General features: G+C 45.3%; 1 protein-coding gene across 1 annotated transcript; it reads right to left on the reverse strand.

Moving 5' to 3' along the window:
* Nucleotides 1-56,236: 56,236 nt before the first annotated feature.
* On the reverse strand, nucleotides 56,237-115,217 carry FGL1 (fibrinogen like 1). Its single transcript, XM_088478804.1, has 8 exons — nucleotides 115,148-115,217; nucleotides 98,446-98,518; nucleotides 93,110-93,290; nucleotides 79,304-79,463; nucleotides 73,090-73,187; nucleotides 67,356-67,444; nucleotides 62,174-62,361; nucleotides 56,237-56,725 (listed from the first exon to the last, which is right to left on the reverse strand). The coding sequence occupies exons 2-8, from the start codon at nucleotides 98,506-98,508 to the stop codon at nucleotides 56,566-56,568; spliced, it is 939 nt and encodes a 312-aa protein (XP_088334930.1). The 5' UTR covers nucleotides 98,509-98,518; nucleotides 115,148-115,217; the 3' UTR covers nucleotides 56,237-56,565.
* Between the last annotated feature and the right edge of the window lie 28,962 nt (nucleotides 115,218-144,179).

Below are 144,179 nucleotides of genomic sequence, written 5' to 3' on the forward strand. Positions count from 1 at the left end.
ATAACAGTGGGGTTTTGGTTCATGAATTGATCAATGCATTTAAGCTTGCAGCCCCCGTCACGGGACCCCACTTCACTGCAAGTCCCTACTCTATTGCTCATGGACATAGCCATCACATTAGTGTTAAACTCAGGGTACGCTACCAGTTTATTATTATTTATTATGGTGAGTGCAGAGCCCCTGTGATTTCTATATTATAATATATATATATATATATATATATATATATATATATATATATAATAAACTTTTATTATTTAATTTTTTGGGGGTACGAAATACTGTTTGCTTAAAAGCAGTTGGTTAAAATTCCGACCCTGGAGGCCCGACAGATCAAAATCCCAACACCGGCTGGGAAGTATACTTGACCCTCCCCTCTCCCATCCCCTTAACCATCCCGGGGGAGGGGGGGGAGGGGTGTCCAACTAACCTAACACCCCCCCCCCCCCCCCAACCCCACGGCTAACCTACGTTCATTGTGCCAGACCTCGGGCTAATGATAGAAATCTGTATTTTAGACATCTATGACTACATCCCATGTATGTATGTATGTATGTATGTATGTATGTATGTATGCATGTATGGAGACAGGAGGAAGAGTCAGTGCTAGGGCAGGGGGAGGCTCCAGTTAACCCACTGCAATTAGGTAACATTGAACCTGTGCTCTCCATCAGACTATAGCACCTATAATCTTTTTGGTGGATTGGGTATGATATGTCGAAGGTCATAATGTCGACATTCATCATGTAGAGACAATGGTGAAATGTCGATTTGTTCGAATGTAGTCAAACGATAACTTGCATGTTCCAAACTTCTACAGTGGCATCTTCTGGGTGCCAGCGGTAACGTGACTGACTTCTGGATCAGACCTCTGATCCTCATGCGTTCTGTGACTACTTCTCCCTTATTGCTACCTCTAAAAGGTGGGTACACACTATACATATATATCTGCAGATGATGGCCGTTCAGTATGTATGAACGAACATCATCTGTGTCTGGCTGTGGGTCCTGGTGGCCAGGGGGCGTGTCCCGGCACTCTCCCCGCGGCTACCACTGTATGTACGTACACACTTGAAGATGGACACATAGGGTATGTCTGCAAACATCAGTCCATCAGCTGTGCAGCACAGCCAATGCAACGTGTCGATGAAAGACGACTTTTCAGCATGGAAAACCAGTGATGTCTGCGAAAAGTCCAGCATGCGAAAAGTACGGGACTTTTCGCAGCTAATTGAATATGCCCCATAGTGTTGATTCTAGCACCCTGCGTCTGTCACAACCCTTGCAGTTCCTCGTTCCTGCCAGGGGTGTCACTCTCTGCCCTTTTGCTTCTAGTACTCTCTGGACTGTACCTCTGCCGTTTGTTGCTGCCCAAACTGCTGAAAAATCAAATTCACATGGAGAAGTCCACTTTTTATTACTCCAAGTTTGTTGTATTTACCTGCAGTGACCACACCAGTGTTTTCTCTTTTTCCAGATATAATCCAACAAATGAATTTCCGCAAGATTTTTACCCAAATGAGAAGAAAGATGTATATGGTGCAGCACGTTCCAAACATGCAATAGGTATTTATTCATAAAAATTCTCATATGTAAAAATTACGACATACATAAAAAGAAATAACGCAGTAACACTTCTAGCATTTAGTTTACAGATAATTGCGTGGAACCGTACCGTGATGGCTTCTGTAAAAGGAGCGAAGAAGTGCACTAAGATGTGGTAGGGAGGGAGATTCCAGTACTCCCACATCTGAGGGCACTTACTCACTTCTTAGCCATCACTGTACGGTGGTTATCTGTACCCTGGATGCTACAAGTGTTACTGCATTAGGTGTTTTATGTATCATCATTTTTACATATAGGAGATTTTTTTATGAATAAAATACCTTTACAGGTTTGGATTGTTCTGCACTATATATATATATATTTACTATTCTTTTGGGTAAAAATCTTGCGGTGATTCATTTGTTGGATTATAGCCAAAAGAAAAGGATAACACTGGTGTGGTAAATACAACAAACTGAGAAATAGTGGACTTATCCATGTGAATGAGACCTGTTGGATGATATGATCACGGAGGGAAGTTTTCTTTTAATAAATATTTGTATATTCTGGGTGGGAGTACCAGAAGCGCCAAAGAACGTTTCCTCCCTTTTATTTTTATCATTGTGTATTTCTGGTGGCAGGGAACCAACGTGATAATGTATAGGCCGCATATCTGGGGGCGCCAGCAGAAATTCCACTCCATTTTACAATATATGTATTGCCCAAACTGCTAGCTGCCTTTTCCCACCCCCTCCCTGCCGCCAGCACAGTAATGCCTGCCTTTACCCCCTTCCTTAGCAGGTAATGTCTAAACCTCCTTCACCGAGAGGACCCCAACGTCATCAGCCAGTGTCTAGCGTCATTATAACCATGTGACGAGCGCAGCGAGCCCGCGAGGGGACAACAAACTTGTGTAAGTGGGGACAAAGAACTTTTGTAGCTGGCTGTCATGGGCAGGAACTGCACTTCCGCCCTCACTCACGTCACTTCCAGGTCCCTAGCGCGAAAGGGAAATACAGCCTACCCTCCCTGCTACTGCCTGCACCCCCTTTACCCCAACTGATACCTGCCTCAACCACCAGCACTACCCCAACTACCAGCACTACCCCAACTACTGCCTGCCTCAACCACCAGCACTACCCCAACTACTGCCTGCCTCAACCACCAGCACTACCCCAACTACTAGCACTACCCCAACTACTGCCTGCCTCAACCACCAGCACTACCCCAACTACTGCCTGCCTCCGTCTGTTTTTATAAGCAGTGTATGTATAATGGTGGGTACACACTACACGATATGCTCCCTGAGCGATATCGTGTAGTGTTGTCCCCGGCAGGCTCTGCTCAATGTCGTTCATGACATTGAGCACAGCCGCTGAACGATATCATTAACGATATCGTTCAGCGCCGGGCTCTCTCCCCCATTCCCTGACATGCAGCAACCTGACGAGATCGTCAGGTTGGCCTGCATGACAGCGTGATGAACGATGACGACGAACGACCAGCGGGAACGCGCGTCGTTGTCATTCATCTTTTTGGTGTTAAAAATGGACGATAAAGTGGACGACTGAACCATAACGATATCGTTATCGTTCAGTCGTCCACTTTATCGCCCAGTGTGTACGCACCATAAGAAATGTGCAGAGGTCTGATGTGATGTGGGGAAGCATAGGGGTGCTCAAAAGCATAAATTATGATGGGACCCAGAAACAGTGAAGGAGGAGGATCCCTGGGATCCACTTTTTTTTTTGCTCAGCACGATCACTGTGTACGTATCACAAACCATGTAAATCCCGTAACAATGACGGCTTATAGACATATAAATGGCTCTCTCTCACCAGTGTAGTAGGCAGAGTCAGGATGCTGCTTTCCCTCCAAAAGGGTAAGTACAGCTCTCACTTTTGTAGGACTGTTTGTGGAATCAAAAGTCTCAGCCAGTCTGCTGACTGCAGCCTATTGCAGTCTCTTTCAGCTGCTTAGCACTGCTCAATGGCACCCCCAGCTCTACTCTCTTACAGGCTGCAACTGTCACTCTTCCAACTGTCTTATTTAGGATTTAAAATGGCACTGCCCTCTGCACCCTTTTTAAAACGGTCCTTAAATTAGTGGGATCTGGCCTCAAGATAGCCAATGTTATGGAGCGTACACACGGTCAGATTTGTCAGATGAACGATTGAACGATTAAACGATCTGAACGATTTGAACGATTTGACCAAAGTTTTGAACGATTTGAACGATTGAACGATTTTTGACTGCATTAAAATGAATGGAATCGTCCAAGTCTGACTGCAAACCCATCAGATGTCAGAAATCGTTATCTGACCATCGGGAACGCGCATCGTTGATCGTCCATCGTTCAGGCATGTCAGATATGAACGATTTTCCTTCAGATATGAACGACTGAACGATTTTTAAATCGTTATCGTTCATATCTGAAGGAAAAATCTGATCGTGTGTATGCACCATTACCTGTAAAGTAATGTTTGCGATGGCAGTGCATTCTCTGTGGCTGGGATTGGTCTTTCAGGGGTTATTCAATTCAGCGTGATGCTGAACAGCCCCGGGAGGGACCTCCCGGCACTATTCAATTCAGTGCGCTGTAAGAATATTTCTCTCAATCTCCTCGAGCAGAAATCCGATTAATGTGCGTGCCGCGAGACTGTTTACCGGCTTAACGCGGCACTAACAGCCTCGCGGACGGCACTTCAGTCGGAGAAAGTCGGTTCTTGTAACAAAACACCCAGGTTAAGTTGCGAGATCTGGCATTCTCAGACTGAAATGCTTCCCGTGGGCGCAAACGTTGCGGGGAATCGAATAACGCTGGGAGCTCCCTCCCAGCGCTATTCAACTCCCGCTGAATTGAATTGCCCCCATTGTGTCATCTTGCAAATGCGAGGTACCACATACCATTTACACATACATACAAGCTAAGCATTCATCCCACCAGTCATTTTACTGAAAGTCAGCAGTTGTGAAATTAATATCACCAGTTATAATGAATAATTGAAAAGAAAACAAAAATTGCCACCTGACACTACAATAACCACAGAGATTATTAACATAATGTGATCATCTTACAATCTCTCTGGCTCTTTTCCTGTAGATACTGACACTGCCATTACTCAGAGCTTTGAACATATTTTTACACAGCACAGTAATATGTCAGTAAACATATTAGACACATACTTCTTTATTTAATTTATTTTATTTAATTACAGATGTCTCTAAGGGTAAGCATGCTTGATATATATTAAAGTGCCCAGGGACGGTGATCGATAGCAGTCACGTACCCATAGGAAGAAACTAGCAAATATGCTGCAAATTACAGTTAGCAGATGGGAAGTTTCAAGCATCACATTTTGAACCTGATGCACACCACCAGTGATCACCTACATAGCAGCGTTTAGTAACACCGTATGCATGAAGATTTATGCCAAGGACAGCTCTTCCGATAATATCTGTCCATTGCAGTGCGAGTCCTCCTGCGCATACACGACCATCGGCAAGCACATGCTGGAGCTGCAGGGAAGCCCCGGGACGGATCCTATTGGACCCATCTTGGAGAGGTCTACATAAAAGAAGCCTATAGGCTTCTATTAGGCAAAGCCATCTATAGAGCCCCAAAACGTTTGTGTTTCCGAAGCTTGATGCATATGGGGAATGTGGTTAAATCTCAGAAAACGAAATTTTCGGAGGTTTAACTGCATTTTTGCAGTTAATGCATCCCACCGAAGAGGAGATCCCACCGGAAAGGAGAACTTGCCTTAAATGACCACTGCTAAGACTAAATACAAAATTTGGTGAAGTTTAGCACAAAACAACCTGAAAAGGGCACCATAACGTAGCCGAGGAACACCTACTCTATGCTTTGGTTACTTAAGTGGTCAGCAATAACAAAGCTCAATAATAACTGGTCGCAATAATGATTGGTTGCAGCGTGGTTATTGCTTTGCCCTGGCAAACAGCTGCAGCAGAAAAACAAAAACACACAGTTACCAACTATGCAGGGGCAGCTGGTCGACAGGACTAAAATCCAGGGTTTTTGCATTGCCCTGGTATATTCCTACAACAAACCACCAATATCAGTTACTTGTAATTCCACATTTACATCTGAAGGCCGGGTCGCACCTGGGATTATTTTCACGCGCCCATCTCGGGTGAGACCCGGCTGATATCCCTTACAGACAGACGGCCCGGCCAGGCACTGGTGATGTGCCACGCTTTGAGATTATGTCTAAGCATCGGCTCTTCCTATGCATCAACCATGGTTAGCCGTTCACACTGCATCACGAGCCAGGTTGAACACGCGTTCAACCATCAACCATTCTCGTGTCCAGGGTTTAAATGCCGGGACGGTCGATCCTGCTTATTTCAGCCAGGCCCTTTCACACTGCACAGCACAGCAAGAAGTGTTCAAGTACTAACTTAGCCTGTAAGCAAGAAAGCTTTGTTTTACATCACAGGAAAGAAAGGGTGCAAATTTAAACTTCAACATTTGCTACACTGTTGTGGAATTTGTGTCCTTCCTTACACTTCCGTTATTGCCAAAATGTCTGAATTGAGTGATCGGAATTGTTGAATCTTCATCTCTATCTTCCAGAGAAGCAACCATAGGGGTAAATCTCATTAGCCACAATCCGTAGGACAGTGTACAAAAATCTGTGAGGTTGGTATTAAGGAGGTCGTTGTGCTGTTGCTCCTACAAAGCTGCCAAAGCAACTGCTCTTCCTCGCACTTAATAGGATCTTGAAAAGCTTGTCTACAGTCATAAACCAATAAATTAACCACTCATCTACTCACTTACTGGTGGATGTTCCTCAAAGCGCTCTCTGGGAAAGCCATGGTCAGCGAAATATGAAAATGTCAGCTTTTTATATTAAATACATTTCCTAATATGCAAAAAAACAAGCAAAACACAACAAATATGCAAATTCATCCACAAATATACAAATACTACTATGCCTATATCATCTTGATCAAGCAAATTTTCTACAAGAAAAAAAACATGCATTGGCATAAACTTCCTATGTCTCATAATTATAAATCATGTTTTTCTACCAGTGTTGTCAATAAATCTGTCCCATTTTAAATCTGACTTAATTTGAATAAAATTACCCAACTTTGCTGACACTGATTAATAAGGGCCCAAACATCAAGCTTCTATAGTGGCATTTCCTCGTTCTGCCCATGCCTGGGTAAGGGGATCATGAAAATCCAACATGTTGATTATCTAATCCGATTCCAATCAAAAAATGATTGGAACGTTCAAGTTGGGAAATTTTTTAACATCTTGCTTTTTGCCGTTCCCCTGACGAATCAGAGCGTCGGTCCAGAATCAACAGAATGGGAATTCGGCGTTTAGATGTATGGCACGCATTACCCAGCAAAATGTGACCTTTCCTGATCTTTCTGCCTTTAAACAAAATGTCCTTTTAAAAGACTATTGGACAAGATAATTCCTTCCCTCTATCACTAGTGACCACAATCACCACCTAGACACTATGAGGCATAGCCAATTAGGTGCAAGTTTACAAAAAATCTTGCACCTGCATAATTTTTCCTGCAGGTGCAAGATTTTTGCTATTCAATAGGGTGCAAGTTTATTTTTTTTTAATGAACACCTCCAGTGCATGTACAATTATTCCCAAACTCCACATTTCAAGGAAAAAAAAAAAAAAAAAGAAAAAAAAGGTGGGCACTTGCTATCGAACCTTTTGGACACCCCCTCCTCAGACTTCTCCAGCGTCGCAGACAGCTTTCATGGACTGGCCGGGCACAAGACAGGTACTACCCCAGGGGCAGAAGTATGGGAGACAATGAAGGCACCTGCCGCCGGGCTCCAGCTCTGAAGGGCACCTCCTCCATTGTCCACAACATATTCATCCCACTTAGGGCTGTAACTATGTACCCGGAGTGTACCGTCATGGCCGCCCAATACCTGGCAACTCTTCCCGGCACCTGAGAGGCCACCATACACTAGTGGAGAGCTCCATGTCAGACCATCAGCTGCTGCCTTTGTCCATCTATAGCCTGTCTGCATGCAAATTGCTACATTACAGTGTCAGCGACTGACGGGGGAGGGGCACCAAATTATAACTTGCCTCCGGGCATCTGGGATGAATTTACGCAACTGTACTACCCCTAACCCTGAACCCCCTCCCTGCACACACTACCTACTACACCTAATCCAGCCAAGACCTACATCTCCAAGTAGCCCCTTCCTCTGCAACTTCACTGACAGGAGAGGGGCTGACAGGGAAAGAGAGACCAGGGAGCAGCTGGAACACATCGGAGAGTGCCCGATGTCCCATTTTACATTTATTTATTTTTTTCCCCTGCAGGATTTTGCATGGAAAACTTTATTAGCTCTAACCCAATGCTGGATTAAAATCTTCCCCACACGTAGCTGTTTCCACTCATTGAAGACAGATTCGCTGTTATGGACTATTTGATGCAGCTTCATCTCTACACAAAGAACAATTTTTTGTCCTAATAGGCTTATCTACAGATGGGTGGATTATGTATTTATCACATACTCATTTGCTTCCCAATTCAAGTAATCTTTAAAGAAACAAATAAATAATAATTATAATATTCTTCAAAATTAGTTATTCTCCAGTATTCATAAAGAATGGTCGCTGAACATTATACTTCAATGTACTAACTTAGTTGACAAACACTAAGAACCCTCCTGTAATACTGTGAATTTTTGAGGAACTTCATATTTTCTGGGCTGCACATAACACTGTCCTGATATAAAGGATCCACCCTGAAAGACCATGCTATCCAAGATTTCACCAATAAACCAGAACAACTTACACAAATCGTATCCAAATACTAGAAATGCATGGACTTTCACTGTTATCCTTGTTAAATCTATCCTTAATAAACAAGGCTGATAAAGCAATGAGACTCACTAAAAATACTATACTAATACAAGCACACACCACACTCCAATTCATTTATCAGCAGTGTGAAACAAAATGTCGCCAACAGAATAGGGTCATTGCCTGACAGTCGACATGGACATAATGCCACAAAGGGTTTAATTCCTAACCTTAACCCCATCCTCTAAAAGTAAATGCAGCCCAACCCTATCATGGGCTGTTAAAATTCACAAAAGCAATATAATGACACGGTTGTCACTTGACATCATAACCATGTCGACATTCTGATGTCGACACAATGACTACATTTCTATCAGAGCAACTTTGGGTCGAACTGGCTATTTATTGGTCAAACCACAACATTTTTGAAGGTTATATATAAAGCTTCTCTATGATACTACAATTAATCTTTTAGAATGTAAGCGCTCACGAGCAGGGCCCTCTTACCTCACTCATACAATTATCTACTCCAAACTCCCAAGGGCACCTAACACTTGGTTGCTGACACCTTGCTGCTTTTGAGTGTTATGATCGCTATTGCAGCAATGTACTGTATATAAACTATGTCCTTGTCCAGCATTGTTCTGTACTATAAACCTGCACATCCACTAGGCGACTAGGGAAAGACAGTATGATTACAACATCGTAATGGTATGGTCGTTGCCCATCCACTGCAGTGCCTACACTTAACGATATGTCGTTCAGTGCAGACACTCTCCATCTTCCCCGAACATGGCCAATCTGTCATTATCGGCAGATTGACAGGCATGTTCGTGCAGTGATTGATGTCGGAAACGACCAGCAGGAGCGTGCATCGCTGGTAGTTTCCCAACATTATAGTGCACAAGTAACGAGTGATTGCACGCTTACGATGTCGTAATCGTGCAATCGTACATTAATACCGCCTAGTGGTTGTGCGCCATAATGTCGCGATATTCTTCTTTGCTCATTTGTACTTTGTGAGGCGCTGCAGAACCCTTGTGGCGCCATATAAATTAATATAGGTTGAGTCTCCCATATACAAAATGCTTGGGACCAGAGGTATTTTGGATATCAGAATATTCTGTATTTTGGAATAATTGCATACCATAATTAATTATCTTGGAAATGGGTCCCCAATATACACACAGAATGCATTTATGTGTTATATACACCTTATACACAGCCTGCAGATCATTTTATACAATATTTTCAATAATGTTGTGGCTCAAACACAGTGTGTACATTGAACCATCAAAAAACAAAGGTTTTACTATCTCAGTCATGCTAAAAAAAAAAAAAAAAAAAAAAAAAAACTTCTGTATTTCGTAATATTTGGAAGACAAATAAAATAAAAATAAATACTCCACCACTAATACATACTATGTTTCTCACTTATTGCCTTCATTACCTTTTCGGCCTTGCCGTTTGATTTTAAATGTTTTTAGAGACATTTAAAATTAGGATAGGGTCTGACCAGGGGTGGATTTGCCACAAGGCAACATAATCGGCCGGCGGCCTAGGCCCCGGCGGGTCCCAAGGGCATGAATGGCATGTAGTCAAAATCCATTACTTTGCTGTGCCTCTGTAGAACTTTCCCAGAGGAGCACAGCGCGCACCACGTGACGTCATGCCGACCCTCCACGCACACCCACAGTGTTTGCTGCACTGTAGTGAAGTCTGCTCTGCGCAGAGCATCGGACGGGAGGTGAATGGCCTCCAGGCTCCAACCAGCCCCACATGGGGCCCTGCATCCACCTGCATAATGCTGCTGCTGCTGCAGAGAAAGACACTAGGGAGGAGGCTGCTGCGCTGCCTATGAGGAGAGGAGAGCTGAGCCAGCTCCGTGGCTGCGCTGCAGGGGTGAAACTACTTCCTCTGGAGATGCAGGTAAAAGATTCCAGAACCCACCAGCTAATGCTATAGACAGTGGGGTGTGGGGTGTGTGTGTGGGGGGGGGGGGGGTTGGTTGTTAGTCTTGTGCTGTGTCAATGTATTATAAAAAGGGGAGTCTGTCTGTAAGGGGAGACTAACCCTAAACCCCCCCCCCCCTTCCCCTAGCCTACACCTAACCTCTCCCGGGGGTGCATAACCACAAGTCCCCCACGGGAACCCTAAACCTAACCCCACCCGCCCCACCCGTGCGCGGCTGTCCACGCCCGACTTTGATCAGTAAGCCGGGTGACGGGCTCCCGGCGTAGGTAAAATGACAGGCGCCGGGATATCAACGCCTGTCATTTAGCCCTTGCCGGGATTAGACAGTCGGGAAGCAGATGGTTGGGATTCCGTCCATCGGCTTCCCAACTGCTTCTCCTGTAAGGGGTGTGTGTGTCAGTAAGTGTGTGTCAGTAAGTGTGTGTCAGTAAGTGTGTGTCAGTAAAATGTGTCAGTCAGGGCTCTATATCATTACATAATTATCACTGATGATTATGTTTTAAACTCGCTGCGAGTTTAAAATATGTTCTGTAGGCATTCATCATGCTGCCCTAACAGAAGTATCACTTCCGAGAAGCTGCTCTCAGACCCAGATACATCCACTTTGTGAGGGCGCAAAACCCGATGCCCTTCCCCCCTCTCCTCAACACTGTGGGTAGAATTTAAAGAAATTGATGTTGCATACACAGTCTTTAATAGGAAGCCAGCTCAGTAAGGGACACAGGCAGGCTAACATTTAGCTGGCAATGATACTACTAATGAAGCACAGGCACTCAATTCAAAACTTGTAACCACTAAAGATGAAAAGTTTCTATGTTTGGCACCTTTGGCAAAAAAAGTGATAAAATCCCATTACAGATAAACAACTTTAAATCTGTAAGAGAAAAAAAATAAAATAATGTAAATTAGCTGTGTTTTACTTCAAGGCTAGCACCCATGTAAGGGTTACTTTTCATTCTGAACTAACTATGCCATTACCAACTACTGGACACTCTGTTAATTATCAACTCTGAATGTTTAAAAACAGTATTTGAACCAGAACCAGTCCAGCTGCACTTTAGACACTAATAAGCCAAATAAAATTGCCACATTGCAAATACATTAAAGCCCCCATACATCTGCAAATGAAATTGGCATGTATGGGGTTCACAGATTGCCGTTTTCGGTCAGCATGACTAAAATCAGGTTGCCCAACACGTTGAATTTGAGTGATCAGCCGTGGCTATATATTGGTAAACGTTTGGAGACGATCAATCGATTTGCCAACAATTACTAGTAAAATGATGAGCCTTTCATGATTGGCAGATCTGTTATACACATCGCATACTCAGCTCTGACCTGGGATTTTGAACACGGGTCCAACCCAGCTGCGACCTGGGTCAGACCCCTTTTACAGTGCACCTTCGACCAAGGTTATTCCGGAGTCGGCCCTGTTCACACTGAACCCGGGTCAGCCATGTAAAACCCTATGGAGGTCATTCAAAATTCAATTATTAATTATTCAGGCTCACAGCACTGCAGGAATCATGGCTGATGGATTATCACTGTGTAGCCCTGAGTTCATAAGTGTTTGTGCTTTACTGTTTGATTCAGCCAGTGAGAGCATGATGCAGCTTCTGGCAACATAGTGTATAGTTCACTTCTTCACTTTAGCCTTCACTGTAATCACATTAGTGGTATTAACCCCCTCCAGGCTACCAGAATACTGCCTCTGCTGTCATCTGCAGTGTGCTGCCTGTGGTGTCTGGCTGCTGACATCATTAAGTGATACCCAGGAACATCCAATCAGTGGTGTTTGCCAAGTCCCGGTTTAGAAGACCCAGGTTGGGCCCGTTCACACTGCACATCCACATGGCTTGTTCTTGAGTTCAACTCAGGGCAATTGCAGGGTTGAAACGCAGAGTTGCCGAACCAGGCAATTTTTCTGTTTGCGTGTTCTCACTGCACCTTGATCCGGGTCGACCCAGCAATATACTGGATTACTTTTGCGATGTGAAAGGGGTACAAGTAATGTATGGATGCATACTGGCGGATTGAGGAATCTTTAAATCAGAGGGGGGGATTGCTGCCGTATGGGCCCCTTTATAGGTGATATTCCCAAAGGATGCAACAACAGATTTTCCCAGGTAGGTAAGGACAAGCTATATCCCCCCAGCTTCATAGCTACTACTCGTCACCAGGCAATGATTTTATCTTTATGTATTTCTGACTCCAATAACATTGTGATTATCCAGAAAATACAAAAATGCTTTGTCTGGGTGTTTAGTACTAATGAGAAAATTGCCTTTACCTCCAGCTATGGACAGAACATAGTTCCGAACAGAAATATTACATTGCTTAAACAGTTTGTTTCGCTTGGACATTTATTTGATTTTTTTTGTATTCATCTATGTTCAGGTCTACAGCATCTGACTGGTTAGAATCAGTTACATCTTTATAGCCTCCACCCTGATCTGCAGTCATACTCCTCCACATCTAATAGACTGATTAAAGGGAACTAGTAACAGTAGATTAGGTTTGGGTGCCAGGTTTCACTTAACAGAAATATTTGACAGGAAGGTCTCAGGAGTTTGCTGTAGTCTGGTAGGTCTGGATTTTAACTGACCAGGTTATCTTTATGTTGTGTCTAAGTTTTACAATCCACCTTACTTTAGTTTGTAAAGCTGCATAGTTACACACACCGATTTTGTTAGCAACTATTTTTTGAACTACAAACGATTTTTGTAACTTCCCTTAATGAAAATCCTTCAGTTGATCAGTCAGAATGAACTACAAACAGGAACGCGCATGAACGATAATCATTCGTTATAACTCAGAAACTGAACAATTTTTTCAACGATTGAACGATAACGGCGTCGTTATAGTTAAATTGTTAAAAAAATCATTACGTGTGTATGCACCTTCAAACTAATGGTTTGTGGAACGGTGAGCTCAATAGTCAAACATATTTCTGATAAATAAAAATATTATCACTTCTACAAATGAAATCATTGAGACATCGGTGGTGATGGAAAGAATCTTTTGTAATGATTGGAGTGATCATTAGGCCAAAGCCAGCCCTAAGTGATAACAAAAAAAAAAAAATTGTTTTTGACAAATAATTTTATATAGTGGAACACCCTCTGTCCTTTACAATGTAAAATCAAGTAGTAATAAATATTTTACGCAGGCTAAGATGGCAATGTCAATCTACCCGAGTGGAGGGGGTGCTTGATTCTTTACTTTGCATAATAAAGCAATAAACTTTGTCTAATAAAAACACTCTTTAATCAGCCATAATGAAGGAAATGGTTTCAAGTTTCAACCAATCATTGAGGAATGTAAGTGCTCATGAGTTGGCAGACATGAGCAATGCAGCAGATTCTGGGCCCGATTCACTACGGATCGCTGTTGCAATTGCAGCTGCGTCTACGCACACAGGTCTACTGCGAATATATGCTGTCTGCAATCGCAAAGCAGCAGAGACCGCTATCGCACATCAGTAACACCTTGCAATCCTGCGTATACATCGGGAACACTGCGTAACATCGGCCCCTCACAGGTCTGACCTTAAACAGAAATTACTAACCTAGTCGCTCGCAGTGAGTATTCAAGTTGCGTATGTCGCCACAGTGGCTACTATATGCACGCCCATGTAACTGCGTTCAAACGGACAGGCCCAGCTGCGTTATTCCTAACACTCCCCCATCACCGCCACCAAAACGCTGACTTCCCATCCCTCGGTCTGGGATGGCTTTTTATCTGCATAGGTGATCACAATGCCAACTTGCATACGCTATACGCACCATCAGCCGATCTGCAGTGTGTATGCTGTTGCAGCTGCGATCCGTAATGAATCAGTCCCTCTGATCTTCAGGAAGAAATATCTTTAAAGTATCACTTGAGTTGTGCACACACCTGAACGATTGATCGGTCGACCACGTGACAGGCCGACCGATCCAATGAGTTGTTCAGTGTTCTGCACAAACAAATTGTACATACAAACTTACCAATCCAACACCTGACATGCCTGGTCACAGGAACCAGTAGTAACGTCATTGGCAGGAAAATAGGTCAATCGGCAGGTCACCGTACACACAGGCAAATGTACAGATATATCTGCAATGGAACGGGTATGTAATGCTGGCTGTCGGGATGCCTCCTGTCACAACAACGACAGCAGCATCCCGATGGTTGGTATCCCGGCAGGGATCGGGAAAGTATACTTACCCTTCCCCCTTGTCCCCATAACCCTCTCCTTGTAGCCTAACCCTACCCACCCCGCACCCTAACCCTCCCCATTAGTTCCTAAACCAAAGTCTCCCCCCTTTGTGCCTAAACCTAACCTCCCACCAGTGGTGTCTGACCCTAACCCTCCCACCCCAGGGGTGCGTAACCCTAACCTCCCCAACAACGCCTAACGCAAACCACGCTAAGTGACCTAAACCTAACCCTCCCCAGCTAACACTAAGGGCGCCCTGGCTTACCTTCTTTCGGGCACGCGTCCTCCTGGACTCCAGCGTCAGAATTAAGAAAGGCGCCTACCTCAACTCCCTTGTCGGGATTCCAGTGTCAGGATAGAGACCAGCGGCCTCCGGTCTTATAACTACATACCATCTGCAAAAATAAATATACACACACACACACACACACGCGCGCATCTGCCATGCTGCACGCCCAATGCAATGTCTGAATGTCACTCACAGACAAATCGGCTGTACACATAAGCCACTGCACATAATCAATACTCAGTTCGTTGGCTATACGTACGAACTATCGTATCGCATTGTGTGTATCCAGATTTACTACATGGGATAACAGGATTATTCCACATATTACAAAAGGTTTCTACCTTATACCTATATTCTATAACATATGAGCAAAATCCCAACATGTACATTCTGCAAACATTATATACAGACCTGGAGGAAAAAAAATAAAAAACACTATGGTGACTAAATTACTGTCAAAACTGAACTATGGCTCTGGAAGAAAAAATAAAAAAAAGGGGGGGGGGGCACAGATCTATACTTGGTTGCAGTCAATCAACACAGCTTACTAATGCGCAGCATCCACTATACAATTATCTGTCAGATATCTGTCCAGTCTGGCTGGTTTGAATGAAAACCTGGTAATGTATGGGAGCAAATGACAATTGAACATTTTGTTCACAAACACTGGAAAACAAACAAAAATGGACGTTCCGCCAAATTGGTTAAACAACAAGAGATATGGTAAGAACTTACCTTTGTTATCTCTGTTTCTACGAAGTCCATAGGGTCCACAGGGTTGACCTTGGGGATATAGCTGGATCTGGATCCACGGGCACCACGCAGTTAAAGCTTTCACTGCTCCCAGGATGCACTTGGGTCCGTCCTCCTCTATACCCCGCCCCCGAGCCACAGGCACCTCAGTTGGTAAGCAGCCAAGGCCGGAGGATGAGACTAAACAGAGAGAAGAAAGACTGGAACACACAAGAAACCATACTCACAGAAATGGGAGACTGAAAACCGGTGACCAGCCACACAGCCCATTTGAAGCCAGGTGCGTCAGGGCGGGCGCCCTGTGGACCCTATGGACTTCGTAGAAACAGAGATAAAGGTAAGTTCTTACCATCTCTCTTATTTTCAACTTCAGGGTCCATAGGGGGTCCACAGGGTTGACCTTGGGGATGTCCCAAAGCAGTTCAACTAAGGGCGGGGACGCTCCTTTAGCAGAAAGGAGAATCATGCTCCCGAAGGATGCATCCTGAGAGGCAAAGGTGTCAAACGCATAAAACCTCAAAAAAGTCTGAATGGAAGACCAAGTGGCTGCCTTGCACAGCTGAACAGCGGAGGCACCATGTCTAGCAGCCCAAGAAGGACCCACATAGCTAGTGGAATGAGCCTTAACAGAGGCCGGAACAGGTAAACTTTCCTGTATATAAGCCTCCCTAATAACAGAACAAAGCCAACGGGCTAACGTTTGTTTGTTGGCAGGCCAACCCCTCTTATGAAAACCAAAAGGAGGACAAACAAGGAATCGGACTTTCTTACAGAAGCCGTCCGATCAACATAAACTCGGAGAGCACGGACAACGTCCAACGAAGCCTCACCAGCTGTAAGATCAGGAGACTGAAAAGCTGGTACCACAAGTTCCTGATTGATGTGGAACTTAGAGACTACTTTAGGCAAAAACTCAGGACGAGTACGAAGCACGGCCCTGTCCTGGTGAAAAATTAGGAAGGGGGAACTACAGGAAAGTGCCCCCAACTCGGATATCCTCCTGGCTGAAGCAATTGCCAGGAGAAACACAGTTTTCAGTGTTAACCACTTGAGGTCAACAGACTCAAGAGGCTCAAAGGGAGGTCCCTGCAGGACCCGAAGAACCACCGCCAAGTCCCATGGAGCCACTGGAGGCACAAAGGGAGGTTGAATCGTAAGCACACCTTGGAAAAAGGTGTGGACATAAGGCAGAGTAGCGATCTGTCGTTGGAACCAAACAGACAGAGCCGATACATGAACCTTCAGGGAAGCAAGACGTAAGCCAAGGTCAAGACCTGACTGTAGAAATGCCAAAATCCTAGAAACCCTGAACACCTGAGGATCAAACTTTCTGGACTCACACCACTGAAAGTAAGTGTGCCACACTCTGTGCTAAATTCGTGCAGAGGCAGGCTTACGCGCCCTCAGCATGGTACCGATGACAGAGGTAGAAAAACCCTGGGACCTTAAGACGGCTGTCTCAAGAGCCACGCCGTCAAAGACAGCCAACCCAGATCCCGGTAAATTCAGGGCCCCTGAGATAGCAGGTCCCGACGCTGAGGCAGAAGGAACAGGGCGTCTATGGACAAGCTCCTGAGATCGGAGTACCAAGGATGTCTGGGCCACGCTAGAACCACCAGCAGAAACGTGCCCCCGTCCTGTTTGATTTTTCTGAGTACCCGAGGTAGCAGGGAGATCGGAGGGAACAGGTACGCTAGGTGAAACGTCCATTTCACCGACAGCGTGTCCTCTAGGCTTGCGCCTGCATCTCCTGTCCTTGAGCCGTACACTGGCAACTTGCAGTTGTGACGGGAGGCCATCAGGTCCAACTCCGACAGTCCCCATTTGTCCACGAGAAGTTGAAACACCTCTGGGTGATGCGACCATTCCCCTGGATGCACGTCATGACGGCTGAGGAAGTCCGCTTCCCAGTTGAGGACTCCCGGGATGAAGACCGCCGAGATTGCCGGAAGGTGGCACTCCGCCCAAACCAGGATCTGAGACACCTCCGACATCGCAGCTCGACAGCGAGTCCCTCCCTGGAGATTTATGTACGCTACCGTGGTAGCGTTGTCCGATTGCACCTGAACTGCTCTTCCGTGAAGAACGGTGCCTGACGACAGTAGAGCACGGTACACCGCCCGTAGCTCTAGAACGTTTATGGGAAGGGCGGCTTCCTCCGCCGACCAACGGGCCTGAAGAGACAACGAGCCGGTCACTGCCCCCCAACCCCGGAGACTGGCATCTATTGTAAACAGAACCCAGTCCGGGATCCAAAAGGGGCGACCCTGGACGAGATGAGCTGACTGAAGCCACCACGCCAGAGACCGGCGCACTTCCGGGGACAAATCCAGCATCTGGGATCAAATCCGGTGAGGTAACCCGTTCCATTCCGATAGAATCTGCCCCTGCAGGGGCCTGGAATGGAACTGGGCAAATTCCACCATGTCGAATGCAGACACCATGGACCCCAGGACTCATGGCCGAATGGACAGACACCCTGCCACTGCTCAGGCAACTGTGTATCCTCAGTTGTAGGGAGCACACCTTTTCCGGAGTCAAGAAAATCCTTTGTTGACAAGAATCCAGAAGTGCTCCCAGATGGACCATCCGTTGTGTTGGGACCAGAGAGGACTTCTTCCAATTTAGCAACCACCCGTGTGTTTGAAGACAAGCAATGGTCAGGTGGAGATGTCAAAGAAGCACCTCCGGGGAGCTTGCCAGCAGCAGAAGATCGTCCAGGTACGGAAACAGCCGTATACCTGACCCCGAAGGTGGGCAGCCATAACTGCCATCACCTTGGTGAACACCCTCGGAGCCGTGGAAAGGCCGAAAGGCAACGCCCGAAATTGGTAGTGATGGTTCAGGATAGCAAACCTAAGATACCGCTGATGTACCGGCGCTATGGGCACATGGAGATAGGCGTCCTGTATATCGAAGGAGACCATATAATCCCCGGGTTCCATCGCCAGAATGATGGAACGTAATGTTTCCATCCTGAACCTGGGAACTCTGAGGTATTTGTTGAGAGACTTCAAATTCAGGAGAGGGCGATGAGAACCAATGGGTTTCTGCACCAGAAATAGAGTAGAATAGTACCCCGTCCCGCGCTGAAACTGTGCAACGGGAACAATGACCCCTGCTTGTAGCAAGGATTCTATAGCTACCTGAATCTGGACAGCTTTGGTCTTGTCCAGAGAAGGACTCGTGCAGAAAAACTGGTGGGGCGGCCTGAACCGAAAAGACAGGGCGTGCCCCTGAGAGACTACTTCTCGAACCCAGGCATCCGTGGTGGTATTGTGCCAACACTGGGTGAATTGGAGAAGTCGGCCTCCCATCAGGCAGCAGATTTATCCTCCTGCTTGGAAGAAGGGCGCCAAGCACTCCATGCCTGCTTCTTGGGCTTGGGCGCGGCCTTGGTCGCCGAATGTCTCGGGAAGGACTGACCCTTGGCCTTACCCTGAACCCGAAAGGACCGAAAAGGCAGAGCTCCTCACTTTAGCCGGCGCAGAGGCCGAAGGGAGGAAAGCCGACTTGGACTTAGCCAAAGTATCAACTATTTTGTCCAAATCCGGACCAAATAGTAATTCTCCATTAAAAGGCAAGGCCTCCAGACCCTTCTTAGAGTCTGCATCAGCCCTCCAGGACCTCAGCCACAGGGACCGCCGAGCAGACACCGCTGCAGCCGACACCCTAGAAGTGAGCAGGCTGGCATCCAAAGACGCTTCCCCGATATAGGAAGCTGCATCCCGCATCTGTCCCACTAACGCTCTCTGGATATCCGGAGCATCGTCAGGAAAGGTATCCTACAAGGCATTGGCCCAGGCCTCAATGGCTTTAGCCACCCAGGAGATAACCATGGACGGGCGAGCCACCGCCCCGGAAAGAGAGGAAATGGACTTTAAACAAGTCTCCACCTTCTTGTCCGTGGGATCCTTCAAAGAGGAGATAGACGGCAATGGCAGCGTCGTGCTTTTGACGTGGGAATCCACCGCCGGTGGAGTCTCCCATTTCCTGCAATGAGCTACAGGAAAAGGATAATTTGACGCCAACCTCTTCTGTGGATGGAACCTCTTACTGGGTAATTACCAGGCCGCCGCCATATGATCCGTTAATTGATCAGACAGGGGAAACACATTCGAAGTTACCTTGGCTTTTTTAAAATTAGGAAACTTCGACCTAGGGGCCGGCGCATCATCCTCTACATGTAGGATAGCCCGCACTGCCCTAACTAAGGCTGAAACATTAATGGAGGACTTAGCTTCCACCTCCTGCCCCATGGCATCAGAGTCCTCATGGATTTCTCCATCATCCGAGGACACTTCCGAGTCCAACAACTGCGCAGCCAGTGAACTCACAACAGGACGTTTGGGCGTCCTTGGTGGCACATCACTTTGCAACATCGACTGAAACGCCGAGGATGAGGCCGCCAGACTCTGTACAGAGCTGGAGAGAACATCCACCCAAGGTGGAGGAGCCGTCGGAGTAAAACTCTGAAAAGGCACCACAGACTGTCGTGTCCCTGGAGGAGACTGGACATACACAGGCAGTCCCGAATAAGGACTCACCGTCTGGGCCCCGGGGGGAGACTGCAATATTTGCGGAATATCCGGGGAATGGGGGATGGTGGGCTGGGGCAACGCCCTAGAAGGGACCGATAACCGGTCCGCAATGGATGCCAGCACCTGTGAAAACATCGCCCAAGGAGGGTCCTGTGACACAGGAGGGTTGGAGTGACCCGGTACCAGCTGGCACCGCCCGCACAGACCACCCTGAAATAAGTCCTCCCCATCAACTCCAGCAGCACAGCGTCTGCAGGAAAATAGCACAGGAGCCCCAGAGCGCTCAATCTCCCCATCAGACATGATACAGTAAATACATAAGAAATACGTATCACCAGAGGAATTACGGTGTTAACACCCGCGCACTCACCAGTATGCGACACAACAGCCCAGATATGGTACTGTGTAGCACACAACAGTATGTGACTGACCCCACAAATACGTGATTTATATATGTGAGGGTATCAGAGAACGCCGTTCCCCCACACCTCTGCCGGGCCGTAGGAGAAGGAAAGGGATAGGTATAAGCTGACAGTAATGGAGAATAAGTCACAGACAGGCAGCACTAGCAATAGTCACATACAATGCAGAAAAGTTAGTACTCACTGCACCTTCCGCTACAATCAACCGCCCAGATTCAGTGTCTGGGAGGGCTATAGCGCTGTGTACACTTGTCCTTTAGCAGGGAAGAGGTACACAGGGAGACCGGTCCACTTGATACCGCCTGGGAGTCTGCGATGCCTGCCAGTGAAGAAGGCCGCCGGAGACCTCAGAGGAGGACTGGCCGAGATATAAGAGCAGCTCAGCGACGCCAGACTGCGAGTTGAAAGGCGCGCTGAGCTGAGGGGAGGAGCTAGACAGGGAAAGCTGCCTCCCCTGGCCAGCAATTAACCCCCCCGAGTTGCCGGTCCCGCTTCCAGCCTGTCACCCTGGTGGTCTAGCGGACACGCAGGGTATTCCTCTATAGAGGGGGAGCCCGCCGCCGCTGCTAGCGCCTCTGGTCTGTCCCCAGAGACCGGAGGCTCCTGACTGCATATGAAGTATCTGTGGGCTGCAGCACGCGGCTACCAGCGGCTTACCTGATCCCCGTCGCTTCCGGCAGCAGTCATGGGAGTCCCCAGAGCCCGGCTAGTACAGACTCTGGGGTCCCACCGCGATCCCCAGATCTGTACTGGCGTCGCGGCGCCAGCGGGGAGAAGGAGCGGCAGCGTGGATGTCCTAAAGGACAGTCTGATGCTGCCGCTTTAATAGTGTAAAAAAAGGAAGAAAAAAATAAAACATTTTCTCTTTAAAATAAAGCTTAGGGGCTGCTCCTGCAGCCCCACTGCGACAGGGTACCAACTAAAACTGAGGTGCCTGTGGCTTGGGGGCGGGGTATAGAGGAGGACGGACCCAAGTGCATCCTGGGAGCAGTGAAAGCTTTAACTGCGTGGTGCCCGTGGATCCAGATCCAGCTATAGCCCCAAGGTCAACCCTGTGGACCCCCTATGGACCCTGAAGTAGAAAAAACAAATTTAACCAATTTGAACAATCGTTTGTCAGTTTTCCAGTGTGTAAAACCATATCAACAATTGTCATTTGCTCCCATACATTACCAGGTTTTCATTCCAACCAGCCAGAGTGGACAGAGAATTGTATAGTGTATGCCCAGCATAAGGAATACTCTAGTGTGATTGTTACAATTAAGTTTAACATTTATTTGATTACAACACATTTTTAACACCAAATATTTACATAAAAAAATAAAATAAAAATACAGGAATCTCTAACACATTGCTACTTACACACACAGGGGTATATTTGCTAAAGGTCGTTCTTAACAGATTTTTATCGATTTAAAATCGATCGACTATGCATTTCTGGGGTTAAATCATTACTTCACTAACAGATATATATTTTTTAAATATTAGGAATAATGATGAGCGTTTTTTTCCTCCCCAAATTAGCGCAAGTTCGGATTAGTTCGGATTGATCTCATTGGCTTTTCAAAACACGCGAGAGTCGGAAAGCCAATATGATGCAATTTTTGAGATATGAACATAGAGTAAAAACAAACCACTCATCTCCAATTAGTAAAATGTATGATATAACCCCTTGAAACACCATGTTGATCAATTTAGATCGATTTTAAAAATCGATTAAAAACACAATTTAGTAAATATATTTATTTATTACCAGTTATTTATATAGCGCACACATATTCCGCAGCGCTTTACAAAGAATAGTTGGCTATTCACATCACTCCCTGTCCCAGTGGAGTTTACAATCTATATTCCCCATCACATGCACACACATACACACTGGGGTTAATTTGTGTTGGGAGCCAATTATTTTTTGAAGTGTGGGAGGAAACCGGAGTACCCGGAGGAAACCCACGCAAGCACAGGGAGAATATACAAACTCCACACAGTTAGGGTCATGGTAGGAGTCTAACCCACGACCTCAGTGCTGTGAGGCAGTAATGCTAACCATTACACTGACTGTGCTGCCCATATATAACCCCCCCAGAGTTTCGTGGGGAATAAAGATACACAAGAATCCACAGTAGAACCATAGCTGCCAAATAAAGGGCACAAGGCTTCGAGTAGGCACCATTGAATGTGACATAATATGAGGTAATACAACTCTGAAACTGCTAATCATATCTGAGAACTTTTTATATTCCTTAGTCATTCAAGATTCAATAGCATTGAATAGATTAAAATAGAATGTAATAATATTAATTTCCTAAGTAATCCTGGAAATTTACAAGTGTGTGTCGACATATGATAAAACCTATGTATTTGATTTATTAAATGTTTTTAATTTTTTATAACATCAAATGGCTTCCAGTTGACTTTAATACGATTATATAGCTAGCGCTGTGAATTCCTGATTCATGTCCTCTACAAAAACACGGAGACACCAGGACTCTGTTGCTCTGGCTATCATTATTCGTCTTTTGAGATCCATGCCTGAACCCTGCCATTCCAACTACACCAGGTACAGGAAAAAGGTTTTCTAACCGGCGAGCGACACTGAAGAATTTGCTGCCCTTTTACTCTAGTCTTATTTCAAAACCCCCATCTACTCCCAGCCCTCCAGTTCCTGTTACCTCTTTGCTACCTTCAATTTCCTCCTCTGTTCACCATCAGCTCCCTCCAGGGCCGGCCCTAGCCCAAACTTTTTGGTAAGCAAGTATATTTTTTGGCGCCCCCCTATGCAGTGCCCCTTTTACAGTGCCACCAGTAGTGGTCCCCCCTGTGCAGTGCCCCTTGTGCCCCCAGTAGTATTCCCCTTATATAGTGCCCCAGTAGTACTCCCCCCCTATGCAGTACCCCCAGTAGTGGTACCCACTATGCAGTGCCCTTTATATAGTGCCCCCAGTAGTAATCCCCCACTTGTAGTGCCCCCAGTAGTATACCTCCCCCCTTGTAGTGCCCCAGTAGTAATCCCCCCCTGTAGTGTCCAAAGTAGTATTACCCCCTGTAGTGCCCCCAGTAGTATTACCCCCTGTAGTGCCCCCAGTAGTATTACCCCCTATAGTGCCCCCAGTAGTATTACCCCCTGTAGTGTCCCCAGTAGTATTCCCCCCCTAGTAATCCCCCCTTGTAGTGCCCCAGTAGTATTACCCCTGTAGTGTCCCTAGTAGTATCCTCCCCCTAGTAATCCCCCCTTGTAGTGCCCCCAGTAGTATTCCCCCCCTAGTAATCCCCCCTTGTAGTGCCCCCAGTAGTATTCCCCCCCTAGTAATCCCCCCTTGTAGTGCCCCAGTAGTATTACCCCTGTAGTGTCCCCAGTAGTATGACCCCCCCTAGTAATCCCCCCTTGTAGTATGACCCCCCCCGTAGTGCCCCCAGTAGTATGACCCCCCCGTCGTGCCCCCAGTAGTATGACCCCCCCCGTCGTGCCCCCAGTAGTATGACCCCCCGTCGTGCCCCCAGTAGTATGACCCCCCGTCGTGCCCCCAGTAGTATGACCCCCCGTCGTGCCCCCAGTAGTATGACCCCCCGTCGTGCCCCCAGTAGTATGACCCCCCGTCGTGCCCCCAGTAGTATGACCCCCCGTCGTGCCCCCAGTAGTATGACCCCCCCCGTCGTGCCCCCAGTAGTATGACCCCCCCGTCGTGCCCCCAGTAGTATGACCCCCTGTCGTGCCCCCAGTAGTATGACCCCCTGTCGTGCCCCCAGTAGTATGACCCCCCTAGTAATCCCCCCTTGTAGTGCCCCCCAGTAGTATTACCCCCTGCAGTGTCCCTAGTAGTATCCTCCCCCTAGTAATCCCCCCTTGTAGTATACCACCTTCCCCCACCCCCCGCAGTAGAGATGTAATGAAAATTTTTTAAAAAAAAACACATACCTGAAACCCGCTCCTGGTCCTGCCGCCGATACCAGCTCCTCCGTCCGCCGCTTTGCATTATGGGAGTGACGTCACGTCATGAAGTCACTCCCATTACCCACTGCGGGAGCCGGAAGATGTCCGGCTCTGGCAGTGGGAGCAGCAGCCGATGAGAGTCTGTCTGACGCTCATCAGCTGTTAAAACAAACACACAGCTGCCGGCGCCTGTGTGTTTGTGCTGTGTAGCGCTGACCGAACTCCGTCCGGTCAGCGCTACACACGCGGTGCAGCTGTGTCACAGACACAGTCTGCACCGCGGCCCGCATGGTACGCAGCTGAGGCGCCCTTCACTATGTGGCACCTTACGCAGCTGCATACCATGCGTAACGGGAGATTCTTGTCCCTGTATAGCACTTTGAAGAAAAGGTCCACCGCGGCCTTGAAACGTCAGCTATACATGTATAATACACTAGAATTTGCTAGCTTTCACTAAGCTTTATCAATTTTGGCCCCACTGATAGCACCATCTATAGCTCTCACTGCCAGTCCATATCACACTGACTCACATGAATCACTCACTCAACACTCTGACCTCCATCCCATCTCACTCATTGCCTTCCCATAGCACACCAAGCCCCCAACAGCATACACATTGACCCAGTCACTGCCCACCTCACAGCACCACACACTGCCCCCTTCACTGCCGCCCCCTCACAGCACTACATACTGCCCCCTTCAATGCCTATCTCACAGCACAGACCCCCCCCCCTTTGCCTGACAGCACAGAGCCCCCCTCCCCTCACAGCACAGAACCCCCCCCTCCCCTCATACCCTCACAGCACCATTCTCTCATTACATCTGCTGGCATTAGCAGCACATAGATAGGCAGAATAAGTAGAGGAATGCAGGTGAGAAAATGATAGGAGCTCCCAGATACACACAGAAAATACAATTAGCAGATGAGGAAATGCAGGTCATAGGCATCATTCTCAGGGGCGGATTGGGATGGAAAATCAGCCGCCCTAATTGGGGAGCGCCTGTTGAGGGGGCGGGATACTGCCACCTCATTGGGCCTGGCTCTTAGTCAGAGCCAGCAGCGACCTTCCTTGCATCTTTTGCTGCAGTTGCATCTGACTTTATGCTAACACAGCTGCAAAACTGAATTACCAGGGAACAGGTTATTAACATGCATAAGGGTCCCACCATCGGAGATGAATGCTAACCATCGGGTTTGCGTACATCTCTGAATGGGGCTTGAGGTCAGGGCTCTGTACTGGCCAGTCAGTTCCTCCAAACATAGCTCAGCACAGCAGTGTTTGATGGACTTCACTTTGTACCATAGTGGCCCTACTAGTGAAGTGGGCAGAATGGGGAGAGAAGGGGAATTTTCATGTCTATACAGAGGGGTGGGGCTAAAAGTATGAAAATTGTCATTTAGCCCCGCCCCTCCTTGTGCACCTACAAATTGCTTATTACTGTGACAGAGTCAGGGGTGAAGAGTCCATCAGCGCCATGATAGTCCCAGACGTTATTTTGCCTCTACTAAGCTTTACAGCTGGTAGTATGCATTCATATAGATTAGAGGTTCCCAAACACGGACCTTATGGCTCCTCAACAGTTCAGGTTTTAGAAATATACATGGTTGAGCACAGGTGACTTCATTAGTACCAGAATCAATTAGATTTAACCACCTGTACTCAACCATGGATCTCTCTAAAACCTGAACTGTTGGGGAGCCTTAAGGTCCGTGTTTGGGAACCTCTATTCGAGATGGTATTCTCCTGGCATCAGCCAAACACAAATTGGTGCACCAGACTTACAATCTTTGCAGCATGATTGGTCACGCCAGAGAATGCACTTCCACTTCGAGAGTGCAATGATGAGGTGCTTCACACCATTGCAGGCAATGTGTATGGTGATCTGTGGCTTGTATGCTGTGGCTTGGCCACAGAAACCCAATTCATGGGCAACACTAATACCCCTTTCAGATATGCTGAGAACCCAAGGAATTTGGCCTGCCTCAGCCAAATTCCTGGGTTGCCGCGTATGCCTGAAATGTACCTACCCGGGAACACGTCCCCAGGTAGCCGACCCTTTAATCAACCAGGGAAGTCACGGGAAATTACCCTGCTTATGTCTGAATCGTGCTACCCGGGACTACTACTTCAGGGCTGCACCAAGCAGCTTTTACATTGATTTGGCAGCGCAGAGCATCCTATAGGACACCCAGGGCTGTTGCTTTGAGTTGACAGTGCAGAGCATCCTATAGGACACTCAGCACTGCTACTCACCAACCCCAGCGCAAGACGCTGGGGACACCCGCCGGCAGGTCTCTGCCACAGCGGGCCGCCCGCACTCCAGCTGTACCACCAGGGTACATTTAAATAATTTATCAATAAAATAAAATGTCTGTAGTGATTGGTCGGCTGCCTGCTGCATGATGATGACATCAGCGGCAGCCGGAGAGGGGATAGGCTAGGAAGGGCAGAGGAGAGACAGGTAATATTACAAACTAAAAAACCCTGCTTATGTCTGAAAGGGGTCTACCTGGGAATTTCGCGGGTAAACGCTGTAGTGTGAAAGGGGGGTCTCGACCAAATACCCGGGAATTTGCACAGGAGAAATTCCCGGGTCTGAGCAGGTTGTATGTCTGAAAGGGGTAGCAGAGTTTCCATACATTCGGCCATGTATAGTATTATACTGTATCGCTATCACTTCATGTATACACTACACACATTATGTGTAGCATGCTTTAAAAAAAATGGGAAGCAACCTTCAAAAATCAAATAAAAGGTAAGATATGTGAGGCAAACAAGGAAATGATGTGGCACAGCAGCCTATGACAGACCTACGAGAACAGCCTTCAGGAGTGAACAAGTTGCTTAAGAACAAAAAAAAGACTGAACAGCTGAGAGCCAGGCTGAAGGGCAGATACATGACAGAGCCGCACAGTACATTGGATAACCTGTCAGATACATTCCTAAGGCAGAGGGCAGTAAGAGAGAATAAGGACAAGTGTAGACAGACCCAAGACCTGCAGAAAACAGACGGGAAATACAATAAACTCTAATGTACGGTCATTTCTGTATTTCATTGTTTTATTGTATACAGCGCAATGATCACCTCCAATCATGCAACACTGCATTTCACCACCTCACACCAACGTCAGCTGATTACAGTTTGCATTGCAATAACCAGCCCAGGCGATAAGGGAGTAGTTATACTCTGCGGCTTTGACTGATGTATTTGAAGCAGCAACGGAACAAAAAAAAAAAAAAAAGAAGGGGAAAACCAGGCTGATTTAGGGCCGGATTCAGAGTCACACGTAGCGCAATGTTCACGGAGTTGAGCGATTTTTTTTTCTACTGCACGTGCATGCAAATCCCTAAAAACACATACGGTGCGTGTGTCCCACAATACATACACACACAGCCAGTGTTGCTGCCCTACGCCCATTGCTTCAGACTAGCTGGCTGACTTTAGATACTGCAGACACGCACCCAGCAGTGTGTGCAGCCAATCTGGAGCATCCTCAGGGCACTCAGTCAGTACTGCACTTACCGCTGCTGGGCACGCCCCCACCATGCAACGTTGGGCACTAAAAGGTCCGAGACAGGGCACATTTTAGCCCCTTTACGGCCTGACCGACACAGTTACAATTGAAACGCACGGTATTAGGAATGTTTGGGAAAAGTGCAGGGTGTTCCCGGGGCAGCGCCTATTACTGTGCCCAAAAATGGTCGGTCTCCTGGGTGTGGCTGCATACACAGACACACATTTGCTGACATAGGCGTCCATAATCAGGCCGAGAGACTGCATCTGTCCATCAGACACCACCAACGGTCACACAGACGCACTGATGGTAATACAGCGTATATAGACGCACAAAGTGGGTGTCTCAGTCCTTACACATTCATATGCACACATGTACAGAAGGGAAAGACTTTGTAGCGACATTTACATAAAGTCGCAGATGTACGATCACAAAAACAAGCTGCTGCGTCCGGCGCTGAATCGGCTCTATTGCATTTATTTCTGTTGCAGTTTAAGATCCATTGTTCCAAGCTGGCGTCCATCAGCGACTGACAAAACACTGATTAGTACATTTACCCCAAAACGGGGTAAATGTTTTCCCTTTGGCCAACAACTAACAGGAGATAACACACGAGTACATGTATAATATCGAACGAAGACCCACTGCTCTATTTTACTTACGTGATTACACTCACCCGGGAATCACAATATACACTCTTCATGTTCTTTGATTTATGTATATTTGACAGATAAATGGACAGTTGTGTCTGGATTTAGGCAACTGCGCAGGATTGCTCTATCGTAGCATTAAATATTTATACCAGCCCTTATATTATTTAGGGAAATTGAAGTCTCCTAACATAGATCCTGTATCTCTGATATCCCTAAGAACCTCGTACATTGACAGACTAGAAATTATCAAACCACAGACACACACAGACACACAGACACACAGACACACACACAGACACACAGTGACTGCAGGATAAATAAGACTTCCAACCCAGCCAATACTCACTACTGGTCCGACATAAGAAAGGATACAACACCAACAAAATTGGGCTATCCTGCTGCCATCTCTGGAGACAGAATGCCCATCCAGAACATGAATAGAAGTAGAATTATGGTGGCATTACAGACACCAGCAATACATTCCCTGGCATGTGATAGTGCTTCTCAGTCCAGGGTACATTGTCTAGTAACAGGCCACAGCGAGCAGCACAAGCAAAATTATACACTACAATTTCTATTTAAACCCAGTGGTGTAAAATGCAGACAGAATTAATCCTTTTACTTCACTGTTTATATATTACGCTGACCTTATGGTATGTCATAGTACATTCCTCTAGCGTAAGAGCAATTCATACCTACCACAGTACAGTAGCTGAAATCCTATACAGGAAGAATGCATCCTGATCCCATCCACACAGCACGTAACTTGACCTCTACTTAAGTATTAAAGGAGGTCTGGAAATGTATATGGTAAGGGAGCACTGAGACACAAAGTGCACTGAGCATGACCTGCCACATTGCCTGACATAAGCAACTTCAAGAATAGGTCTATTGATAGGAGACGGCAATCAAAAATTATTTTCAGCTTGTTCGTCACAATAACAGGACACTTCTTCTCTTTATGAAAACACCTTTCCTCGTGTTACAGTATAAAACATAACCATGCATAAGCTGTCTTTAGCCTTTAATGCAGCCATCACTTATTAGAACCCAGTGTGAACAATCCAGACAACAAATCACTAATAGTCTAAAGCAGTGACAAGCTATTACACAAAAAGTGTACTTTATAGAGCAGTCTAGAACGTAGACCGTAAGAACTACAATTTAGTTGCATGAGCCATTATAGATAAGCTAGTTATTATACAGTAGTAATTGACACAGGGGCCTATGTATTAAAGCTTGATAGAGAAATTTGTGAGATATAAATCACTATAACACAAAATAAAGATATTGACTGCGCACACCGTGTTAATGCAGCCTATGAGAGGAAAGCAAAGACTTCACAAAATCTTTAAATCATAGACCCTTAATCCATATGTGTTTAAAAAAATGACAGGAGCAGATTGGTTAATACTTTTTTTTTATTTCTCATAAAGCTTTGATACATAGGCTCCTTAGTGTCTTTATTAAAGTTCACATGCATAAAAAAACAACATTAGCAACTAATTAAAATACATTTATAACAACAGTTCAAATACTGAACACTACAATCAAATAAAACTAATTTAGGTACTTCTGTATCTTTGCGGCCCCTGCTGGATGTGTGTTGAAGATACAGAAGTAGCGTAAACTTCAGGAAATACTATTCGGACCCTTGCGTGCTCGCCACGCTGCGGGCACGGTGGCTCGCTTCGCTTGCCACATGGATTTATTCCCCCTCCATGCCCACTTGAATGGTAGGTAATGACGTTGGATGGTAGGGAATGACATTTGACAAGCTTATAAGGGAGCGCAGCGAGCCCACAAGGGTCCGAATAGTATTTCATGAAGTTTACGCTACTTATCTTCTCTGAATAGTGAAGATAAGAAAGTAGTGTAACCAGGGGCAGCAAAGATAAGTTAGTACCCTAATTTATTTCTTGATAGGACCCTTTACCCCCCCAATTAATAGCCCGGTAAAATGCCTCTTGAATTGTATATTTAGTGCACTTTGAAATGGTTTTGTGTTCTGGGCTGTGATGCATTAAAAACTAGCATTTAAAATAAAAATTAACTAAAAGATGACATTACAGCAAACCTTTAAACATGTAATGATTAAACTTTCAGCTTACAAAGGTCAGAAGTCTAAGTACAATGTATGATGCATACACACACCCAGCAGTAAGTGTACCAAAATGGTGTGAACACAAAGGTAACACATTAATGTGGAGTTTTTTGTAAAAGAAAGTTTTGAATAGTGCTGCACAAAGAGGATCAAATAGAAAAAAAAACAAAAAAATACAAAACACAGATTTAGTAAACTATTTAACTTGCAGAAACCTAAGCATATAGCAGCTGTGCACATTGGCTAATGCTGTCCTGTAACAGTACCAATACCAGGCACCGCACTAACCATATGTTACTATAATCAGCCCAGTCACTTTCACTGAGCGGAGAAAGCAGGGACAGCCCCATTGTAATACACTAGTACAACATGCATGTCAGTAATCCTGGCTACTGAGAGACAAGGGGCAGGGGGATAATCGTTTGTAATAAATACCATTAAGCAATTAAACATGTTAAAAACATGCAAAGACTGCATTGCCTGCTACAGTAAAAGCAACAACAAAAAATATATAATTTTTAAAAGCCTTTAAGTAACAATTCACTTTACAACAAAATTGAATGGATAATAAAATCAACCATTGCTTAAGCTACGCATAAAAGAGGCGCAGAGACAGCGCACATAACGGGGACTGTGGCTGATGATGAGCCCCACTCACTCCCCAGGTGTAATGGTCAGAATGATGTGTGACACCTGCCTTCTCCTGGCGTCCCGGAGACATACACGTGTGTACTGCTGAGATCAGTTTCCTGCTGCTGCGAGTCCCATCTCCTGCAAAGGCCGGCAGCAGCGACCTCTAACGGGGAGAGGTCATTTAAATTACCTCTCCTGTTGGATCTTTGGCACCCCCTGCTGGTCACACCAGGGATGACACTGGTTTCCTGTGCTGTGGGAACTTCATTATACGTCTTTCATATCAAAATGCTTGGACCAGAAGTATTTTGGATATCGGATTTTTCCGCATTTTGGAATATATCTATATGCATACCGTAATCCATATATTGGTAATGTGACCCAAGTCTAAACACAGAATGCATTTATGTTTCATATACACCCAGTGGCGTATCTATAATGGGCGCAGTGTGTGCAGGGCACATGGGCCCCCGGGTCCAGGGGGGCACCCCACCGCACACACTGCACCCATATTATTTTAGACTTACCCGTCCGTGGTTCCACGTCGGGAGTCTGCGCTGCTCAGAACACTGGGAAATGGCCGCCGCGGCCATTTTTTTCCCGGTTTTCTGCGCATGCGCAGTAGACTCCGAGCACTAGAGTGTGCCCAGTCTACTGCGCATGCGCAAAATGCCAGAAAATGGCCGCCGCAGCCAATTTCCGGTGTTCTGTGCATGCGCAGTAGACTCTGGGCACACTCTAGTGCCCGGAGTCTACTAAGGCTGCCGGCCACTGGGGAGAGAGGAGGGGGCCCCGCACGAGGAGTGCGCACGGGCCCCCTTCTCTCTTATGACGCCCCTGTATACACCATATACACAGCCTGAAGGTCATTTTATATAATGTTTTTAATAAGTTTGTGCGTCACATAAAGTTTGCGTACATGCATGAAATTCATTTATTTTTCATATACAGCTTATACACACAGCCTGAAGGTCATTTTATACAATATTTTTTAATAATTGTGTGCGTTAAACAAAGTTTGTGTACATTAAACCATCAGAAAGTAAAGGTGTCACTGTCTCTGTCGCGCTCATAAAATTCTGTATTTCTGAATATTCTGTATTTTGGAATTTTGGATATGGGAGACTCTTGTGTTCCTCTAACTCCTGTCTCAGCCTATTAGGCAGGCATATAATGGGTCTGATTCTCAGTTGGGAGTAAGGCAAAATAAACAAATAACTTTGCAACTAAGTAAAACAATGGTGAAGTGGTCAGATTTACAATGTGCACAGAATTTTAGTTTTGAGAAGATTTCAGACTGTTTGCTCAGCCCTTTATTTTCTCATTCCCGTACAGCCAAGCGTGCACATTGTAATGTTGCCAGATGTACGTAAGTCAGACAATGGGGGAGATGTATGAAGCCCAGAAGCGGTATCAGCGCACGTTATGTGCGCTGATACTGCTTCTCCCCGATGTATGATCGGGGGTCTGGGCGGTAAATGACAGGGGCGCTATGCGCTCCTGTCATTATCGGCGCTGCTATCTACAAGATAGCAGCGCCGATAGCCTGGGCCATGTACGAACGGTTAGATCGCCTGACCGTTCGGCCCGCTGTATAGCTGTCACTATCGACAGCTACAGCCTGGCGCTGCCCTATACCCACAGCAGGGACAGCGCTGTCCCTGCTGCGGCGGCTGCCGGCTCTAGGCTGCACGCGGGGATCTCGCGATACTTGTAAGATCCCGCGCATGCTCAGTGGAGCCGGCCGGGACAGAGACACAGGGCATCAGCACTAGGCTGCTGCGCTGCTGTCTCTAGCGGGTAGCGCCGGAGGGGGGAGTTAACGCTCCCCCTCTCCGCCGATGAGATGTTCGAACATCTCATCGGTAGTGCTTCATGCTTCGCCTCGGTAAAGAGGCGAAGCGGGAGGCGTTATAGCGGCACGTTAAGTGCCGCTATTATACATCTACCCCGATGTGTGGTCTCTGACATAATATTAGTGGTGCTGGGATGTAGGTGTATGTATGATAATTGCTGCTAGAATGCTAGAAAAGAATACAGCTGACAATTTTTTCTATGTTGGAGCATTTTTGACAAAACACTCTCCAAGGAAATTGTGTTACATTTACATAGGTCTATTTCTGTGTTGTCTGGTAAATTCGGTGCCGGCTCGAGGCACAGTCGACCAGTGCAGTTGAACAGGGACACCACCCCATAGAGGGCGCACCCCTCCAAACCATACTGATTTCAGCGGGACAGTCACGTTTTACAGCCACTGCCCCACTGTTCTACCCGCTGGCCAAAGTGGCCCGCGGCGGTTGGGAGGTTGGGCACCCCACCGCCGCAGCTGTGCGGCAGTGCCGGACCCTGGAGAAGCTGAATGGATGTCGCGTGCATGCGCGCCGCATCCATTCAGTGCAGGGAGAGGGCTGGGGCAGGCCAGCTACAGAAGAAGTACTGGACTCACCCCCAGCCTGACATGAAATGGGAGGCGTGCCATATAGGGCACACCCCAAATACATCATTAAGGGGTGTGGCCTATGGTAATTAGGCCATGCCACCAGACGCCGCAGTACAGAACTTGCTGAGGGCACGGCAACACCTGGAGCTGGCCCTGGGTAAATTTGAGTGGTTAGGGTGTATGGAAAATGGGAGAATTCATGGGGACCGCACACCGAGGTTGGGTGGTCCATCGATGGTTGACAACCATCAATGTTGTTGGCCCAATAGCATTTATTTTTCCATATGACGGTGGGGACCCGATGACCCTATTTTGGGTCCCCTCTCCTTTTACTTGCGCGCCCACGGTCTGCTTTCCTTTACGCATGCGTGGTCACAAACCACCAATGGTTCAGCCATCAATGTTTTCCAGACGATTCTGCCAGTCATCAGCCAGCACTGGCTAGGCCTTCCATAGATAACCCTATTCTGCTCCAATGGCTTCTCAGCTATTGTATTAAGCACAAACACCTGGTCGGGCAGACCTATAGTAAGTTGCGAGCGTACTGGTATTAGTTACTTCCCCCCTCTTCTGTTTTACAACCAATAGGATTTTGAGGGACTTTGAACTATAATCTGTTCTTGCACACCCTAGGATAAGCCCCCTTCCCCCACCTCTTTGTGTCATGTGCAGTGTCTCCATAGCCTAATATTATAGTGTAAACCTCTTAGGGTGTTTTCTCAGGAATAGGGTTTCGCCCTTTGAAAGGCTTCCACCAGGCAACTCCTGAAAAAGCCTTGCATGGGGAACCTTGTTAGTAAGTACCACAGAAGATGATAGTAGAATATATTCACAAAGAAAAAAATGTTTTATGTATTTAAAAAAAAAAAATCTTAGCTAGCTAAATACATTTTTTATATTTTAACATTTGATATTTTTTTATTTGTTTAATTTAGTTATTTAATTATTAATTACATTTTAGAAGAGGCTTCAATTTCCACTGTGCATACATGAACCAGCAAGCCAGATCACACTTCCAACTGGTATTGCCAGGCAGCGTTGCTCAGCTACTTCACAGATATTTTCTTGTTAAATGTTGTATATATACTGTATGGGGTTTTGTATCACTGTAGCTGCATACACATGTAAAGATTTTCTGTCCAACCATCCATCTAGTTGATTGGTTGGAATGAAAATCTGGTAACATATGGGAGTAAATGATGATCAGCAATTTGCTCCTAAATGCCAGAAAACAGATGAAAATGGTTGTCAGACAAGTTTGTTAAATGTTTGATCTAAACAATTTGTTCACACAACAGTTTTTGTCCATTTTCCGGCATTTGGGAGCAAATTGCTGATTGTCATTTGCTTTCATACCTTACCATATTTTCATTCCAACCAATCAACTAGTCGGATGGTTTGACAGAAAATCTTTACGTGCGTATGCAGCTTTAGATGTTACATTGGAAAAACAGTCCTTTGGTCACTTTTTAATAAACTGACCCACTTATAGTCTACGCTATCCGGCATGTACACATTTTCAATCTGGTTTTCTTGCCCTCCTCTCCACTGAAACTGCCTGTACTAAATAATCTTCTTACGAGAATCCAGGCCTCATTTCCCTCTACTCATGCTCCTTGCTCTGCTTGCTGCCTTTGATACTGCGGACATTCCCCTCCTACGTCACACTCGCTACAAAAACACAGGCATGTCACAACCATTTTGGGGGCATGTCACAGCCAACGACTGTGTCCGCAGCTATACTGGCCCCATTGGCTTAGTTGCGATGGACATTCTGAGCTGCAATAGGTCCGATAATGCGATTGATGTTGGTTAGATGGCGCATCTTTGTTCTCAAACGGCGCATCTAAGAAGCCGGCGGTTTGCATCTATGTATTAAAGACGGAGGCTGCGACATTCACATATCTTTTAAAATCCACCGTGTACGTTGACGTAGCACCGACGCTATTAACGTCCATCTCTGAATCAGGCCCTCTATGCTCGATGACCTCTTACCTCCCTAACTACTGATTCTCTGTCTTCCTCTGACTCCACCTCATCCACATCGCCCACTATATCGCCCTCTACATCGCCCTCTACCTGTCAGTGTCCCCAAGGGTATGCCCTTCTTTTCTCATTTTACACCTCCTTGCTTAGAGATCTGCTCTGCCCCTTCTGCCTGCAATACCACCTCTATGCTACGCTGATCACACCCAATTTTACCGCTCCTTCTCTGACCTCTGTCTCTCCATCCTCTCCTGTCTCTCTCTCTCTCTCTCTCTCTCTCTCTCTCTCTCCATCCTCTCCTATGTCTCTCTCTCTCTCTCTCTCTCCATCCTCTCCTATGTCTATCTCTCTCTCTCCATCCTCTCCTATGTCTATCTCTCTCTCTCTCTCCATCCTGTCCTATGTCTCTCTCTCTCCATCCTCTCCTATGTCTATCTCTCTCTCTATCCTCTCCTATGTCTATATCTCTCTCTCCATCCTCTCCTATGTCTATATCTCTCTCTCTCCATCCTCTCCTATGTCTATCTCTCTCTCTCCATCCTCTCCTATGTCTATCTCTCTCTCTCCATCCGTTCCTATGTCTATATCTCTCTCTCTCCATCCTCTCCTATGTCTATCTCTCTCTCTCCATCCTCTCCTATGTCTATCTCTCTCTCTCCATCCTCTCCTATGTCTCTCTCTCTCTCTCTCTCTCCATCCTCTTCTATGTCTATCTCTCTCCATCCTCTCCTATGTCTATCTCTCTCTCCATCCTCTCCTATGTCTATCTCTCTCTCTCCATCCTCTCCTATGTCTATCTCTCTCTCTCCATCCTCTCCTATGTCTATCTCTCTCTCTCTCTCTCTCTCTCTTTCTCTCTCTCTCCATCCTCTCCTATGTCTCTCTCTCTCTCTCTCTCTCTCTCTCTCTCTCTCTCTCACAAACTCCTCCTGGATGTTCCAGCACTTTCTTTACCTCAATGGGCAGAGTCACAGTTGCCTGTTGTGCTGTGTGCATGGAAATAAATGTGTATATTTTCACGTATGCAGAGCTGAACACATCTATTCGTCTGCACCACCCCCATCCATCCACTTGTGTAAGCTGCCATCATGTTTATCAGTGCACACTTGCCACAGCCCTATACCTGGTACAAAAGTTACATCCAAACTCAGACGGATCTCTGCATATGCACAGCTCTGCGTATCATGCAATTCCACCTACATGCCCTCCATCCACCATCACTCAACTTAGCCTGCCTGCAAATACCCTATTACCACCCAGTTACTCCTATACATCTGCAAATGGAGTTACAAACGAGATACGTATGACTTTGAAACACCTACAGTTGCTCACAGCTGTGTACACACGGCTAAGGCGCATGCACAGTGCTAAACACGGCAAGATCTATCTGCAAAATGGACTTGTGTGCAACTCTGCAAAAGTCCTAATATGTCTAAATTCATACTCCGTTCTTCTATCCAGGACTCCATCTCTTTCCCTACTCTCTCTGTCTTTTGACAGCACCATGATTTCCTCTGATTTTCAAGTCCATTGCCTGGGAGTCATCCTCGACTCCTCCTTCTCCTTCACTCCCACATACCTCCCAACTTTTGTGAGGTGGAGAGGAGTTAGAGACAATTGCATGTGCTGATATTAAGAGGTGTGGCTTAGTGTCAAGGGGGCATGGCCTCTTCGGGAAAAAACCCTACTCGCAAGCCACACCCTTATTTTTGTTATGCTGGGTGCTTGCCCAAAGCTCTGGGCAGGGCCGTCTCTTGAGGTGCTTGACCTGTGCTGTTGAACAGGGGAGCTACCCCATAGAGGGCGCACCCCTCCCCAACATCCCTATTTCAGCGGGACAACACTGTTCCACTGTTCCACCTGCGGGCCAAAGTGGCCCGTGGGTGGTCTGGTCGGGAGGTTGGGTAATCACGACCATCGCCAGTCCGCCCACTAAAGCTGTGGGTGGTCACCCACAGCTTAGCGAGCGGCCTGTAGGCCGGTGGAAAAAAAAATGTCCCGCCCTGATTCAGAGCGAGCGCTCGCAAATAGCGATAGCCTCTGAATCAGGGCCATAGTTCAAACTCCTCTCGTGAACATATAAAACCCTCAATCACTTCACTCCTTAATCCCCAACCTCATTTGTATGCCTACTCCCTTACACCCACTACACTCCTCCACTGGCTGTGGCCTCTCCTCCATGCCGCTTAACCCTACACTTCACTCTATACTCCATTCCTCCAGACTACACCGTGCTTTTGGTCGTGTAATTAGGTTAATTTTTATCCTATGTAATCCGGTATATCCATGTAAAACTGTGTTGTGTAAGCTCTGCCTACATAAATGTTGCAAGCACCTATATGATGGAAATACTGTGGTCTTAAAAGAAATGACTAAAATATCTTAATATGTATAGTTTGGAGCAGAGAGGGGAAAAGGGGCACATGATAGAAGCTTTCAAATATATCAAGGGATTTAATTTTAACAAGCTACAGGAGGGAAACATTTTTCAAAGGAAGAGAAGTATTAGAACACGAGGACATGCACTGAAACTGGAGGGAGGTAGGTTCAAAGGAAATTTGAGGAAAATTTACTTCACGGAAAGGGTATTGGATAAGTGGAATAGCCTCCCATCAGATGTGGTAGAGGGGGAGAAGTACTAAACTCTGAAAAGTGATAAATTGGAGAGTGATAAACTACCACTCACTCATCTCCTGTCATGTTACAGGCTGAGTTTGAAAATGACAGTTAGGAGCTGATTGGTTGGTAGTTTAACACTCTCCAACTTATCACTTTCCAGAGCTAAGTACATCTGCCCCTTTGACAGTAAAGCAATTTAAACATACTTAGGGGTAGGCATAAGGAGATCCTTACAAAGAAGTAAGGATCATATAGGTTTGAGGTTACCAAAAGGTTAAAATGGGCAGACTAGATGACAGACTAGATGGCCAAGTGGTTTTTGTCCGCCATCAAATTCTATGTTTCTATGGTTCTATGCCCCTAGTGGGCTTTTTGTTATTTAATACCTACTAAAAGGCACTACTTTGTGAGAGTGGGCATTCCCCATTAGACATGAGGGTTCCCACATGATAAAAGGACCAGGATGCTGGGGACCAAGATTCCTTTATAGACTCTATCATCCTGCAGCTATATGTTATCTTCTGGAGTGCAGGGATCACACTGCTCATGATTAAATGGGTATGTAATGCCGGCTGTCGGGGTGCCTCCTGTCAGAGTACCGACAGCGGCATTCCGATGGTTGGTATCGCGACAGGGGTTGGGTAAGTATACTTACCCTCCCCCCTTCTACCCTAAACCTAACCCTCCCTTTTTGTAGCCTAACCCTAACCCTCCTCACACCGCACCCTAACCCTAGCCCTCTCCATTAGTGCCTAAACCTAAGTCTCCCCCCTTTGTGCCTAACCCTAACCCTCCCTCCCAGTAGTGCCTAAACCTAATCTTTAAAGTAATAAATGTATTCTGCTTACATTATTATAAAAAATTGTCTTAAATGAATTCAGTTGGTAGTATAGAACGTTGCAATTCAGTTTTTGTCATAAAATTTCCCCTCGCGCAGTGCCAGATTTAGGTCCACATGGGCCTGGAGCTGAAATCTACAAAGGGCCTAAACCCCATACTGTCTAAAGGAACATTGCACACACACAACAACTACAACTACAAGGTGAGCTGGCAAAGGTGGAACCAAATACAACAGATGCAATACAGTTTTTCCCTGTGCCGGCTCATTTTAACCCCTGCCTACCACCACATACACACACACACACACACACAGTACACACTACACCACAGTGAAGAACAGGGTGAACGGTTCCACCAAGACGTTAAAGATGTAGAAAGAAGATACCAGGGACGTTGGGACGTCAGCATGATGGCTGGCTACTGCTGGATGATACACAGAGACGACACAGAAAAAGCTTATAAGCGAAAAGCGACAAAACGAAGTTTGAAGACAAAAAAAAAGATATTAATGATTTTTTTCAATAATTATGGTTTTGTTTCTATTATTGTTTGATTTTATTATTATTTTATTATGTAATTAAGACAAAAACAGGGATATCATCTACATTTCTTCGTATTTCACAAAAAAAGTCAAAAACAGTTAAACCTTGTTTTTTCTTAAAAATGCATGTAACCCCTTTATAGGTAAATGTGATGTGGTATTTTTTTATTTTCTATTTCTTGATGTACACAGAAGTATAATTAAGAATATAAAAGTATTATTAAAAAAGCTTTCAATACCTTAAATTTCGCAAACCTGTGTTATTGAAATTTCTGCAGAGATTGTGGTTAAGGAGGTTTCCTCTGATCTGTGTACTGGGATGTTTAACCTCTCAGATTGCTCAATATCTAAATACAGATGGGGGCTGATTAAACTTTTAACTAATGTGGCTTAGGCTATTATCCTGGTATGTTGGAAACATCCAGACCCTGACAATTAGGGAGTTGTAAATTGACCTGTATATGGACATGGAATATATAACCTTCTCATTAGTATTATATTATTGTTATTATTATTATTATTATTATTATTATTATTTATATGGTGCCACAAGGAGTCCACAGCACCTTACAAAGTACATCAACAGAAACAGTGTGAACAAAATAAGAAACCAGAGACCTAAGCTGGCCACACACATAGCGATGTGCTCACGATCCGACATTGTGCACGATTTCCCTTGAAAACTCTCCTCGGCAGCCCTGCACAGGATTTGGTGTTTGCAGTATCCAATCTTCAAACGATCTATCGTGCAGCCAGACATTTCTCCAGTGCATTGTGCCCCAGATTGGCTGATCTACCCTACAGCACAGCAGATCTGACGATGTGATGTGCGACTAGCGGGGACGCGCATCGCATCGTGAGCGTGAGTGGGGACTCACGATTTTCTCACGATTTGACCATATTTTACACGATCTGTCGTTCCAATGTGTCGGAATCGGCCAGATCGGGTAAAATATCGCTATGTGTGTGGCCAGCATTACAGTACAGAACATTGCAGGACATGGACAAGGTTTTGCTTCATCAGCGGTCATAATACCCCAAAAAGCAGCAGGGTAGCAGAACCTAAGGGTTTGGTGCCATTGTAGGCAGTGGGGAGGACATGATAGTTGAAGTGAGGGACGGAAAAGCACATGAAGGAAAAGGGTCCTGCTCGTGAGAGATCACTGTCTAAAGGTGAGGGACAGACAGACAGGGGTGACACAGAGGGGAGAGACTGTGAGCAAGGCGCATGGTTGGTTAAATTGTGGATTAATTGGCAGGAATTTTAGGATTCAGTGGGTTTCTCTACATATACTGGCCAATCCTGAGTCATCTTTTCTATGAGTGATTCCTTTGATGATCATTTCTGTTCGCTACCTAAAATGGAAAACCTTGTGTACCATTCTGTCTTCCATGTACTTTCGAAAATATTTGTTGCTATATTTATGCTCATACTAATAAAAAAAAGAGATGACAAAAATTTCCCCCACTGGCACCAGACCACTATGTTTTGTGCTAGGATATGGCTTCCAGCCCATTCTGTGCAAATTATTTTGCAGTTTATCCATTTTGAATATTAGATCATTTACAATCGGGATGCCGTCAAAATCACGACTGCTGGGATTCCGGCGGTCAGAATGCAGACGCAGGAATCCCGGCACTTATCAGAATTCCGGCGCCCGCATCCCGATTGCAGGAATCCTGAATGTAAGTACTGGGGTTAGGGGGAGGGTTAGAGCTAGGCACTAGGGGGAGGGTTAGGGTTAGGCTGCGGGGGGAGGTTAGATTTAGGATGCAGGGAGAGAGGGTTAGGTTTAGGCACTAGGAGGAGGTTAGGTTTAGACATGGGGAGGGAGGGTTAGGGGTAGGGTTAGGTTGGGAGTACTTACCTTTAGGCGTCTGCATTGTAACCTGGTCGGGATGCCGGCGTCAGGAATCTGACTGCCAGGATCCTGAGTGCCGACATCCTATACCCAACCCTTTACCAGGGTTGCCTTCCCTCCCGATTTGGCCGGGAGCCTCCCGATAATCGGGTGTAGCTTCCAGCTCCCTGGAAAGGCAGACAAGCCTCCCGGCGGACGCCGATTCCCCCCACACAATTTTCTGTTAACCCCCGCTGCGAGGGCGGCCAGTGACGCGATTCGCGCTGAATTGCGTCATTTTGGCCCCGCCCCCTGCTTCACAATGCCTGTATTATCGGCATTGTGTGGTGGGGACGTGGCCAAAATGACGCGATTGTGTAACCCCGCCCTCGTGATGCCTCCAAACGTCAGGCACCCGTCTGGCCACGCCCCCTTTTCCGGCCACGCCTCCCCGCTACCCTGCCGATTTGGCTGCTTCCTCCAACTATGCCCTTTAAAATCTGCCTACTTAGTTTATATGCAGGTTTAAATGAATGGTGATTGGCATATAGTAAGTATTATAAATTTAAAAAATATATTATATATATATAGACTCCCTAATCCTAAATGTTTATGGTATAATGTGGTATACAAGAAGGCTATGATTCACTAATAAATCAGTTAGTGAGAAAAGACTGAGGCAGAGCCGGCTGGGCCAGTGACAGCAATGCCCTGCAGCAGCGCAGAGGCGGCCTGGGCTCCATAGCTGCCCCATTCTCACCACCTACTGTCTGAGATCTGCTGCAAACTCGGACAGGTTTGGAGGCAGACAGTATATTGGGTGTTGAATCTGCGTCCAAGTCCCCAGTAGGATTGTGTCAACAGTCAGGCCTGGAATTGGTTCCTCAGAGGGTTGGACAAGTGTGTACCTAACTTTAATTGTGCAGCTACAGATCAGATTAATCATTTGCTTTATCCATTGTTTCTGAATTAAAAACTGCAGATAAAATAAAGTGAGGTGTCTGAAGGGGTAAGAGTGACAGGCCAAAATGTGTTATATAGTCCTTACCTGAAGATGTTATTCACATTCTTTTTCTGAAGATGTTGCTGTTTAGGACCTTATTGGAAGATATAATAGTCTATATCAGTAGTCATTATCCAAAGTTGCTTAAATAAAGCAGGAACTACTCAGAGAGTATCAAAATGTCACCACAAAATGGCTGCCAGCAGCTGGGCATCCTTTATATAGTGCTGTAATTTGCATTGTGACATCACAATGCATTCAGGGAGCAGCTAGAAATGGCTGTAGCTCAGATGAGCTAAGGGCCCAGATGCCTTCATTAGCACTCTGGTGAGAATAAAAAAGCTGAGTCTCAGGAGATGGCAGTGTAATGCGGTGCAGGGAGAGGACTGGGCCCCAGAGGCGGCCGGCGCCCTGTAGCATCCACACTCTCTGCACCTACTATAGCTACGCCCTTGCTTATGGGGGCTTTTGTAAAAGGTTGCGAGCTGCAGCCGCTGTGGGAACTCCCGCGAATCTTCCCATATTTTTAAAGCGGCAATCATTTCTAAAGGCAAAACCAAACTGGTTTTGCCTTTAAAATGATTGCCACTTTAAAAATACTGGAAGACTCGCAGGAGTTCCCGTAGTGGCTGCAGCTCGCAATCTATTACATAAACCCTATAGATTACTTTAAATTAATTTCTACTCCCCAGTTCTCTTTATAAGGGGATCGGTTTAATCCCTATGATCACCAGCCAGTGGATTGTGGGCTTTATTCAGCTTGGATCGCACAGCTGCGTTCGCAATGCAGCACTATACCAAGACGCCCATCACTGTATAAAGCCGCCCACTTCCCATGATATGCATCCGCAAGTCAGCAAAAACATTAGTAACATTGAGTAACATCGGAACCATTCGCACAGATTTGGTTGACCTGACCTTACCTCACAAACTGCTAAACTTCCTATCGCCATCTAGACCTCTGTCAGCATATACAATTGCAGGGGCTTAATTATGCACGCCCCTGTAATGGCGTTAAAAACGCACAGGCACGCTTGCATTCCGCCGACCCCTAAACGGTCACTTCATGTCAATCACTATGCTGTTGGACTGCGTGCTCACTGCGTTCACTTGATGATCGCATTGGCCGGTTCGCACACACACTGCGATGCATTCGCATGTGCAGGGCACAAACATCGGTATTCCCTTCTGCTCCACGGGATGTTTCTGTCCTCCCTGAGCTCGCCTTAGGACACCTGCGTTACGGTTTGACAGGTGTACTGCCCCAGTCAAACACCCCACGTGTGATCCAAGCTGAATAAGGCTTTGTGTGGGAATGGAGAGATTGCTATCACAGAACAGAAGTCCTGGTGATCCCTCAGAAAATAATCAAACTTCCCTCAAATCTGATTTATACCATGTTTGTTATTTTTATTAAATCATTGTAAGTCTTGAATGGGCACTTCTCTTATATGCAGCATTTCTTTATCCATCTCTATTTCTCTATAGAAGCCAAAGGCACTATGTCTAACGTGGATATGGTGCCTAGATGAGTATTGGGGTGGATGCCAAGGTAAACTAACCCTCTTTACCTTGTGGATAAGGTCTTCTGAAGACCTTAGCCCCCTAAGGGGCCTCATGGCTCAGGGGGATACTCAATATAAAAAAATATGGTAGTTGCTCAAATCAGCTTAATTGCATAACACAGGTGCTTGTAAAGGGCGGGGTTTACACTGAACACAGATAAAAAGAGATTTGCCCCCCAGCACACTGCAGCAAAAACAATACTTAAATCCTACATGATAATAGCGATTCAGAGGTATTAGTTACATACATTTGCAAATATATGAATAAGCGCCAGGCCAATCGTCAAGGCTCCTCTATACTGGCGTCCCTGACATTAAGGGGTTCACGTCCGCGAAGCAAGGCACCCCAAAAAAATTCCAGCCAAGGGCCATCCCCAGGGCATCACACGAAAAAGGGAAAAAGGTGATAGTGAAGTGTAAAGAAAAGATGTGTAAGAATAAATCAATAAGTGTTAATGAAATGAGAAAGAATTAAAATAACATAAACCCCGCCCTTTACAAGCACCTGTGTTATGCAATTAAGCTGATTTGAGCAACTACCATATTTTTTTGCAGTTTGGAGACGCATGAAGGGAGTCAGCATTAGGAGGATGTGCTGATCCTTGTAGTGCCATTTGGAGGTTTTTTTGGGGTACCTCCAAGGTAAGTTAGCTCTCAGATTATATATGTACTGTTATCATGCAGTACACCAATTGTAATTATATGACCCAGAGTGGGTGCTACCATTATGTAGCAATAATTATTTTGGGGTGAGCGTTTGGGAGTGGGGCCCCTGGCGGGGGTTCTGACTGGACCTTTCTCATGGCATCACCACTTAATTCACATAGAATATTTTTATCACTTTCCTATTTGTTTGTATATTATTTATGTCATTTTAATTCTTTCTCATTTCATTAACACTTATTGATTTATTCATACACATCTTTTCTTTACACTTCACTATCACCTTTTTCCCTTTTTCGTGTGATGCCCTGGGGATGGCCCATGGCTGGAATTTTTTTGGGGTGCCTTGCTTCTCGGACGTGAACCCCTTAATGTTAGGGACGCCAGTATAGAGGAGCCTTGACGATTGGCCTGGCGCTTATTCATATATTTGCATATGTATGTAACTAATACCTCTGAATCGCTATTATCATGTAGGATTTAAGTATTGTTTTTGCTGCAGTGTGCTGGGGGGCAAATCTCTTTTTTTCTGGATACTCAATATAAATTGAATCACCCTTATCAGTAGTTTTATTTCAAATGTTGCAGCATAATTAAGTATACTCTCTATAAATCTACAATCCCAATACTAGTGACTCCAGAAGACCACAGAACTCTTAGAACGTGAGTGAATTAGAGCTATGGAATATGTTGTGAATGCTCAGATGAAAGCTGATTCACAACACTTAGGGCCTGCTGGAAAGTAGAGATGTGCTGGTTCGGTTCTGAGAACCGACAACAACCAACTTTAGGGCTTCCGAGTCGAACCAAAACCGAGTTTGGAATCACTTTGGGGTACCGAGTCCCGGTTCGGATCTTCCTGCGATTCGAAACTTGGATTTAAAAAACTAACTCGTGTTTTGGATAGCATGCTAACAGGTCAAAATGATGTAATTTTACTGTTTTGTTTTTTTTCACTCGATGGCTTTCAATCTGCGTGCGTGATCATAGTGCGATCGCAATGTTAACCTGCGCACGCGCACTGCGGTGCATATGCATGCGCAGTACGCACCATCGGCCGATCTGCGTAGGCAGTTGCAATTGTAATCCATGCCAAATCAGGCCCATTGTCCATTGAAATGATCCATAAGTGAGTGGCTTCAGACAGCCAAGCTAATGCTGGTCATACACCTGCACGATTTTGCGCCGATTGCCCAATTTTCGATGAGTCATAAGATGGATCTTGTGAAAATCGTGTATTATTTTAGTAAGATACGATCCGATGCGCGTTCCCGCAGCTCCTATAATCGGATCTTATGATCAGATATGCAGCCCATATGTTCCATCGTATCGTGTGCAGATCATGCTGTTTATTTTGTTAATGCGATCCATTGTGCAGCAATGCAAGTCATTTCAATGACTGTTTCCCTTATGAGCCTGTGAGACACAGGATCGATCTTAAGACAGATCCTCTGCTAAGAAAAACAACAAACATGCTGCCGGGACTGTCAGAGAAATCGTATGATGAATCTGATCTTATGCTGGTCGTGTAGGTGTATGGCCAGCATTAGACTGGGACATTCATAGGACAAAACATGACTATAGCAGGTGGAATGCAGCAGATACAAGATAGCAACTTCAAAATCATAACAATTATTAAGAATCACATTTAATTTGTTGATTTTCTTGTTTTGGAGAAAGTATTTTTAAGATTGTTCAAGGCAGAAATCCCTTTAAATGTATCTCTTCTTAAACACTATAATATAAATTGCAAATATCCTTCATCTTGCACACGTAAGAAAGAAACAGATGGCCTCACAGCTTCTTTTGCGTTATGAATTCATTTATTATGCAAAGGACAAAATAAAGAGCAAAGCGCTTTGGGAATCAATGAAACATTCTGTGTAAATTAGTGTTGAAAACTAAAATCAGTAATAATAACATACATTTTGCACATTCTTATACGTCGACATACTGTATAGCAGTCATTCATGTTATAGAAAATACAGAATCATTATCATTAATTAGATAAGTTTAACAACGCCTAGTATACATTTCTTGGGGCCATATCCAGTTAGACGCAATAAAGTAAAAACTTGACGTCAGTGAAGTTTTTGCACACTTGGGGGCTGTTGGTGCGCTCTTTTCGCATCTTTTGTCTATGCACGCTCCCGTTTTTCGCACTATCCTATTACAAAAGACGCATTAGTTTGACAACTGTTAGTGGAGTAACCTGCAAAAAAGTACAGCAAGATTTGGGGAAATCTGTGTACCCAATATAAAGGTTAACTGACATAGGAAATACATTTAGGAGTGTATTAGTGGACCTAATAGAAGTATTTGGGATTCTTAAATGATTGTTATATGCATATTTGTGTAACAGTGGAAACATTAACAAAAGGGGTTCATTAAAATGGGTGTAAGTATATTTTTGTGTCATAAAAGTGCACTTTAATTTTATTTAAAAAATACACCTGGTACAGCCTCCTGTAATGTTTAAAACACATGACCCATCCATTGAGCCCCCCAAAATACCAGACCCACTACTTTAGACCCATTTTCCAACATTTTTCACCCCAAAAATGACATCTCATTATTGGCAAAATTAGTTAATTAAAATATTTTTTTTTTAACTAATTTGTCAATAGGGGGTCCAAAGGGTTCTGAGCCAAGTCCTCACAGTTTTAGCCCAAAATATTGGGTTTGTACAACTTTTCACTGGCTCTGAGATGGTAAAAAAATTTTGCTGATTTTTGTCTATGGAGATCTCGCACATGCAAAAACTTCGGCAATAGAATTGCACAATAGCTACAAACTTTGCACATCAGAAATGTCAGAAATGAGTGAGACCCAGGTACACCCATCTAATGTTCAGAGAAGTCTGGCCAGAAGTGATCTACATGGAAGAATTGCAGCCAAAAGCCATACCTTCGATGTGGAAACAAGGCCAAGCGAGTCAACTATGCACAAAAACATAGGAACTGGGGTGCAGAAAAATGGCAGGTGTTCTGGATTGAGGAGTCGAAATTTGTAATATTTGGTGCAGTGGCGGGCTGGGCCGGGGGGCAGGGTGCCATCTGCCCCCCGGGCCGGTACAATTCTGGTGTGTCAGGGCCGGCATGCAGAGGATGCAATGCTGCTCCCCAGAGAGAGAGAGACGATTCAACAGGGGCTAACACAAAATGGCTGCCCCCATATCAGGCTACAAAAAGATGGCCGCTGTTGACCAATGGGGAGCCAGGTTTCCTTACCCACAATTCCAAGAGGCTGGAGAATGAAAAAGGGGGCGTGGCCTATCGAGGGAGTGGGAAGAGCCTAAAGAGGAGCTGCAGAGATGAGGAGTGCCTGCTTCCTGTCTTCTACACCCATACCAGGTAAGTGAAGGGTGTCACAGTGGCATAAACTTTGTGTTGTTTTGTTATTTAAAATATGTGTGTGCTGACTAAGTGTGACTGTATGTGTGTGTGCTGACTAAGTGTGATTGTACATGTGTGTGCTGACTGTGACTGTGTGTGCTGACTAAGGGCCTGATTCAGAGCCGGACGCTATTTGCGGACGCTCGTTCAGAAAAAGGGGCTGGCTATTTAAATTGAGCGCTCGCTCTTTGCGGTCTGTGGACGCCTCTATGTCTGAGCGAGCGAACAAAACATGCGCTCGCTATTTTGTAAAGACGCCCCCTGGCCGCTCGCATCATACGTCATCTCCACTATTTATTAGATTAATCGAGTACATCGAAAGGCGTATGAACTGCTCGCAGTGCTTGTGGTAGCATTTTCCTATCGCAATCATGCGAGCAGTTCAGGCTAAAAGACAACCAAGTGACGTGGTCGATGACGCTGTTTTGTTAATTATGCACACCCTTCAAACGCCCGTTTTGACCGTTTGGCACGCCTGCGTTCGGATCTCCACTCCCCATTTTCAAGCACCTTCCCCTGTTACCACCCACAAACGCCTCATCCTGTCACTCAAATTAGCAGGCATTCGCTATTTTGCGAGCACACGATTTCTGACCGCACTGACTGGTTGGCGCATGCACCTTACAACCCATACGCATGCGCAGATGTGCGAACATCGCTCGGAGAGAACGAGCGGACACTTACGAGCGGCTCTGAATCAGGCCCTAAGTGTGACTGTGTGCATGCTAAGTGTGACTGTATGTGTGCTGACTAAGTGTGACTGTATGTGTGTGTGTGTTTGCTGACTAAGTGTGACTGTGTGTGTGACTGTGTGTGTGCGTGTGCTGACTATGGGTCTCAGTCAGACCGGCTCGCAAGCGCTTGAGCGCTCAAAAGTGGGTCAATGTTGTGCCCTGTGCACGTGCAGCGGCCGCACTGCGCGTGCGCAAGCCCCGGAGTGAGAAAGAGATTCTCTCGCTCCGGGGCTTGCTACAAACGGGGCGGCTGTCGATGGTGATCGACAGCTCGCCCCGTTTGTTAGGCGGGCCAGGGGGGTGGCTGGCCAAACAGAGGCGTTCCCATGCGATTGGGGGCGGCCCCACTGACATCACTCGTGATGTCAGTGGAGAGCTTCCGGCTCTGTTAGCGGCGAAAGCTCTCTGGGGCTTGCGGCAGACGAGACCCTACCTCAAGGGTCTCGTCGCAAGTCACGATGGTCTCGACCATCGCAACCATCTCCTGGTCACTCGCTAAAGCTGTGGGTAGCAACCCACAGCTTAGCGAGCGGCCAGGAGGCCGTCGAAAAAAAAAAAAATACGGTCGCCCTCATTCAGAGCGAGCGCTCGCATTTTGTGAGCTGCTCTGAATGAGGTCCTAAGTGTGACTGTGTGTATGTGTGTGTGCTGACTAAGTGTGACTGTGTGCTGATTAAGGCCCTGATTCAGAGCCGGACGCTCTGACCAGAGCGCTCGCTCTGAATCAGGGCCCACCTCCATAAATATGGAGCGTCCTCCTGGACGCTCGTATAGCTGTGGGTCACCACCCACAGCATATACGAGCGTGCAGGATGATGGTCGCGATGGTCTTGACCATCGCCACTGCGAGCAGAAGCCTGCGGTTGAGTTTTTCAACCGCAGGGCCCGGAGTGATTTCGGCTCTTTCAGAGCCAAAATCACTCCCACTGACATCACTAGTGATGTCAGTGGGGCCAGCTTCTGACGGTAGGCGTTCCCTTGGGAACGCCTCCGTCTGGAGGCACGCCCCCGGCACGCCCACCAAAGGAGGCGTGCTGTCAATCAACATCAACAGCACGCCCCCTTTGATCAGACACTACGAGCGAAGGAAAGTCCTTCGCTCGTCGCCTCTCGCGCATGCGCACGACGGAGCTCCCTCCGTCGTGCGCATGCGCAGTGCAGACCATTGACCCACTTGCGAGCGGACAGCCGTTCGCAAGTGGGTCTGAATCAGGCCCTAAGTGTGACTGTGTGTGTGTGCTAAGTGTGACTGTGTGTGTTGAGTGTGTGCAATTGTGTGTGTGTGTGTGTGTGTGTGTATATATATATATATATATATAATCTGTGCGTGGACATTTTGAAGTGGGGGTATGGAAATATCAGAGGTCTTTACTTAGGCAGTCCCAAATCCTGAGCCCCCTGATATTTCCATACCCCCACGTCCTCTTAAACACCGCACACAGGGCCTGATTCAGAGCCGGACGCTCTGACAGAGCGCTCGCTCCGAATCAGGGCCGTCCCTGCTCCTTTTTGGAGCAGCCTCATGGACGCTTGCATAGGGTTACCACCCACAGCTATAGCGAGCGTCCATGATGATGGTCGCGATGGTCAAGACCATCGCGACCATCGGGCTTGCGACGAGACCCTGCGGTAGGGTCTCGCTGCCACAAGCCCTGGAGTGATTTTGGCTCTATCAGAGCCCAAATCACTCCCACTGACATCACTAGTGATGTCAGTGGGGCCGGACCCAGACGGTAGGGGTTCCCACGGGAACGCCTCCGTCTGGCAGGCACGCTCACCAAAGGGGGCGTGCTGTCAATCACCATCGACAGCACGCCCCCTTTGGTGCGAGACCCATAGCGACAGCTTGGCTGTCGCTATGTGGGTCTCGCGCATGTGCACGACGGAGCTACCTCCGTCATGCGCATTAGGGCACCATCGACCCGCTTGCGAGCGTCCTGCGCTCGCAAGCGGGTCTGAATTAGGCCCACATTCCCTCACAGACAACACACCACACACCATAGTTCATAGCATACTTCACACCACAGCACACTGCCCACCTCACCCTGCTCTGCTCTGGTAAACGTGGTCGCTGCGCTCCCTTCCCCAATCTTTCTACTTGGTGGTACTGGCATTTTGAATTCAGCGCCGGCTGTGAGCAAATGACAGCTCGCGGACTGTCAGCCAATTGGGCGGCCACGTGGCCGCTCCTGATTGGCTGCCGGTCCGTTAACCGTGATTGGCTCGTGGCCGGAGCCAAATTTAAACATACAGCTGCTTGGTGACCGGCGCTGAGACAGTGATAGTCCCAGCCCCGGCCTCCCCTGATTGGCTGCTGCTCCGCGAGCCATGATTGATACGTTGTCGGAGATAAATTTAAACAAGCAGAGAGCAGCCGCTTGTTGACCGGCACTGGGACAGTCCCAGTGCCAGGTAATTATGATGTGTACCATATAGGTTCAAAAAATCAGGCATGTAGTAGTTTACTGTGGTACACACCCCCAACATTACTGTCATGCTCGTTTTTAAAATTGCACTCGCCAGTAGAAAAGCAGGGCCACTTGCTCTGGTTTGCCCCCCAGGCTGAAAGTTGCCAGCCAGCCCCTGATTTGGTGTCACTTTAAAGCGGTGCATACCTTCTCCATAGTCAAACTGATAGGGCATGGACTTGAACACCCTGACATTGGAGACACCCATCCTGAACCCACGGTACTATTCCACACTATGGGCCTGATTCTAAGACGGACGGCAGTGGACAAATGATATTCATCTGCACGTGCATCTGGCATGCGTCCCGATTTTTCTTGTGCAGAGCCATAGTATGAATTTAGACTCACGGTAGCAGAGATGTATACAGTAGGTAGCAGAGATGTATAGGTAGCAGAGATGTATAGGTAGTAATGATGTATAAGGAATTCTTGGGTCATGACTGGGAGGTGAGATGTGGGTGGCTAAATAGAAGCATGTAGAGTATGTGTATTATGGGAGTGTCGCAGGGTCGCTGATAGTGGTTGCATTCATAGACGCAGTACCTTTCACATAGTAGGCTAAATTCAGATGACCAATCAGCATCTGCCATAGTTGTGGTGCAAGTTTTGATGGTGTGACAATGGTGCATCTAAAGATGCGCCAAGCGGAATTTGAGCGTTTCTGAATGCTAAATGTGGGCATCTCCGTCCTTGTACATTTGGACACATGGATGTACACCAGGGAAGGGCTTTATAATGGCTTTTGCATAAAGTACCAGCCACAAGTGCAGCAAAAGACACAGACATGGACACCGCTGACCCCGGTTAGGCAGTCTGGACAGAATAGATGTTTCCATGCTAGGTCAGCAGTTAAGGACGTGTGTGTGAAATGTATCATCATGTTTATTCTAATCGGTGTAACCGAATGTGGAGCAGTCTGATGTCATAATAGTGGCATGTGGAGCAGTCTGATGTCATAATAGTGGCATGTGGAGGTCTCTGATGGTATAACTGTGTCAGGTGGAGGAGTCAGATGGCATAATAGTTGCATTTGGAAGAGTCTGATGGCATTATAGTGGCATGTGGAGGAATCTACATGCTGTTCCTGCAGGGGTTCAGTCTACTGTTTTTTTTTTTTTTTGTGCCGTTTATCATCAGTGTCTGTGCCTACAATCTTGTGGCTTTCTTTTTGCCCTGTGTATTTGCACTTTGTTGACTTTCTGTTTCTGTTCTGACTTGTGTTGTGTTGATCTATTAAACTCCATCACTATATTACATTTCTCTTGTACTTTAATAATGTAATTGCTTAATGAATATAGCCCTCATCAACTCCATGGCTAAACACATTTAAACTAAAAATAATAATAATCCTAAAATAACGTATTAATACGCAGTCTCAGTAGTTAGATACTTTTCAGTAGTTCAATTTATATCATCATCAAAGTTAAAAACTGGATTGGCATATCTATAAACACTAGAGATGTGCGCGATGCCGCCAATCTCAATACCGACAAGGAAATCCTGTCAAGGGACTTGAGATATTTGTCGAAATACCGACGCCTATCTGAATCCCGATGCCAAAACACAGAAGGACGCCAGCCCGAACGAGGTAAGTCTGGGGCGCCCTTAGCATTAGCCATAGGGAAAGGGTTAAATTTAGGCAGCGTAGCGGGGTTAGGGATAGGTTTTTTTTGGAGAGGGTTTGGCTTAGGCACCTCTAAGGGGGAGGATTAGGGTTAAGCACCCCTGGTGGAAGGTTAGGGTTAGGCACCCACGCGGGAGGGTTAGGTTTAGGGTGTGGTAGGAAGGGTTTAGGGTTAGGCACCACCGGGGTGGGGGGCTTAGGCACTAAGGTGGGAAGTTAGGGTTAGGCACCACTAGAGGATTAGGGGGGGAGGGGTAGGGATAGGGTACTTACCTGCCCTGTTGGGATCTTCTCCCTTCGGGCTACCTACATCGGGATATGAACTCTTTCCATCATGACTCCGTTTCTCTGGTTTTTTGAAGGTTTATCACTAGTTAACTCCTCCTGTAGCTATTTGCACATATTATTGCCATACCCTGTTCACTGGGTACACCCACTTTGGCTGATGGTTACGCCCCTTCAGCGGGCCCCTACTATTACAATCCCCTGGTGGGCCCTTCATGCCCCAATCCGACACTGAGCGGTTTGGCTGGTACTTCATCATTCTCCACTTTATCACTCTCCAAGGCTTATGGAGGGTACACACGGTCAGATTTTCTGGAAGATATGAATGATAACAATTGTAAAAATCGTTACGTCGTTCATATCGTTGACATATTTGGCATGCATCGACGGTGCCCGCATGTCAGATAACGATATCTGAAATCGACTGTTTGCAGTCAGATTTGGAAGATATTCATTTAAATACTGTCAGAACTCGTTCATCATTCATGAAATCATTAATATCGTTCATCGTTATTGTTGATCTAGCAAATCTGACCGTATGTATGCACCATTAGTACATCTGCTCCCTTCCACCTGGCTGTTCTCTCACACTGCCTATGTGGTTTATTATTGCATTTACCTGTATTGAATAATTGATAAGAATGGTGTTTTATTTAATAGTAATTAAGTAATAAAATAATTTAGCTACAGTAACTGCTGCAATAGTTAATTAAGTGAAAGGTGCGTGACCTATTTTTGAGTAGGTGGTTCTGGCATGCATTCTCTTGCTTTTCAAATATGACGTCATCTGTGTAATATAATAGTACTGTTATGCCACAAAGAGAATTGTCATGCTAGACTGTGTTTTACACTGAATTGTAAATGCAGCAGGTAAACACTGGTGAAATGCTTGCGCAGATTTGCATGTCTTTGTTGTAAGACTTTCTGAGCCCTCAGCACAATCAGTACTGGTGTTTTAGAACACTTGATTTCTGTGCATGTCTGTGCCTGTCAGGAATGATTAAATCAGACCTGTAATGCCACACAGAGGCTGCAGAACATTGAAGTACATTGATGTGATTCCACTGTGAGTTTGTTCCTTTTCCAAGTACTGCTGCTCTTTCTGAACCTGTCAGAACTTGAGACCTTTCATGTGACAATTGTATCTCATTGGCAACATGTTCCTATCCTTACTGGACAATGTACAGACGTGTTCTTTTGTTATTTTTGTACTGAAGTTTAACCACATGGACAGATGGCAGGAAAGTCTTTGGTCACATACACACTAAAATAAATATTTACATGTTTTGCTTTAGATCACAGGTTCTCAAACTCGGTCCTCAGGACCCCAATCAGGGCATGCTTTCCAGGTCTCCTCACGGAATCACAAGTGAGATATTAGCGGCCAGAAGGCTCCCAAAAATTGGGTGGTGCTCCGAGCTGCCTGGAAAAGCAGGCGAGTCTCTCAGCCGGCTGCCTACTCCCAGACCCCCCCTCAAACCCCGACACTGAATCAAGTCATCATGGCCCCGCCCCTTGCTTCACAGTGCTGGTAATCTCGGCATTGTGTAGCGGGGGTGGGGGGTGGGGCTACAAGTTCACAATTGCATTGTCACGCCTCCTGCTCCACCCCTAAAGCCAGGTAATGTCCCTGTCCACACACCCCCATTCCGCGCCATGTCCCCCTGCTATATCGACCTGGCTGCCCTCTCCCTTACTTAAGGGATATTGTTGGCAAGTATGCCTTAAGTAAGCTTAATACCAAGAGGAGGGGAGAAGACCTTGTCTCTGGGACAGTGCCACCTAAGACAAGGTTATTTAATGGCCTCATGGGAGGAATGACCCTGGTCACATGGCACCCATGTACAGAAACAAGAATAAGATCCTAATTCAGAGCCACATGCAATCCACGTGCAATGCTGATGGTTGCGTAGTTGAGCAATTATATACTACTGGGCATACTTGACAGTTTTTGAAAACCCCTAGGACGCATGTGTCACACAGATTGAACGCACAAAGGTGCTGTAGCGATTGATTCAGACGGTATCAGAAAGGTGTTGGCAAAGTGATGGGCGATCCTGGGCGGTAGCTACTGGTGCATAAAAAAATGGTGTGTTCAGTGTGCGTTATATGGAAGTGTTGCGGGTGTGTCAATGCAAGGGGCTGCAGACACACAGCCGCAAGCATAGGAGGCCATGGTGAGACAGAGAATCTGCACCTGCCATAGGACTGGTGCATTTTTGGTGGTGTGACCAATTATTGCATTTAAGGGAGCACCAATCGGTATTACAGCATGCATGGGCACGTAAAATGGGTGTCTGAGCCCATTGGCTGCAGGAATGTACACAAGGGAAGGAGTTTGCCGGTCATTTGCATAAACTCACCAATGGGCGGCTGCCAATAGACGCTGCTGCGTGTGCTGTTGCGTGCGACTCAGAATCAGCTCCTAAGTGTTGCAGAATGAGATTTCAATTACATTTAAATTAGCTTAATGGGTTTATGATTGTGCATTTTAGGAGGAAGACTCTTTTTCAAGGCAAAATGATCTGGTATAGGCACGTCCTGCACCACTTCAAAAAATGTTGCATAGGGGACCAAATGTAATAGGGTGAGAGTTTAGAAAATGTGAGAGTTTAGCAGTAAAACTCTCACACTAATACATTGATCGAGTTGTATTTTCAAAACAGGAAACACCTGGATGAGAGTTTAAGGGGCATATGTATCATAGCTTGATGTGAGATAAAATTGTGAGATCTATATCACCAACCAATCAGCTCCAAACTATTATTTTTTAAACACAGCCTGCGAAATGTAAGTTAGAAGCTGATTGGTTGGTGATATAGATCTCACAATTTTATCTCACATCAAGCTTTGATACATAGGCCCCTTTATCTTGAGAGTTTTTTGAGTCTGAAAAACATGCAAGTTTGCCTGTTCTGTGACTTTATTACATTGGCTGAGTTTAAAAATGTGAAAGTTTTCTCTCACATTTTCTAAACTCTCACCCTATTACATTTGGCCCCATGTGTTTACTTAATAAATGCTTCCCAAAGTGAAAATTAGACATGCATGAATGTGTGACGAGGCAGGAAAACAGGTCTGGTAAGGGACAGTATAGATCTTTGCTCTGACTACACATTATGACCGTGCTGTTGTGTAAATCTCTGGAAAAGTAAGGGTTATTAAATCCAATCAAACAAGATTCGCCTCAAAGCTTGCAGATCTAATCTTCATGGCGACATATTTCAGGGAATACCACCATCCGTGCCAGGTGAACCAAACAATCCCATCATCTGTTTTGGATGTATAAGGTCCATTGTAGTACAAGCCATTTAGGTTGGCAGAGTGACACCTGAAAGAAATATTATAGAAACATATTAAATAGCATCAAGTAGAATAGATCTGGATTCATCTGTCTCCATTCCTGCTAATGGTAACATAATTACTGTGTCTGCAGTGAGGCACCAAAATAGGCCCTTGGTATCCTTGCAGAGGAAACTGTGTCAGTAAACAGAAGACTATTATAACGCTTTTACACTGCCGCTTCAACCCAGGTTATTGCCGTGTCAACCTGGGTTGCAGCTCAGTGTAAAAGGGCCCAGGGTTTGATTCCCGGATCAAGTGACCAGGCAATCTAACCTGGGTGGCTTGCAGGGTTTAACATGGGAACAACCCTTGTAACTCTGCAGTGTAAATGGGTAACACAGGTCATCTGACCCAAGCCCATTTACAGAATGGGAAGATCTGGATTTCTCAGCGCTTGGAGATGATGTAATCTTCAAGCGCCGGCAGGAGAGAGCAACTGCACCCGTGTGCAGTATAAATGGCGCAGAGCCAGGAACAACCCGGGTCAGTGTGGTTGTGTGAAAGAGTTCTGTCCAGGGTCTGATCCTGAGTCAGACCCGGGACTTTAGTGTAAAAGGGGTATTACTTACAAACCTGAGATACCTTGAATGTTGTATCTATGCTCCTTGGAAGAATGATACCTCTTTTCCATTTGACTGTCGGGTCGCACACAGGATTATGTTCACACGCTCATTCCGGGTGCGACCCGGCTGAGATGCCTTACAGACAGGTGGCCTGAGTCGGCACTAATGCCAAGTTGATGACGTCATCGGCAAAATGGGACCCTATGCAGAATCGCATCAACCCGGGTTACTCGTTCACACTGCATCACGAGCAGGGCTGTATACACGTTCAACCCTTCTCGTGACCAGGTTTGAAATGCCGGGTCACTTGACCCATCTTATTTCAACCTGGCCCTTTCCCACTGCACAGTAACCTGGGTTGCTGCACGTCCACGTGCAATATACCGGGTTATTGCTGCTAGTATAAAAGGGGTATATCATAGACATTGCTACAGTCACTGGAGACACCTCATCCAAGCTACAACTTGAGCACGAAGAGGAAGGAAATAGTGTTGTTCTATTTCTATTTGAATAGATACTGCAGCATTAAATTATGTTTATTGTGTTATAAAACGAATTCAATCTGCTGACTGGTCCTATTACGTTTTAGAAATTTGAATAAATACCATCACTCCTGGTATCAGCAGCTACAGGATAGTGCTTAGTTGTGAGAGCCGGATTCAGGGCCTGTTTCAGAGCCGGACGCTATTTGCGCTCGCTCGTTCAGAAAAAGGAGCCGGCTATTTAAATTGAGCGCTCGCTCTTTGCGGTCTGTTGATGCCTCTATGTCTGAGCGAGCGAACGAAACATGCGCTCGCTATTTTGTAAAGACGCCCCCTGGCCGCTCGCTTCATACGTCATCTCCGCTATTTATTTGATTAATCGAGTCCATCGAAAGGCGTCTGAATTGCTCTCAGTGCTTGTGGTTGGATTTTCCTACCGCAATCATGCGAACAGTTCAGGCTAAGAAATAACCAAGTGACGTGGTCGATGACGCTGCTTTGTTAATTATGCACACCCTTAAAATGCCCGTTTTGACCGTTTGGCGCGCCTGCGTTCGGATCACCACTCCCCGTTTTCAAGCACCTTCCCCTGTTACCACCCACAAACGCCTCATCCTGTCACTCAAATTAGCAGGCACTCGCTATTTTGCGAGCGCTCGATTTCCGACCGCAATGACTGGTTGGCGCATGCGCATTACGACCCATATGCATGCGCAGTTGTGCGAACATCGCTCGGAGCGAACGAGCGGCCGCTTACGAGCGGCTCTGAATCAGGCCCTCAGCACGGATGGCAACCATGATTGCAGCTGCTTTATCGCACGCAATACAGCTATGAAAATATGCTAATGTCTGCCACCGCTCAGCCAGCATAAAGACACCCACTACTGCTTTTTCACATCCGTAGTACCTCGAAGTCCTGCGTATACATCGGTAACATCGAAGCACATCGGCCCCTCAATTACAACAGCTCTGACCCGTCTCAGAAAGTGCAAGTCTCATCGCACGCAGTGAGCACTCAAGCTGCGTAGGCAATCACCATAACTAATTTATACACGCTCATGCAATGGCGTTCAAATGGAGAACCACAACTGCGGTTCGGCAACCGCTCACGGCCTGTCACTCCCTCTGTGATGGATTCCTGTCTGCACCCGTAATCACAGTGTGCAGTGCGGTGCTTATGCATGCGAAGTACGCAACAATTGGCTCACCTGCGTATGCGGTTCCCAATGCGATCCATGCTGAATCAGGCCCTGATAAGAGTATCATATTGGGATAGTTTGTGCAAGAGATGTGCGGATCTGGATTTAGAGATTCAAAGTAGAACCGGATCATGGTTCGGATTCACTTTTGTGAACCGGTTTGGATCTGTTGCTGGTTCGGAACTCGTGTTTAGAAACCGAGCATGGGTTTTGGATTTGGACATTGTAGCTGTTTTTATCGATTTTTAATCGATGAATCCGGATCCAAAACCGAAACACACGGGTCAGCGCACATCTCTAGTTTGTGCTTTAGGACAACCTCATGCCCAAATGGCGATTAGTGGTTATCACTCAAATAAATCATTCTGCCACAAGCTAATATTTTCTGGATAATATAATTACACTAAAAAGGGTTGAGCTATTAAAGACACAGTTTAATAATCTATTATATTATATTACAACACCTCATGGTATTTACACCTTTTATTAAACCAAATTAGCCCATTTTGTACCATAGACATATTGCAGTTTACTATTTCCATCAATAAATACACCAGTATAGATTTTTGCAATTAACATGTATCGTTAAATTATTTAGGGGCCTATGTATCAAATAGTATTCACAGGATATCCCTTGAAAGCCCTAATTTTTGGGGTTGCAGCAAATTTGAAGGATCCCCCAAATGTAAAATGGAGCAACCTTAGCTGAAATCTATAATGTCTGTCTCCATTTCTGACAGCAGAAGCAGCACCCATAGGCAGGGGCATAACTAGGTATTTGAAGGCCCTATATCAAAAGTTTGTAAGGGGCGCTATGTATTGCCCAATGGTAAAAAAATTATATACCGCATGTAACTGTGACAAGGAAGATGGCCCCCCTCAGCTCTGGGCCCCATAGCAGATGCACAACTTGCACCTATGGTAGTTATGCCCATGCCCATAGGTTTCTAAGGGAGCTGCTAGGCTGTTGGATTTACCAAGCTCTAGAATGCTAAGTTTTGCCCCAGCAGCTAACACCATTCCCACAGAAAATACTGGAGAGGGATCAGGGGGTATATTTATAATGGTTGCAGAGTGTGTGGAGCACACGACCGCTGGGTCCAGGGAGGCCCCCACACCCTACTCCTTGCACCCATAATATACTTACCTCTCCGGAGACCCACGTCGGCGCCGGTGTCAGCGCTGTAAAAATGCCTGGAAAATGGGCGCTGCTGCCATTTTCCTGTTGTTTTGTGCATGCGCAGTACAGGGAAAATGGCCACAGTGGCCAGAGTCTATCAGTGATTCATCAAACGATCAGTGCACTGCCGGCCACCGTACTGAGAGGAGGGGGCTCATGACGGAACTGCACACGGGCCCCTCCTCTCTTGTGCAGTCATTTGTCCGTACATGCTCAGGTGCGGGGTCCTGATAGAGAAGCGAAATGATCCCATCAGCAATCATTTCACTTCTTACACATCTCAGGGATGGACTCCTTTTGGATCCCCTGTCCCTGCGTGTGTTTAATAATACATTTGGGCGATCCATAGCTTCTTATTGCCACGAACAGCGGCAATAAGAAATAAAACCTGATAACTGTAAAATATACCCCTTAGGGCAGGGCAGGGCTGGGCAATAAGTGGTCCTCCAGATGCTGTGGGACTAGACATCCCAGCATGCCCTGTTACAAGTTTGTTATAAGTGCATGCTAAAACTGTGGCAGGGAATGCTGAGATGTGTAGTTCAACAGCAGCTGGAGGGCTGCTTATTGCCCTGCCCTGCCTTAGAGCATAAGTGAGTCCTATTGTGAAGAGGGCAGGGGGTTTCCTGAATCTCCCTATGGTGTTGACATCACAGAAACTTCATTTACTGCCCACTAAATGCCTAGGTGATGGGTGCACCTTAGACATACTTGCAGACTTTCTGGCTGCCTCCTCCATGAGGGAGCAGCCAGGCCTGAGCAGCAGGAGTTATGGTGGCGCCATAGGTGGGTGGTACGGAGGTGTGGTGGTGGGATTGCGGGCAATGTAAAGCAGGAGCAGGGCTACAATAATGCGATTCAGTGCGAATCTCATCACCAGCCCCTGCCGGACCACCTACTTTCACCAGGTAAGTGGGGAGTGCAGGGGTGGTGGCGGCCAGTCTGGGAGACTTGCCCTCTCTTGCGGGATTTTTGAGAGCCTCTTGGAGGAGAGTAGACAAGTATGACTTTTATGGAGTCTATTCATCAAACGATAAATGAACAGGTAAAAAATGCGGAAATGCTAGTTTCCGCATATTTAGGTAACCGGGGTATTCATCATCAGGGGTCCGGCAGGACCACCTGATAGTCAGTTTGCTTCCGCGAACAAGTGCCATCTTCAGACGTCTCGGATCCCATAGGAAGGAGTTCCGGGGATGAGAAGAGCGAAGAGGGATCTGAGCGGATCCCTCCGCCGCCTCCTCACTACCTCCCCGGCAGCTTTGCACATGCATGATCTCGTAGAGGTAGGTAACGCAGCTACATCTGTAAATATCCCTCGCAGCGAGACCATTACTTAATCAGCGGGGGCCTCCGATGATGAATAGGCCACTATATGTCTAATGTGATGATCATGACATGTGTGACTTTACATGGTCTGATAAGAATACCATGGCAAAACATAAATGAAATCTGAACAGGTGAAACAGTTTGCTATACTTAAAGACAGGACGGCAACTCGTCGCCCCTTAACCGTGCGCAGCTTCAGGGACATGGCCTAATTACCATAAGCCACACCCCCTAGATGCCTTTATTTGGGGGGTGTGTCCATATGGCACGCCTCCCATGAATGTCAGGCTGGGGGCGAGCCCAGAACTACGTCAGTAGCTGGGCGGCACCCAGCCATCTTCCTGCACTGAAATCCGCTTCTCCGGTGCAGGCACCACTGCACAGCGGGTGGAACAGCGGGGCAGTGCCTGAAAGAACAGATTGTCCAGCTGAAATCGGGAATGGCTGAGAGGGGTGTGCCCTCCATGGAGTGGCGCCCCTGTTCGACCGCACTGGCCAAACATGCCTCGAGCCGGCCCTGCTTAGAGACGTAATAATAGCAAATTGCTGCATCATAAATTAGCAGTTGTGACCCTCATGCTCATGTCTATCCCTATAACACTTCCTCTACCCACAGAAATCATTTATATGAGGAAGAGCTCTAGGCTTACTGAGCCAGCCAACTTCCCCCCTAGTACACACCTGTTATACCACCATCCTCCTTTGTCCTCCTCAGCACAGTTCTCCTCATAGTTATCATTGTCTCGGTCCTGAGTACTGAATTTCATTCCATTATGGTTTGCCCACCACTGGACTTCTGGGTTAAAGCCTCCAGTAAGTGAGTCTCCGGCTGTACCAGAGTAATCTCCACAGCTTATTTGGTAAGCGCTCTAGGATAAATAAATAAAGCAGAAGGTGACGTAATGTGCACAAATATTACGAGGGTAACTAAAACAGTTGTGCTCACATTTGATTGCTTCATTAATCTTTATTAAATGAAACTGTAAGAAGAAGCACTGCCTGCTTCTATTGTTTATGTTCTCCATGGACTAACATTGGGGGTGCAGAAGGTGTAGCTCTCCTGATTCCTGAGCAATCATTTCTCTGATTGGCTTACACCATATTGATAACAACTGGCTGCTGATTGCTAAGGTTACTAATAGGTGTATATCTTCTCAGAAGGTCTGGGAGACTCCCTAGTTTTGGGGGCGACCCCTTAGGACTTCTGAGAGAGCAAGCAAATCTCTCAGGAGACATAACTGCCACAAGATGGGCAGGGCCATGGCACAGCAAAGACATTTGCCCTTCATCACAGTGCTTATTTCATAAAATGTTGCAAAAAGCAATGATGTTCTGTAGCTCACAGCAACCAATCAGACATAAGCTTTTTATTAGATTCATGTAGTGAGACTAATTAACTCAATTACTGGATTGGTTGCTATGGATTGCAACATACAGTACACATTGACAATTTTTTTTCCAAATTAGCACTTAAATATTTGTTTGTCATGCAAAACAAAAGGGGCAAAAATTTATTTTTACATTTATTAACTGCAAAAAAAGCGGGTACTCAAAAATACGGCAGTACTACAGGCATAAGATGCGTTTTCTATACAAGCTGCAATAGCGTGCATATACAAAGTTAAGCTATCACAATATGCACATGGGTCTGCACCAGTAGCGCATGTGCTCAGTTTACATTAGGCACAAGTCACAAAATACAGGCATGCTGGTAAACACTTATTTTGTATTCTATATAAGGTTTCAATAATAGAGAATCAGACACAACTCTTTAGTTTGTGTGTGAGAAAAGTAAATGATGAAAAAAGCATATAAAACTGTATATATGTACAGTACAAGCAGTGTAAGCAGTGCATTCATAATCAGCCAATCACAAGTGGTTTGCTAGTCCTGGCGACCTTTATCACTAACAGTGTGTATTTTGCACCTTTCCTCGACTACCCACAAATAATAGGACTTTCTCAGACTTGTGTGTAGATCTGCATGAGTGTGTGAGTATTGCAGTTCTTCAAGGCACACCAGGCAGCTATACAAATTGGTATAATGTAAAAACATTGCTAATAGAGGGGTCACAGCCTGTGACATGGTAGTTAGGAGCCGATTGGCTGATACTTTATCTCCACTCACTTTATTTCCATCCAGGGCTTAGTAAATAGACCCATTAGACTTTTCCCTAAACTTTTCCTTTTCCCTAATTCTACTGAAATACTGATAATGCCGTCCTAGGCCCTCATTCAGAGCCACTCGCTAGCGGCAGTACGCTCGTTCCGAGCGATGTTCGCACATCTGCGCATGCGTACGGATCGTTATACGCATGCGCGAACCAGTCAGTGCGGCCGAAATTCATGTGCTCGCAATATAGCGAATGCCTGCTATTTTGAGTGACAGTATGAGGCGTATGTGGGTGGTAACAGGGGAAGGTGCTTGAAAATGGGGAGTGGTGATCCGAACGCAGGCGTGCTTAAAGGTCAAAACGGGCGTTTTATGGGTGTGCATAATTAATACAGCAGCGTCATTGACCACGTCACTGGGTTGTTTTATAGCCAGAACTGCTCGCAAGATTGTGGTAGCAAAAACCAACCACAAGAATAGCGAGTAGTTCATACGCTGGTCGATGTACTCGATTAATCTAATAAATAGTGGACATGACGTATGGTGCGTGCGGCCAGGGGGCGTTTTTAACAAATAAATGAGCGTATGTTTTGCTCGCTCATTCAGACTTAGAGGTGTGAACAGACTGCAATTTGCGAACTCATCATTTGAATAGCCACCCCTTGTTTTTGAACGAACGACCGCAAATAGCGAACGGCTCTGAATCAGGCCCCTTATGTCTTACATCCCCTTTATGAGAGGGGTTTATATCTTTGTGACCAGAGCACATTCAATAGTTCTGTGTGTTAGTAACTTTTCCCTGATTCTTGCCATAACTACTTTTACCTTTGTGAGTGCAGTTAATAAATTAAGGGATCTATTAATAAAGCAAACAAAGTGCTATTCTCCAGCTATTTTGCTGTAGAAATCAATATAATTCTCTTCTTCACAATTAAATTTAAAAAAGTGGAAAAATCAGTGATTTCATTTCTTTACATTACCCTCCCCTGCATACTAGTGCCACCCCCCTGTATACTAGTGCCACCCCCCTGCATACTAGTGCCACCCCCCTGCATATTAGCATCACCTCCCTGCGTACTAGTGCCACCCCCCACATACTAGTGCTACCCCCCTGCATATTAGTGCCACCCCCCTGCATATTAGTGCCACCCCCCTGCATACTAGTGCCACCCCCCATACCGCACAATAGGGGGTTGAGCACCTTGTCAATTTATTATTAAATGTAATACCATCTGTGGATGGCATTATGTCCACTTATAATTGCCTAAAGTTGCCGCTGGGACCAGGTAAGTGACCGATATAAGGGTTTTTTGGATATACATATATACCACTGACTTGTAAGAGAAGTAATACCAGTGCGGATTGATGTATCTATTTCTTTAGTGATAAGTGACCGTTGGGCCACCAGGGGCGTTAGGTTGATATTCTATCATGTCGAGATGTCATCAATGTAGACATGATGAGTGTTGACATAGTCACTGTCAACATGCTAAGCATGTCAACATTTAACCATGTGGACATTCTAATGTCAACCTTATGCAAGTCAACATGAGAACTGTCGACCTAACATACCACACCCGCCTGAAGATGAGAAAATTCCTGCTTTCTCGCATGGTCCCTCTGTATATCTTCCCCTCATCTGTATATCTTCCCCTCATCTGTATATCTACCCCTCATCTGCATATCTTCCCCTCATCTGTATATCTACCCCTCATCTGCATATCTTCCCCTCATCTGTATATCTACCCCTCATCTGTATATCTTCCCCTCATCTGTATATCTTCCCCTCATCTGTATATCTTCCCCTCATCTGCATATCTTCCCCTCATCTGTATATCTACCCCTCATCTGTATATCTTCCCCTCATCTGTATATCTTCCCCTCATCTGTATATCTACCCCTCATCTGTATATCTTCCCCTCATCTGTATATCTACCCCTCATCTGTATATCTACCCCTCATCTGTATATCTTCCTCTCATCTGTATATCTATCCCTCATCTGTATATCTACCCCTCATCTGTATATCTACCCCTCATCTGTATATCTTCCCCTCATCTGTATATCTTCCCCTCATCTGTATATCTACCCCTCATCTGTATATCTACCCCTCATCTGCATGTCTTCCCCTCATCTGTATATCTACCCCTCACCTGTATATCTTCCCCTCATCTGTATATCTTCCCCTCATCTGTATATCTACCCCTCATCTGTATATCTTCCCCTCATCTGTATATCTTCCCCTCATCTGCATATCTTCCCCTCATCTGTATATCTACCCCTCATCTGTATATCTACCCCTCATCTGTATATCTACCCCTCATCTGTATATCTTCCCCTCATCTGTATATCTTCCCCTCATCTGTATATCTACCCCTCATCTGTATATCTACCCCTCATCTGCATGTCTTCCCCTCATCTGTATATCTACCCCTCACCTGTATATCTTCCCCTCATCTGTATATCTTCCCCTCATCTGTATATCTACCCCTCATCTGTATATCTTCCCCTCATCTGTATATCTTCCCCTCATCTGCATATCTTCCCCTCATCTGTATATCTACCCCTCATCTGTATATCTACCCCTCATCTGCATATCTTCCGCTCATCTGTATATCTTCCCCTCATCTGTATATCTACCCCTCATCTGTATATCTTCCCCTCATCTGTATATCTTCCAATCATCTGTATATCTACCCCTCATCTGTATATCTACCCCTCATCTGTATATCTTCCCCTCATCAGTCTGCCAGACAGCCTGCTCTGGGTGATTTAAAAAAAAGACAAATGCCTGTAATACTGCTTTTCCAGTGACACTGACGAGTTGCTGGCCTTGCTGTCTTCCCTCACGTCGTAGGAGTGAATACGGTGCCATGCTGTATACACATGTTGTGCGGCCAGGAGCATGAACATAATACTACACTTTTGAAGCCTTTCGCATTCATGTCATACTGGTTAAAAACAGCATCACTGGCCACAAAAAGTTTTACCGGGACAGCTGCTTTACACAAGAGCTGTCCTGTGCGGGTAACAATGATAAATAGTACGGAAAGAGGGTGCAATAACCAGAGAAAAACACATTAGTAACTTTATCTACAAAATTTTTTTAAAATGATAAATAGATTATCTGTATATATATATTGTCTGGTTATCCTGAGTCTATGTATATCAAATATGAGGCTCATTTACAACTGGTATGTTTGAGTAATAAACATATCTCTGTAATGCCTACACAGTATGCACCAATAAATGTTTATGTATGTGTCTGTATATACATATTTGTGAATCATTAACTAGCATCTCCTTACATTTAAAGTGGTGGACACTGGACAGGGGCAGTTAGGGGGTTGCATGCATAGGCTGAATACAGTAAGGGTGAAGTCACGTAAGTGTGATATAAGATAGGCCTCCTAGGACTGGAGACGTATCTCTTGAAGGTGCTGCAGGGCAGGTGCAGTGGATATACAATGACAGTGATGATGATGATGATGATGATCAGCGACATTAGCTTCTCAGTTTCTGAAATAGTTTTGAGTATTGACTCTCTTAACTGATACATAATTCATTATCTATGTCAAATGAAGTTTAATCAGGACTATAGCAGGAAAGAAGAGTCCCATTTGCTTTTTAACACATTTTTTCATTTGAATACATTGTAGAGGAAACATGCTGGAAGTAGGGACCATAGAGATCTACAGCAATGGGCAGCAGAGGTGGCCTCTGTATGGTTCCTATATGTAGCCCTCTATTACCTCTTCATCACCAACTCTGAAGCTTTTATAATCAGCAAATCTTCTCTGTCCTTCAAAATCCACAAGGTCAATTCTTAGAATGTAGTCATCTAGTAAAGTAAAAATAAGAGACACTCTCAGTAAAAAACTGAGCACTTCTTACCACTCTATACCCCAATAAGAGATGTGTCCTCTAAATGTTATAGTCTTGACTGGACAGCTACATATGTACAAACATAAAACAATGGATTGTTGTCCAGATATGTGTATTTAGGTCCCAAATGAAGAGTCTGCTTTGCTTTCCAAAGTACACAGTACTGTAGGTGCCTGTAATGAGGACATTCTCTCAAGCAACAAGTTTGTGGGGGAGTGTTGGCAACCCCTGCAAAAGTCTAAATGATTGTGTTCTACATTACTGTGTATGTGCTTGTTGTAAAAGTCACAGTAAGGGGTAAATTTACTAAAGTGAGAGTTTTTAGAAGTGAGTTTTAAAAGTGATGTTGCTCATAGCAACCAATCAGATTCTAGCTATTAGTCTCTAGAAGGTGCTAGTTAAATGTTAAGTAGAATTTGATTGGTTGCTATGGGCAACATCACTTTTAAAACTCACTTCTAAAAACTCTCACTTTAGTAAATTTATCCCTAAGTATATTTTATAAGATATACCATACTAACATGAATTTCTATGCAACTGGCCAAAAAATGCATTGTGTGTGGCTTCAGAAGTAAAGTTAGTTGTTTAATTATTAGGAATACTGGTAAATCCGGTTGTATGGATGCTAGTACTGTATGTGTATCATCATTCACCTCCAGGCATGGATTATGCTAGAATGATATTGGCCCTCAGCCCACATTTCACATTGATCTCATTCCAGCACCAATCAGCAGGATTGGTCAGTGTATGGAGAGATTTACAGACCATGCTGGCTTTAAACAACCTTTCAACGGATGTCTATGACAAACCAAATATAATTTTACAAACAGCAATATTAATACTAAGAACATGAAATAAAAGCCACATACATCTCTGCATGTCATCCTTATATCAAAATTGTAATACTTAGGGGCCAATTACATTACTTACAACACCTACATTGCAGGTAATGTAATTGGCCCCTAAGTATTACAATGCAGGCGATGTGCCATTGGCACAACATCTGAACACTGGCAGCAGCCCTCTACATCAGCCTTACATCAATCTTATATTGTGCATTTTACCTTGTACCCCATATCAGTGTGCAGGGATATGCATGAAGTTAGGCTACCTGTAGCAGAGAAGGTCTCCCCCACATTCCGAGGAAAGGGTTAATCTCCTGTAGCCAGGGAGGAACCACACACTTACCTCAATTAAGACCAGCTAAGGTATAAAAATCTGATTAGATGAGTTAGTCAATGGGGAATGTGAGGGAGAGATTGCACCCTTGGCAGTGCCCTCTCTATGCTGGACAACCTGAACCCTGACTTTGCTGTGAATACTGTGCTCATTTGAACTGCTGTCTCATGTAAGCTGACTTGTTTTTCCTGAACTGTTGGTTGCCTTGTGTAAGAAGCCCTTACACTGGCTCTGCCTTTTCAAGTCTGGAATAAAAGCTTACTTGTTTGCAAGATCTCAGTCTCCCATAGGTCATCTGGAACTACCGTATATATAAGATATGTGCGCACTGAGGACCAACTCAAAATCCGCATTGTTATCATCTCGTGCCAATAGTAGGAGATGGGCGGGGCTAGCGTGTCCCTTTATAATGTGGATTAGGCGTGCCTGGGCACCTCATTTTATGGAGTGATACAAATATAAGATTTAATTTTACTAAACAAGATTATTTAAACAAGTTAAAAGCACCAGCTCAGATTTGGCAGAGATTAGATTTTGTCCAATATCTACAATTCCGCTTTGACGGAGAAGTGCATTTTTAGGTGCACTTTGCCCAGTGCAATAAACAAAAGTATTAAATGCAATAAAGATATATGTTCCCTAAATCTCATTATTAATTTAAGATAAATTAGGCTAAAGTGAGAAGTATGTAATGAGACAATCTGAATGTTTTATTTAAAGGTAGGTGTGGGTACTAGTTGTAGGAGGCTAGACTTGATTCACTTTTACACTTTCTTGTAGTGCAAGTCTTCAGATTTCCTAGCCTCCCTGGAGGTGTCCCTGGAGAGTGGAGAGTAGGTGTAAACCTTGGACCATCTAGGCCACCCAATGAAAATCAAAACCTTGTGCCGTTCGCATACAGTGAATGAGGTCCTGTGACTACATACAATATTTCTTATTAATTATAATGTCACGGGTGTAGAGTTGTAAGAGAGCTGATTATAAACTCAGGGCCTGATTCAGAGCCGCTCGTAAGTGGCCGCTCGTTCGCTCTGAGCGATGTTCGCACATCTGCGCATGGGTCGTAATGCGCATGCGCCAACCAGTCATTGTAGTCGGAAATCGAGCGCTCGCAAAATAGCGGGTGCCTGCTAATTTGAGTGACAGGATGAGGCGTTTGTGGGTGGTAACAGGGAAAGGTGCTTGAAAACGGGGAGTGGTGATCCGAACGCAGGCATGCCAAAAGGTCAAAACGGGCATTTTAAGGGTGTGCATAATTAACAAAGCAGCGTCATCGACCACGTCACTTGGTTGTTTCTTAGCCTGAACTGTTCGCATGATTGCGGTAGGAAAATCCAACCACAAGCACTGCGAGCAGTTCAGATGCCTTTCGATGTACTCGATTAATCTAATAAATAGCGGAGATGACGTAGGATGCGAGCGGCCAGGGGGCGTCTTTACAAAATAGCGAGCGCATATTTCGTTTGCTCGCTCAGACATAGAGGCGTCAACAGACCGCAAAGAGCGAGCGCTCAATTTAAGTAGCCGGCCCCTTTTTCTGAACGAGCGAGCGCAAATAGCGTCCGGCTCTGAATCAGGCCCTCAGTCCTATGTATAACAAAAGATAAAGTACAATCACCAATTGACCCTGATGTGAACTATTTGTTTCAATTTAACGTTCAGAGGCTTAACCATGTGAGATCCACCATGACCAAGTGTGAATTGGGTCATCCAAACATGCAATCCGCTTGATTAACAGGTAAAATTTTTTTAGAAATTCCAGCAATTTATTTTTATTTTTTTGTAATGATTTGAGAACCAGATTGAATAACTGCATAATAAAGAACTAAATAAACAATACTCAGTTCCAAAGATGTAGGGGTCAAAATACCATGTTGAGCCAATTATGATAAAACCAATTGTCCAAATGCATATATAGTAACAAAACCACTGGAGAAATGATTGTTAATAGATTTGTATGCCCCAGATTCCTAGCTTCTGGCTGGTAGACAGTAAGCTGATTAGCAGCCTTGATTACCAGACCACCTGTGAGAGGCTGATAAAATATGTGTTAGTTATTCTAGTCAGTCTCTTACTACCTGGGAGCAGGTTCACAAACCTGTTGAGAGACACTGCTACTGGTATAACTTTATGAAAGTACATATTTAAATGCTGTTATGTGTGAGTTGGACATTAGGTCCTTTAATCCTTTTTGAGTGAGACTTTTGTTTAATTAGACTCAGACAGGCTAGGAATTATTTTTATGGTTTATTTTGCAACACAAATAAAACTATCTGCGGATTATTATACTCAGGCACTAGACTGGTGTGATACTGATTGGCTGCTGAATGCAGACTGCAGCCATTTACCCTAGGAAACGGCACTCCTTAACCTGATCATGCAACACCATGGCGGAGAATGTCAGCATTGCACTTAAATTGTAGCCATAAAAATGTATGTAAAAAAAAGTGCTAGAAAAATGTCTTTTGCTTTTGGGAAAAGACTGTTATGTTGTGAAAATTCCTGGTGTTGTCATCAGCTGTTGCTTAGGGGAGCCAGATTCTGCTTCCTACCTACACCACAAGATAACATGGAAGCAGTGGTGTAAATTCATCCCAGACGCCCGGAGACAAGTTATAATTTGTACACTGTACACTGTAATGTAGCAATTCACATGCAGACAGGCTATAGATAGACGAAGGCAGCAGCTGATGGTCTGACATAGAGCTCTCCACTAGTGTATGGTAGCTCCTCTGGTGCCAGGAAGAGGTGCCATGTATTGGCAGACGTGACGGTACACTCCGGGTACATAGTTACAGCCCTAAGTGGGGTGAATATGTTGTGGACAATGGAGGAGGTGCCGCTTCAGAGCTGGAGCCCGGCGCCAGGCGCCTCCATTGTCTCCGATAGTTCTGCCCCTACATGGAAGACATAGTTAAGGCCTTGCTACAGGCTACATCGACACAGGAGGAAGCCACCAGGGTGCAGCAGTTGGCCATTGAGGAGGCCAGGAGGCAACAGCAATAGATTGTTGAGGAGACCTAGAGGCAACAGCAATTGGTTGTTGAGGAAAACCGGAGGCAACACAATTGGTTATAGATGAACTCTGCAGGCAGCAGACCGCACTGAGGATGACTCAGGAACCCTCTGTCACAGTAAGTGCACCATTGGTGTATTCAACCTGCACTGTATTTGACCTGCACTGTAATCCATACTGTATCTGACCCACAATGTATCCAACCTGCACTGTATCCGACCCGCGCTGTATCCGGTCCGCGCTGTATCCAGCCCACGCTGTATGCGACCAGGACTGTAAGTGACCCGCACTGTATCCAACTCACACTGTATCCTGCACTGTATGAGATCCGCAGTGTAACCAACCCGCAGTGCGTCTCGTACTGCATGCGACCCACACTGTATCCTGCACTGTATGTGACCCGCACTATATCCAACCCACACTGTAACCTGCACTATATCCAACCTGCATGTACGGAATGCTGCTTTTATGGTTGGGGAGATTTTGGGGAACTGCTCAACAAAAAGGCTGATTGATCACATTACTGATTTGCAAAACATTTTTGTACCGAGGACCTGATTCAGAACCGCTCGCTAGGATGTGTTCGCTCGAAGCTGGCCGGTTTTTGCATTCTGCGCATGTGAACCAGTGCGAGAGATCGGGAAGCGTTCGCTCGCTGCGCATAGAGTTAGTGATAGGAGAAGCTGTTTCTAGGTGGTAACGGGCTGGCCATTAAAAACGGGAGCGGAGGTGCGTACGCAGGCACGCCTGAGTATTTCAACGCCATTTCAAAGGCGTGCATAATTACGAGACAGCATCATTGTACACGTCACCTGGCTGGAGTTTACACTGAAGTGCTTGCGGTAGAGTATGGTCTGCCTCAAGCGACGCGATCGCATCCGATGTACCGATGGTTACATACACTTCCTGGAGATGACGTGTGTAAGTGGACGTCTTAAGACAGGCTAGTGGGTGTCTGCATACACAAAGCAATCGCACGCCAAGACATAGTGGGCGTGCTAATGCCTTGCCATGCGATCGCCTGCCTTGGTGTGGGTTGGCCGGATTTGCATAAGCTGGGTGCGTGCGAACACATCTAGCGAGCGGGTCTGAATCAAGCCCTTAGTTATCTGTCGTGTATTTGTGCCGCTGCTCTGTTTCTTAGTTTAGCCAGCTTTTGATTTATATTGGTGAACCATATTTTGAGCTGTGAGGTGGTCGAAATTGAGTGGAAATGAATGTTACTGAGGCTAATAAAACTCTGGAAACAAAAAAAGGCCCAGATCATGTTATTTTAGCTTTTTGTGTAATTTTTGGAAAAACAAACAAACTGGTTGACGAAATATATATATATATATATATATATATATATATATATATATACTGTATACCGATATCTGCAGTATAAATGTATTTCTGCAATGTACCTTGTGATGTCAGGTGATGCAAGTTGTCATTTCCAATCCAGTATTCTCCCTTTGCCGTAATGAAATCCCCAAATCCTCGTTTATAGTCAGTCCAGTTCCTTCATGACAAACATACACAAATAAATATTAACTTCAAGCTTTATGTTATTCGGTATGCACACATACACATTATAGTACTGTATGTGGAACGGAGTGGCATGGTTACTTTAATCATATAAGCTCTTGACTAATAGTATTGTCCTATTCACAGTCTGAGTCAATTACACAATCTAAGCCTACTGTTATATTTACTTAATACTGATACAACTAAAACTAAAGCCTACAGCAATTTCCAGTCTTTGCATCTGTCAACATTTTTTGTTTTTATTTATTTTTGCTCATTGCTAGATTGGCTAAGGAGGCATTACCACCTGAAGGGGGAAATATGTTTGTACACCACTTTAAAATGATTGCAGAAGGGGGCGTGATTGTGAGAACCAATCAGAATCAATGGCTTCTCACTGTTCTCCCCCCCCCCCCCCGCCCCCCATTCACATTTTCCTCCAAGGTGCAGCTTTAACCAGTGACTACATTCTTTGCAAATCCCACACCATTGTTTGCTCCCCACTTTATGCCTGTACTTGCTGAGAGTGAGAATAATGATTTCCTCATTAGGATGTATGTGTTGCTAATGTACCAGTGAGTAGGGACCTCTAACCATTTATGGCAATAATAATAATGAAACAACAATAATAATAATATTCCTAGCAAATTAACACTGAAATAAGAGTTGGTTTCGGTTTCTGTATTTTACAGTCCAGTGCCCTGTGGGAGTACGGGAATTGGTATGATTGCGTCCGGCGGTTGGAATCCCGACAGCGGCTGCCCGACATGGGTGAAAATCCCGATCGTCCCTAGGGTAAGTATAGACTAACCTAATTCCCTCCACTAACCCTCCCTTAGGGGTGCCTAACCGTAACCCTTCCCCCAGTGCCTAAACCAAACCCCCCCTTCCCTGCCGCCTAAACCTAAGTCCCCCGGGGGGGGTGCCTAACCCTAACCCTCCCTCCCCCTAGCCTAACCCTAACCTAACCCCGGGGGTGCCTAACACTAACCCTCCCTCCCTCCCCCTAGCCTAACCCTAACCTCCCGGGGGGGTGCCTAACCCTAAGTCTCCCCCGGGAGCCCTAAACCTAACCCTCCCCCCCGTGGCTGTCCGCGCCCGGCATCCGTTGGGTCTCCCGGTCGGTAAAATGACAGGCGTCTAGATTTAGACGCTTGTCATTTAACCCTCGCCGTGATAAAGCAGTCGGGAAGCCGGCTGTCGGGTTTAGGTCTGCCGGCTTCCCGACTGCATACCGCAGGTGCAATAGAATGCTTGTCATTATTAACGCTCCTGACCTTATGGAAAATACAGCTTCTGTACTCGCTGAAGGGCGGGACACAACAAAGACAGAACATTCTGTGTTACAGGCGCATTCTGCACATCAGTGAGTACACAATGCATACTTACCATCGACATATATGATAATCCATATATTGACAAGCATTCCTGCTGCTTCTGCTGTGCATTGGAGAGCAGCTAACTAAACCACAAGTACATTCCTTTTGTGTTACCTAATGTCCTAATACAGGACACATAAATGATTATTATTAATGTTGACATGTCACAATCAATTACTTATACGCCTTTCACACTGAGGGCGGGATGTACTAAGGTTGCGGTGACCATTCGGCCAGTCACCACAACCTTACTAATCGCATATGTACTAACAAATGCGATTAGTATCGCAAAGGACAGCTCTTGCGATAACAGCTGCCCTTTGCGAAGTACCCGACGCTGGGTGACGGGGTCTCCGTGGTACCCCGCCCCCTCCGAGCCATGGGAGCTTCCTGCTGGTAACCTGTGCAGGAAGCCAAGGGCTCCTCCTCCTCCTCCCTGCACCCGGAAGAAGCTTAGAAGGAGGAGGAGGAGACGGAGTACCCAGGAGGAGCGCAGGCTGGCGACCCTGGACAGCAGGTGAGTGGGGCTAGCATTGGGTGACAGCGGGGCGGCGGCGAAAAGGCGGGAGCAAGGTAAGATGCCCATAGGCTTCTATAGGGTAACGCCAGGTTTTTCTGGCGTTAACCTATATGCCGATAAAAGTGCGTCCGGGCCTTAGTACATATGGAAATGTGGTAAAAACCCCGTTTTCGGGGTTTTTACAGCATTTTCCCTTTAGTACATCCCGGCCTTAAAATTAAATTACCGGGTAATTCACTTTTACCCGGTAATTTTCTAAACAACCCGGGATTTTTCCCTGTGCGAAAGGGTCATTCTGGGACTAAGGGCCTGATTCAGACCCGCTCGCAAGCGCTATTCGCTCGCGAGCGGGTCGATGTTTGGCCACTGCGCATGCGCACGCCGGAGCCGGTCTAAAAACATGCGCATGCGCGAGACCCGGCTAGCAACGGGCGCTCCGTCGCTACGGGTCTCGCATCAAAGCGGGTCAGCTGTCGATTTTGATTGACAGATTGCCCCGTTTTGGAGGCGGGCAGGGGGGGTGGCTGGCCAAACGGAGACGTTCCTGAAGGAATTCCTGCCGTTTGGGGGCGGCCCCACTGACATCACAAGTGATGTAAGTGGGTGAGCTTCCGGCTCTAATAGAGCCGAAAGCTCACTGGGGCTTGCGGGAACGAGACGAGACCATCGCGACCATCATCTGGCCGCTCGCAATAGCTGTGGATGGTCACCCACAGCTAAGCGAGCGGCCAGGAGGCCGCACAAAAAAGATAAAAAAAAGCCCTGATTCAGAGCGAGAGCCCTAAATTCTCGGCTCTCCGACTGCTTTTTTTTTGCAGGATCGGAGACCCGGAAATTTAGTCCTGGGATGATCCTTTCACACATGGAAAAATCCCGGGTTGTTTAGCAAATTACTGGGTCAAAGTGAATTACCCGGTAATTTAATTTTCAGTGTGAAAAGGGTATCAGACAGAAAATGGCAAAAAACCTGGTATGCAAACGCCAGGTAAAAGTTGGGTTTTCTGCCATTTTCTGTCTGAAAGTGGTATTGGTAATATATAATTTCACAATTCATCATAAACCATACTGTATATAACTTGCTTTAAACAGTATGTCCGTCTTGCTTCTCCGTGCTGGGAACCATTTGCTAATGCCAGTGCCATTTCATTAAATGAATATATAAGAGACAGGTTTAACAGGAAGACTAGGGGTAAATTTACTAAAGTGAGAGTTTTTATAAGTGGAGGTGTTGCCCATAGCAACCAATCAGATTCTAGCTATTATCTTCTAGAAGATGCTAGTTAAATGTTAAGTAGAATCTGATTGGTTGCTATGGGCAACATCTCCACTTATAAAAACTGTAGCTTTTATTAGAGGAATGGAAGGCTAAATACACAAAACAACACATACTGGGGTAGATGTATTATAGTGGCACGTTAAGTGCCGCTATAACGCTTCCTGCTTCGCCTCTTTACCGAGGCGAAGCAGGAAGCACTACCGGTGAGATGTGTGAACATCTCACCGGCCGGAGAGGAGGAGCGTTAACTCCCCCCTCCGGCGCTACCCGCTACAGACCACATCGCATCAGCCTAGTGCTGATGCGATGTGTGTCAGGCCCGGCCGGCTCCAATGAGCATGCGCGGGATCTCGCAAGTATCGCGAGATCCGCGCGTGCAGTCCTGGAGCCGGTAGCCGCCACAGCAGGGACAGCGCTGTCCCTGCTGTGGGTATAGGCTAACGCCAGGCTGTAGCTGTCGATAACGACAGCTACAGCCGGCCGAACGGTCAGACGATCTGACCATTCGTACATAGCCCAGGCTGTCGGCGCTGCTATCTTGTAGATAGCAGCGCCGATAATGACAGGGGCGCATAGCGCCCCTGTTATTTACCGCCCAGACCCCCGATAATACATCGGGGAGAAACGGTATCAGCGCACTTAACGTGCGCTGATACCGTTTCTGGGCTTCATACATCTACCCCACTGTACTGTACAGAAAATAAAGAATAGATAGCAGCTATGTGATACATTATCCAGGATGCAGGACTTTCCTGTAATTTGTTGCACAAATTCTAAAATACTCTTAACCCTCCGTCAGGCGCACCTCTGGGACTCAAAGGTTCAGGCGCAGTGTGCCTGACAGGCGCCTGTTATAAAATCGTCATTAGCACCTAATTAATTAGGACGGAGTGCATTTCATATGCAAGGAGTTAAAGTAAACACCTGAGCCTGTGGGTGTCGGCCTCTAGACAAGAAGGGGCTAGTTGTTTAGTGGGTTGGGTTAGGTTTGGTTAGCCTATAGGATTGGCAGAGGGTGGGTCAGTGCTATTTCAGAGTTGCTGCTTGGCAGCCATTTTATAGAAATTTCTCTGGTCGGCTGTTTCCCGCCCTCCCTCCCTTATTCATTGAGTTGTTTGGTGTCAGCTTTTCTTGTGGCGGGAAAGAACGGTAGCAGTCGCCATCTGTCTTTGGAGCTTGAGGTGCTCTCCCTTCCAATACATGGCTTAGGCTGATTTTACCCTACTGGGGTCAGCGGCTACCACCTAACCAGGTTGGCCTCACGTCGTGTCATTGGGGTTGGAGGTGGATACCTTGGGCGTGGTAATGGGCTGGCTGCTCGCCTCCCATTTAGAAGATCGATGTGAGTATGCAGTTGGTGATCTTGCATTGTGGGGCCGCTCTTTCTGCGCCACCATACTTTGTCTGTCTTTCTTTCTTATTCTATTAGTTAGTTCAGTTATACATTAAATAGTTTAATTAGTTTAAAATTAAATAAAGCTGACCTTCCTTTCCCCTTATATAAGTCTCTGTGTCATTATTTCATTATGACTATGGTTGATGATTTACCCTGCACTGAGACCGCTCATCAGGCAATGGGGAGTTTACTCAATTAAAACGCTCTTAAAGTGATCAGTGACCTTTATTAGGATGTACAAAGAGAGAATATATGGAAATCTGATTCACAAAACCACATTTATTAACCTTAAAGCAAGTAAAACAAAAAATACTACATTTTAAGAGGCACAGTGTGTCTCATAACCCTTTTACACCGGAGCTAAAACCCGGGTTTTTGAAGGGTTAACCCGGGCAGCTCCCTGGTGTAAAAGGGGAGAGAGTTGGATCGCCGGGTCGAGTGACCCGGCGATCCAACCCAGGTAACTAGCAGGGTTTGACACGGGCGCAGCCTGTGAAACCCTGCTGTGAGAACAGCGCACTCTAGGTCACGATGACCTGGAGTGCGCTGCTAACCTGCCGATTGGTCCGGCTTCAGTGGCGCTTGGAGATGACGTCAACTCCAAGCGACCACTTTCACTCCGCAAAAGCCGGGTCTATGCAGACCCGACTGCGGTGTGAGCGGCGCTGACTCGGGAACATCCTGAGTCGGCGCCAACAAAATTCCGGGTCTGATCCGGATAGGAACTTTGTTCCTACTCTGGGTCAGACCCGGAATTTAGTTGGAAAAGGGGTATAAGAGGCCACCTTGGACAAACCTACATATTTCCAAAAAATACCCACAACCTTTGTAATTTTAATTCATAAAATTAGCAAAATACAAAAAGTTGTGAGAAAATAAAAAGAAATACGTACCTTCAAAAGTCGGACGAGTTTGGGCGCAATGAGCCTGAGAGGCCAGGAAGGTCACTACTGCACTCCACGCATGCGGTGGGAAAAGTGACTAGGGGGGTCTCAAACAGCACCTAGAGATAGGAAGGTACTAGGTGGGGCAGGCCATTGTGCCCCCTTGCGGCGGAGAGGTGAGCGAGAACAGCTTTGTGGCACGTCAGGCCAGCTGCGCCTGCGTCTGACGCAGGGTTAATTACACTTAAAAAAAACCCCTCCTCCTGATTGTTAATAAATGTTCCTCACATTGGGGAAAGCGCTCAGCAATCATGTGTGTACGACATAATTACCAAACATGACCAATTATTTCCTCTCTGATTTTCAGAACCTAGCGGAAGCCAGATTTTTGGATAATAGATTACATAATAAGGATGTGACCCTCTTATAGTTTAACACCATATTAATTAGGTGCCTTTGTTACAGGACTGCCATTTTGCACAGTTCCAATTTGTTAGGTATCTTGTGAAATAGTAAACAATATCTAAAACATTTAATTATAATAATATATTAAATAGCTGATCTCTGCAACAGCTAAATCTAGATGATAAATTCCAGTTTATAGATATTTTTTATATATAGGTTCACTGTGACTGCAATGTCTGTATTTTTTTTACCTGTAGAAATTTTGGCTTCCATCGGAGCGTCTCTGAAATATGGTCCAGCCCCCTCCCTCTGACATGTCACAATACGCAGACAATGAGGCATTGCTTTGCTGGGGTTTTATTTTGTAGATTCCACTCCGTTTGTGTCCATCATTGTAAATTTCTCCACAGTCTGCTTAAAAAAATGTAGTTCTTTTCATTAGATAAAAACAGCAGAACAGACATTCCTCTCACGCTTGGCATTTCAGTGCTGTTTTATCGTGTGCAAAACTGATTAAAAATGTTGGATTATTTTATTGTTTTGTTTAGTTAGACATGTTCTTATTAGTTCAGGTATGTACTTATTTTGCAGTTAGATGTCTACACAAAAAACTGTGCACATTCATCAGGGATAGCATTATGGCTACTCTGTCCAAAGAGAGGAGTACCTACATAGCCTGTCTTTCTATGATTGTTAGTGTAAAGGTGCATACACACGTAACGATTTTTTGAACGATTTAACTATAACGACGTCGTTATCGTTAAATTGTTTGAAAAATCGTTAATTTTTTTATGGGTGGACAATGAACGATAATCGTCAATTCGCGCTCCCGTTTGTAGTTTGCAGCTTGTAGTTCATCGTCCATTCTGACTGTCCAACATAACGATTTTCGTTCAGAAAATCGTTCAGGTTGTACAGAATAAACGATGAACGATGTCCATTCACTGTATGTATGATTAAAAAATCATTCATGAAAATCGTTCACAAAATCGTTCATTAATTTAGTAACCAACGGTTTTTGTAAACGATTTTCGTTCACTTTTTCAAGGGAAAATCTGAACGAAAATCGTTAATGAAAATCGTTGGTTACTAACATCGTTACATGTGTATGCAGCTTAAGTGGTCCAGCAACTATTATAACATTAATCTGGTGATATCAATGACCTACTCTCCAACACGACCACTTCTATCAGGTACAAAATGCTCTTCTCCTGGACTTCCCACCTAATTTATGATTGCAGTCACCTGTGCTGAACTAGGTAATTGATGAGAAAGGTGTTTCACCACAAGTGGCTGCAATCATAAATTAAGAAGGAAGTCCAGGAGCACAGCATTTTGTTCCTAATAGAACGGGTCATGTTGGAGGATCTGCATTGGTTGCCCCTCTTATTAGACCCGTGACTCACGCTATTATGCCGCAATGGGTGCAGGGCTTAATTACACAAAGGGCCTGTTTCCGTCCCCTCTGTGGCCTGCTGCAACTATCTTCAGGCTTCTCCAAGAGAAGACTTTAACAAAGTAGGCAAGTATGTACTTAAGTCCGGGGACAATCATGGATGTGTTAAACTGCCACCTGTGCCCCAATCAGAGCCGTAGCTAGACATTTTGGTGCCCAGTGCCAGAAAGCGCTTTGGTGCCCCCCCCCCCCATTGTAAAAAAGGACAGTGCATGCCGCAGGTGCGCGGGCTGAAAAAGGGGCATGGTCTCATAGGGAAAGGGCGTGGTCTCATAGGGAAAGGGCATGGCCACACTATATTACCCCAATTCACATTACCCCACAAGTATTGCTCCTTATTCATATTAGCACCCTCATATTACCCCCCAGTACACACGGCACCCTCATATTACCCCCAGTACACACAATGCCCACATAGTGCCCCCCAGTACACACAATGCCCACATATTGCCCCCAGTACACACAATGCCCACATATTACCCCCCAGTACACACAATGCCCACATATTGCCCCCCAGTACACACAGCACCTCCAATATTACACCAGTACACACAGCACCCCCATTTCACACCCAGTATCTCCCTATTACCCCCCCGTACACACAATGCCCCCATATTACCCCCAATACACACAGTAACCCATGGCATACCTCCCAACTGTCCCGCTTCCAGCGGGACAGTCCCTTTTTTCTGGTACTGTCCCTCTGTCCCGCTTGCGGAACGCAGTGTCCCGCGGTGGGGGGGAAGTTGCCGAGAGCACACCCGCTGCTCTGCCTATCAGAGCAGCGGGTGTGCAGAAGGTGAACAGATGCCGGGCACATCGCACGGCATCTGTTCACTAGCGTAGGGAGAGCCTGGGGAGCTGCCCAGCATCTCTGAGAGTGCTGAGCACGCCCCCTATAGTGACGAAAACGGGGGGAAGCTGCGAGGCTCCGCCCCAGTTTCAATTGGCCCGCCCCCCTTTTGGAAGCCACGCCCCTTTTTCACACGCGCGCCCTGTCCCTCCTTCGCGTTCTGAAAAGTTGGGAGGTATCCAATGGTACCTATTTTTTTTCTTTTCTCCTGTTAAAACAGCAGTCAAGGAGCAGGTCATCAGTAAGTGGAGGGCTGATATGCGCAGCCCACTTTGATATGATCAGATAAGTGTAGTGTGGTGCCCTCTGCCCTGTACTGGCTGGTCATTTGTTTACATATGTAAGCACTGCAGCACAGGCTTGTTACACCCGTGCCGCGTGGCCGCCATGGAGGAGGAGGAGCGTATCCCGCAGCAGCACAGCACTTTAGCAGAACTGCATATTGTGACTGAGAAGGGGGCGGGTCAGTCACCGTGACCAGACTGGGATGTCCGGCTCTCGCCTCCACTGCTGCTGACAGTGAGCAGTTCCGTAAGCGCGGCTGTCAGCCGCTGCTGAGAAGAGAGGAGGCTGGACCAGCATGAAAGTGTCCCGACAGCCCAATCTGCCCCGGAATACACTGAAACTGATGGAGAGGGGGCGGACACATGGGACAGGCAGCTGCACTGCTATCCGCTGTATTGTGTATTATTAGCGGTGCACCCGGCAGAGAAGGAGCTGGGCGCACTGCTACTATTATACTTTGCAGCAGGCAGCCGCAGCAGATGAGCGGGTGATCATGGGTGGAGGCGGCCGGTTCCGCCCACAGCGCATGTGCCCGAACCACCCTAGCTACGGCCCTGGCCCCAATCCCTGTACTTTCAATCAGCCATTCTTCTGATTGAGGGGGTGGGAAGATTATTGGGGGAGCAGGGGCGGTAGGATGAAACTTTGCCTAGGGCACCTGGAGTACTCACCTTGCTGCATAGCAGGAACAGTTTGCACTGACGGATGTGCTTTACTTATACCCCTTTTACACCGGAGCTAAAACTCGGGTTTTTGAAGGGTTAACCCGGGCAGCTCCCTGGTGTAAAAGGGGAGAGAGTTGGATCGCCGGGTCGAGTGACCCGGCAATCCAACCCAGGTAACTAGCAGGGTTTAACACGGGCGTGGATGACCTGGAGTGCGCTGCTAGCCGGCCGATTGGTCCGGCTTCAGTGGCGCTTGGAGATGACGTCATCTCCAAGCGATCACTTTCACTCCGCAAAAGCCGGGTCTATGCAGACCCGACTGCGGTGTGAGCGGCGCTGACTCGGGAATATCCCGAGTCGGCGCCGGCAAAATTCCGGGTCTGATCCGGATAGGAACTTTGTTCCAACTCTGGGTCAGACCCGGAATTTAGGTGGAAAAGGGGTATTAGAAAGAAGAAAAAGCACCGTTTTCAATGTAAGACATATACTGGTTAATGCATTGGTAAATATAAAGTTAGGGAAATGGGAGAGTTGGGTGATGACACAAAATGAGAGCTTAAGCTGCATACACACACAACGATTTTGTTACCAACGATTTTATGAATGATTTTATGAACGATTTTCTGTCAGATTATCTGTCAGATTTTTTAAAGCAGGGGTGGGGAACCTTTTTTCTGCTGAGGGCCATTTTGATATGTATAACATTATTTGCGGGCCTGTGCAGGCTACACGCCCTCTGTGTGATGTCGCATGGGGCGGGGCCACAATCGGCAGTGATTACAGCTATGCCCAGAGCATCCTGAAGATGCTTTGGGGAGCTGTAAGAACAGTGGTGTGACCATCTGAAGCGTCCTAAGGACGCTGCAGGCAGCACTGCTGCATAGATTCTGGCTGCAGGGTGCTATTCTAGGTACCCTGCTAGCCAGATGAGGCTAGCAGAAAAAAGCTCAGAGGGCCAGACCAAATGATTCCGAGGGCCTTATACGGCCCCCGGGCTTGAGGTTCCCCATCCCTGTTTTAAAGTGTAATGAACGTTTTTTTTGAACTACAAACGATTTTTGCATATTAACTTAATGAAAATCGTTGAGTTGACAAGTCTGACTGAACTACAAACGCGATAATCGTTCATCATTTGACTTAGAAAGTGAACGATTTTTTCAAACGATTATCGTTAAATTATATTGTTTAACGATAATCGTTCAAAAAAAATCGTTGTGTGTGTATGCAGCTTAAGGGCCTGATTCAGAGCCGGACGCAAATGGCCGATCGTACGTTCAGCGTACGTGCCGAAATATGTAAATTTAAGCGCTCGCACATAATTTCGAACGCACCAAAAAATCCACCCCAAAGACTACTGACCCCTCCTCTACCTAACGAGCGAGCCAAATAGCGAGCGTAAATCCCCAATGTGGCCTGCAGGGAACGCACGCACAAGTACAAACCGGAAGTGGGCCTGTCAGATTCCGATTACCTGCTTGTTTATTCTGCCTACCACCCTCAATCATATCATGGCAATCAATATATCAATGAGCTTAATTGATCTTCACATGTTTTTTTTTGACATGCAATAAACTTTACTCTTCTCCGTGTTTGTGTTTACCCGCAGAATACGTACGGCTTAAACATTCGCTTTCATTTGTCAAAATACATGTTTGAGCCAATTATCCATTTGTTTTCTGTGTTTTTACCCACGCATATTTTACTGGGTTCATTTCTTTATTTAAATTAGCTTACGCATGTCACTGCATCAAGCCTATCATAACTCTCAATAGATTTTTGGCCCTGTCGAACACATGACTCATACACTAACCAATAGAATGGGTCCTGTTAATTACCCAAATACATTAGCCAATCAAAATTATTTTCTGGTCTTTATTAAAACTGTTTTATTAAAAATACACCATTGCCATCATGAGAGCCTCTGCATTCACCAAGCGCGAGCTCCTGGTATTAACAGAGGTGATGGACAGGCGGATCACCAGCCAGCCTCCCCCCATCACCAATCGTGAAAGCGTTCCGCATATGCGGAGGTACGTGGACGCCTGTATTCCTTCGGCTCACACCGCCAGATTGGCCAGCTGGAGCGCAGGTGGTCCAACCTTCAACGGCGGACGCCCCGCTTGCTGGCATGCTTTCGCATGCAGATAGCGGAAAGTAAGTTTATTTGACTTTGGTTTTCATGTTTATCTTTGTGGCCCTAACTGCGTGTGCATGTTTTCATGTATGGCCTGTTTATTCTTTGTACTCATATCTGCATGTGCATGTTTTCATGTATGGCCTGTTTATTCTTTGTACTCATATATGCATGTGCATGTTTTCATGTATGGCCTGTTTATTCTTTGTACTCATATCTGCATGTGCATGTTTTCTTGTATGGCCTGTTTATTCTTTGTACTCATATCTGCATGTGCATGTTTTCATGTATGGCCTGTTTATTCTTTGTACTCATATCTGCATGTGCATGTTTTCATGTATGGCCTGTTTATTCTTTGTACTCATATCTGCATGTGCATGTTTTCATTTTTTGGGGTTCAACAATTAGCGTTTAACAAGGTGATGTTCTAAACTAACCTCAATTTGTTTTCCATCATTTAGGGGCAGAGCGAAGACTACGGCGTCATCGCCGTCAAAGATGGCGCTCTCGTCCCCTCTCCCCAACCCCCAGCCAAACCTCCTCTCCCCAAAATACCCCAAATTCCCCCTCCTCCCCAGCCTGCCCAGACCCTGTCGCCCATCCCTCTGTGCTACTTCCCCTCCATCCCAATTCCCCCTCTCCTCAAACCACCCCTCTCTTGACCACCCCATCGCCGGAATCGGTCATCACCCCTCCCACCTCCTTGGGAAATTTGGCCACCTCCGAGTAGGACGAGTGAGTTGTTTCGGGGCCAGCCGTCATTCAGAACGGTATGTTTCCCTTTTATCCTTTTTTGTTGTTTAAAATGTGTTGATCTAATCCTTTGTCTGTGCCTTTTCCTTTTTTTGGTTTGCCAAAAGTTTTGTTATATATCTGTTTGTATTTACATTTTACTGCTGATTTCCCCATACACATATCCCACATGGCAAAACAGTCAAACCTGTCTGTCTGGTTATTTTTTTTTTTTTTAATGGTTTTTTGTTTGTCCATTTTTTGGGGCTTCTGGGTTTTGTTAAAAATGTGCTTTTGGTCACACTATTGTCATTTTTTGATAACTCTCTTTTGCTTGTGTTTTTTTGGAGATTCTTAAATTATGGATTCATTGTAGTAAGCCCCACAATTTTCTAACCCACAGAGGACCAGAGGCGTTTGGCGGACCTAGCCGGGTGCGTAAAAGTGATGCGGGGCCACGTGATCGGCCTGCTGGTGGTCCTGGATCGTATGGCAGGGATCCTGCGTCCCTAATTTTTTTATTTTATACGCAAATTAGTTTTCAGAATTAAAAAGTTAAATTTTGAGTTCAGTCTCATTCCTTGTCTCCAAATCTTAGATTGTTTACACTTACATAAGTAGACTCTTGCAGCAAGTATTTGCAACTAATGTCACTAAGATTGTGTGTTGTTGATTTTTAGAAAACAGGCACATGAAACAGCTAACACTAACAATCGGTTTGGCGCATTTTTTTTGTTTTCCTTTTTTCACTTTGAAAATTTTACATGTTCCAATTTTGGGGGAAACCTGCTTAGGCCGAGATTCCAAAGCATACTGATTCTACATAATACCTTTTGGTGTTGGTTTGGACCCAGAAAGCATAGTTAAATAATGTGCAAATTGCGACATTACAGGATTAACCCTTAAGCAAATTTAACGTGTGTGAACCTGGTTACACTTGCTTGTAATGTTCAAGAAAATTTTTGGAATTACAAAAGCAAAAAATGTATTCACCACAAACAAAAAACCAAAGTGTTGGCTCACAAACAATACACACAGTGATAACAAAGGGCCTGATTCAGACCCACTCGCGAGCGGCTGTCCGCTCGCAAGTGGGTCGATGTTATGCACTGAGCATGCGCACGACGGAGGGAGCTCCGTTGTGCGCATGCGCCAGACGCGACGAGCGAAGGAAAGTCCTTCGCTCGTTGTGTCTGATCAAAGGGGGCGTGCTGTCGATGTTGATTGACAGCACGCCCCCTTTGGTGGGCGTGCCGGGGGCGTGCCTCCCTGATGGGGGCGTTCCCACGGGAACGCCTCCCATCAGAAGCCGGCCCACTGACATCACTAGTGATGTCAGTGGGAGTGATTTTGGCTCTGATAGAGCCAAAATCACTCCGGAGCTTGCGGTTGAAAACCTCAACCGCAGGCTCCGGCTCGCAGTTTCGATGGTCGCGATGGTCACGACCATTGCGGCCATCAAAATCCACGCTCGTATAGGCTGTGGGTGGTGACCCACAGCTATACGAGCGTCCAGGAGGACGCTCCATTTTCATGGAGGGCGGCCCTCATTCAGAGCGTGCGCTCTGCTCAGAGCGTACGGCTCTGAATGAGGGCCAAAATGTAAAAACCATCAAACACCATAAGAAAAAATTAAAGATAAATCAAGAACTGGTTGACGAATGAGCATGCCAACATGATTCCACAAATTTTGCGTTTCAATATTGGGTCCAGAATATATATCCAATGTGTCCCCATGAAGGTTTGTTTTGGGTAGCAGGAAGTAGTCATGGTTTCATTCCAAAAGATTATGAAATAAATTAAATTAATTTGATGGTCTCCAAAAATCCTTACCACATTGTGTCAAAGAACTTCTTTTGTGCCAATAATTACCTAAAATATCTGGCCACCACATCATACCCACATACTGACCTCCGACCAACCTCGGGGGGGGGCATCCTCAGGCAAGGCATCCTCTGGCTGCATTGGGACACCACTCCTTATGGCGATGTTGTGAAATATCCCACACAGGACCACAATTTTCGAAACCATATCCGGCAAATACATGAGCTCGCCACCAGAGCGGTGGAGGCATCTGAATCGGCCTTTTAAAAGGCCGATACAGTGCTCCACCACTTGCCCGGTGGCTGTAAGTGCGGAATTAAAATTACTTTGTGGCCCTGGTGTGGGAGCCAAATAAGGAGTGAGCAGCCAGGGCGTGCAAGGGTAGCCACTGTCTCCTGTGAAAAAGAAGTGACAACATCAGGAACACTGTGTATCAAGCTTAACATTGTTATGTACTAAAGGTCTCCACTTACCCAGTGTCACGACCCTGTCTAGTTGTTACCTTTTAGCCTTGAGACTTACCCCTGTCAGCTTCCCCATGGATCTGTGTGTGTAATTTGCCTGGAGGATTTGCTCTGATTATTGCACCTGGTCTCTCCTCTGTCTGTGAGCACTGCTAGCCCTGATTGGAATCACAGGTGTGGTTCTGATTCTCAGAGCTGCAGAGATGAATACTCCCTCTGCATGTTGTGCCTTCCACCACTCAGAATGCTACTACCAGACCACCTGTCCGTATCCACCAATTGCTGCCAGACCCATGATATATATATCCTCTCCTGATAGCATTCTGGGCCTGAACATCTCGTCTTCCCGTGGTGTATGGTTCATGCATTCAAGTCTGTCCCTGAAACCTGCTACAGCAATCCCTGGCGCTGTCCAGAAAACCTGTTTCAGCTGTACCTGGCAATCCAGTAAATCTGCTGGCAGCAACCCCCGGTGCTTCCAGAAAACCTGTTACAGCCAAACCTGGCAATCCAGTAAGCCTGCTGACAGCAACCCCTGGTGCATCCCGAAAACCTGCTACAGTAATACCTGGCATCCAGACGTCCTGTTACAGCAATACCTGGCCTGTGCTCTGCTGCTAGTCTTACTCCTGGTTGGTCCCTGGCACTCTGTAAACCTGCATCGTGTTACCCTGCCTTGCTTCCTGCTGTGGATCAACTCCTGTCCCTGTTACCTACCTATTCCCTCCCTGAACCTAAAATTCCCAAACCTACACATTCCTTCCTGAAACCTGTTATTTCCAATTATCCTGTCCAGCCTGCAAATTCCCAAACCTACCCATTGCTTCCTGAAACCTGTTATTTCCAATTATCCTGTCCAGCCTGCAAATTCCCAAACCTACTCAATCCTTCCTGAAACCTGTTATTTCCAATTATCCTGTCCAGCCTGCACCTGAGTTCTAGCTTTTGTCATAGTAATTCCAGATTACCCTGTTTAGCCCTCGTCTCAGCATTACCTGACTTCCCTTCAGCCATTGTCACATTCCAGTCCTGAGTCAAGTTCCAAGCTCATCAGTTCAGTCCACGATGTTCCAGTCCAGAGTCAAGTTCCAAGCTCTTCAGTTCAGTCCACGTTGCTCCAGTCCAGAGTCAAGTTCCAAGCTCATCAGTTCAATTCAACAAGTCTTCCTGCCGGTCCCTCCAATTCCTGTCATTTATCATCAAAGGCAGTTTTCACTGCTACCCAAGTCTTGTAAATAGAGCTATTTACATTATCTGTGATTCCAGTCATGCCGGTCTCCGTTGAAACCCGATCACCACCTGAGACAGGTAACTCGCAGACACCAATCATGACACCCAGAAGCCACGCATCACCAGCTTGTAGGTTGTCTAATTTTTGCCATATCCCTGATTGCCGGATGACAAATGAGTCATGTGCACTCCCGGGTAATTTTGCATTCAGGGACAGGATCTGGAGGGAGGCATCACATACCACGATTACATTCAGTGAGTGAAAGTGTTTGCGGTTCCTAAAAATGGCCTCCAGCCGTGCTGGAGGCTGAAGTGGTATGTGAGTACCATCCACAACCCCTATGATGTGTGGGAAGCCAGCTATTTGGTAAAAATTGGCCTTAGCCACACTAAGGGCACCCATATCCAAAGGCATTTTAATAAAATGATGAAGGTGCTTGAAAAGGGCCTCCATCACTGCCCTCAGGATCCTGGAAAAGGAGGATTGGGAGATTCCCACAACTATTCCCACCGTGGTTTGAAAGGATCCTGAGGCACAGAAATGTAACACCGCCATAAATTGCGTAAGTGGTGGCATTGCTGTAGGACTGTCAATTTGTCGCTCAAGATCACTCTCTATTAATGAGAGAGTGTCTATGATGATTTGGGGCGGAAGATGGTAGCGTCTTAACACCTCATCATCGGGCATTCCAAAAAGGGTGACACGTGTTCGATATATCTGGGGCCTTGCACGCCTATGATGCCTATGCCTGGGACGAGATTGAGGTTGGTCGGCTTCCGGGAGCATGGCCACAACAATCCGACCAAGATCAACCTGAAATGGCAAGAATTGAATGTAAGGTTTGTTTGCCCCCCCAAAAAAACAAAAATACTTATCTTTACGATACAATCCAATGATGCTTACATGCCGGGGTATTGTCATGATTTACCAAGCCTAAAAAACAAAATACCCGAACAATGAAAAAATTTTGGGTGGCCATTTAGGATTCAAAATTTGGTAAAAGACAAAACATAAAAGAGGATAAACACACATTTCTCCAAAGAGCAAAATGACAGTGCGCAGACTTCCACAATTTGGGACCCAAAAAACAAACAAGATTGCTAACGGTAAATCTCAGCCAATTTAACTACAGAAAAGAAGCAGACAAAAATGCGCTAATTAGTTCGCAATTACAATACAGAAAAGAAGCAGACAAAAATGCGCTAATTAGTTCGCAATTACAATACAGAAAAGAAGCAGACAAAAATGTGCTAATTAGTTCGCAATTACAATACAGAAAAGAAGCAGACAAAAATGCGCTAATTAGTTCACAATTACAATACAGAAAAGAAGCAGACAAAAATGCGCTAATTTGTTCAGACATTTAAGAAACACAAAACCAAAGGTAAAAACTGTAAGGTGAACAAAAGTTGCGAAAAAAATGACATGAACATTTAATAAACAAGTGAAAATCCAAACTTACCAATACAGGATATATAAGTCACCGGACAAAAAGGTCGTTGGGGCAGAACCAAAAGAAACCTACCAAAGGATAATTGTGAAAAAATTAGAGAACAAAATTAAAAAAAAGGAGGATAGCCAAATTGAACAAAAGGAAGACGGCAAAAAACTTACCAAAAAAATACACAACAAATAAAAGAACCACACCAAAAAAAGCGAATGGAAAGATAAACTAAAAGAAAACGCACAGAAAAAAACGGCAAACACCGCCAAATACAATTCCCGCCAACAATCCACTCCGACCAACGTAACCTCCAACAACCAACACCCGCCACCTAGACTCGAGACGGCCAAAGCCATAAATAGTGTTTATTTTCCCGCTCAAATTAAGGAGGGATCATAGGGAACGCACAATCAATGATGCGGCCGAAAAATAAGGACGCATGTATAAATACGTCACGACCAAAAAAAAACGGTCTGGTGTATTTCTTGTTTTGATATAAGAAATGGCTACAGACCAGCCAAACAATGGCCAAGAGGCGGCCGGTAAGTTTTTCAGGCATTTCCAAACAAGGATTATTTTGAAACATAATATAGTGAAAGTTTGCACGCTACAATTTCTCAATTTTTTTGAAAATAGGTGTGGAGGATGACATGGAAGAGGCTGCTGGGCCCAGTATTCCAGGCAAAGCAGGGAAAAAGAAAAGGCAGCCACAATTCACAAGAAAGGAGATGGAGGTTTTGGTTCAGAAGTGTGTGGACATCCTGCCACAGGCAGACAGGAATATGGGTGCAAGCCAGAAGTGGAGAATGTGGGAGGAGATAGCCAGTGCTGTCAATAGGGTGGGTGATTATGTCCGTCTAGCCTGGGATGTCAAACGGCGGTATGTAAAAACTTGACCCCCCTAAAAAAAAAAATTTAAATAATGCAGGAATAATGGCTACTTTTTCACCCACAGATGGCAAGACTTCAAATATCGTCTGAAACAAAAAATGGCGGACAGGGCTAGGCATGCAAGGGGGACAGGTGGGGGTCCCACCCCTGTGTCATTGGAGTTTAATGATTTGGAAGAGCTGGCACAGGGGTGTATGCAGGATGTGGAGGTGTTTGGCGTGTCCAACATGGATACGGACATGCCAGACTTTGCGGCTCCTCATGTTGTCCCAGGTAAATGTTGTGATGTAACCAACTCGGAAATTTTATTGTGACAATATGTAGATTGTAATGTTCCTCTTTTCTCTTTTTTCTCACAGAGACACAGGCGGATGAGTCTGCTCCAGAGGGGAGCCTTGGCCGCAGAATTTCTGCTGGCTCTGCAGGGGAAGAACCAGTACATCCGGCTGAGGACCCTGCAGAAGCCAGTCCTGGGCAATCCCCCTCGCAGGCAGTGGCACTCCTCACAGAACTCAATTTTAAATCGGATTCCCATACGGAGATTCTGCAGAGGATGGACGCCAGTCTGCTACGGGTGGCTGAGGCCCTGGAGCAAAATGCGGCGGCCAACGTGACCATTGGTCAGGCCCTGGCTGAAAATACCAGGGCCAACATCTGAATCGCCAATGCCCTGGAGCAGCTCGTTTGCCAGCACATGGTGGAGCCGACCTCCCTTCCTGCCGGAACATCAGGATCCTCCACCTCTGGCACAACAACAGCCATTCCTCCAAATGTGCCTAGCCCTGTGCCTAGTCCAGAGGCCACAACATCTGCCTCTGGACAGGCCAGCCAGAGGACATCCCGGAGCCGGTCTGGCGCCCACCCTACCCCAGCCAAACGGGGAAAGAAACGATGACAGCACTGGCTACTTTGCCCACACACCTTCTGTGCTTGCCCCATATTCCTTTCTGGCCAAAACTTCCCTCTCCTTTCTTGTGAATTGTTTTTAATATTTTTCTCGTTTTTGTGCAAAAAATATAATTTAATCCAAAAATATGTGTCAAATATTAGTGGGTAACAAGGACCCCAAAAATGTACATGACAATGCACATGATTTGTTTAAAAATGTGTTTGGCAAATAAAACCTACAAATTGTTCTCAACTGTATTGTGACATTAATTGACAATTGTTTTATAGTTAATTCTGGCCCACAAGGGAAAAACGAAATCTGAGTTTGGGACTTTCAAAAAATCAAGGGTTAAAACAAAATGTTACTTTAAAAAACACTTTGGAATAAATGTTAAAAAAAAATACCAATGCAAAAGGTTACAATACACACAAAGATGAATATAATATTGTTACAAAATGCAAAAATACTAACCAAATTGTAAAATACATTACTACCATAAAACGCTAATTGATTGTGTAATCATGAAATTAGCAGCCAAGATTTTCAGCTGCGTACGGTTTTGTGCTATTACAAAGTGGAAAAAAAAAAAAAAAAACAAGCTGGTTTTCAATCCAAAGTTGATTGTTTATCTGACAAGCCGTGATAAATCGATGAAACATCGTGGAGGACCGGGCAAAAGGACAAGGCCATCGCCATTGTGGTCGAGTAATCCAGACCCTAAGCTGTGCGAGCAGTTTGAACGGAAAGAGGATCAGCCAGTGACGTATGAGTTGGTACGAACACATTGGACGTTCGCATGAGCTAATTTATGTATGCCCCAAAAACGCCTCGCCACGCCTGCGTTTTTCCATCTCCACCCCCGTCACCGCCCAAAAACGGCCTGTTCTGTCAATCACATTTGACATGTCACTTCCTGTTCGCAATTTGCCGAACGAGTGAAAAAAAACTCGCAATCTGCCGTACGCACATGCGCAGTGTTACACCGGTGCATGCGCGGTGTCACAACATCGGAACGCAACGAGCGTACTGCTGTTAACGAGCGGCTCTGAATGAGGGCCTAAGTCCCGAATACAAGTTTCCGATACAATCTGTCCCTTTATTTAAAGGATCACCCAACATTTATCCATATTCTTAACGACTGGGGACAATTGCTTTATTACAATTAAATAAAGTAAAAATGAAAGCTGACCTGCGTAGGTTCTTTTCTCTGCAAGATCGATAACTGAAACCTCATCTCCTCGGTCCATGAGCTGAAGCTCCTTTTCTCGTAACAGATTCTCAATTTTTATCTGCTGCAGTTTTGTTTGATGCTCAAGAAGTCTGACTTGGGCCTTCAGCCTCAGCTGTTCTTGTAGACAGGCGTCCAAAGCCTCCAATAACAGGGTAAGTGTTTATGTCTCATGTACTTTCATTCATTAAGTATTACAGTACATTAAAAAAATAAAACATTACATTTACATGCATTTGACCTCAAGATAAACAGAAATTTTAGCCTTTTTACTGTTATCATGAATTCTTATCAATAATGTATTTATCTATTTCTTTGAGCCACCTTAGTATATTAATTGTCCAATTTTTTTTTATGAAGCACTCTGGGCCTGATTCAGAGCTGCTCGTAAGGGGCCGCTCGTTCGCTCTGAGCGATGTTCGCACAACTGCGCATGCGTATGGGTCGTAATGCGCATGCGCAAACCAGTCATTGCGGTCGGAAATCGTGCACTCGCAAAACAGCGAGGGGCTACTAATTTGATTGACAGAATGTACCGTTTGTGGGTGGTAACAGGGGAAGGTGCTTGAAAACGGGGGAGTGGAGATCCGAACGCAGGCGTGCCTAACGGTCAAAAGGGCGTTTAATGGGAGTGCATAATTAGTAAAGGAGCGTCATCGACCACATCACTTGGTTGTCTTTTAGCCTGAACTGCTCGCAGTGATAACGGTAAGAGAAACCTACCACAAACACTGCGAGCAGTTCAGATGCCTTTCAATGTACCCGATTAATCTAATAAATACCGTAGATGACGTGTGATGCGAATGGCAAAAGGGCGTATTTCCAAAATAGTGAGCGCATTTTTCGTTCACTCGCTCAGACATAGAGGCGTCAACAAACCGCAAAGAGCAAGCGCTCAATTTAAATAGCTGGCCCCTTTTTTGGAACGACTGTCCGCAAATAGCGTCCAGCTCTGAATCAGGCCCTCTGTACGTTTATAAATACTTACAGTTTTTGTGTCATCAAAATTATCCAAAATGTCACAAAATAATAAATTACATTATTTTTGTTACCTGTGCATCAGATCCCAGGACTTAAACTGGCCATACACCAGACCAACTTTCCTCCAATCATCCAACTAGTTGGTTGGTTGAAATGAAAATCCAGTAATGCATTGGAACAAATGGCAATCAGCGATTTGCTCCCAAACACCAGAAAACTGATGAAAGCTGTTGTTCAGTTTTTTGCATCAAAATGATTTAACCAATTTGCCTGAACGACATTTTTCATGTTTTCTGGTGTTTGGGAGCAAATTGCTGATTGTCATTTGCTCCCATACATTATCGGATTTTAATTTCAACCAACCAACTAGTTAGATGGTTGGAGGAAAGTTGGTCTGGTGTATAGCCAGCTTTAGTACTCAGGGAGTCAAAAGGCAAGGTATGGAGGGGGAGTTTCTGGCTGTGGGCAGTGCAATTCTTCATTGGACATTGGAAACTACATCCCCCAGAATGCCCTATTAACAAAAGAAGAAATGGCATTTGGGGCCACAAGGGAGAGGTAGACTGACTATCAGGAGAGAGGAGAAGCCTATTACTGGGACTGCACACAAGAGTTGCTCAGGAAACAGAGGCAGCACAGTAAAGGTAAGTGTGTCCTGCATCTGCTAAGAGAGTATGTACAGAGGGCCACAGCAAAGAGGGGAGTTGCTGTTTGCCATCGAGAGACTTGCCAGCCTCAAAGAGAAATGCCAGGTTTTTTATTTAAAGTTAAAGCTACCCGTTTCAGAGAGAGAGAGAGAGAGAGCTGCCATTTTAAAAGATATTGTTAGAGAGAAGGCTGGCAGCAAAGAAGGAGTTACCATTATAAGGGAGGATGGTGCCAGAGTGGACAGTGCTATTCTGAGAGAGACAGCCTTTACAACGGGAGCCTACTATAGTTTGTCCAGGTATCCAGATTTGGTTCCGTGTCAATAGAGAGTGCAGATCTGGTCCAGAGGGAGTCCAGATCCAGTCCATGTGTCTGCAGGGTTTCCTAATCTGTTCCAATTGTACCAGGGTGTCCAGGTACCTGCCTATTCTATAACATTTTCTGTTTGGCCTACTGAGGAAAGCCGTTTGGAGCTCACCAAAGTCAATGAGCCACACTTCAAGTACCAAATGGGTCTCCAGAACTGGTCCATATGTCTTCCTTAAAGGTGGCACACCGCCTGTTCAGTCTATAGGTTGATTAGGTGCTGCACATTGAGGAGAAATGTTGTTTCCAGGCCTATAAATAAATATGCCACGTGGCTTCACCCATTTACCAAGGCATACTTTGGTAAGAGATACAATATCGCAGAGTAAGAGAATGAAGGCACTGTAAATTAACCTGACCCCAGGCTTAAGAATATCACATAATGGGCCTGATTCTGAGCCACACACAGTGCTAATGTTTACTGAGTTGAGTGTTTTGCTACTGCGTGTAGATCCCTAAATACTTGTATGGCACATGCGTTACACTGTACGCACAGAGGCGCAGTTGTGATGGAGACACACAGTGTGTGAAATGTATTGGAAATGTAAGAGCCATTCCCAGGCAATGATTGCGATGTAGATATTTAGGGGCACGGAGATGCATGGGGTGTTGCAGGCATGTTGCAGAATTGGTTGCAAATCGCTTAAAAGCTCACATTAGAGGCCATACTCGGAGATTCTGCACCTAGCATGGGGTTGGTGCAAGTTTCCATGCTGCGACTGATGGTTGCATCTAAATATGCACCAAGCAAGATTTCAAAGTCCCAGCCCTTGCACAGTCAGATGCACACTTGTATATAAGGCGAAGGGCTGATACTGGAAGTAGCATAAAATCACAGATGCGACTATGGCAAAGAGCATGCAACTCATAATCAACCCCGATATTTATTGATAACTTGATATAGGATATATCAGGTATATAAATATGGACAGATTTTTCTTATTTTGCCTATTTAAAATGTGTAATTTTCTTAAAATATGTAATATTGAACTGTATTTTACATTCTGCAGCAACAAGAGTAGAATAAGTTATTTTTCAACTAAACTATTACTTAATATTACATAAAATAAATTAATAGTATAGCGGGGATGTAGCGATCATCCCGGGGGTTGGGATGCCGGCGGACATAATAGGCTCCAAAATCCCGACAGCAGTCGGAATCTCGGCTCCAGAATTCCGACCGCTGACATCCAGACGTTAAGTATTAGGGTTATGTTTATGGTTAGGGGTTAGGCACTAGGGGGAGGGTTAGGGTTAGGCTGCGGGGGGAGGGGGTTAGGGCTAGGCTGCGGGAGGGTAGGGTTAGAGATAGGCTGCAGGAAATGTGGGTTAGGGCTAGGGGGAAAGTTAATGGTTAGGGTTAGGATACTTACTTAATTGTGACTTTCGGGATTCCGCTGTCGGTATTCTGACCACCAGCATCCCGTACCCAACCCATATAGAGCAGACTTGGTAAATCTGTGGCTCTCTCCAACTGTTGTGGAACTACAAATCCAGCATGCCCTGCCAGCTTTTGGTTGCGTCTAGGGGCAGTCGGTCTACTCTTGGCCAAAGTAGAGATATACAGTACAGTGAAATAGAATAAAATCAACATCTGGTGAATGTTTTCTTGTGGAGTCTCACGTGGATAGTTACCGGTTATGATTGAAAACAGACTACACAAAAAATACTTATAATAAGCTATACAAAACCAATGACTGCAAGCAATACATAGCAGCTGTGTTCATGATACAAAGGTCAGCATTCAAATCCATAGACAGATCTGGTGCATGGATTCACTTTGTCATCAATAGCATTTTATTTATTAATGTAAAATACTCTTCAACCAGATATGGAGTGATTACAGGTACACCAATACTCTACAACCAGATATGGAGTGATTACAGGTACCCCAATACTCTACAACCAGGTATGGAGTGATTACAGGTACCCCAATACTCTACAACCAGTTATGAAGTGATTACAGGTACTGCAATACTCTACAACCAGTTATGAAGTGATTACAGGTACTGCAATACTCTACAACCAGGTATGAAGTGATTACAGGTACTCCAATACTCTACAACCAGATATGAAGTGATTACAGGTACCCCAATACTCTACAACCAGATATGAAGTGATTACAGGTACCCCAATACTCTACAACCAGATATGGAGTGATTACAGGTACCCCAATACTCTACAACCAGATATGAAGTGATTACAGGTACCCGATACTCTACAACCAGGTATGGAGTGATTACAGGTACCCCAATACTCTACAACCAGGTATGAAGTAATTACAGGTACCCCAATACTCTACAACCAGATATGAAGTGATTACAGGTACCCGATACTCTACAACCAGGTATGGAGTGATTACAGGTACCCCAATACTCTACAACCAGGTATGAAGTAATTACAGGTACCTCAGTACTCTACAACCAGGTATGGAGTGATTACAAGCACCCAATACTCTAGAACCAGGTATGAAGTGATTACAGGTACCGCAATACTCTACAACCAGGTATGGAGTGATTACAGGTACCCCCAATACTCTACAACCAGGTATGGAGTGATTACAGGTACCCCAATACTCTACAACCAGGTATGGAGTGATTACAGGTACAATTTCAAGAAATAATGTGCTAAGAAAGTAGAGAATTACTTCTGAAACTATATTTTGTGCACCATCAATGTAATTGGTACTGTAGATAGAGATGAGTGAAATTCTGACAAAATGTTACACAGTGTAATAGGCCATATCTCAGAGGTGCAAAATTCCAGAGACACAATGAGCCATTATTATCTTATAGGTACCATGGTCCATGATAAAAACAATTTAGGGCTTTATCAAATACACTCACCACCTAATACTAACATGAACATTCCTAGAAGACAGAACATTATGGTTCTGAATGTTTAAGCTACCAAATGATTCAAATTGGTGAAAATTTACCATCAGTTTCAATTCTCAGGGTGATGAATACAATGTTACACCTCTTTACTTCCTGTGGATAATAGCAGTCACCGAGTAGTTCTGTGAGCATGCAAAAGCACATATGTATGTATGTATGTATAACATAACAGATATCTGAGATGACTTCTAATATATATATAGGTAATAATTTACGGTAGTTGGTACATTATTCCATAAGCTGGACAAGTATTTCTAATGAACACTGAAACAATTACATCAGAACCCACAGTTTATATAGATGTCAGGTATAAGAGTTCATACATCTAATAACATCACTGTGTAATATCAGTGTATAATTTAACAGGAACTGTACTTCCACATTAAAAATGACATAGTGACTTACCATTGTAGGCAGACTAAAAAGTGCCATGATGAAAACAATATAAGATGAACAGGATTTATCCATTGTGAGAAATCTAGAAAAAAATAACAGTGCCTTTCAATATACATTTTAGTGTAAAATAAACGGTATGTAGTCAGGATCCCAACGGGCAGGATGTTGACGGTCACAATACTGACAGTGGCATTCCGATAGTCACAATCCCATCAGATTCCGGCGGTAAGTATTAGGGTAAGGTTTAGGGTTAAACACAAGGCGAGGGTTCAGTGTAGGCTGCTGAAGAGGATTGTTAGGGTTAGGCTGCGGACGGGAGGGCTATGGTTAGACTGCGGGAGGGTTGGGTTAGGGCTGAGACGCGGGAGGGATGTTTTAGGGTAAGGATTAAGATTCTGGCTTAAATACTTAACAAAATCCGTCAGGATTTTGACTGTCGGGATGCCGCTGTCGGTAATCTGACCATCAGATCCCGTACTCAACCCAATAAGACTGGTACTGATAATATCCATCAGCGTACAATACAACAGCGTTTCTATTAATTAATTATCATTTTGTTTTAGTAGTGCATGCCGAGTATTCAGTGCATCCGGAAAGTATTCACAGCGCTTCACTTTTTCCACATTTTGTTATGTTACAGCCTTATTCCAAAATGGAATAAATTAATTTTTGTCCTCAAAATTGTACACACAATACCCCATAATGACAATGTGTAAAAAAATGTTTTGAGATTTTTGCAAATTTAATAAAAAAGAAAACCTAAGAAATCACATGTACATAAGTATTCACAGCCTTTGCTCAATACTTTGTTGATGCACCTTTGGCAGCAATTACATCCTCAAGTCTACTTGAATATGATGCCACAAGCTTGGAACACCTATCTTTGGGCAGTTTCGCCCATTCCTTTTTGCAGCACCTCTCATGCTCCATCAGGTTGGATGGGAAGCGTTGGTGCACAGCCATAGTCAGGTCTCTCCAGAGATGTTCAATCGGATTCAAGTCTGGGCTCTGGCTGGGTCACTCAAGGACATTCACAGAGTTGTCCTGAAGCCACTCCTTTGATATCTTGGCTGTGTGCTTAGGCTCGAGTTTTCTGCTCAAAGATGAACCGTCGCCTCAGTCTGAGGTCAAGAGCTCTCTGGAGCAGGTTTTCATCCAGGATGTCTCTGTAAATTGCTGCATTCATCTTTCCCTCTATCCTGACTAGTCTCCCAGTTCCTGCCGCTGAAAAACATCCCCACAGCATGATGCTGCCACCACCATGCTTCACTGTAGGGATGGTATTGTACTGGTGATGAGCGGTGCTCTGACAGAGTGACCATTGGATAACCATTGGTTATCTCCAAACATAACGCCTGGCATTGACGCCAAAGAGTTCAATCTTTGTCTTACATGGTCTGAGAGTCCTTCAGGTGCATTTTGGCAAACTCCAGACGGGCTGCCATGTGCTTTTTACTAAGGAGTGGCTTCCGTCTGGCCACTCTACCATACAGGCCTGATTGGTGGATTGCTGCAGAGATGGTTGTCCTTCTGGAAGGTTCTCCTCTCTCCATAGAGGAATGTTGTAGCTCTGAGAGAGTGACCATTGGGTTCTTGGTCACCTCCCTGACTAGGGCCATTCTCCCCCGATTGCTCAGTTCAGACGGCCAGCCAACTCTAGGAAGAGTCCAGATGGTTCCGAACTTCTTTCATTTACGGATGATGGAGGCCACTGTGCTCATTGAGACCTTCAAAGCAGCAGATATTTTTCTGTACCCTTCCCCAGATTTGTGCCTCGAGACAATCCTGTCTCGGAGGTCTACAGACAAGTCCATGGATTTCATGCTTGATTTGTGCTCTTACATGCACTGTCAAGTGTTAGACCTTATATAGACAGGTGTATGCCTTTCAAAATCATGTCCAAACAACTGAATTTACCACAGGTAGACTCCAATTAAGCTGTAGGAACATCTCAAGGATGATCAGTGGAAACAGGATGCACCTGAGCTCAATTTTGAGCTTCATGGCTGTGAATACTTATGTACATGTGATTTCATAGATTTTTTTAAATGAAATTTGCAAAAATCTCAAAAAAACTTTTTACATGTTGTCATTATGGGGTATTGTGTGTAGAATTTTGAGGACAAAAATTAAATTATTCCATTTTGGAGTAAGGCTGTAACATAACAAAATGTGGGAAAAGTGAAGCGCTGTGAATACTTACTGGATGCACTGTAACTCTTTTTAAAATAAATTATTTGCAATTGCCTGCACAATCCGGACCGTAACAGGACACAAATGTGCCCTGTGCAGGCCCACTCCCAGAGCTCATGACATCATGATGTCGCTCAAAGGGATTGGTGGCTGAGGACACCTGGTCGACTGCACAGACCGCAGTGTGCCCGTTTGCAGCATGAGTACTGCCGCAGCAATCCTAGCTGCAGGGTGTCGTTCCAGGCACCCTACTAGCCGGGCACAAGGGTCGCAGTGTGGCGATGGTGCTGGCCACACAGCCCTTGTGCTCTGTGCGGTAGCACCAGTCGCACGCCCTTAATTACGGCCATGCATACAACATATTCAATCAGCTTCCCCTACACTCTGAAGTGGATGTAGGAGAGATGTATCAAACCTTCGAAAGAGATAAAGTAAAGAAGTTGCCTGTAGCAACCAATCAGCTTGTAGCTATCATTTATCTTGCACAGTCTATAAAATGGCAGTAAGAACGAAGCTGATTGGTTGTTATGTGCAACTTCTCCAATGTTTGATGCATCTCCCCCTCTGTGAGCTGGGGTGCACTTGATTTACTCAATGTGAACAGCTCTCTAGAACATACAGTGCTTTATAGACAAAATAGTTAGTTTTCAGCGCAAAATATTTTTAAACAAAAGCAGTAAATAAAAAAAAAACGTAATGTATATCTATTGTTATATGTATTATTGGTTATGTAGAGAGGATCATATGGATATTAGGTAGGGATTGCGATTTGAAATTGTGTCTATAGCATTTTACTGTAGAGAAGCTATAGGGGCGCCATCCTACACATGGGGTTAGAAGTGGGATGCTTTGAGATGATTGCCATGTAAACCTGGTGATACTGCTAAAAAAATTGCTCAAAAGTTCTTTATTTGAAGCTAGCAAACAATGGATTAAGGGCCTGATTCAGCACGGATCGCAAGATGTTTGCATTCTTTGCATGTGTATACATTGCAGTGCCTGTGACCGAACTAGTCGCTGCAATCGGGAAGCGATCACAGATAGCACGCAGTCCCATCACACAGTGATTGACAGGAAGTGTCTGTTTGGGGGTGGTGACGGGGGGGTGGTCGGCGGAATGAAGGCGTGCCTGTGCGTTTGAACACCGTTACACGGGCATAATTAAGCCCCAGTGACGGCATATGCAGCTAGAGGTCTACATGGCAACAGGAAGCTTCGCAGGTTGTGAGTCATGTCAAGCTCACCCACAACTCTGCGTATGGTTCCGATGTTATTCGATGTTACCGATGTTTTCGCTGACTTGTGGATGTATGTAATTGTAAGTGGGCGGCTTTATACAGTGGTGGACCTCTTGGTATAGTTCTGCAGTTGGCGTGCGACCACTTCATTCATTAGCATTTTTTCACAGCGAGCGGGTTCGTGCGAACGCACCTTGCAATCCGTGCTGAATCAGGCCCACAGTACAGGCCCATATTTTTCTTTTATTTGTATGCCCTTGTTTGTAAGTCCAAGTAGCTCCTAAGGGATGGATGTGTGTGTCCTACTACTTGTAACTTGTAATAACATCCCTTTCTTGTACCTAGTCCTAGTCCCGTGGAATAGCAGGGTACAAACACCCACCCAAAACCCAAGTCATTATGGGCCATGTTGACAGGAGCACTGGCCATCATTTACTGGTATCTAGTTTCAGTCACATCTTCAACTCAGTCCAGCTAATGAAAGCAGTAGCTTTTTACAACATGTAGATATGTGGGGCCAAATGTAATAGGGAGAGAGTTTAGAAAATGTGAGTTTTCTCACACTTTTTAAACTCGGCGAATGTAATAGAGTCCGAGAACAAAGCAACAGAGCAAACTTGCATGTTTTTCAGACGCAAAAAACTCTCACAATTTAAAATCTCATCCAGATGTTTTCCCATTTTGAAGATAAAACTTGACCAATGTGAGAGGTTACTGCTAAACTCTCACATTTTCTAAACTCTCACCCTATTACATTTGGCCCATAGGGGCCTATGTATTAGAGCTTGATGAGAGATACAATTGTGAGATATAAATCACCAACCAATCAGCTTCTAACTTACATTTTATAGGCTGTGTTTGAAAATTGACAGTTTGGAACTGATTGGTTAATATTTTTTCTCTCACAATTTTATCTCTCATCAAGCTTTGATACATAGGTCCCTTAGGGGCCTATTCATCAACACTAAAATAACGTTTTTAAGGACATTTTCCTTAAATAACGTTATTTTGGTATTCATGAACAGACTTAGGGGCCTATTCATTAAACGTAAAAATTCAATGGAGATAATTAGCTTTAGAACTCTCATGGAGTTCTAGCTAATTATAGGTGGAATTCATCATTCCACCTCTCCATAAGTATCTATTCCGAAAAGCTGTCATTTTTGCGATGACAGCTTTTCGGGAAATAGATACTTTTCCCTCTCTACACTACCTTATCGCGTCTGGAAACAGTGCTGCGCATGCGCTGTTACATCTGTAAAACCAGCGCATGCGCAGCACTGCCTACAGATGCGGTAAGTTTCGCAAAAATGACAGCTTTTCGGAATAGATACTTATGGAGAGGTGGAATGATGAATTCCACCTATAATTAGCTAGAACTCCATGAGAGTTCTAAAGCTAATTATCTCCATTGAATTTTTACGTTTAATGAATAGGCCCCTTAGTTAGATCTACAAAAGTTTTTGCATAGTGCTTCTATAGGGGCATTTTCAAGTTCTGGAATAAATGCGTGCCTTTGGATTGCTAATTATTTGACACCGAGAATACAATTAAGTGCATTTCAGTCATTCAATCATAAGTTAGTATATTGCATATTTTTGTAAAATACTTAAATATACCTTTATGTACTGCAAGCTCTATGATATATTTTATAGTTTGGGATGGAGGATATTAATACACCATTATAATAGAATTGTACAGTAAAATAAAAATAATATTAAAACGTTAATTTTTTCTTCTTGCTTCATGTGTGAAAATGTTGCTTATTTCTCTTTTACTGCATATATATTTTCCATATAAAATGGTGCCACATGAATTAGACATGCCTTGCCACTTGAGAAATGGTTGCTATGGTGATCTGGTATCCAAAACGTAAGAACATTGGCACCTGGAACCAATCACTTGGGTGTGGTTTTCTCCAAGAACAGATGATTCCAATTTAAGTACATTTTTCAATAGTTAAGTTTCACATTTCATAGTTATTCAATTTGATTTCTGTTCAGTAAAAACACTGAAGCTCTAAAGTATAAATGGAGAGCTTAATTGATATTAAAAAGAAAACGTTAATGCAGAGGTTTCTGCTTTCACGGTTGCAGCTGTTTCAGCAGGCTTGTGATTTCATTCATATGAGTCATTTATTGGTGATGTGAGATCTCCTTATTTGACAAATTCTGTGCAGTTTTGGGGATCTATGTACTAAAGCTTGATGAGAGATAAAATTATGAGAGAAAAAGTTATTAACCAATCAACTCCTAACTGTCATTTTTCAAACACAGCTTGTAAAATGTAAGTTAGAAGCTGATTGGTTGGTGATTTATATCTTACAATTTTATCTCTCATCAAGCTTTGATACATAGGCATATGTATCAAAGCTTGATGTGAGATAAAATTGTGAAATATATATCACCAACCAATCAGCTCCAAACTATAATTTCTTAAACACAGCCCGCAAAATGTAATGGAGGGTATCCACTTAGCGATTTAAACAAGCGATTGCACGATAACGATGACGTTATCGAGCAATCGCTTGCAAATCGCGCATGCATCATGCATGCATCGGGCATGTTTTGGATGGAAACGACCCGCAATGCGCGTTCCCGCGGGTCGCTTCCGACATCCGACATCGCCCGTACATGCAGGTTTACCTGACGATCTCGTCAGGTTCTGCATGTGCGGGGATGAGGGATGTGCCGGGACTGAACGAGTGAACGTTCAGTCTAGGCACATCACTTGCTATACAAATGACAGCACGATTGCAATGTCGCAATCGTGCTCTCGTTTGTATATTGCTAAGTGGATACCCCCCATTAGTTAGAAGCTGAATGGTTGGTGATATATATCTCACATCTCTCTCTCTCTCTAGTCTTTGATAAATACCCCCTTAGTAAACAAATTCTCCTCTCAATATTTCAAAATGAAGACATGAAAACTGACCATGGTATCAAAAATAGTTGTGACGGGGTCCGCGCACATCTCTAGTATTTACATATGTGCTGCTTTTATTTTAACCCACCCTTGCATTACTTATATTACTTATGTTTGCTAAGGTGATCAACTACATTTTATTGGCTTTAAAGAAATCATACCACCAAATGGAGTATTCCATTGCCCACAATCAGACCCAAAGCGCTGGCACCCTATTTGGATAAAATAATACTATTATTTTTTATTTGTATTTTATTAACAGTTTTTTATATAGGCTTCAATCTTAAAACAACTGAATCGATGAATTTGGAATGGCCTAATGAATCTAGGAGCAAGTTTCATCAGAAGTACCTTTAAATGTAGATGTTTAGTTGAAAGCCAATCCTTATCTCCCGGCTTAGACAAAGGGAACTTCCTTATTTTCTTGTCATAGAACTTGTAACGAGAAGAGGCTTTAAGCTCCATTTACTAACAAATCTGTCCTGCTATGGTACTTAGCGTTAACGCTCGCCACGGCTTTTGATTTTTTTTTACTTGAATTTCTTAATGATTTGTTCACCAGCGAGCGGTAATGTTAAAAATCTTGTCAGCGCTGTTTCTTCTTTACCAACAGATGACGAATTTAAGGTTTTTTTTTTTTCTGTAATGGGCGCATGTACCACGTGTTAGCATTTCTGGCACATGCGCTGTAAGCCAGGCAGCAACCTCCCTTCCCAGCCCAGCGTGTTGTTTCTGCAACTGCCTTGCGAGGATGAATAGCTAGACAGCTGTGTGCTGGGGTCCTGGGGGAGGGAGGTGTCGGTTGCTGAGGGAGGGAGGGAGGGAGGAAGGGGGCCGCTGTTTGCTGCTGCGGAAGGGAGGAAGAGGGGGCACTGGCTGTTGCTGGAGGGAGGAAGGGGGCCGCTGGTTGCTGCTGCAGGAGGGGGCCACCGCTTTTGCGGGAGGGAGGAAGGGGGAGGGAGCGCTGGCTGCTGCGGTAGGGATGGAGGTAGGGAGGAAGGGCGCTGCTGGCTGCTTCCGAAGGTAGAGAGAATGGGGGGGCACCTGCTGCTGAGCACTTGGGGGGCGATAGACCTGTATGTCGGCCAACAGGACCACAGGGCTTGTGGGCGCAGATTAACAGAAGCATGAAGCTGGAGAGTTTCAAATAACGCAACGAACGGTAATGAACAAATATCGCTCATTGATAAATAAAGGCTGCCTACTGATTTGAATGTACAAACAAATAAACCCCACTGCACTAACAAACTTTAATAAATAACAGCATCACTAGGTTTCACTCGTAACGAGTATAAAACACCTCAAACTTGTTAGTAAATGAAGCCCTTCATCTTTACCTTATTCTAAACTTCAAGAATTATTTAATGGTGTAACAAACTGCTGAAAGAGGAACTTATTGACAGGAAGGCAATTCTTGCAAATGAATGGAAACCATTCTTGATGTAGAAAGGAGAAAAGCCTGAAGCCTCATGTAAGAGGTTATTATGGGTGAATTCAAACCACAATAACAGTGAAACCCAATCATCCTGATTGGCCGAGACCTACATCCTGATACATTTCACCAAGTCTTTATTTACACGATCCGTTTGACCATCACCCTGATGATGATACGGTGATGAGGAGTTTACTATAATGTTGAAACACTTGTAGAGAGAGAGCGCTATAACTTGGAAGTGAACTGTACTACCCAATCTAAAATTATGTTTTAAAGAGATCCATGCAGCCTGAAGATCTATTTAATAAAGATATTGGATAAATTTAGGAACTGTGAGCAATCCCTTGAAGGGTGCAAAATTAGCAGCTTTAGAAAACCTTTTACTGCTACCTAGATATATTGAACCCTTGGCAGAAGGGTAGTTCAGTAATGAAGTACATGGAAATGTATGTCCATTGATTAGTAGTTGGAAGAGGATGCAAGTACTTGTGGTTGGATCTTATGCTGAGCACAAAGAGAGCAAGCTGCCACAAAATCTTTTACTTCCCGACGCACTGATGCCCACCAGAAGTTCCTAAAAATCTGGTCCAAAGTTATCTTTACCCCTGCATGCCAAGGAAAATGTGAAGCATATGCCCATTGGAGTAGTTTTAGATGGAGTTCAGGTGGAACAAATTACTTTCCAGGGGTATATTTACTTTATTAGTCACAGAAAGAAAGCAAGAGGATTATTATAGGATTATCCTCACATAGAACTTCCTCTTTGGTAGTATAGTAGAAACAACCCATCAACCATAATATTTTTGTTTCCTCAACGATATGTGATGACAAGATTGAACAGTCGAAGTTCCTGTTTGAAGGTACAGCAGATTTATATGGTCAGTGAAGACCATCACAGGGAATTTTGCACCTTCTAACAGATACCGCCACTCTTGTAAAGCAGGTTTAATCACTAACAATTTTTTGTCCCCATAATCTTCTTGGGAACTAAAAAACTTACAAGAAACAACAAGAGTACTGCACAACTTCTCGGCTGCATCTTTTTGAAAGAGAACAGCTCCAACTCCAACCATCCATTTCTAAGAAAAAATATTGATCAGGATTTGGTTGCCTTAAAATTGTTGTACATGTAAAAAGTTGCTTAGTTAAGAGAACGCATATTCATATTCTGATTAATTGCCTGGTAAAATTGCAGAATCCCAAGAATTGCTGAATAGCTTTTAACCCTGTAGGACGAGATGCTGTCACGGATTCTGAGGAGGCTTCCCCAGTTAATGGGGTGAAAGCTGATGTCCCGGGTTGAGGAAGGAACCGGAGGCATGGGGCCTGTATGTAAGACTTCCTCATCCACGAATATCAGACATTGGCTAGACCAGTACAAAGGTGCGGGTCTAACCAGCCGGGAGGTGTTCACCAGTGACCCCACTAATCGGGATATGGGTTTAGCTGCACCCAGCTGGCAGGTCGCGGTCCTTTGCACTTGTTTCCGATACCGTGGGAATGGAGTACAAATATACGATGGCCCGAGGAGATATACTTCAAGGAGAAGTATGGCACAGGAGGAGGGAAGGAGCAGGGCCGGCTCTAGGGGTGTTCGACCTGAGCGGTCGCACAGGGGTGCCACCCATAGAGGGCGCACCCCTCCCCAAAATCCCGATATCAGCGGGACATTACTGTCCCGCTGTTCCACCCGTGGACCGAAGTGGCCACGGGTGGTTAAATCTGCAGGTTGGGGACCCCCCAATGCAGCAGCTGTACGGCGATGCCGGATCCCAGAGACTCTGAATGGATGCTGCGCGCATGCGTGCTGCATCCATTCAGTGACAGGAGAGGGCTGGGGGAAGCCCACCTAGTGAGGCTCCCCCCAGCCTGACGTTATTCGGAGGCGGACACGCCTCCTAATAACATCATGTAGAGGGCGTGGCTTAATGGCAATTAGGCCACACCCCCATTTTTGGCCGTGCGTGAAGATAGGGCGCTCTGGAGGGGGCACTTGGATGCTGGTAAGCCAATGAGAAGTCCTCGAGGGAAATTCTTCAAGAGAGAGTCCTGGATGCTAACTTGCATCAAGTACAGCACTCGGAAATGAGTATCGCCAAGAAGAGGTCCTGGGCGCTAACTTGTGTCAGAAGATTTGCTAACCACTCACCAGGAAGGGGTCCGTGATGCAACTCTGCATCAATAGGAAGTGTGGGGTAAGTGCCCACAGGCTAGATGTTAGGACGCACAATAGTGCTGTAGGTTGGCACTTGATGCACACAGGCTAGGTGTTTGGAGACACTGTTGCACTGTAGTTGGCACTTGATGCACACAGGTCAGATGTTAAATGCACTGTTGCAGAGTGAGGTGTTACTTCGTCTGGCATACAGGTTAGATGTTAAGAACACTGTTGCACTGTAGTTGGTACTTGATGCACACAGGTCAGATGTTAAATGCACTGTTGCAGAGTGAGAGTTGGTATAGACTTGCACACAGGCTAGATGTTGGTTGCTCTGTTGCAGAAAGGGTAGTACATAGTCACCAGTAACTCGAGGGAATCTGGAACGAGATAGTATCAAAACACATAGGTAGTGACAACGTTGCACAGGCAACTTCTTGTGATCCGGAGTCTGGCTTTATCCCCTGCAGTAGCAGATCATTGGTGGACAGCGTCAGCTGACCAGCACCATGCTACCATTGGGTATGGAGTCGTCAGGTGATGCAAACTGTCATGGCTGCGTCCATGACGGCAACCGCAGAAACCAGGCACGGCGCAAAACCATGGCTGTTCACATGGCACCAAGCAGAATACTCAGCGCGTTGCCCTCCGCCGCACCTGACGTCTGACCACACAGGAGATCAGGGAAAGCCAGTGCAGAGGTGAGCAACGGCCAATCCTGGGCAGCAACCTGACAGATGCAAGTAGTCAATTTTATTGATGGTGGTATTTTGAATAATCCAACATGGAGGAAATACATGTTGTGAGCACTTCTGATGATGTCAAGGCCCCAAAGACAATATTAGGGACTTAGGGCCTGATTCAGAGCCGCTTGTAAGAGGCCTCTCGTTCGCTCCGAGCGATGTTTGCCCAACTGCGCATGCGTACGGATCGTTATACGCATGCGCGAACCAGTCAGTGCGGTCGAGATTCATGTGCTCGCAAAATAGCGAATGCCTGATAATTTGAGTGACAGAATGAGGCGTATGTGGTGGTAACAGGGGAAGGTGCTTGAAAACGGGGAGTGGAGATCAGAACGCAGGTGTGCTTAAAGGTCAAAACGGGCGTTTTATGGGTGTGCATAATTAATACAGCAGCGTCATTGACCACGTCACTGGGTTATTTTATAGCCAGAACTGCTCGCAAGATTGTGGTAGCAAAAACCAACCACAAGAATAGCGAGCAGTTCATACGCTGATCGATGTACTCGATTAATCGAATAAATAGCGGACATGACGTAGGATGCGAGCGGCCAGGGGGCGTAGTTTCCAAAAAACGACCGCAAGTTTTGTTCGCTCATTCAGACCTAGAGGCGTGAACAGACCGCAAAGAGCGAACGGTTCATTTGAATAGCCACCCCTATTTTCTGGACGAGCGAGCGCTAATTGCGTCCGGCTCTGAATCAGGCCCTTATTCCAGTCAAGGGTGGTAGCATGTAAGCGTAGCCAGGGGAGGTCCAAAATAATTGGGTTTACAGTCATTAAAAGCACACATAAGCTTCCTATGGAGAGCATCACCCTGCATGGTCAAACACTGCGTCTGATGCTGAACAGTAGCAGTAGGAATTTTGCGCACATGTACTCCAATTATACTAAGAGGAGACTACAATGGTACAATAGTATAAGTCCCAAATCTTTTTATCTATTTTAAACATTGTTTTTTACAAATTTTTTTCAAACAGTAAAGGGGTAAAGGGGTACAGAAAAAAAAGGAAGGGGAAAGAACATAGTGGGATTCAGGCATGTGATTACAAATAAAACAGTACAATAGGTCAAAATCAGTGTATATTGTCACTAAGAAAAAATCATTGCGCAGCTACTGGAAGACATGGACCCGCAGTGGAGAATTTGTGCCAGCTGAACCACTTCAAAAATCAGTGAGTTAGCCGAGGAGGAGTAAGGACAATTCAGAGTCTCTATCCGGAAACTATAGTTAATTTTGGTCTTGATCAGCGTGAGAGGGGGATCTTTATCTTGTTTCCAGAACTGTGCAATAGCTGCTTTAGTAGCAATAAGAACATGGCTTATAACGTACCTATGGTACGCTGGAACATCATCGGAGAAAATATATGAAAGCTGTGGAAGGGGACAGAGACAATTGTAAGCCAGTAACCTGAAAAATTAAATCTTCCACCTCAGACCAAAGGGGACGTATGACAGGGCACTTCCAAAAAAACATGCAGGATCTCTCCTACTTGACCTCAATAACGCCAACACAATCTAAATTGGGAGGGCCATACTTTATGTAGTCTGGCAGAAGTCAGATAAATACAATAAAACAGCTTCATGTACATTTCAGTATGTGAGATACACTGAACATTTTAAAAATGGAAAAAAATAACTGAGACCATACATGGGGTTCCAAACAAATATCCAGGTCATGTTCCCATTTCAAAATAGCTTGAGTCTTGTCGGGTTGTCTCGCCACCACTATACCAAAAAGAAAAATCCTCCCTTGCGAGTTTTTAACTATCTTTTATCTGTCTTGGTTATAGAGTTCCCGTTCGCTTCGGAATCCAAAAGGGCCATAAGTGACTGATAAGTAAGGAAACTTTAATTGAAAATTGTGACAATGCTTCCACTTTTGGAGTAATTTGAACTAAGCCTAAATTGACCATCCCTTGATCAGTTAGGCTTTTCTCATTTCCCACACGTTTGAGACAATTGTCTCCCTGTAATACAGGCAGAGCTTGTTCCAGGAACATACGTTCTCGCTTCTCAGAAGAGAGACACAATTTCCCAATTTGTATGAGCTCATAGGGGGCACAAGAGGAACTGAGACATGGCAACCTGTAGTTGCAGTGATGAGACTATTCCACATATAGTCAACTTGCAGGTCTAAGTTCTTCAACTTTGGTTTCAGTTCTAATTTCCCAGTAGTGGGTTCCAGCTCTGAGTTCCTGGATTCAGGTTCCAGGGTTGAGTTCACCATGATCGGTTCTAGGATCCTATAGCTGAAGGTTCCATTTCCCAGTAAACAGGTCCAGTTCCTGGTTTTAGATTCTGTCCCTCTTGCCAGTGCTACTTTGGCTCTGGTATTTCATCAATGAGCCCCTTACTTTAGCTTCACTCTTGCTGCAGCTAGACTCGAGGGTCCCGATACACATCAACAATACCGATCTGTGACAGCTAAATTGGAAGACGTGCTGAATAAACCATGGAAAGCCAGCCAAGAAAAGTGATAGGAGAAATGGCAGCGGACAGAGGCAAATAGTTCTGTCTAAGAGGGAGATGCCACAAATGAAATGCCACCACCAGAGGCAGAAGATAAAGGAAAGCTTATGGAAGTTAATGCAGCAAAAGTGGATTGAAACATGCAGCCTACAAAAACCACCTACATGAGAAAGAAAAGTGTAAAGAAGAATGACCTGGGTGAAATTTGAATTTATACAAATACGACATATGCAAAATATACTAAACAGTCTCATTAATACCCAGATTTTGACATTGCCTTTGTGATCAGTTTTGAGCAGTGGCGTCACTCACCTTGGTGACGCCTGGTGCTGAATTAGTCCAGGGAGTATAGTAGTAATTGGTGAAAAAGCGGGTAAAAAAGGGGGCGTGGCCTTGTGGGCTGCCGAGGGACCAGTTTGTGTGCAGTGCCGGCTCCCTCACTGTGTCAGGAGCAGGATTGCTGCACATGATGCTACGGTGCAGCACCCAGCTCCTGACTCTTGTCACTAAGGAGAAGTCGGCACTTTCATGTCATCCCTCAGTGGGTGAAAACCGGCCCGCACCCCCCCTTGTGATGCCACTGGTGGCGAGCTGTTCAGACATTGCTGTTAGACATAAGAAATGTGTGAATATGGAGAAATATTTTATTAGAAATATCTATCACACAGAATCCTAAAACTAGGTTCATTTTACCATTACTTGCTGTTATGTGTTCTACATTTTCAAAATCAATGAAGTCATATAGCTGGAAATGTCCTGATGATTGTATACATATAAATGTAGACGTCTGTATCAGAGGGGATGGGTATGGCATGCCGGTGCTCGGGATCCCGGTTGTCAGAATCTCAATGCCAGCATCCCGACAGGGTTAGGATACTGACACTTGTTGGTCAGTATCCTAACCCCTTCCTCCCCGGTGCCTAAACCTAACCTCCCTCTCTCCACACCCTAATCCTAACCCTCCCCCTGAGGCCTAACCATAACCCTCCCCCTAGTGCCTAATCCTAACCTTCCCCCTAACTCCGCTACTTACCAATGAGATGCCGGCACCAGGATTCTAAGAGCCGGCATCCCCTGTGCCGGGATATTGAACGTATCCCGTAACGGGGATGCCCATAACCACTTCAATATTAAGGTAACATTCAAGCCTGAAGATTGTTGTCTTGTCTATACTATGAAATCCAACGTAACAGGCAGCACATTCGCTATTCCCTCGCACACAAGGACGCCCACTTTACCTACCACACATCCATAAAGTTTAGCAAGACTGCAAAGCCATCGGTACAATCGAGTACCATCGCAGCCACCCACAAACGGCACTTCCTGTCAATTACAACAATCGTCCAGTTGCGTGCGTACTAGCAACTGCTTTCCTTGCTGAATCAGGCCTATTGATGTTAATCTTCTATTAACTGTAATCAGAACTGTTAATTACTGCTGAAATTAATTTTTTTTTGTAGTTTGTGGCTGTAGTTTATTATCATAGACCCCAACGTGCATCTTGAGTTTAACACAAAGCAAAAAGGAAGAACCAGTCAAGAAAACAAGTGGTTAAATTAGCTGTTTTCAGTGATGAGTCTGCTCTGTCTGCCTTCATACATAGCTCTTATTTGGACATGTCTTCTAAAATCCACACAAATGTTATCATAATATATACAGAGATCAGCACTATTTAGAGCTCTAAGCTGTACCCACATAACTGTTATAAGGGTCAGTATAGTTTTCAGTTTAACATATATTTAAATACCTAAAGGACGAACAATTTTATTATCATGTCCTAATAAATATTTAAGAATCTTTAATAACAATTGAATATATCCAAAAAATTTTAACGTTTTGTATCTAGAACTGTCCCTATTTATCAATAGCATACTACTGTGCTATTCAATACAGGAGCATTAATCACTATGGCCCTCATTCAGAGCCACTCGCTAGCGGCAGTACGCTCGTTCCGAGCGATGTTCGCACATCTGCGCATGCGTACGGTTTTTAGTATGCATGCGCGAACCAGTCAGTGCGGCCGAAAATCGTTGGTACGCAATATAGCGAGGGCCTGCTATTTTGAGTGACAGAATGAGGCGTATGTGGGTGGTAACAGGGGAAGGTGCTTGAAAACGGGGAGTGGAGATCCGAACGCAGGCGTGCTTAAAGGTCAAAACGGGCGTTTTAAGGGAGTGCATAATTAATACAGCAGCGTCATTGACCACGTCACTTGTTTTTTTTTAACTCAGAACTGCTCGCAAAATAGCGGTTGAAAACACCAACCACAAGAATAGCAAGCAGTTCATACGCTGTACGATGTACTCGATTAATCTAATAAATAGCGGACATGACGTATGGTGCGTGCGGCCAGGGGGCGTTTTTATCAAATAAACGAGCGTATGTTTTGCTCGCTCGTTCAGACTTAGAGGTGGGAACAGACTGCAATTTGCGAACGGATCATTTGAATAGCCACCCCTTGTTTTTGAACGAACGACCACAAATAGCGAACGGCTCTGAATCAGGCCCTATATTCCTTTATATGGGATTTTAAAATCCATTTTTTTTTCAATGGGTTCATTAAAATGCAAGATAAACACTGTAGTAAAGCTCATTACACATGGCATTACGGGTACTATAGGGCACCAGAGTGTACCTGGAGAACAGCGTGTATTTACCAACAAAGGGCCTGATTCAGCAATTACGCATGCAGTCTGACTGCGAAGATATGCTAATGATTGCAGTCGCAATGCCATTGCAGCATAACATAAGGACGCCCCCTGTACCTTACACACATCTGTAATACTTAGCAAGACTGCGAAACCATATGTAACATGGAGTACAATCGCAGCCTCAGGCACACTTGCACAAGGTCTGACCTTACTCAGGAATTGATAACCTCATCACACGAAGTGAAAGCCCAAGCTGGGTATGGCATCACAGTGGCTAATTTATGCATGCCCCTGTACCGGCGTTCAAACGCACCGGCATGCCTGCGTTTCGCCGACCACCCACCCCGTCACCACCCTCATACGGTACTTCCTGTCAATCACTCTGCGATGGGTCTGTGTAGTCACTGCCAATGCAGTGGAGTCTTCACACGCTGTAATGCAAACGCATGCGCAGAACGCAACAATCGACGATTGCGTGTGTAATTGCATTTGCGATTCTTGCTGAATCAGGCCCAAAGTGTCCCTAGAAGTTCTATCATATTCAATAAAGTGAATAAACCAATTAATTTACTCAACAATATGACATCATAGACATGTTTTAATAGAAGTGAAAATAAATGTTAGACATTAACATTCTGTAATGTAGATTATTCTGTAGTATGTGTAGTTATGACATTTACGCACTTTTTGAATGTTCAAGTTGGTTTAAATGTAATGGTAACACTGTTCCTGGTTGATGTAACAACACAGTCAATTTAGCAATATTACATTGTAGTATGTGTATGTTCTAAAGGTTTGCATCTTGAACTCGCACCCTGGTAGAATTGATAGCGAATCACAAGATAACTATGACCTATTTATTAAGCAGTATAGTGATTAAAGAAAGGTAAAATCCTTACCCTGTTGCCAGATTGTACTGTTGTTTCTCTTTCTTTGCCGTGTTGAATTGCTCACTGTACTACTCAGTTGAGCAACACTGTAACACAGATCTGCTGTGAGTCAGGGGCTAAGAATGTTTTGGATTATCCACATTTACAGGGAATACAACAAATTGATACCATGAGTAGAAAGTTTCAAAACATGTGAAAAGAAAGGGACTAACAAAACTTGCAGGATGAAAAGCATGTAAACAATACAGTAGGAAATGGGATGCAGTTATTATGTCATTTACAATGTCGACAATCATACTGTCAACAGCACAATGTTGAGAGCTATACTGTTGATAATGAACTGTCGACACCTGTAGTTATGTCGACATATTCACAGCAGAATTGTCGACTTGTGAAATGCTGACATTCTCGGAAAGACGACAGTTTTGGTAAAGGCCCCAATACATCAGCAATTGATTGCAGCAATTGTGCAATTTGCAATCAATTGTGTATAAAAATCTTTCCCTTTTTCAATCGATTGTGGCAATTCTGCAATCTACAATCGATTGAAAAAGGGAAAGATTTTTATACACAATCGATTGCAAATTGCACAATTGCTGCAATCAGTTGCTGATGTATGGGGACCGTCAGGCTGTGGGAGGGGAGGGTTAGAGTTAGGCACTATGGGGTGGGTTAGGGGTAAGTGATACTCACTGCCGGAACTGCAGGAACAGCTGGACGGAACCGTCAGCTGACTGCCATAACCCAGAATACGGAGCTGGAGACACTGGACCTGTTGTATCAGGTAAGTTACAACCAATAGGAACTTTTTGTCAACATTCTAATCAAGTCAGCATTTCATTAGTGAATGTCAACGTGGTAAATGTCGACATGCCAAGCATATTGACATTATAGCCATGTTGATATTCCCATTATTGTCATGATGAATGTAGACAATATAGACAGAACCTGTAAAAAAATTAGTAGGTGCACTTTTGCCAATATATCAATAAAATCCCATCTCATAACAGTGTAATTGAAAGAGCAAATGTCATTCTGTGTATCATTGTTCTGAGAGGCAGCTGGAGAGCTGGAAGGTATGCTGATCCTTGTAGTGCAATATTGGGGGATCCTGGGGCGCCTCCAGGTGAGTTAACTCTCAATTTAGAAATACATAAATGTATGAACCAAAGTGATGCTTTTATCTTGTACTTTAGGACCACCAGAGCAGAGACACCTTGCCGTGATTGGTGACTTACCATATGTTTCCAAATATATGTAACTGAGATCACTGCAGTTCTATGATCTTATTAAAACAAACTACCCGCACAGATAAATGTGTAGTCTGAACAAGTCCTTCCGTATAGTGTCTGTGTCTTCAATAAAGTAATTTTAAGGCGGTGCACCCTGGAATAAATACCACAAAGTAAATATTAAAAGAAAGAAAAAAGTTATTCCTTAGAGGGGCACTCACGAACTTGAAGTTATTACAATTTGACAACTATATTGTCAACTAAATTGGGATATTTCTTAAGTGTAATAAAACATAACTTTTATTGGTTTTATTGTAAAATATGTTGTCAGCGAAATATTAAAAAAGTGCATGTATGTTTAAGTGAAATACAATAAAATGTGATGATCTCCAATAAATATTTTTTTCTTTTTTATGTATTGACTCCAGAAATGTCTCTTAATGTATCACTTAGGTATTAGTGTTTGAGAAGTTTCCAGACTGACAAACATACATTTGTAATATAGATGTACAGTCCTCAGTAAACAATGCATCTGCTTCCTCTATCCATAAGACGGTTTTTATAGATTATGATCAAATCCTATTTATGATACAATATTCCTCCACCAATATAAGTGGGAAAAAATTACTCAATCCTTTGATGTTTATATAAACAGGGTAGAGATACACAGAGGATATGCATTCAAGTGTTCGTCATGCTGACTCAGTGCCTCTTTGTAACACCTCTCACATTGTTACAAATGTATCATAGCTCCCTGATCACTGAAATGTGTTATATAACCTTGTAACTGTTGTTGAACAAACAACATTCAAACATCTGCAGTCATTCAATGCTCCTTAGCGCTTCTAAGCGTTAGTGAACACTGGTGAGTTATATATTCAGAGGTCTTCTTTGATCATAGTGTGCACTAATCTCATATACAAGCATTGATAACCTGATATGCTACAGTCTCATTCGATGTTGTAGTCTAGCACATATAATCGTTATACATATTGATTATCACTGCGACTGTACATTACATAGGTCCATCTATAATGGTTAGGAGTCACACATCGGTCTTAAAAACCTTTAAAATGTCTTTACATTGTAACACTGTGTCTCAGTAATGTTTTGCTGATGCAGTCTCCATGTTTATTGATTGGACAATATGAATGGTCTCAGAGGCAATCTATGCACAATAAAGTGGAGTCATAATATAACAACTTTACAATCTAAACATGCTAGCAGCATGTGCCGCGTGTCCCCCTGACGTGCGTTTAGCTTTAACAGCTTAGTCATATGATTTTTACAATAAAACCAATAAAAGTTATGTTTTATTATAGATAAGAAATATCCCAATTTAGTTGAAAATATAGTTGTCAAATTGTAATAACTTCAAGTTCATGAGTGCCCCACTAAGGAATAACTTTTTCTTTCTTTGATATATCTATTATCTTGTAGGATCTACTGTAAGGGCTTGATTCAGCTTTGGGAATAGAGTGAGAAAGAGCACATAACTGAACCAGGACAAACCATGTTGCAATGCAAGTGGTGCAAATACATACATTTTATTTTGCATGTAGGGTAAATACTGGCTGCTTTTGCATGTAGCCCACAAATACTGCACAGCTTTATTTTTACACTGCAATTTAGATGTCAGTTTGGACACCTCCCTCCCAAATCTAAATCTCTCTGCACATTTTACATCTGCCCCACCTGCAGTGCAATATGGTTTCACCAAGATGATCAGTTACGTGCTAAATCTCACTCTATTCCCAAAGCTGAATTAGGCCCTAAAGGTGCCTACATACTTAGCGATATTTGACACAATTTGCCCGATTCCGATGCCTTGTGGCGACAAATCATGTAAAATATGTCCACTCACAATCACGATGCCGATGCGCGTCCCCGCAGGTCGTACATCGCATCTTCAGATCTGCTGTGCTGAATCGGCATGAAATACCGCCGGCAGCGGAAGCCCGACAGCGCTGGAAATCTTGATCGTGGATAGGTAAGTACTAACTAACCTAACCTAACCCCCTAACCCTCCTTAGGGGTGCCTAACTCTAACCTCCACCCAAGTGCCTAACCCTAATCCCCCCTCCAAGTGCCTTCCCCACTGCCTAAACCTAAGTCCCCCGGGGGGGTGCCTAACCCTAAGTCCCACCGGGGGTGCATGACCCTAACCCCCCCTTCCCCGCTGCCTAATCCTAACCCTCCCGGGGGGGTGCCTAACCCTAAGTCCCCCCCCGGGTCCCCTAAACCTAACCCTCCCCCCCGTGGCTGTCCACTCACGGCACCCGGCATACCTTCGATCGGGATACCGGGCGCCTGTCTCCCGGCGTCGGTGAAATGTCAGGCGTCTACATCTAGACGCTCGGCATTTCATCCCTCGCCGGGATATGACAATCAGGAAGCCGGCTGACAGTATTAAGGCAGCCGGCTTCCCGATTGTATACCGATCTGACAATCTAAGTCACAATGCACTGGAATAGTGAGGAAGCACAATAGATCGTTTGTCACATTGGACAGTTTTTAACACCAAATTGTGCCCACAATTGCCGGGGAGCTGCTGGGGAGAATTCAAGAGGAAATCGGACACAATGCCGGATCGTGAGCACATCGCCAAGTGTGTAGGCACCTTAAGTCTCTTGCTGGTCCATTGCAGTGTGCTGGGAGACACTTGTTTTTTTTTTTCTTCCTTGTCTAGATTAGCTCCTCCCTTCATACACCTGTGATGGGCCAATAAATTAATTGAGCAACTGCCATTCTGTGTATCACTGTTCCAGAGCCGTATCTAGAGTTTTTGGTGCCCTGGGCCAGAAAGAGCATTGGCGCCCCCCACACACACTATTTTTCAAATAGGAATATAGGATGCATGCCCAAAAAAGGGGTGTGGCCTCATGGAGAAAGGCCATGACAAATCTGGTCTGTCCTGTACAATGATGAAGGGGTACCCATCCCGTTGTGCCACTGTTATCCAGGTGTCACTGCCAAATACAGTGTGAATTCAATGGCTGCAGTGACAATACACAATAATTATGCAGTATAGCTCACCAGCTCTAGGATGTAGGAGAGCGCTGGTGAAGCTGCACCTGCAGCAGGATTTGTCCATCAGAACAGCTGTGCACAAGCCTGGAGCAGGCAGTGTAGATCACCGACTGCAAGTATAGAAAGAGTGCTACTCAGTGGCGGACTTTACCTAAGGGCTGTGAGGCTGCAGCCCCCCCAGTAAATTCCTCCACTTCAGTGAGCCAGTGCACTGCGTAACTGCACTGGCTACACTGTGACTGGAGGTGGCTTCCTATTGGAAGCACCACCTGCCAGGACATGCGGGCCCAGGGAGGAGGTGTCTCCTCCCCCTGGGACTGCCAGTCTGAGCTGCCATAAGCAGAGAATGGCTTACAGTGGAAGCTGCTGCTCTGCCTTTCGGGCAGCCCTACAGGGCTTCTCGGGGCTGCTGCCAATGCAAGCCGGTCTGGTGTTATGCACATGCGCAAATCACAGTGCCTGACATTCATTGTGCAGGCGCCGGGACCAGAACCAGCGGCAGCCCCCCTCAGGTAAGAGGACACAAGCCGCTGCTGGTGCTACTTGTGGTGTATATGCAGCAAATATCAGCGACGAGATCTGTGTACGTACCCTGTGCCAGCAGAGAAACTCATCGGCAAGGGTACTCGAGGTGTGCTGGTAACACCTGGGTCGTGAACTAGTTGCTGTAGTCAGGGCTGCCATCAGAAATATTGTGGGGCAGATAGCTGTGTGTGTTAAATAAAAGAGGATGTGACTAAAAGTGCTTGAAGAGGTGATCGGGGGGGGGGGGGGGGTAGTGGCGGGCAGGAGATGCCGGAGAATGAAAAAAGAGGAAGCTATAAGTGAGAATGATTATAAACAAAAAATTGACAGACCCAACAGTGCCCCCTGCCCTGCAGTGCCCTGTGCCGTGGCACGTATCGCACCACCCTAGTTATGGCCCTGCACTGTTCTGAGAGGCATGTATGGCATCAGTAGCTGGAATGTAAGCTGGTCCTTGTAGTGCCATATTGGAGGATCTTGGGGGGCTTCTAGGTAAGTTGGCTCTCAATATAGAAATACAATAATGTATGATCCAAAGTGTTGCTATTACCATATAGTGTAGGACCACCAGAGCAGAGTTGCCTTGGCTGGTGGCTTACCATATGTTCGCAAATGTACTGTATGTAACTGAGATTTCTATTATCGAGTAATATATTTTGCTGGCCGATTGCAGTGTGCTGGGGAATTTTTTTTTCTAGCACAGTCCATGTTTCAATTTCTATAATTTTTTAACAACTACATTTTAATTTTCAGATGTGTATGTAAAATATAAGAAGCATAGATAAAGCTGGAGTAATTAATAGCATATGAGACTATATTGGACATCATGTAGTAAAATTAAGGGGACCCTGACCATTTTTTTATTGCTGTGCCTTGTTTCACCAAGAGTATAGGCTCTGCTCCTAGACATTTTTAGAATTTTGTTCCTGTGAGATGTCAGTGTTATAAGAAAGATGAACACCATCAGCATCATGTATTCTTAGCAGGATGGGGCACAGCATTCATTGCTCTCTGGTTTATCCCTTGGACCAACACTTTCCTGGGCAGCGGGATCCGCCCCCTCCTACACACTGAACACAGATGATGGTTGTTCAGTGTGTACGAACAACCATCATCTGCAGATATATATGCAGATCACTCGATCTGCAGATATATGTGTTTAGTTTGTACCCAGCTTTAGGGTCTGCCAAATGTCTATTGTGTGAGCTTGGACGTCCCAGACATCATGGAGCCATTACAAGCAGGGGACCCAGTGAGGAGGCATAGTGTCTGAGGAGTGATCCAGTCCCAGGAGATAGGGATCACCAATGAAATCTCATGGGGAACATATGGATCTAGCCCAAAAGTTCAGTTTGTTACAATAAGGGAAACCAATAAAGGGAAGCCCACCTTGGAGGCTGGAAAGAGCAGTGTGCAGACACATCAGTACTGCTAGATACATTTTTAAAGTTGTCCAGATGATGTTTTTATTTCAATTGTGATAGGAGGAAATTATGTTTATATTACAATAATAATAAAAAAAAGTTTACTGTTATAGTGTTTATGTATTTATATAAGGTTAACGGTTTAGTTATGAAAGTTAACAATAGGATTTTAAATATGGCATAAGTCCTAAACTATTTACCGATTATTACATTTATGTTGCAAAAATCAATATAGGGTTATCTTTCATAACTAAACCCATAATCTTTATAAATACAAAAACAGCAGCATTTTCTGTTATGGGATGCTCCATATGTGTTATGATCTGGGTTTGTTGTGGACCCGGGGTGGTAATAAGAGCAGACACTTGAACAGATTTAAATTGAAAAGTGGGTTTTTTAATGAGTGAACTTCCAGACATGTACACGGATAAATTAAAGTCCAGAATATTAACAGGATGGTGATTATTAGAGACTGTAGTGAAGTAAGAATAAATAATGTCCAGATAGTGGCAGAATTAATAAAAGTCTTTGTAATCCAAAAGGTCACTGCAAGGCTGCAGACAGGAAAAGAGTAAAGGTGCATACACACACAACAATTTTTTGAACGATTATCGTTAACAATATTGTTTATCGTTCAATCATTGAAAAAATCGTTCACTTTCTAAGTTAAAACGATGAACGATTATCGTTCATGCGTGTTCACGTTTGTAGTTTGTAGTTCAGTCAGACTGACCAACTCAATGATTTTCATTAAGGGAATATGCAAAAATCGTTTGTAGTTCAAAAAAATCATTCATTACATTTAGTAAATGAACGATTTCAGTAAACGATATTAGTTAATTTTTCCCATGAAAAAATGAACGAAAATCATTTACTAAAATCGTTCATTTACAAAATCATTGTGTGTGTATGCACCTTTACTAATTGATACTGGTGAGATGAAATCCAGAGAGGTTATAGAGTAATTGGATTAGCAGCAGCTGATGAATTGAATGGAGAGTTGTACTGAGATGGCTCATTGTAGAAACTGAGAGCTAGATAAATGGAGGCAGTGTAGGTACAGGGTTAACTGCACACTCAGGTCCTTTGGCAGGGAAAGGGTAGATAGAAGGTGTTGGATGGTTCCAGCAGGAGACTGGGAGCAGGCAGGGTGATGTAGGCTGCTGGATTCAGCAAAAGCACAGGTGAGCACTCAAACAGACAGGTTATCAGGAGCACAGGAACTCTCTCACAGCATGCGCTGTGAAACATGTTGCACTGGCAACTATGGGAAGCTCTGAACTCCCTTAATACCCAGTGCAGAATCGTGATAGGTCAGAGAGAGCATGTGACATGCCAGGACTGGAGCAGCTAAGTCACATGACTAGAGGCAAGATGGCAGTGCCCATACCAGAGCGGAATGTTAACACCACCGGGCGTACCCTGGCCAGAATGACACAGTGCCCGCGGAAAACTTTGCACAGCCAATGCCCACTGCCAGACACCAGCCTCTCCGCCGGAAGGATCACACAACACAGCACCCTCACAGGTAATCCCCTATGCTGAGAAACCCTGGTCATGACAGTACCCCCTACTTATGGGTGGCCTCAGGACACTTACCAGGCTTCTCTGGATGGGCAGAGTGAAACTTCCTGATGAGTGTAGGAGCGTGAATGTCTTGGGCATTAGTCCAGCAGCGTTCTTCTGGATCATAACCTCTAGCCTCTCCAATCCAGAAGATACTGTGACTGACCCCTTCGGACACGAGAATCCAAGACTTGGGACACTTCAAACTCCACACCTCACTCAGTTTGGAAACGGGAAGGGACTGGAAGAACTTTGAGAAACTTATTGAGAATCAATGGCTTGAGTAGGGATATGTGGAAGGAATTAGGAATTCTTAGGTAGGAAGGAAGTTGGAGATGGTAGCTAACTGGACTAATTACTTCAGTAATGGAAAGGGTCCAATGAATCATGGGGCAAACTTCATTGATGGAACTCTGAGGTGCAAATTACAGGTGGAAAGCCAAACTCGATCCCCGATTTGCATTTGAGGCACTTTCCTTCGCTTCCTGTCTGCCTGAATTTTGCAACGTGAAGAGGTCTTCTCCGAATTTGTGCGTACTTGAGTCCACATTGAGGTGAACCTCTGTACAGTGTCATCCACAGCCGGTACGTCAAAGACAGGCAGATTCTGGAATTCAGGGATTTGAGGGTGAAGGCCATACACAATAAAAATGGAGTTTGATTGGTGGAAGAATGGTAAGAAGCATTGTGTGCCCAGGGAAGAAATTCAACCCAATTATTCTGGGAAGAGGACATGAAGACTCTTGAAAAGGTTTCAAGATCATGGTTAACTCTCTCAGTAGATTCATTGCTTCGCGGGTGATAGGCCATAGAGAAATTCAAATTCACTTGTAAAATCGAACAGAGCGCTCTCCAAAACTTTGCTATGAATTGGACACCGCGATCCGAGACAGACAATCTCGGCAGAAAGTCCATGGAAATTAAATATGTGTTGAGCAAAAAGATGAGCCAGATCAGATGCAGAAGGTAATTTCTTCAGAGGTACATAGTGAACCATTTTTGAAAATCGGTATATCACGACCGAGATGGTGGTATAGCCATCAGAATTTGGTAAATCTGTTATAAAACCCATGGAGAGGTGTGTCCATGGGCGAGATGGAATGGGCAGAGGTAAAAGTTCACCAGCTGGGGATTGACGAGGAGACCTGTGCTGTGCACATAAGGTACAGACAGAAATGAACTCCACTAAGTAAACTTTCATTAATGTCCACCAGTAAGATCTTCTTAGGAACTCCAGAGTCTTCTGAATGCCAGAGTGACCTGCGAACCGTGAAGAATGAGCCCATGTAAGGTGCTGCTTCCTTAACTCCGGGGCCACAAAAGTTTTCCCAGTAGGAGGTTGTAGTTGTATTGCAGCAAATACTTTCAACTCTAACTCTGGAGTACTATGTAGAATCTCAGAATTGTTGTCACATGATAGGGATCTTGACAAGGCATCAGCCTTTTGATTGAGATCTCCTGAGTGGAAAGTCAAGTTAAATTGGAAACGAGCAAAGAATATTGCCCATTGGGCCAGACGAGGACTCACGCACTGGATATTTTTTAAGAAAATAAGGTTCCTATGATCAGTGAATACTGTAATTTAGCCCCTTCCAAAAGGTATCCCCATTCCTTTAATGCCAATTTAACAGCTAAAAGTTCTTGTTCTCCTATGGCATAGTTTTTCTCAGCTGGAGAGAACTTCTTACAAAAAAAACCGCATGGATGGATTCGATTAACCTCAAATTGTTGGGGAAGAACAGCTCCCACTGCCTCTGAAGATGCAACCACTTCTAACAGGAAGGGTCTATCCAAGTCAGGTTGTCTTAAGACTGGAGCTGATATGAAAGCCTGTTTCAGAAGTTGAAAGGCTGTTTCTGCTTCAGGAGTCCACAGAACGGGGTTGACATTTTTGCGGGTCAAAGCTGTAATGGGAGCCATTAGAGATGAAAATCCTTTGATGAAACGTCTATAATAGTTGGCGAATCCGAGAAGTCTCTGAACAACCTTCAATGTCTGATGTCGAGACCAATCCAGAATTGCCTGAACGTTTTTAGGATCCATTTCTAGACTGGAACCGGAGATGATATAACCAAGGAATGGTACACTAGGAACGCTGAAGACACATTATTCCAATTTACAGTAGAGATGATTCTTTCTTATACGAGACAGGACTTATTTTACATGTTTGTGGTGTTCCTCTAGGGATGAAGAGAAATCAAAATGTCGTTTACATAGACAACAACGGAAACGTATAACAGATCTCTGAAAATTTCATTGACAAAACCTTGGAAAACAGCAGGTGCGTTACACAACCCAAAGGGCATGACAAGATATTCAAAATGTCCCTCTCTTGTATTGAAAGTGGTCTTCCACTCATCTCCTGGGCGGATACAGATAAGATTATAGGCCCCTCGTAAGTCCAACTTGGAGAATATGGTATATCCTTTGACTCTATGAAATAATTCTGTAATCAATGGAAGTGGATATCTGTTCTTAACTGTAATATCATTAAGGCCTCTGTAGTCTATACACGGTGTTAGCCCACCATCTTTTTCAGCAACAAAAAAGAAACCTGCTCCAGCAGGAGAAGTGGAAGGTCGAATAAATTCTTTCTCCAGATTCTCCTGGATATATTCTGACATGGCTTTGGTCTCTGGCAGGGACAAAGGATAAGTATGACCACGAGGAGGTATCTTGTCAGGCAGTAGATCGACTGGGCAGTCCCATTTTCTGTGAGGAGTTAAGACATTAACTTATTTTTCAAAAAAGACATCAGCGAAGGGTTGATATTCTTTAGGAATTGCTGGAGATACTAATGATGCTATTTTCCTCAGGTCATACTTTGGGAAGACAAGATTCCTGACAACTTGTACTCCATGAGAGAATCTGCATCGTGCACCAGTGAATCCTGGGGTTGTGCTGTCATAACCATGGTAATCCTAGAATAACTTCATGGGAAGCCTTGGGTATCATTAAGAACTTAAGATTCTGGAGTGCTCCAATATGAACTAAGACTGGCTGAGTCTCCTTAGAGGCAGTTCCATTTGACAGAGGTCGTCCATCTACAGAGGTCAGGGGAATAGAGTGATCAAGAGATGTACAAGGAATTTGTAGCTTGTCAACAAAACTGGAGGTCACGAAGTTTACTGCTGCTCCAGTGTCTAACAGAGCAGTGACAATCACAGGTTTAGGCTTAAGATCTATGGCTAAGATCAAGACAGAATCTTTAGAGTTTGGGGACAGACTTATTACTCCTAACTTGATGTCCCCAGGACCAGTTAGGAATGGGCGTTTCCCGGCTTACGGGAACAGGAGACCACCAGGTGCCCCGAATCTCCGCAATATAGGCAGAGGTTTTTTAAAATGTCGTTCCTCTTTAGAGACGGGTATCATTCACCTGCATGAGCTCTTCATCTGTAAGAGAAGGAGGTAGGCGGGTTGGAGTGGGTAGTGGGGGTGGCTTGTAATGGTCAGTTCTATGCTTCTCAACCTGGCATTCTCTAAAGCGTAAATCAATTTTATTGCAAAGAGAAATCATATCGTTAAGATTACTTGGAAGCTTGCGGGTGACCAAATCATCCTTTAGTCCGTGCCAAAAAGCTGAGGTAAGGGCTTCTTCATTCCATTTAAGCTCTGATGCCAAAATCTGAAACTGTACAACATACTGGCTGACAGGACAGGTTCCCTTATTTAATGTCATAATACTGGATGTGGCCGAAACTGTTCTTTCTGGCTCATCAAAAATCCTCCTGAATGATTTTATAAATTCAGCATAATTGTCCAGAAGAGGGTCTGAACGCTCCCAGAGTGGAGAAGCCCAATCCAAAGCTGAGCCGGGCAATAAGGACACGATATAGGCCACTTTAGTTTTAGCAGTAGGAAAATTATCTGGCTGCAAGGTAAAATGCACATCACACTGATTAAGAAATCAGCGACATAGCTTACGACTGCCATCAGATTTACTTGGCGTAGGTAGGTGCAAGCGAGGAGATGCCCTATAACCTGTATTATCAGAAGGAGGAGTAGGTGTAACCACTGTTACACTTGAAGTAGTCAAAGCAGTTTGCATGATATCTTGACGTTTAACCATTTCTTGAAAAAACTGAGCCTTTTGGTGTTGCATACTTTCCAAGTCTTCCAAACGGGTTGCTATGGTCTGAATTAAATCCATTCTGGACTCCTGTCCCGTGGCCGAGTCCATTGGGCCAGTGCAAACTGTTAGGATCTGGGTTTGTTGTGGACCCGGGGTGGTAATAGGAGCAGACACCTGAACAGATTTAAATTGAAAAGTGGGTTTTTAATGAGTGAACTTGCAGACATGTACACGGATAAATTAAAGTCCAGAATTTTAACAGGATGATGATTATTAGAGACTGTAGTAAAGTAAGAATAAATAATGTCCGGATAGTGACAGAACTAATAAAAGTGTTTGTAATCCAAAAGGTCACTGCAAGGCTGCAGACAGGAAAACAGTTACTGATTGATACTGGTGAGATGAAATCCAGAGAGGATATAGAGTAATTGGATTAGCAGCAGCTGATGAATTGAATGGAGAGTTGTACTGGGATGGCTCAGTGTAGAAACTGAGAGATAGGTAAATGTAGGTGTACAGGGTTAACTGCACACTCAGGTCCTTTGGCAGGGAAAGGGTAGATAGAAGGTGTTGGATGGTTCCAGCAGGAGAATGGGAGCAGGCAGGGCAATGTAGGCTGCTGGGAAGCTGGGATTCAGCAAAAGCACAGGTTAGCACTCAAACAGACAGGTTATCAGGAGCACATGAACTCTCTCAAAGCATGCGCTGTGAAACACACTGCACTGGCAACTATGGGAAGCTCTGAACTCCCTTAAGTACCCAGTGCAGAATCATGATAGTTTAGAGAGAGCATGGGACATGCCAGGACTGGAGTAGCTAAGTCACATAACCAGAGGCAAGATGACGGCACCCATATTAGAGCAGAATGGAAACACCACCAGGCCTACCCAGGCCAGAATGACACAGTGCCACTTGACACAATGACACTTTGTACAGCCAACACCCGCTTCCAAACACCAGCCCCTCTGCCAGAAGGGCCACGCCACAGCGCCCTCACAGGTAATACCCATCGTGCCCTATGCCGAGAAACCCTGGTCGTGACAATATGCATGCGTATGTAATCCAATATGTAATCCAATAACTTTTCAATATATAGTTTGCTTTGCACTGAAATATCCGAGTGGACATTTTTATATCTGGATCAATGGATTTCCATATCAAAATAACACTTTACAGTACATACCAAAATGTCACACTTTTATCCAATGTATCTTGCTGTAAATTATAACTGTAATGCTTGATATGTGCAGTATGCTTCATGCCAGGACATTATGGTGCCGATTCTACAATCCCCATCAGGCCACATGCAGTGAATATTTGGGTTTAACGCTAACAACAGTTTAATTTGGATTGTTATGCATTAAGAGGGTTTATTGATTTATGTGCAAGGCTGATATTTTGTAGTTAGCTATTTGGTCTTGTACTTTAATTTAAGCACAAACAACAACTGTTGTTTCAGGCCACCATGACATGTTGGATTTGTTATTTGCCATGTTTTCTAAATGGGTCAGTGGATTAGTTTAGACCAATCTGGATTTGGCAGACAGTGGTACAGGTATGCAATCTAATGATCCCCCACCAGAAGGCAACATCAGAACCAAACAGATCAAAAATCAGAGACAAAACAACAGACAAGTAGCATACTGGAAACCAGGAACTCTGGAGCACAACTTGTGATTTTAGTAATCTGGCATAGGTCTGTGCACAGAGCTGCTTTATACACTGTAAATAATCTGGTGCCTATTTAAATGGCTGCTCTTTTAGCATGTTGCCTGCAGAGAAGAAGATGATGCCAACATCATGAAGCAGAAGACCACAGTAGTAGCAGCAGTCAGACTCAGTAAGAGATCACTGGGCTCTAGGTCCAGCTATGCCCGATATGACCCCCTCGCTAAGACTTGGACTTCATACACCCCTCAAAAGCAGAAAAAAATCCCTGATAACTCGGGGGTTAATGGGTGCAGAGATCTTATTAACGCACTAATCCGTGAACTTTTCCCAGATCCAGTAACGCCCATTAACCAGTGTTAATGCCCGTTAACACAGTACTTTAACAGGCGTTAACAAGGCTGTCAGGCGAATAGCCCCAGGTATTAAAGCCTGAGGCTACCTCCCATTATTACCCGCAGTAATTTACCACAGGTAATTGAATTCCCCCCTTAGTTTGATAGTCTTAGTTTATACTAATTACTCTTGCAGTCATAATATATATTCTAGAAAAAGATATTCTGGCACTCACCTCTGTGTAGCTGAATCGTGGTCAGCAGCCCTCCTGGGGGTCCACTAACACCCTAAATACAAGGTAAGAAAAATATAGTAAAGGATAGCGCCAATAGGCCTATCCCGGACCCAAGAGATACAAGTCAATTGTAAGTCAATATAAAAAACTATTTATTATATTATAAATAGCAGATATGAGTGTTAATCTAAATAGACAATCAATAGACAAATTTGCAACATGTATAAATAATCTGCATGCAGGAAATAGTTGATATAAAAACAGACAGAAAGTGATAAATGAGAATCTCAAATAAACAGTCCACGATCTCATCCAGACTTGTAAATAAGGAGCACAAGCTGTGTGTTCCAATATTGTACAATTTAGGCTGTTCTTTAATATCAGTCAAACTTTAGAATAAGAATGAAAGTTAGAAAGTGGCACATGCATATGACAAGGTATCAATGTAGCACTTCCATAGATATAATGCATCCAGTTTTAACCACCTCTTGATATATCCTTAGTGGGACTCCAATTACTTGTTTAACGCTAAGGACTCAGATGCCATTGCACAGAAAAGTCCATACATGTATATAATAGATGGCTGACCAAGATAGCTCATGTCTCTGTGCACTGGTTAATAAGGGAAGAAGGACACAGGGGACTTATAATACACCGCCATGGCTCGCTTGTAGTAGCAGTGACCAGGGAATATATGCAGATTAACTGCTCACCTGGTGTTTGTCCTCGGCCGTGCAGGGCTGGATCCTGCCGCTGCACCTGCGTGTGTGAAAATTATTACACACTATATAGTGGTTCTCCTGGTAAAGGTGGTTGGTGGTGAATGCCGGGTTTCACACTTGCCGTTGTTTTGCCGGGTGTGAAAAACAGATAACAGGGAAGCAGTGGGATCCTTTCAGACGGACCGGGCATGGCATGGTTGACGTGTAACAGCCGGGAGTATCCACTGTGCAGGACGGCTGCCGTGCTGTGTCCGTCCCATCCCTGCACGCCAGTGGTGTAAAGGAAACAATGCTTCCTTTCACACACACTGGCTTGTGCCGGCCGGGCTTGTGCAGCTGCTGCTGCTGCGCATGCCCAATAAATAAGAAAAAAACCACACATGGAAAGCGGCTCAAAGCCGCTGCTTGTGAAAGACACTGAGTGCCTGGAAAAACCCGGCCGGCTACTGCCAGGTTCTTCCCCGGCCGGCCTAAACCGGCAAATGTGAAACTGGCCTAACGAGTTTGCAGTGTAGGGGACTTCCAGGTTTATGATCCGGAATCCATCTGCACATGCTCGAGTCGCTGGAGACAATGGGAGGGAAGAGAAGCCACAGACTTTCCAAAGCTTGATGCTTATGTGGAATGTGGTCAAACCTCCGAAAAAGACATTTTAGTATTATGTTGCAATAACGGCATCTTTTTACTTATCATGCACATCCCCCCATGTATATCCCTCCTGTACACCCTGTCACAATTGGTGTCTGCGAGTTACCTGTCTCAGGTGGTGATCGGGTTTCAACGGAGGCCGGCGTGACTGGAACCACAGATGATGTAGATGAATAGCTCTTTTATTATAAGAAGTGGGTAGCAGTGAGAACTGCCTTTGGTGATGAGTGACTGGAACTGGAAACTTGAGACGTTGGAATGTGACCAGAAGGAACTTGGAGGGACCGGACTTGGACCGGCAGGTAGGCTGACTGAGCTGGTCGGGTTACTAGTAAATGGGCTTGCAGACGGATGGTAGCGTGGAAGCTACTTGTGGCTTGGGAAGCCGTGGGTAGACGTTGGTAACTGGGTGGCTACGTGGAGCGGCTGGATAGCCGTGGGTAAATGCTGGTATCTGGGTAGCTACGTGGAGCGGCAGGATAGCCGTGGGTGGATGCTGGTATCTGGGTGGCTACGTGGAGCGGCTGGATAGCCGTGGGTAGATGCTGGTAGCTGGGTGGCTACGTGGAAAGGCTGGATAGCCGTGGGTAGACGCTGGTAGCTGGGTGGCTACGTGGATAGAACTGATGAGCTTGGAACTTGACTCTGGACTGGAATAACGTGTCAATGGCTGAAGGGAAAACAGGTAATGCTGAGACGAGGGTTAAACAGGGTGATCCGGAAATGCTGTGACAAGGTTGGAACTCAGGTGCAGGCTAGATTGGATAATTGGGAATAACAGGTTTCAGGAAGGAATGGGTAGGTTTGGGAATTTTAGGTTCAGGGAGGGAGTAGGTAGGTAAAAGGAGCAGGAGTTGATCCACAGCAGGAAGCAAGGCAGGGTGACATGATGCAGGTTTAGAGAGTGCCAGGGACCAACCAGGAGTAGGACTAGCAGCAGAGCACAGGCCAGGTATTGCTGTAACAGGATAACTGGATACCAGGTATTACTGTAGCAGGTTTTCTGGAAGCACCGGGGGTTGCTGTAGCAGGTTTCAGGGATACACTTGAAATGCAGAAACAGCATGAACCATACACCACGGGAAGATGAGATGTTCAGGCCCAGAATGCTATCAGGAGAGGATATATATACCATGGGTCTGGCAGCAATTGGTGGATACGGACAGGTGGTCTGGTAGTAGCATTCTGAGTGGTGGAAGGCACAACATGCTGAGGGAGTATTCATTTCTGCAGCTCTGAGAATCAGAACCACACCTGCGATTCCAATCAGGGCTAGCAGTGCTCACAAACAGAGGAGAGGCCAGGTGCAATAATCAGAGCAAATCCTCCAGGCAAATTACACACACAGATCCATGGGGCAGCTGACAGGGGTAAGTCTCAAGGCAAAAAGGTAACAACTAGACAGGGTCGTGACAGTACCCCCCTCTTTATGGGTGGACTCCGGACACCAAAACAAAAACTTTCTTCAGACATCTTCCCAATTCTCAATTTCTTGGGATACTTGGAGTGGAAAGTCTACAAAGGAAATAGTTCAAGACCTTCGCCGATTCTTCTTTTTGCTGCGAGAATGTTTTGTGCCAACCAACGGACCAGGAATCTTTGGTAACTCATGTGGAAATATGTGGCTGGGAAGGACAGGATCAGAATTTTGGGAGGAACAGTAGCAGAAAGGGGACAAGGAGGTGTGTGCACAAGTCATGTTCTGGGTTACAGATTCAAAAGTGCTGCTCTCTTGGGATGCCTGGAATTCGACACGCTGGCCCTTGAAAACTTGACCTTGTTCGGATTTCAGAGGAGTGGAGGATGAATTCTTGGTAGCACAAACAGAGTGCTTGGACAATATTTTGGAACTGAGAACTTCGCTAGAATTTTGGTTTACAGGGTAAGGACCAAATTCTTTGACAACAGCTTCACTGAAAGTCTTTATATTTTGAAGCATTGGATCTTTGGAGTTGTAAATAGGGGCAACCCAGTCCCAAGCTTTACCTTGAAAAGATGAGATAATAAACTGTACAATATTAGTAGACTTGACTCCACATGGCAAAGAATAATTCATCATACCGAAGAATTGTTTCAATAAAGCATAGTATTGAGATAAGTCCCCATCAAAATAAATGCATGGTGAAGTATCTGACGAACCCTGTGTGTTCAAGGATTGTGGAGCACTTTCAGGTGCCTGGCAGGAGGAAATTTGAGGATGCTCCGATTGATGAGGAGTCGAAATAACTGAAGCTGACTGATGTTCGGAATTCAGACCAATTGATGGAACTGGAAGGAGTCCTGGGGAGCTAGAGACAGTAGCATCAACAATCAAAGCTGAGAACAGGCTACAGAGATGATCATCTTCTGAAACAATATTTGCAGGAGACGCTGAACAGGAACCATAATCAGATTTTGTAGTACAAGACACTTCTCCCTGATAACAGGAACTTGAAACCCCATCCTGAGGCATGAGACTTGAGACCCCTTGCTGGGGTGCCAGACTTAAAACCCCCTCCTGGGGTATGACACTTGAAACCCCCTCCTGGGGTACGAGACTTGAGACCCGTTGCTGGGGTGCCAGACTTGAGATCCCCTTCTGGGGTACGAGACTTGAAACCCCCTCCTGGGGTGTGAGACTTGAAACCCCCTCCTGGGGCACGAGACTTGAAACCCCCTCCTGGGGCGCGAGACTTGAAACCCCCTCCTGGGGCGCGAGACTTGAAACCCCCTCCTGGGGTACGAGACTTGAGACCCCCTCCTGGGGTATGAGACTTGAGACCCCCTCCTGGGGTATGAGACTTGAGACCCCCTCCTGGGGTACGAGACTTGAGACCCCTTGCTGGGGTGACAGACTTGAAACCCCCTCCTGGGGTACGAGACTTGAAACCCCCTCCTGGGGTATGAGACTTGAAACCCCTCTTGGGGTTGCTGACTGGAGTCCCCTACAGGGACAAGCAGAATCCGGGCTGGGGCCGGAACGGGCAGAATCCGGGCTGGGGCCTGAACGGGCAGAATCCGGGCTGGGGCCTGAACGGGCAGAATCCGGGCTGGGGCCGGAACGGGCAGAATCCAGGCTGGGGCCGGAAGGGGCAGAATCCGGGCTGGGGCCGGAACGGGCAGAATCCGGGCTGGGGCCGGAACGGGCAGAATCCGGGCTGGGGCCGGAACGGGCACTGAGATGTTGACACTTGGAACCACTGCTGGAGTTGCAAAGGAAACAGTCTTTAATGAAGTGGTCAGAACTCCCACAATAGAGACAGAGCTGTAAATCTTTGCGCCGCTGGCGTTCGGCCACAGAGAGCTTGGGGCGTGGGTAACTACGATGTCTGACATTACTTGGTTCGGAAGAATCCTTGTTTCTTAGGGATTCCAAGGCAGAGGTTTTAGTCGAGACAGAGGCAGCTCTAAGAAATTCAGGAATGATCTGAAAAATGTTGCTGAGTAGAACCTGAAGCTGTTCCAGCAGTCGATGGAAGGTAGTTAGGTGTTCAGGTAAGGTTTGGGTAACATCTAGCCAGTTATTCAGGATTTTCAAAAGCTGTAGCACTTGATGCTGTACGGCCTCCTGTGAATCCATGCGGGTGACCAGGTTACGGAAAGCATCTAGTCCCTTAATAGGTGCTTGATCCGTCACCATCGTTGGGCCTGAACATTCTGTCACAATTGGTGTCTGCGAGTTACCTGTCTCAGGTGGTGATCGGGTTTCAACGGAGGCCGGCATGACTGGAACCACAGATGATGTAGATGAATAGCTCTTTTATTATAAGAAGTGGGTAGCAGTGAGAACTGCCTTTGGTGATGAGTGACTGGAACTGGAAACTTGAGACGTTGGAATGTGACCAGAAGGAACTTGGAGGGACCGGACTGGGACCGGCAGGTAGGCTGACTGAGCTGGTCGGGTTACTAGTAGATGGGCTTGCAGACGGATGGTAGCGTGGAAGCTACTTGTGGCTTGGGAAGCCGTGGGTAGACGCTGGTATCTGGGTAGCTACGTGGAGCGGCAGGATAGCCTTGGGTGGATGCTGGTATCTGGGTGGCTACGTGGAGCGGCCGGTTAGCCGTGGGTAGACGCTGGTAGCTGGGTGGCTACATGGAGCGGCTGGATAGCCGTGGGTAGACGCTGGTAGCTGGGTAGCTACGTGGAGCGGCTGGATAGCCATGGGTAGACGCTGGTAGCTGGGTGGCTACGTGGAGCGGCTGGATAGCCGTGGGTAGATGCTGGCAGCTGGGTGGCTACGTGGATAGAACTGATGAGCTTGGAACTTGACTCTGGACTGGAATAACGTGTCAATGGCTGAAGGGAAATCAGGCAATGCTGAGATGAGGGTTGAACAGGGTGATCCGGAAATGCTGTGACAAGGTTGGAACTCAGGTGCAGGCTAGATTGGATAATTGGGAATAACAGGTTTCAGGAAGGAATGGGTAGGTTTGGGAATTTTAGGTTCAGGGAGGGAGTAGGTAGGTAAAAGGAGCAGGAGTTGATCCACAGCAGGAAGCAAGGCAGGGTGACACGATGCAGGTTTAGAGAGTGCCAGGGACCAACCAGGAGTAGGACTAGCAGCAGAGCACAGGCCAGGTATTGCTGTAACAGGATGACTGGATACCAGGTATTACTGTAGCAGGTTTTCTGGAAGCATCGGGGGTTGCTGTAGCAGATTTCAGGGATACACTTGAAATGCAGAAACAGCATGAACCATACACCACGGGAAGACGAGATGTTCAGGCCCAGAATGCTATCAGGAGAGGATATATATACCATGGGTCTGGCAGCAATTGGTGGATACGGACAGGTGGTCTAGTAGTAGCATTCTGAGTGGTGGAAGGCACAACATGCAGAGGGAGTATTCATCTCTGCAGCTCTGAGAATCAGAACCACACCTGCGATTCCAATCAGGGCTAGCAGTGCGCACAGACAGAAGAGAGGCCAGGTGCAATAATCAGAGCAAATCCTCCAGGCAAATTACACACACAGATCCATGGGGCAGCTGACAGGGGTAAGTCTCAAGGCAAAAAGGTGACAACTAGACAGGGTCGTGACACACCCCTCCTACTCAGAGTTATGCTGTGCACAGCACGCTAAGGGCCTGACTCTGAGTTGTATGCAAACCCAGTAGTGTTCATACAACTCCGATGTTTTGCGTTCTGCGCATGTACAGATCAGTGTACGCTGTTTGGGGGCAGGGACCTGGCAGTAAGGGGCTGCGTTATTGAAAACGGGGGCATCTTTAACCCCATTTTCAAGGCATGCTGAGGCCAGGGTCTGTATCACCCGATGCAGATTTCCTGGTCTCTGCAATGTGATTACACCAGACATCCTGATTAACCTGAGGGTTACTCAGATGTCCGATAGTCAAGCAGGTGATCCGATGCTGCGCCACCGGATGCAGCAGCAGATCACAGAAGCCGACAGGAGGCGTCTATTTACACAAGATGCCTCCTGCAGCTTATGTATATTGTAGCACAGGGCAGTGCCACAGCGTACATCTCTGAATCAGGCTCTAAGTACATAGGGCCTGATTCAGACCCGCCCGCGAGCGCTCCCAAGCGGGTCGATGTTGGCCCAGTGCGCATGTGCACGACGGAGACGGCTCCGTCGTACTCATGCGCGAGACCCGGATAGCGACGGGCAAGCCGTCGCTCCGGGTCTCGCTACAAAGGGGGCATGCTGCCGATGTTGAGTGACAGCACGCCCCCTTTGGTGGGCGGGCCGGGGGCGTGGCTGCCCAGATGGAGGCATTCCCATGGGAACGCCTACCGTCTAGGTCCGGCCCCACTGACATCACAAGTGATATCAGTGGGAGTGCTTTTGGCTCTGTCAGAGCCAAAAGCACTCTTGGGCTTGCGGCAACGAGACCCTACCACAAGGGTCTCGTCGCAAGCCCGATGGTCGCGATGGTCTCGACCATCGCGACCATCTTCCTGGCCACTCGCTATAGCTGTGGGTGGTCACCCACAGCTATGCGAGTGACCAGGAGGCCGCTCTAATAAAAGAGAAGGACGGCCCTGATTCAGAGCGAGCGCTCTGTCAGAGCGTCCGGCTCTGAATCAGGGCCATAGTTTGTGTTGTAATGGACTCGAGTGCAAATGAAAAATATCTCATGCTTCATACTTCTGTCTTAATTTAAATAGAACATGCGCTGTACACATGGAAATCGCTGCATGTGTTTTGGCTGAAATTACTTGAAATATAGTTTAAAATTGTTTTACAGTGACATCTAGTGGTAAGGCAATATGATTGTAATTTGTAGCAGTACTCTGACATTGAACATAGGGCCTGATTCACTACTGTACGCAACTGCGATTAGGCACGCAATCAGCCGATTGTTGTGTACTGTGCATGCGTATGCATTGTAATGTGCGTACGCGAACTAGCAATTGCGATCTGGACTGCGATCGCAGTGACTACGCAGACCTTAACAGAATAATTGACAGGAAGTGCCGTTTGTGGGTGGTGACGGAGGGGGGGTATTGGGCGAACGCAGGTGTGCCAGTGCACTTCAACACCGTTGCAGGTGCATGCATAAATTATTCACTGCGATGACCTATGCAGCCTGAGGACTGATAGCGTGGGTGGAAGTTAGCAATTACTGAGTAAGGTCAGGGCTTGTTCAAGTGTGCGTGCAGTCTTACGGATGTGTAAGGTAAGGTGGGCGTCCTTATGTAGTGCTGCGTATGGCATTGCGATCGCAACGAATTAGAGTTGAACTGCGTGCGTAATCGCTATTGCATCCGCAGTTGCGTTCCGTAGTGAATCAGACCCATAAATCACAGGTTCTCAAACTTGATTCTCAGGGCCCCAAACAGTGAATGTTGTCCAGGTCTTCTCACAGAATCACAGTTGAAATAATTAGCTTCACCTGTGGATCTTTGTATCAGTGAGTAACAATTACACCTGTGCACCTGCTAAGTGACCTGGAAAACGTGAACTGTTCGAGGTCCTAAGGACCGAATTTGAGAACCACTGATTTAAAACCATACTTGCCTACTCTGCTGGAACGGCCGTGAGGCTCCCTAAAAGCGTGTGGCACTCCCGGCCAGAGTGGCCAAGTCTCCCGGAGCAGGCCCCAACCCTGGCCACGGGCATCAACTTCCCGCGTGAAGTACAGGAGGCCGATGCCACGATTCGTGCTGAATGATGTCACCTTACCCCAGCTCCCCCGCTTTATAGTGGCGGTAATCGTGGCATTGTCTAGAAAAGGGCAGTGCAAGATAACACGATCGCATTACCATGCCACCAGGACCGCCCACTTCTGCAGTTCCACGCCCCTCACAGTACCAAACTGGCTGCCCCCTCCCAGAGTTTGGCAAGCATTGCCAAATGTTGGCAAGCATGAGATGAACACATAAACCAAGTTATTGCTAAAATAAATAGCCGGATCAGAGGACTGATGAAACCAGCACTAATATGGTAATGCAGCAGGAGGTGTCGTGCCTCCTGCATGCTAACTGATCCAAGCCGCGTCCTTGGAAGCAGCATCAGATTATCTGTGATCCCATCGGTCGGCTGAGTGACCCATGGGGTCTTGCAAGCTGGCCACCGCAGATGAGTAAGAGAGGCCAGGAAATCTTCATCAGCTGACGGAGATCCTAGCCTCTCCACTCCCGACCAACGGCGGTAACACTCCTCCGTTTTGGGAAACGCGGGCTGTCACCATCCCCTTCATACCCACTAACGGAAACAGACTGTTAATCACTGACTGTCTTCTACAGGACTGCTTGCAACATCGCAGACCCGTACTGCACATGTACTGGTCCAGCGCATGCGCTGCTTCCCGACCATTGGAAATCTGCGATCAGCACTGAATGCTCCTGAATCACCTCCTTAGTTCCTAGAGAAACTTTTCAGGATAAGCTGCTACAATTTATCTTGGAGACTCCTGTAGTTTGTATTATATGGCTCTGGGGGCTGCTACTCTTTGATTCTAAAAAGTTTGGTGTACTATCCCGCTACTAAGTCAGACATAGGGGGAAATCCATTACATATGGTAATTTACAGGCAGTGAAAAAAAATCCTTGATAACTAAGTGGTTAATGGTTGCCGCGACCCTTCTAACGCACAAATTATTCGGGGAGACCCCCGCACTCTCGGAAGAGTATATGCATCTTCTGAATCCCGCCCACTTCCTAATGAAGTGGGCAGGATGGGGAGATGATCACCGGGAATCATGGCGTAATTGCTGTGAATCGCAGTTACTTGTGTAGGGGGCGGGGCAAAATGATGCGTTTTCAATAATGACAATCCAGCCCCGCCCCCCAAAGTAGCCACCTGTGTCTGCTTCCTGGGGATCTTCCGGGGAGCAGATACCAAAAGTAGGTATGTTGTAAAGGGAGGGTTTACTCTGGACTATAAAAGAAAAAAAAAGAAAAAAACTTTCCCTCAAGCAGAATGCAAAAAAAAACAGCAAAAGGGCTTGAACAATACATGATAATAGGTCTTTGTTGCATATATTAGCAAATACATGGTTAAGCGCCGGGCCACATCAAGGCTCCTCTGCATCGGCGTCCATAACGCTACATAATAATAGCACCCACTCTGGGTCATGATTGCATACTGTTGTGCCACATGATAACAACACATACATAGATATATTTAAGACTAGCTGGAGTACCCAACGTTGCCTGGGATTTTAAGAATGTCTGTTTACACATCATCCTCCAACCAACCTCTCCTTAGGCAGGCCTCACGAAAACTGTGACAAACTTCCCCATCAACAGTCCTAAGGTCTTCGAAGGAAGTAGGACCTGTAACAGTGTAAAGCAAACTTCGGCGATAGAAGCATTCAAAATGTGTCAGATGTACAGTGTAAACATGGCCAAGAGCTTCTGTTGATCTGATACCAGGATGACCATCTACAGCGACTCCCTGTTTTCTGCACATAAAAACTTTTCCAGAAGCATTCCATGTGTAATATTTTGGCAGCTCACAGTACAGCAGGGTCCTTGCAAAGTCATCATTTTGACACAGTTTGAAAAAAGAAGTCAATGTTGTTGCGTAATTTGGTATAGTCAGACAGCTGAGAATGCTGGGAAAGCCTGCTAAAGCTCTCTTTGATAATAAACATTATGATCATGACAAAACATGACAACACAAAACGCTCGCTCCGAGGCCCTACCTATATGCCATGAGGCCCCACAATGAGCGTACAGCCAAAATTGTGTTATTTAATTAATTAAAAATTAACAGTAATTAATTTAAATTAAAAAAATTTTTTAGTTGCCTCGGGCGTGTTTTAATACGCTCGTATGTAAAATTTCACGATCTCGGCTTGTACAGAAGGACAGAAATAGTATAAACTAGCTGGAGTACCCGGCGTTGCCTGGGATTTTAAGAATATTTGTTTAAAGTAACACCATCAACCAACCTCTCCTTAGGCAGGCCTCATGAAAAGTGTGACAAACTTCCCCATCAACAGTACTAAGGTCTTCAAAGGAAGTAGGACCTGTAACGGTGTAAAGCAAACTTCAGAGATAGAAGCATTCAAAATTTGTAGAATGTACAGTGTAAACACGGGGAAGAGCTTCTGTTGCTCTGATACCATGATGAACATTTACAGTGACTCCCTGTTTTCTGCACAGAAAAAGTTTTGGATTCAATGTGTAATATTTTGGCAGCTCACAGTACAGCAGGGTCCTTGCAAAGTCATCATTTTGACACAGGTGGAAGAAAGAAGTAAACATTAAGATCATGACAACACAAAACGCTTGCTCCAAGGCCCTACCCATATGCCGTGAGGCCCCACAATGAGCGTCCAGCAAAAATTGTGTTTTTTAATTAATTAAAAATTAACAGTAATTAATTTCGATGTAAAAAATTTTTAGTTGCCTATGCCGTGTTTTAATACGCTTGTATGTAAAATGTCACGATCTTCGCTTGTAAACTGTGGATTTGTATAGAAAGTCAGACGTACAAAGTTTCGCTTTTATATAGTAGAGAAGATAGAAAAGAAAAAATAGTAGATAAGTTAATCCTTTTCTAATTCCGTACCTGACCTGTAGAGGGCGAATGCTATGTAAAAATTGTGTTTTTTAATTAATTAAAAATTAACAGTATTTAATTTTGATTTAGTAGAGAAAATAGAAAAGAAAAAATAGTAGATTGGCTAAATCCTTTTGTAATTCCATACTTGACCTGTAGAAGGCGAATGCTATGCAAAAATTGTGACTTTTAATTCATTAAAAATTAACAGTAATTAATTTCGATTTCACATTTTTTTAGTTGCCACCGCTGTGTTTTAATATGCTCATATGTAAAATTTCACGGTCATGGCTTGTAAACTGGATTTGTATAGAAATCATATAAAAGGAAAAAAGGGGGAAGGAACAATTGCACAGGAATATTATTGATATACAAATCAATCTACAAATAGGGAAATCAGGGGGTGCTCCCTGGAGTAGTCAATAATGTTGAAGAGAGTAAAGAGAAAGGAAACTCCTTTAATGAGGCACACCCCGGACATCAAAGAAGAAAGATAAGGTGTATATAGAGATCAGATAAATAAAATTCAAAATACTTTATTGAGTTATCTTAAAATTCAGCAAAAAACAATGAGCAAGATCCAAAAGACAGACACACATGTAACACATAAAATAGAGACAGCATTGAGGCAACAGTTATTAATGATGAATCCAGATACTGAGTAACAGCATCATTAATAACTGTTGCCTCAATGCTGTCTCTATTTTATGTGTTACATGTGTGTCTGTATTTTGGATCTTGCTCATTGGTTTTTGCTGAATTTTAAGATAACTCAATAAAGTATTTTGAATTGTATTTATCTGATTTGTATAGAAAGGCAGAAGGACAAATTTTCGCTTTTAAATAGTATAAGATAGAATGAGAGCCAACTCACTTAGGAGGTACCCCAGAAACCTTGAAATAGCACTACAGGAACCAGAACACCCTCCCAATGCTGGTCCCATCCATGCCTCTCAGAACAGCAATACAAAATAGTGGTTGCTCATATCAGCTTAATGGTTTTTCACAGGTGCTTGTAAAGGGGGGGGGGGGTTTACTCTGGACTACAGAAAAAAAAAAGTTTCCCTCCAGCACACTGCAAGAAAAAAAACAGCAAAAAGGCATGAACACTACATGATAATAGAAATACAGAGGTTTTTGTTGCATATATTTGCAAATACATGCTTAAGCGCCGTGCCACAGCGCTTAACAGACTCCCAATCAGAGCCACAAGCCAATCCTGGCTCGCCGCATCATAGCTCTGTCTCTTCAACCTGGATGTTATTAGCCAGGTGGAGAGGGAGCAGAGAAGAGCTCCAAATAAATGAAGCCAGAAGAAAGAGCCGACATGGGTCCTGCCTCAGAGTTGCGTGCTTTTATCATCGGTGCTGCTTCTTTGTATTGAACAGCGATGCTAAAATATGCCAATGCCGTAGAAGGTGTCTTGTGTAAATGGACACCTACTGCTTGTTTCTGTGATCCCCTGCTGCACCCGAGGATGCAGCAATCAGATCACTTGCGTGAACATCGGCCTTCTGAATAACCCTCAGGTTACTCAGGATAGCCAGTGTTTTCACGCAGCCGGGGGGAGAGTGAATCTGCGACAGAAGACGCAGACACTGGCCTCACACATGCCTGTTTTCTGGGATGCTGGTCATCGCCGACACTTCCCTGCCCCAAAAGACTACAACATGTCAAGGGGAAACCGTGAGCGGTCTCGCAGACACTACTCGGCTCATGTGCCATCTGAATCAGGACCATAAATTGAGCGCTAGGGCCATAGGTATAAACTAATGTGAGCATAACTCCTTGGGCATTGTTAAATTTTGGGCATTAGACTCGTGGCAATGGCTCCCACTTAGGGGTGGAAAAGGGCTTACCGGCTTCTACACAGAACTCCTGTGTCCCCTCCAAAATGACCTGTTCCCGCCAAAAGCTATACAGAGCATCAGGCCCTAGCACATATCTATCACCCTGTGAGAGTGTATAGTGTGAGGCGCTCCAGGCCCCAGCAGGCGACCCCCTAATCAATATGCTAAGTAATAATTATAGTGTACCTTATTGTCCAGGGTCATAACTTATCACATTGTCATTAGTTCTCCCAACAGTCTGAGGCCAGTGCCAGTGAGAACTTCACTTGGTTTGGCTATTGCGGTGCCCTCTTTGTGAGTCTTGTCGATATCTTCCATCCAGAGGTGTAATTAGGGTCTTCGGTACCCAGGACAAGATGAAGAACGGCACCCCCCACAAACTAAAATATGTGCGAACGCCAAAGGCAAAAATGGGCGTGACCACATAGCGGAAGAGGCATGGCCACTGAAATGGGGCGTGCCAACATGACACGACACCTGTTTCTCGTCACTCTGGGAACATTTGTTTCCATTCCATATGCACCTTACCTATATAATGGTATCTCACAATGTGGAACCTCTGAAGAAGTGTATCCTCCCTGGGAAGACAGCGTCTTCAGTCGGTATTCACTATTCATGTAGGTCACATCGTGGGGAAGATGCCTGTTTGTGTAAGAATATTAACAAGGTCATCATCATGCAACAGCAGTTCAACCAGATATGTGCCCCTTGTGTAACTTCCTGCCCCCTGCATCTCTCAGCCACACCATCATCTCCCCCCCAGTGTCGTTTCTGAGCACACCATCATTTCCTTCCTGTGGCTGCGTCTCTCAGCCACACCATCATCTCTCCCTGTGTAACAAGGGCCAGTGTACTAGTACGGTCACTGGCCCTGCTACTAGGCATCCTCACCTTCCACGCCTGGAGGGTGGGGGTGCCTTGGTTCGGAGGGAGCCCCGAGCATCAGGGTGGGATGGGATCTGGAGGGGTCACAGCCCCATCCGAAGATGGGGCTGGGATCCATTTGGAGCAGCAGGCAGGGCGGTGGGCCGAGATCGTCATGATTCTGCCCCCCACCCGCCGCAGCGGGCGTGGGGGTAGCGGTGGACTGCTCCACATGCATGATGGTGGCAGATCTGAATCCACAAGGATTCAGACACCGCCAATCAGCACACACCCATTCAAAATTGGTGCTGACTGTGAGACAATCAGGGCTTGCAGACCGGCAGCTAGCAGGGGATGGCCGCGGCGAGCCAATCACAGCTCCCTGCGTCATCGCCCCGCCCCCGGGCACCAGACTGCATTAGCTGGCACGCGGGAGTGGAAGACAGTCCGGCTGCCAGGAAGGAGTGGTGAGAGCTCCAGAAGACCGAAGATGGTGCCGGAAGTCCCGCTGGGTGAAAAGCAGCGGACTGACGCCCACCAGGAGTGGGGTCGGTGAAGACAGAGGAAGCCCTGGGACAGCAGTGGGCCAGGAAAAAGAGCTAGCGCTGACCACTGCTGCCCAGATAAGTCTTCAGGAAAAACGGAGGTGGGGGGAAGGCATACCACCTTCGGTAACAACCACGCGGAGGCTGTGGCTGGGCCCGGCTTAGCTGAAGACTCCAAGACTGAAGGACATATCGACTTTATTTGTACCAACTTCTATGGGACATTACCCTCCAGCTCTATATTTGTGAGAAGTACTATCTCTGTGGACCATGCCCCCACGAAAAGAGGAGCCCTAAGTATCAAGTTACTTTGTTTCAATCTGGCCCAGTGTTATAAATAGGAACAAGAAAGACTGTTTTATT

The sequence above is a fragment of the Taudactylus pleione genome, unplaced genomic scaffold (genome assembly GCF_031769625.1).
Source record: "Taudactylus pleione unplaced genomic scaffold, aTauple2 ptg000218l, whole genome shotgun sequence".
Classification (NCBI taxonomy): domain Eukaryota; kingdom Metazoa; phylum Chordata; class Amphibia; order Anura; family Myobatrachidae; genus Taudactylus; species Taudactylus pleione.

Excerpts from the sequence above, each read along its gene's own strand:
- FGL1 (XM_088478804.1), bottom strand. The coding sequence starts at position 98,508 with ATGGATAAATCCTGTTCATCTTATATTGTTTTCATCATGGCACTTTTT. Across the intron at positions 62,362-67,355 it reads TCAGAGTTGGTGATGAAGAG|AGCGCTTACCAAATAAGCTG; the intron begins GTAATAGAGGGC and ends TATTTATCCTAG. Across the intron at positions 56,726-62,173 it reads GGAGGATGGTGGTATAACAG|GTGTCACTCTGCCAACCTAA; the intron begins GTGTGTACTAGG and ends TATTTCTTTCAG.